We start from the raw sequence: 144,179 nt of genomic DNA on the forward strand, positions 1-144,179 counted from the left end.
AAGTTAAAGTACATCCTTCGGATGACGTTCCCTAACGCATCTAACAATGAAGCAGAATATGAGGCTCTCATACACGGGATGAAGATGGCGAAAGCCTGCGGTGCAACTCGACTAAAAATCTTTGGCGACTCACAGTTGGTGGCTCAGCAAGTTATGAACCAATGTGACGCAGTCAATGATAGCATGATGGCGTACAAGGAGGTGTACAACGAGCTCGAGAAGTTGTTCGATGGATGCGAAGTAAATCATATTAGCAGATTGAGCAACGACGAAGCCGACGTTCTTGCAAACATCGGGTCGCAATGCCTTGCAGTCCCGCCGGTGTATTACGGGAAGAGATAACAGAGAGGTCCACCAAATCAACAAAATCAAAAAAGAAGGAGAAGAAACCCTCGGGGGCTACCAAGGAAAAGCAAGAGGAAGAAGAAAAAGATCAGGACCTGGTCATGGTGATACAGATACCGTGGATGCAGCCGTACATATCATACATCCTCAGGAAAGAAATACCCGATGATCCAGTTGAGGCAAGACGAGTAATTCGACGCTCCAAAGCTTTCACGGTGGTCAAAGGAGAATTGTATAAGCGAAGTATTTCAGGCGTCTTGCAAAGGTGTGTTACACCCGAAGAAGGAAGAATAATTCTGAAGGACGTACACGAAGGAATATGTGGCCACCACGCGAGTAGTCGAGCTATTGCAGCCAAGGTCTTTCGGGCAGGATTCTACTGGTTGACAGCAATCGAGGACGCCAAGGACATAGTAAGAACTTGCGACGCGTGTCAAAGGTTTGCCGCAAAACCTCACTCTCCAGCAGCAGAGCTAGCACCAATACCATTGTCATGGCCCTTTGCTCAATGGGGACTTGATATGGTAGGCAAGTTACACAAATCCTGGCTAGGAGGAAAGGAGTATATGCTAGTAGCTGTCGATAAATTTACAAAGTGGATAGAAGCGAAGCCGATAAATTCACCAGACGGAGCATCCGCAGTAAAATTCATAAAAGGCCTCGTTTTCAGATTTGGAGTGCCCCACAGCATCGTCACAGACAACGGCAGTAACTTCACATCCCACGAATTCAAAGATTATTGCGAAGAGGTGGGTATCAAGTTGCACTTTGCGTCAGTTGCACATCCTCAAACCAATGGGCAAGTCGAGAAAGCCAATGGTATAATCTGCAATGGCATCAAGAAACGCTTGTTAGGACCACTGGAAAAAGCTCGACATACCTGGCCAGAAGAACTACCAAGTGTGTTGTGGAGCATCCGAACAACACCAAACACAGCAACACAGGAAACTCCGTTTTTCTTGGTTCATGGAGCAGAAGCAGTACTACCAATCGAGATAGAGCACAACTCTCCACGTGTCGTCGAATATGACGAAGAAGTGTCGAGAAAAGCACTAGAAGACGACGTGGACGCACTTGATGAAGCCCGAGACGAAGTATTGTCTCGGGTAACCAAATACCAACAGGACTTGAAGAATTACCACAGTCGACGTTTGCGGCCAAGATCTTTTCAGGTGGGAGACTTAGTTCTTCGGCTCACGCAAAAAAGTCATGAAAAACTCGAGTCACCATGGCTTGGCCCTTACATTGTCACGGAAGTAATCGGAGGAGGAGCATACAGGATAAAGGACAAGAAGACAGGGTGGAGGAGCCAAACCCCTGGAACGTGGCGCAACTCAGGCGGTTCTACGCCTAGAGTCGAAATATAGTCCTTGTAAAACTTCAATATACTGAAACGCCCGCGAGTTTTCAGACGCACTCTTTTCCTTTTTCGGGGCACCGAGTGGGGCCGGAGAAGGTTTTTAATGAGGCGGGCTCGCGGTGCTGCAATATAATAAAGATAGTGTCAATATACCTTTCTCTTTATCGACATGTTCAAAGTCTTCGCTCCGACGAATTTCAATATAGTCCATCAAAAAAGAAAAAACCTTGCCTTGGTATTAAAATACCTCGTGAGTCAGTAAAAATACAAAATAGTACTCAATAAAGAAGCTCGGGGACTCATATTCGCCATAAATATATAAATGCCTCGGTTCAAAACCTCGCAAATATATAAATACAGTAAAGAGTCACCGAAACACTCGGGGCTAGACGAACAGAGAAATATAATGATTGCTTTACAATATAGTCATGGATTACAAAGAAGAAGTATCTACAAGAGGAAAATAACTAGTCTTGATTCAATATGTCATCAAGAGTAACTCTGTTTTCTTCAGGAGCAGCACCAAGAAAATCGGCATAATGGCCATCGGCAATAATTGTCGGCGTGCATCCGAATAAGGTGCTCAATCATTTCTTCGGATATAGGCGTAACCTTCGTGTTAATCTGTCAACACCAACTCTTCGACGTTGTACCTTTTGATGAACTTTTGCGACAACTTGGGTAAGGTCAAGATTTGAGTGGCAGATCTGGAGCATGATAAGAGCAAATGCGCGCCAGCTACCAGTTGAGCTTTGACAAAATCATGGATACTGCGAGCATCCTTGAATCTTTCCATCAATTCAGGGAGAGTTTTTGGTTGGACGTTCGAGGAAACATGGAGTTGTAAACCATGGACAAGGTCTTGGTACAGAAGTCAAGGAAATCGCGAGTTTGAGAGGTGCGATCTTGGAATCTGACAATTTGTCGGGTCCTCTCTGGGGTAGCCCAAAACAAAGAACCATGGTCCAGGGAAAGGTTAACAAGGAGGTTCGTCCTAGCATTTACCCTCTCTTCCTCGGCAGCAGCATCAGTAAAGGAACCTATCAAAACAACGAAGGGGAAACCTTTAAGAGACATAGCATGAGGATGAAAGATATCGGAGGATGAAGCAAGCATACCCGACATATCTGCACTGGCTTCATTCATTAATTCGAGCATGAAATTCTCTCGAGTGGTTGCCTTTTCAGCCTCGGAAGCAGCAATTTCCTTAGCAGCCACGGCCTCGCGAGCTTGCTGAAGAGCAACTTTTTCGGCTTCAGATGACTTACGAGATTGCTCCATCATCACAAGTGTTTGCTTCTTCGCATACTGAAGCTGCTGTCGAAGCTCATCCAGTTCTTGCGACAAGGTATCGTCGACAGGTGCAGTATCAGCAAAAGTTCTCCTCGCGCGAGAAGAAGAAGGCGAAACATCGGAAGGAGCGGAAGATGGAGTATAGTTATCAAATATCAACTGAAATTTAAACAAGACAACATCAAACAACAAGCAAAGATAGAGTTTTCATTGATCTCTCGGAATAATTACAAAGGCATTACAGTGGAGCTAAGGAAGTACGTGTCGCCAAATGGCTACTTTGGCGACAAGAGCAAAAGAAACATAGAAAGAAAAATAAAGAGGCATGCAACTAGACCTCCGGCCTTGATGAGCTAGGAGTCGACGCTGGCTTGATCCGAGATCGGCCAAGATCTTCTTCGTGTTGGGCTTGGCTGCCTTAATCAACGACCTCCATCTTGATTGCTCTATCTGCTCGGTTTCGCCAACTTTCGTCCAATCAACAGCTTTGTTGATCGGCAACCAAAGCGACGGTGCTTTCGATGACATTTTTCATATTTTCTTGGCGCATCTTCAGTCCAAGGTCTTCGGTGTATTGAACATCTTGGCAAGGTTGAGGAAAGTCGCAGGCTCCTCTTTCTTCGGGAAGAAGTAGGGGAACAATGCCGACAACACTGCGCTAGCATTCGACACACCTTCACGAATCTCGGATCCATGAAGCTCAGGATAGGAAAGTGCGTCAAGGACGGGTCATTGACAGGATTCGTCGAGATCAAAATCCTGGTTTGTTTGGGCTGTCAAGGAAACAAAGCATTAGTGAAAAGACAAGAAACAACGATTCTTATAAAAATAGAAGGGATCAGCAAAATTACGAAAGTGCGGCGACTACGAGTTTTCAGGCGCTTGAGGATTCCTTCTTCACGAGAAGCTTGCGCAGCTTTGTGCTCATCCAAGGCAGCTGTAGCATCCTCAAGTTTTCTGCAGTTCCTCGACACCAGCAGCTTTCGCCTTGGCTTCATCAGCTTCGGCCTTGGCTTTGCTAGCAGCGAGTTCGGCTTTCTTGCGAGCCGCCTCACTTTGCTCAAGTTTTCGAGCAAGTGCGTTGGCGCGTTCGTTGGCCTCTGCAAGTTTCTCTGTCGAGATATGGAAAAGAGAGAGAAGAAAGATCAAAATCGCGAAAAGCAACAGGAGTAAAAAATCAAGGAAAAACAGCAAGTATAAAAGTCGTTACCTTCGGCTCTATTAGCATATTCACGGTATCCAATAAATTGGGAACCGATGCGGAGAAGATCTTTGATCATAGGCTGTTCAAGGTGAACACAGCAAGAGAAACATCGGCATGAAAAAGAGAAAAGGTGTGAAAAAACAAAATAAGGAAAATATAGATGTCGACAAGCTTACATCATCTAAGAGCAGAGTCGACGAACTGCCCAACTGAGGGGCAGGTTCAACAATCTTTTCAACCCTTGTCCTTTTTGGTGAAGGAGCAAGGGGGCTTGATGGTGGAGTAGTGGTGACGACGTTTTGTTGAGGAGGCGAGGTTTCTTCTCCTTCAACTAGCGTGTCGGAAGCAAGTACAGTACGTGACGTGCTTGTCCGAGGAGCCACGTCAGTAGTTGGTACTTCTTCCTCGTCATCACTGTTGATCAAAAAATCGGCAGCATAAAAAGCAAGACAAGATAAATATTTCGAGTACAAAAAAAAAAAAAAAAAAAAAAAAGGGAGAAATAAAGACGACTTACGAGCTGACGAGGGATTCAACATAAGGATCGTAAGCTGCCTTCGGATGAGAAGGAACAACTTCTTCAGCCTTAGAGGTGCCAGAATCCTCGGCATCAGTCCTTTTCCTTTTGTTCCTTGGAGAAACAGCAGGAGGAAGGGATTGCGTCGACTCACTGGCTTCAGACTCAACTTCTTTTTCGTGAGAAGCCGCAGATTTGTGAGAACCCGCGACTTCACTTTCAGGAATAGAAGAACCTTGAGTATCTTCGGCAATGATGGCCTGTTCTTCGACTTCTCCATCCTCAGGAAGAGGAGGAAGGGAAGCCATAGTAGGATGATTATGCAAGATAATTGCGACAAAAGAAAATTAGCGAGATACCAATACAATGAGATGCAAGGAAAAGTTTAGAGCAAGACAGAAACTCGAGAAGACAAAATACCTCGGGAAGAGGATTGGAAGCACTGTATGGTTCTACTCGACAAGAGGAGGGAATAGGATCCTTCTTGGCTAGTCGAGAAACTCTTCGAACCAATTTCTCCAAGTCCTTTACAGAAAGATCGTTGGAGATTCTGTTGGCGTCGTTTTTGCCAGAGTACGTCCAAAGGGGATTTTTGCGAGCCTGAAGAGGCTGCACTCTAATCCTAAGGAAGTAGGCGGTGATTTGAACACCAGACAGCTCTTTGCCTCGAGTGTTTTGAAGCTGATGAATACGAGACATGAGTGCCTCTGTCGCCTTTTTCTCTTCCTCAGAAGCTTCGGCATCCCAGGAGCGGCGGCGCTGAATTCTGGCATTTCCATCGAAAGGAACTATGTTGTGTTCAACGGAGTTGGCGCTTTCTTCGTGAATGTAGAGCCACTTTTTGCGCCATCCTTGGACAGAATCAGGAAATTTGACGTCGAAATAATCGACATCAGTACGAACACAGATAACAACGCCACCTATGTTATAAGTGACGTTGTGGGAGCCATTGCGGCGGAGGCGAGAAAATGCGTTTCCACAGAGCCCAATTGGGAGGGATTCCGAGGAAGCATTCGCAAAGTGTGATGAAAATAGAAATGTGAAGGATGGAATTGGGGGTCAACTGGTGCGATTGAATCCCATAAACGAAAAGAAGGCCGCGGAGAAAATCGTGAATTGGGGTCGAAAGACCACGGATAAGGTGATCAACAAAACTAACCCGGTACTCCATTGGAGGCTTGGGGTAGCTTTCTTCGCTGGGAAAGCGGATGGCGTCTTCCTTCTTCATGAGGCCAAGCCTCTTCAGCATGTTGATGTCCTGGTTGGAGATTTTAGATCTCTCCCACTCAAGATCCTCGGCGGCCATCTTGGATTCCGAGATCTTGTGGCGAGTGAGTCGCGTGCGCGGTGGCATCAACGGCAATGGGCAGAGCAATGCTCGTGAGTGCGGATGATCGAGAGAGTTGGGCGCAGGGAAGCTTTTGCGAAGAGGAACAGATGAGCGGCGCAAGCGAGGGATGAACGGAGGTTGAAGAAAGGTTTATATAAGAATCGGGTGAAGCGGTGCGCCGTTGGATGAAGAAATCGTGTGGTGAAAAAAGATCTCCTAGATACAAGGGTAAAAAGGTATTTTCTTGAGATAGGCGTTACCGTACGTGCGCCGAAAAAGCGGAGGACGTGTGTCCCCCACTTGCACGACGTGTCAACGTGGTGGAAGCAATGGACCCACAGGGCAGAAAAATCACGACTATTCAACAGGGATGAAGTAAATTTGGTTAAGGGAAGCATGTCGACAAGGAAAATAAAAGAAGATTGGCGACAGGGAGAATTATTAAATACTTCGGGAGCCTTTGATCAAATACAAGTTTTTGCCCAAATGCTCGGGGGCTAATTCGACAAAAAGTAAAATTTCGAGTATGGCAATATAGAAATTGCGGGAGCCTACAACCAAGCACAAGTCCTTGGCTGTAGCCTCGGGAGCTACTCCCATCGGGAGCGCTGTTCGCGCACCCGAGAGATAAAAAAAGAAGAAGAAAGAGATCATATTGGGAAATAATGACAATATAGCGACAAGGTGGACTAAAATGTTGAGCCTACAACCAAGCACAAGTTCTTGGTTGTAGCCTCGAAACTACTCCCATCGGGAACGCTGTTCGCGTGCCCGATGAAATTAAAAAGGAAAAATAGAAAAGCAAGAGAGTATATTTCGAGTTATAATTAACTCTACATATACTCCCATCGGAGAACAATATAAGTCAAAATTGACTCGATAAAATGTGCCATTCCAACAGCCGGAAAAGCACTCGACAATATATTCTCAGAACGCCGAAGTTGCGATCAATTTCTGAATGCCGCAAATTTGCGAAGGTAAGACCCCAGATCCGTTCTGCTGGGCGTGGCATCGCCACAGACTGCGCTCTGCTACCTTTATCCGTATCAACAGATACGAAGAAAAATCTAACGGACGCGTTAGGTACCCGATAAATTTGGCGGGACTCGACAGAATGGTAAGACCTTAAGCGGCACTGTCGAAGTTTACACCGATATCCCGAGATCATGTCCAGGGACGTGATCTTGAAGTAGGTTTTTGCGGATTGCCACTAGAGCAGTTAACTAGTACCTGATCCGTCAGATGAACTAGCCCCAACTACCATTATCCCTGTACAATATAGAATTTTATGTGAAGAAATATAAAAAAGTTGAAGCTTTCGAATAAAAATAAACAGTGGAGATTTTCCCTAATTCTACGATTCAAGCAAAATCTCGGGGGCTACTGACATAGGCATCCCAAATGGGCCTGCCGAAGATAGTACCCGGGGTTTACTGAAGGCCCACTACCCGAAGAATAAGAAGATTCGGGAGCCCAAGATATATCAAGGAAAGTCAAGAGTTGTAATAGGAAGTGTTATTTGTAATCTGGCGGGATGAGTTAGAAACCGTCCCGGACTCTGTAACTTGTATAGCACGAATCCCTCGGCTCCACCTCCTATATAAAGGGGGAGTCGAGGGACGAAGAAAGGATCGAATCATTGTCTACAAACCTTAGTTTTCATAATCGTCGAGTACTTTTCGGCTGAAACCTTCGAGATCTACTTACCCTCTACTTCCAACTAAACCCTAGCCTACAATCCATAGGCATTGACAAGTTGATACCTTGTCACATAGCTCATGAGGAAGTATGTGGTGTTTAGCTTTCAATTGACGGACTCTCATATGGACTAGTGGCACATCCGCTTATCCAATAATTTTGCAAAAAGAGCTGGCAACGGGATTCCCAGTCCCAAATTAATTAACTTAAATAGACACTCCTCCATGGTTTGTGATTGATGGACGGCACCCGAAGGATTCGGTTAGCCATGGCTTGTGTAAGCAAAGGTTGGGGGAGTGTCATCATCATAATAAAACTAAAATAAAAAAGGCACTCCTTCATGGTATGTGATTGTTGGCAGGCACCCGAGGATTCGGTTAGCCATGGTTTGTGTAAGAAAGGTTGGAAGGAGTGCCACATAAATATGCAAATAATTCATGGGAGCCGCTCTTGAAAGTCCGGTTGGCGAGGTAGTTGGTGTACCCATTACCATTCGTTGACAACAACAAACACCTCTCAAAATGATTCTACTCCTGATTTCAAAAATGAAAAGCTCTAGCGCATGTTAATCCCTGCTTCCCTCTGCAAAGGGTCAATCTTTTACTTTTATGTCGTGTCTCCATTATTTCTTTGAGCACTATCTTGAGAGCACAACTGTCATTCTTAGTATAATATGCTTGTCTCAAAATATGATTGATTGTGGTATAACTTTGATGCTTTTATCTTTGACAATCACTACTTCTAGTCTTTCTATGAACTCCAGAGGTGCCCGGGCATTTATGTTTTGCCAATCAAATACAGGCAAGCGAGATACCACTTTATCATACTCTCTTATGAACATTGCAATCCTGCTTATATACATGATTCATGATGCTTATTATTAATTGTTGGTACCTCTCCATGATTGACATAGTTGTTAGATGATCTTATTTGCATGTACCTCATTATGAACTGCTTAAGTATTAGCCATAGCATGAGAATATATACATCATATGAGCAAATGTGTTCGTGAAAGTTCTTTTATCGCTCAGTTGTTAACTGAATTGCTTGAGGACAAGCAATAAGCTAAGCTTGGGGGGATTTGATACGTCCAAAACGTATCTACTTTCCCGAACACTTTTGCTATTGTTTTGCCTCTAATTTGTGTATTTTGGATACAACTAACGCGGACTAACGCTGTTTTCAGCAGAACTGTTCTGGTGTCTCGTTTTTGTGCAGAAATCCAACTTTCGGGAAAATCCTCGGAATTTATGCAGAAGGCCCTATTTTCCCAGAAAACTGACGGAGCCAGAAGGACAAGTCAGGTGGAGGCCCGAGGGCCTCACACCATAAGGCGGCGTGGCCTAGGGGGGCCCGCGCGGCCCTATGGTGTGGCCCCCTCGGCCGGCCTCCGATGCCCTCCTTCGGACTACTTATCGGCCTCGACCTAAAAACGCACGGGGAGAAGTCGAAGTCGCCAGAAACCCTCCAGAACGCCGCCACATCGCGAAATTCCGTCGCGGGAGCCAGAAGTCTCCGTTCTGGCACTCCGCCGGGACGGGGAATTGGAGGAGATCATCGCCGCCATCACCGCCAACACCTCTACATCAACCAGCCATGTTTCCCCCATCCATGTGTGAGTAATTCCCCCACTGTAGGCTGAAGGGGATGGTAGGGAATGGATGAGATTGGTCATGTAATAGTCATAAGATTGTTAGGGCATAGTGCCTAGTGTCCGTAATTGGTACTTTGATGATATTGTTGCAACTTGTTATGCTTAATGCTTGTCACTAGGGCCCGAGTGCCATGATCTCAGATCTGAACATGTTATTGTTTCATCAAGATATTCATTGTTTATGGTCTTACCTATAAGTTGTATACACATGTCGCTGTCCGGAACCAATGGCCCCGAAGTGACAAGAATTGGGACAACCGGAGGGGATGGTAGTGATGTGAGGATCACATGTGTTCACGGAGTGTTAATGCTTTGCTCCGGTACTCTATTAAAAGGAGTACCTTAATATCCAGTAGTTTCCCTTGAGGCCCGGCTGCCACCGGCTGGTAGGACAAAAGATGTTGTGCAAGTTTCTCATTGCGAGCACGCACGACTATATATGGAACACATGCCTATTGATTGCTTTGTACTTGGACACCGTTTTATTATTATCTGCAAATGCCCTACTATGATTGTTACATGAGTTTCTCTCATCCATGCAACGCCCGTTCATCCGTCCCCGTGCCTACAGTATTTTAATCCTGCTGTTTACTAAAATCACTACTGCTGTATGTGTTACTCTGCTGCTGTTATTTCACTCATCTTTGCTATAAAACTGTTACTACTGATAAACTCTTGCGAGCAAGTCTGTTTCCAGGTGCAGCTGAATTGACAACTCCGCTGTTAAGGCTTCCAAGTGTTCTTTGTCTCCCCTTGTGTCGAATCAATAAATTGGGTTTTACTTCCCTCGAAGACTGTTGCGATCCCCTATACTTGTGGGTCATCACCCTCCTCCTCCACCTCTCCCGCAACCGCTTAGCGAAGCTCCGCCGGAGATCTCCATCGACACCGCCACCACGCCGTCGTGCCACCGGGATTCAAGGAGAAGCTACTACTTCCGCTGCCCGCTGGAACGGGGAGAAGGACGTCATCTTCATCAACACCGAACGTGTGACCGAGTACGGAGGTGCTGCCCGATTGTGGCACCGTCAAGATCTTCTACGCGCTTTTGAAAGCGGCAAGTGATCGTCTACCGCAGCAACGAGAGCCTCCTCTTGTAGGCTTTGGAAATCTTCAAGGGTTAGTCTCGTTCATCCCCTCGTTGCTCCCATCTTCTAGATTGCATATTGGCTTGGATTGCGTTCTCGCGGTAGGAAATTTTTTGTTTTCTATGCTACGAATCCCTACAGTGGTATCAGAGCCGTGTCTATGCATAGATGGTTGCACGAGTAGAACACAATTGTTTTGTGGGTGTTGATGCTTATGTTGTCTTTAGTTTGAGTACTTTGCATCTTTGTGGCATAGTGGGATGAAGCGGCTCGGGCTAACTTTACATGACCGCGTTCATGAGATTTGCTCCACGCTCGACATGCAACTTGTATTGCATAAGTGGCTTTGTGGGTGTCTGTCTCTCCTACTATAGTGAAGATTCAATTTACTCTTCTATTGACAACACTAGTATCACCGTTGTGGTTAATGTTCGTAGGTAGATTAGATCTCACTCGAAAACCCTAAACCACGTAAAATATGCAAACCAAATTAGAGACGTCTAACTTGTTTTTGCAGGGTTTGGTGATGTGATATGGCCATAATGTGATGATGAATATGTATGAGATGATCATTATTGTATTGTGGCAACCGGCAGGAGCCTTATGGTTGTCTTTAAATTTCATGTTGAGTAGTATTTCAAAGAAGTTGTAATAGTTGCTACATGGGAGAACAATCATGAAGACGGCGACATTGACCTTGACGCTACGCCGACGATGATGGAGATCATGCCCGTTGATGATGGAGATCATGTCCGTGCTTTGGAGATGAAGATCAAAGGCGCAAAGACAAAGGGGCCATATCATATCACATATGAATTGCATGTGATGTTAATCCTTTTTATGCATCTTATTTTGCTTAGATCGCGACGGTAGCATTGTAAGATGATCCCTCTCACTAAAATATCAAGATAATAAAGTGTTCATCCTTAGTAGCATGTTGTCTACTGTTGGCTTCCAAGAGCAGAGGTTTGTAGAACAGCAGCAAGTTTTCCCTTAAGTGGATCACCCAAGGTTTATCGAACTCAGGGAGGAAGAGGTCAAAGATAACCCTCTCAAGCAACCCTGCAATCACGATACAAGAAGTCTCTTGTGTCCCCAACACACCTAATACACTTGTCAGATGTATAGGTGCACTAGTTCGGCGAAGAGATAGTGAAATACAAGTGGTATGAATGTATATGGGTGGAAATAGCAATCTGAAATAAATATGGCAGCGAGTAAACATGCAGTGGAACAGTAAATAAACGGAGATTCGATGTTTGGAAACAAGGCCTAGTGATCCTACTTTCACTAGTGGATATTCTCAACATTGATCACATAACTGAAACTACTCTACACTCTCTTGTTGGATGACAAACACCATTAATTGTGTAGGGCTACAAGAGCACCTCAATGCCGGAGTTAGCAAGCTCCACAACATTCGATGTTCATATTTAAGTAACCTTAGAGTGCATGATAGACCAACGCAATTATACCGAGTACTAACATAGCATGCACACCGTCACCGACAGGCTATGAAAGGGGGATTAGATCACACCAATACTATCATAGTAATGTTAACTTCATAATCTACAAGAGATCACAATCATAGCTTATACCAAGTACTACATGATGCACACACTGTCAACATTACATCATGGAGGAGGAATAGACTACTTTAATAACATCACTAGAGTAACACATAGATGATATTAAACTAGATCACAAAGAGAGAGATGAACCACATAGCTACGGTAGAGCCCTCAGCCTCGGGGGAGAACTACTCCCTCCTCATCATGGAGACAACGATGGCGGTGAAGATGGCAGTGGAGATGGTGGTGGAGATGCCTTCTGGGGGCAATTCCCCATCCCGGCAGGGTGCCGGAACAGAGACTTCTGTCCCCCGAATCGGAGTTTCGCGGATGGCGGCGGCTCTGGAAGGTTTTCTGGTGTTTCGTCAATCCGTCTCGAAGATTTAGGTCAGGATGGCTTAAATAGGCAAAGAGTCAGAGTCGGAGGGGCCACGGGGCCCCCTCACAGTAAGGGGGCGCCCCCCCTAGGCCGCGCCGCCACCATGTGTGGGGCCCCCAGGGCTCCCCTCTGGTCCCACTCTGGCTCTCTGGAAGCTTCCGGGAAAAATAAGGTTCTGGGCGTTGATTTCATCCAATTCCGAGAATATTTCCTTACTAGGATTTCTGAAACCAAAAACAGCAGAAAACAGCAACTGGCCCTTCGGCATCTCGTCAATAGGTTAGTTCCGGAAAACGCATAAAATCATCATAAAGTGTGAACAAAACATGTAGGTATTTTCATAAAACAAGCATGGAACATCAGAAATTATAGATACGTTGGAGACGTATCAGCATCCCCAAGCTTAGTTCCTACTCGTCCTCGAGTACGTAAACTATAAAAGAATAATTTCTGAAGTGACATGCTACCAACATAATCTTGATCATACTATTGTAAAGCGTATGAGATGAATGAAGTGATTCAAAGCAATGGTAAAGACAATGATTAAACAACTGAATCATATAGCAAAGACTTTTCATGAATATTACTTTCAAGACAAGCATCAAAAGTCTTGCATAAGAGTTAACTCATAAAGCAATAAATTCAAAGTAAAGGCATCGAAGCAACACAAAGGAAGATATAAGTTTCAGCGGTTGCTTTCAAATTTATCATGTATATCTCATGGATAATTGTCAACACAAAGTAATATGATGAATGCAAATAAGCAAATATGTAAGAATCAATGCACAGTTAACACAAGTGTTTGCTTCTAAGATGGAAGGAAGTAGGTAACCTGACTCAACATAAAGTAGAAGAAAGACCCTTCGCAAAGGGAAGCATGGATTACTATTTTTGTGCTAGAGCTTTTATTTTGAAAACATAGAAACAATTTTGTCAACGGTAGTAATAAAGCATATGTGTTATGTATAAGATATCCTACAAGTTGCAAGCCTCATGCATAGATTACCAATAGTGCCTGCACCTTGTCCTAATTAGCTTGGATTTACATGGATTATCATTGTATAACATATGTTCTAACCAAGTGTCACAAAGGGGTACCTCTATGCCGCCTGTACAAAGGTCTAAGGAGAAAGCTCGCATTGGATTTCTCGCTTTTGATTATTCTCAACTTAGACATCCATACCGGGACAACATAGACAACAGATAATGGACTCCTCTTTAATGCATAAGCATTCAACAACAAATAATATTCTCATAAGAGATTGAGGATTGTTGTCCAAACTGAAACTTCCACCATGGATCATGGCTTTAGTTAGCGGCCCAATGTTCTTCTCTAACAATATGCATACTCAAACCATTCAACTCATGATAAATCACCCTTACTTCAGACAAGACGAACATGCATAGAAACTCACATGATATTCAACAAAGATAGTTGATGGCGTCCCCAGGAAACATGGTTATCGCTCAACAAGCAACTTATTAGGAAATAAGAAACATAAGTACATATTCAATACCACAATAGTTTTTAAGCTATTTTTCCCATGAGCTATATATTGCAAAGACAAAGGAATGGAATTTTTAAAGGTAGCACTCAAGCAATTTACTTTGGAATGGCAGAAAAATACCATGTAGTAGGTAGGTATGGTGGACACAAATGGCATAGTTTTTGGCTCAAGGATTTTGGATGCACGAGAAGTAATCCCTCTCAGTACAAGGCTTAGGCTAGCAAGGTTATTTGAAGAAAACACAAGTATGAACCGGTACAGCAAAACTTACATAAGAACATATTGCAAGCATTATAAGACTCTACATTGTCTTCCTTGTTGTTCAAACACCTTTACCAGAAAATATCTAGACCTTAGAGAGACCAATCATGCAAACCAATTTCAACAAGCTCTACGGTAGTTCTCCACTAATAGGTTTAAACTACATGGTGCATGAGCTTAATCATGATCTACTTGAGAGCTCAAAACAATTGCCAAGTATCAAATTATTCAAGACCATATACCTATTTACCACATGTAGCATTTTCTGTTTCCAACCATATAACAATGAACGAAGCAGTTTTCAACCTTCGCCATGAACATTAAAAGCTAAGAACACATGTGTTCATATGAACCAGCAGAGCGTGTCTCTCTCCCACACAAGCATTAATTTATTCAAACAAACAAAAACAAGAACATAAAGACGCTCCAAGTAAAGTACATAAGATGTGACGGAATAAAAATATAGTTTCAATAGAAGAAACCTGATAAATTGTTGATGAAGAAGGGGATGCCTTGGGCATCCCCAAGCTTAGACGCTTGAGTCTTCTTGAAATATGCAGGGATGAACCACGGGGGTATCCCCAAGCTTAGACTTTTCACTCTTCTTAATCATATATCATCCTCCTCTCTTGACCCTTGAAAACTTCCTCCACACCAAACTCAAAACAAACTCATTAGAGGGTTAGTGCATAATCAAAAATTCACATGTTCAGAGGTAACATAATCATTATTAACACTTCTGGACATTGCACAAAGCTACTGAAAGTTAATGAAATAAAGAAATCCATCAAACATAGCAAAACAGGCAATGCGAAATAAAAGGCAGAATCTGTCAAAACAGAACAGTCTGTAAAGACGAATTTTTCAGGGGCACCATACTTGCTCAAATGAAAATGCTCAAATTTAATGAAAGTTGCGTACATATCTGAGGATTACTCACGTAAATTGGCAGATTTTTCTGAGTTACCCACAGAGAATACTACTCAAATTCGTGACAGCAAGAAATCTGTTTCTGCGCAGTAATCCAAATCTAGTATGGACCTTACTATCAAAGACTTTACTTGGCACAGCAATGCAATAAAATAAAGATAAGGAGAGGTTGCTACAGTAGTAACAACTTCCAAGACACAACAAAACAGTAGCAAAATAAAAACATGGGTTATCTCCCAAGAAATGCTTTCTTTATAGCCATTAAGATGGGCTCAGCAATTTTAATGATGCACTCTCAAGAAATAGTAGTTGAAGCAAAAGAGAGCATCAAAAGGCAAGTATGAAACAAATTTAAGCCTAACCCACTTCCTATAAAAAGGAATCTTGTACACAAATGAATTCATGAAGAACAAAGTGACAAGCATAGGAAGATAAAACACAAGTAACTTCAAGATTCTCAACATAAAGAGGGGAAACTTAATATTATTAAGATGCATATTACCATGTTTCCCTCTCTCATAATAACTTTCAGTAGCATCATGAACAAACTCAACAATATAACTATCACATGAAACATTCTTATCATGAGCTACATGCATAAAATTATTACTACACCCAACATAAGCATAGTCATTCTTATTAATTGTAGTGGGAGCAAATTCAACAAAGTAGCTATCATTATTATTCTCATCAAGTGTAGGAGGCATAGTATAATCATAATAAAATTTACTCTCCATAGTAGGTGGCACCAAAATACCACTATCATTATAATCATCATAAATGGGAGGCAAAGTATCATCAAAGAAAATTTTCTCCTCAATGCTTGGGGGACTAAAAATATCATGCTCATCAAAACCAGCTTCCCCAAGCTTAGAATTTTCCATATCATTAGCAACAATGGTGTTCAAAGCGTTCATACTAATATCATTGCTACTAGCATGCAAATAAGATTCCATAGGTTTTTTAATTTTTGCAGCAAACAATCCATGTCTTAACTCAGGAAATAGATTAAAAAGCTCATAGTTGCTTTCCATTATGCCTATTTAGTGAAATAAAAAAGAAACAAAATGATGCAATTGCAGGATCTAAAGGAAATAGCTTCGAGCACTCAGCAACGGCGCCAGAAAATAACTTAGTTGCCTGGGACCGAAGTGTGAGTGACTTTTACCTTTCCTCCCCGGCAACGGCGCCAGAAAATAGCTTGTTGTCTACTGTTGGCTTCTTTTCCTGTAGACAGTGTTGGGCCTCCAAGAGCAGAGGTTTGTAGAACAGAAGCAAGTTTTCCCTTAAGTGGATCACCCAAGGTTTATCGAACTCAGGGAGGAAGAGGTCAAAGATATTCCTCTCAAGCAACCCTGCAATCATGATACAAGAAGTCTCTTGTGTCCCCAACACACCTAATACACTTGTCAGATGTATAGGTGCACTAGTTCGGTGAAGAGATAGTGAAATACAAGTGGTATGGATGTATATGAGTGGAAATAACAATCTGAAATAAATATGGCAGCGAGTAAACATGCAGTGGAACAGTAAATAAACAGAGATTAGATGTTTGGAAACAAGGCCTAGGGATCCTACTTCCACTAGTGGACATTCTCAACATTGATCACATAGCTGAAACTACTCTACACTCTCTTGTTGGATGACAAACACCATTAATTGTGTAGGGCTACAAGAGCACCTCAATGCCGGAGTTAACAAGCTCCACAACATTCGATGTTCATATTTAAGTAACCTTAGAGTGCATGATAGACCAACGCAATTATACCGAGTACTAACATAGCATGCACACCGTCACCGACAGGCTATGAAAGGGGGAATAGATCACATCAATACTATCATAGTAATAGTTAACTTCATAATCTACAAGAGATCACAATCATAGCTTATACCAAGTACTACATGATGCACACACTGTCAACATTACATCATGGAGGAGGAATAGACTACTTTAATAACATCACTAGAGTAGCACATAGATGTTAATCAACTAGATCATAAAGAGAGAGGTGAACCACATAGCTACGGTAGAGCCCTCAGCCTCGGGGGAGAACTACTCCCTCCTCATCATGGAGACAGCGATGGCGGTGAAGATGGCGGTGGAGATGGCAGTGGAGATGCCTTCCGGGGGCAATTCCCCGTCCCGGCAGGGTGCCGGAACAGAGACTTCTGTCCCCCGAATTGGAGTTTCGCGATGGCGGTGGCTCTGGAAAGTTTTCTGGTGTTTCGTCAATCCGTCTCGAAGATTTAGGTCAGGACGGCTTAAATAGGCGAAGAGTCAGAGTCGGAGGGGCCACGGGGCCCCCTCACAGTAGGGGGGCAACCCCCCTAGGCCGCGCCGCCACCATGTGTGGGGCCCCCAGGGCTCCCCTCTGGTCCCACTCTGGCTCTCTGGAAGCTTCCGGGAAAATAAGGTTCTGGGCGTTGATTTCGTCCAATTCCGAGAATATTTCCTTACTAGGATTTCTGAAACCAAAAACAGCAGAAAACAGCAACTGGCCCTTCGGCATCTCGTCAATAGGTTAGTTTCGGAAAACGCATAAAATCATCATAAAGTGTGAACAAAACATGTAGGTATTGTCATAAAACAAGCATGGAACATCAGAAATTATAGATACGTTGGAGACGTATCATAGCACCGTTGCCAAGACTTGTCGTTTCGAAGCATCTTGTGATGATCGGGTGTGATAGAATCAACAAGTGCATACAACGGGTGCAAGACAGTTTTGCACACGCGGATACTAAGGTTGCCTTGACGAGCCTAGCATGTACAGACATGGTCTCGGAACACGTGATACCGAAAGGTAAAGCATGAAGCATATGATTGATATGATGAACACTTTGAGTGTTCGCCATTGAAGTTACATCTTGTCTCGTGATGATTGGACTTGGTGTGGTGGATTTGGTTCGTGTGATCACTAAGACAATTCGAGGGATATTGTTTTGAGTGGGAGTTCACCTAGTTTTTTATTTTGTTGAATTAAAATTTGAACTCAATTTGTCATAAACTTAGTCTAAACTATTGCAAATATATGTTGTAGATATGGCGTCCCGAATCAATTTTAACCAGTTCCTAGAGAAAGAAAAGCTCAAGAGAAACGGTAGCAACTTCATCGACTGGTTCCGTCATGTGAGGATTTTCCTCGCTGGTGGAAACCTGCAATATGTGCTTGATGCACCGCTAGGTGACCCTCCTGCAGAAACTGAAACCGATGAAGTAAAAAATGTTTACGCGACTCGGAAAACTCGGTACTCTCAAGTTCAGTGTGCCATCCTATGCAGTCTGGAAGCCGATCTTCAAAAACGTTTTGAGCACCACGATCCTCATGAGTTGGTCAATAAGCTGAAAGCTATCTTTGAAACTCATGCGGCCGTGGAATCCTATGAAGCATCGAAACACTTCTTCAGCTACATGATGGAAGAAGGCAGCTCCGTTAGTGAGCACATGCTCGTCATGACCGGGCATGCGAAGAAACTCAGTGACTTGGGAATAGTGATTCCTAACAGACTGGGGATTAATCGTGTCCTTCAATCACTGCCACCTAGTTACAAGAACTTTGTGATGAACTACAATATGCAGAACATGAACAAAGAGTTACCTGAACTCTTTGCCATGCTGAAATCTGCTGAGATTGAGATCAAGAAAGAGCACCAAGTGTTGATGGTCAACAAGACCACTAGTTTCAAGAAACAGGGCAAGTCTAAAGGTAAATTCAAGAAGGGTGGCAAGAAAGCTACCACGCCTCCTATGAAACCTAAGAATGGCCCTAAGCCTGATGCTGAGTGCTATTACTGCAAGGAGAAGGGACAATGGAAGCGTAATTGCTCCAAGTATTTGGCTGATCTGAAGAGCGGCCTTGTCAAGAAGAAGAAAGAAGGTATATCTGATATACATGTTATAGATGTGTATCTTACTGGTTCTCGTACTAGTACCTGGGTATTTGATACTGGTTCGGTTGCTCATATTTGTAAGTCGAAACATGAACTAAAGAATAAACGAAGACTATTGAAGGATGAAGTGACGATGCGCGTTGGAAATGGATCCAAAGTCGATGTGATCGCTGTCGGCACACTCCCTCTACATCTACCTTCGGGATTAGTTTTAAACCTCAATAATTTTTATTTTGTACCTGCGTTGAGCATGAACATTATATCTGGATCTTGTTTAATGCAAGACGGTTATTCATTCAAGTCTGAGAATAATGATTGTTCTATTTTTATGAATAATATCTTTTATGGTCGAGCACGTGAAAAGAATGGTTTATTTCTATTAGATCTCGATAGTAGTGATACACATATTCATAACATTGATGCTAAGCGAATTAAATTGAATGATAATTCTACTTATATGTGGCACTGTCGTCTTGGTCATATTGGAGTGAAACGCATGAAGAAACTCCATACCGATGGATTAATTGAATCACTTGACTTTGAGTCACTTGATAGATGCGAAGCATGTCTAATGGGAAAAATGACTAAGACTCCATTTTCTGGTATTATGGAGCGAGCTACAGAATTATTGGAAATCATACATACCGATGTATGCGGACCAATGAGTGTAGCTTCACACGGTGGTTATCGTTATGTTCTAACCTTCACAGATGATCTGAGTAGATATGGGTATATCTATTTCATGAAACATAAATCCGAAACTTTCGAGAAGTTTAAGGAATTCCAAGTGAAGTAGAAAATCAATGTAACAAGAAGATTAAATTTCTACGATCTGATCGCGGAGGTGAATATCTGAGTTATGAGTTTAGCATGCATTTAAAGAAATGCGGAATACTTTCACAATTGACACCGCCGGGAACTCCACAATGAAACGGTGTGTCCGAACGTCGTAATCGAACTCTCTTAGATATGGTTCGTTCTATGATGTCTCTTACTGATTTGCTGTTATCATTTTGGAGTTATGCATTAGAGACAACTGCATTCACTTTAAATAGGGCACCATCTAAATCCGTTGAAACAACACCGTATGAATTATGGTTTAATAAGAAACCTAAGCTGTCGTTACTTAAAGTTTGGGGTTGCGAAGCCTATGTAAAAAGGTTACAACCGGACAAGCTAGAACCCAAAGTGGATAAATGCATCTTCATAGGATACCCTAAGGAAACTATAGGGTACACTTTTTATCACAGATCCAAAGGCAAAATCTTTTGCTAAGAACGGAACCTTTCTTGAGAAAGAATTTCTCACTAAAGAAGTGACTGGAAGAAAAGTAGAACTCGACGAGATTACTGAATCTTCTCTCGTTGATCAGAGTAGCGCAGTACCGGAAGTTATTCCTGTGCCGCCTGCACCGATAACAGAGGAAGCTAATGATAATGATCATGAAACTTCGAACGAGATAGCTACTGAACCTCGCAGATCGACAAGGGAACGTGCCACTCCTGATTGGTATGATCCTTGTCTAAATGTCATGATTGTGGACAACAATGATGAAGACCATGCGACGTATGAAGAAGCGATGATGAGCCCAGATTCCAACAAATGGCAAGAAGCCATGAAATCCGAAATGGGATCCATGTATGATAACAAAGTGTGGAATTTGGTAGACTTACCTGATAGCCGCAAGGCTATCGAGAATAAATGGATCTTCAAAAGAAAAACAGATGCTGATGGTGATATTACTGTCTATAAAGCTCGACTTGTCGCAAAGGGTTTCCGACAAATTCAAGGTGTTGACTACGATGAGACTTTCTCTCCTGTAGCGAAGCTAAAATCTGTGAGAATTTTGTTAGCAATAGCTGCATTTTTCGATTATGAGATTTGGCAAATGGATGTCAAAACGGCGTTCCTTAATGGAGACATTGAGGAAGAGTTGTATATGGTACAACCCAAAGGTTTTGTCGATCCTAAAAATGCTGACAAGGTGTGCAAACTTCAGCATTCAATTTATGGACTGAAGCAAGCATCCAGAAGTTGGAACCGACGCTTTGATAAGGTGATCAAAGACTTCGGGTTTATACAGTGTCATGGAGAGGCCTGTATTTACAAGAAAGTGAGTGGGAGCTCTGTAGCGTTCCTGATATTATATGTAGATAACATATTATTGATTGGGAATGATATAGAACTATTAAGCAGTGTAGAAGGTTATTTGAATAATAGTTTTTCAATGAAAGACCTTGGTGAAGCATCGTATATATTAGGCATCAAGATTTATAGAGATAGATCAAGACGTCTAATAGGGCTATCACAGAGTACATATCTGGACAAGATTCTAAAGAAGTTTAGAATGGACGAAAGTAAGAAAGGGTTCTTACCTATGTTACCAGGTAAGGTCTTGAGTAAGACTCAAGGTCCGGCTACGGCAGAAGAAAGAGAAAGGATGAGTCAGATCCCCTATGCCTCGGCAGTAGGCTCTATCATGTATGCCATGCTATGTACTAGATCGGATATAGCACATGCTGTTAGTTTGACTAGCAGATATCAAAGTGATCCAGGAATGGAACACTGGACAGCGGTCAAGAATATCCTGAAGTACTTGAAAAGAACTAAGGATATGTTTCTTTGTTATGGAGGTGACCAAGAGCTCGTTGTAACCAGTTACACCGATGCAAGTTGGTACACTGATCCTGATGACTCTAAGTCTCAGTCTGGGTACGTGTTTATATTGAATGGTGCTGCAGTAAGCTGGGCAAGCTCGAAGCAGTGCACGGTGGCGAAGTCTTCAACAGAATCGGAGTACATAGCGGCTTCAGAGGCTTCATCAGAAGCGGTATAGATGAAGAGGTTCATTGTAGAGCTCGGTGTGGTTCCTAGTGCATTGGACCCACTAGTCATCTATTGTGACAACATGGGTGCCATCGCCAATGCACAAGAACCAAGGTCACACAAGAGGCTGAAGCATATGAAGCTGCGTTATCATTCGATTCGCGAGTACATTGAAGATGGAGAAGTAAAGATTTGCAAAGTACACACTGATCTGAATGTAGCAGATCCGTTGACTAAAGCTCTCCCTAGGGCAAAGCATGACCAACACCAGAATGCCATGGGTGTTAGGTACCTTACAATATAGTCTAGATTATTGACTCTAGTGCAAGTGGGAGACTGTTGGAGATATGCCCAAGAGGCAATAATAAAAGTGGTTATTATATATATATTTGTGTTTATGATAAATGTTTATATACCATGCTATAATTGTATTAACCTAAACATTGATACATGTGTGTTATGTAAACAACAATGAAGTCCCTAGTAAGCCTCTTAACTAGCTTGTTGATTAATAGATGATTATAGTTTCATAATCATGAACATTGGATGTTATTAATAACAAGGTTATATCATTATATGAATGATGTAATGGACACACCCAATTAAGCGTAGCATAAGATCACGTCATTAAGTTATTTGCTATAAGCTTTTGATACATAGTTACCTAGTCCTTTCGACCATGAGATCATATAAATCACTTATACCGGAAAGGTACTTTGATTACATCAAACGCCACTTCGTAAATGGGTGGTTATAAAGGTGGGATTAAGTATCCGGAAAGTATGAGTTGAGGCATATGGATCAACAGTGGGATTTGTCCATCCCGATAACGGATAGATATACTCTGGGCCCTCTCGGTGGAATGTCATCTAAATAGCTTGCAAGCGTATGAATGGTTCATAAGAGACCACATACCACAGTACGAGTAAAGAGTACTTATCAGGAGATGAGGTTGAACAAGGTATAGAGATACCGATGATCAAACCTCGGACAAGTAAAATATCGCGTGACAAAGGGAATCGGTATCGTATGTGAATGGTTCATTCGATCACTAAGTCATCGTTGAATATGTGGGAGCCATTATGGATCTCCAGATCCCGCTATTGGTTATTGGTCGGAGAGAGTTCTCAACCATGTCTACATAGTTCGCGAACCGTAGGGTGACACACTTAAGGTTTGATGTCGTATTAGTAGAACTTGAATATGGAATGGAGTTCGAAGTTTTGTTCGGAGTCTCGGATGGGATCCCGGACATCACGAGGAGTTCCGGAATGGTCTGGAGAATAAGATTCATATATAGGAAGTCATTTTATAAGTTTGAAAATGATCTGGTGCATTTATGGAAGGTTCTAGAAAAATCCGGAAGAAATCACTATGGAAGGTGGAGTCCCGGAGGGACTCCACCTAGCATGGCCGGCCAACCCTAGAGGGGTGGAGTCCCAGGTGGACTCCACCAAGGGTGGCCGGCCACCCCCCTCATGGAAGGGTGGGAGTCCCACTTGAGGTGGGAATCCCACCTTGGGTAGGTTTCCCTACACATGGAATGTTTTGGGTTGGGGTCTTATTCGAAGACTTGTAGTCCAACACTTGGGGGTTCCACCTATATAATGAGGGGCAAGGGGAGGGGGCCGGCCACACCAAAGCCAAGGTGGCCGCACCCCTCATAGTGGCCGGCCACCCCCTCTCTCCAAACCCTAGCCGCCCCCTCCTCCTCCACCTCTCCCGCAACCGCTTAGCGAAGCTCCGCCGGAGATCTCCATCGACACCGCCACCACGCCGTCGTGCCGCCGGGATTCAAGGAGGAGCTACTACTTCCGCTGCCCGCTGGAACGGGGAGAAGGACGTCGTCTTCGTCAACACCGAACGTGTGACCGAGTACGGAGGTGCTGCCCGATTGTGGCACCGTCAAGATCTTCTACACGCTTTTGAAAGCGGCAAGTGATCGTCTACCGTAGCAATGAGAGCCTCCTCTTGTAGGCTTTGGAAATCTTCAAGTCTCATTCATCCTCTCGTTGCTCCCGTCTTCTAGATTGCATCTTGGCTTGGATTGCGTTCTCGCGGTATGAATTTTTTGTTTTCTATGCTACGAATTCCTACAGCAGGGCTCTCCCTCGCACAAGAGGATCCTCTCTCTCTCTCTCATTCTCCTTGTAGAGCTTCATCTTCTAGCTCTAGCGAACAACTCAAGAAGAGACATTGTAGTGGTATGATGGTTGTGAAATACGCCATTTTCCTCACGTTTAAACCCTTTGGTTCATCTTATGTCTCTAAGTGTGTCACTAATGACTACTAATTATTGCAAAGATGTTCAATCATTTCTATCTTTGAATGGTGTGCAGGAAATCAAGTCTTAATGGAAAATGCATCTGCAATTACTGAAGAAAAATCTCGTCACAACTGCAGCAAAATCAACAAGAGGCCAAAAGTCGGTTCCAGGGAGTTCAGCGGGCACCGGTACAGGCAAGGCCCGCACGTACCGTCTGCTCGTACGGTGTGCTGCATCACTCCTGATATCAAATCCTATAATTTATGTGAAGGGAGGCACGCCAAAAAGAGATACATTCATCGTCAAACAGAGATGCCATCCATCAGATCCATCTACACCTCACAGAAGGAGATCCACCACACCATTGTTCATCCATTCCATCTCCCATCGCCTCCATAGCCATAGCCATCGCTATTGTAATAGAGATCTTCTTGAGAATTTGCAACCATTGTAAGAATATTATGATTTCAATCTAAGTATTTAAAACAATGATTTCTATCTTTGATCTTGATATCATGTGTGAATAGTCCTCACGGGGTGCGGGTTGGGGTGAATCCTCGCAGCGTTTATATGCATCTAATCTCATGACTTTTTGTAGAAATTGAATATGAGCTTTCTAATCTTGTATCCTTATCTCTTTGCCTCGATTCGATGATCTGCAGGTACCCATGTCTATCAGCCGGATTGATCGAGGGAAGAGTCGGGAGGAGGGTAGAAGGGCATGCTATCGTGAAACCCCAGTGACAGAAATGGAAAATTAACGGTGCACGTTTAGTGATTCGCTCGGATTCAACGACACAATCATCTAGCTTAATGCTTTGGTCTGTATTCATTTACTTAATAATTGTTGTTACTGGAGGTTGTGGGAACAATGGTTGAACCAAGAGACTCTTTTCACCTCTGGTTTTATGAGAAATAGTATATACAGATGTGTTGCTCACAAATCTCTTTATCACTATTTTATTTACTACACATTTGTACTTCATTTCTACATGGGGTATGGATAGCTGCAGGAGAATAATTAACCCTATCCTAATTCCATCCTAGTAATGCTTCACATATTGAATTGGCTTACGGAAATCATCTATGGACTCATATCATGCACAACATCTAGGAAGGAGGTTGCCGATTTTTACGGGAGGAAACAAAACTAAACCAACCAGTTTACTCCACATCATTCTGTAGGGATTTTTGTAACCAAAAGAGTCCGTAAGTCTAGGATTATTGATTCCATCCATTGAACACAACATAAAACAAAGTAAACTAGAAATGTCTAATAAACATAAAATTAAACCAACTAGCAAGTCTTGTAGATGTTTCCTTTACACCACTTTAGCATTGCTTCCCATGGTTCGATTAATGCTAGGTCTTCTAGGGAAAAAAGCTTACAATATTACAATCCATAATCCGAATTGAAGGTATCATGGTATTCCACCTCAGGAGTTACACAACTTAGACAAGCAGGAGTATGGGTTTTACCTCCTCATGAGGGCCCTCAACCTGGGTAGATCCTTGTGTTCGTGTGTGTTCATTAGTTTACCTTCCCTTCCCCTGATCCATCGGCATACATCGGCCCCAACTTAAGCCTACCCATGCCATATGTCTGTTTGCAGATCCACACTCTGGCTTCAGGCCTGAAAACAATCCCTATCACTTGGTCGTTTGCAGTTTGGTGCATGGACATGGTCGGACCTTTTAGGCCGGCACGAGGAAATATTACTCATATCTTGGTAATGGTGGACAAATTTACAAAGTGGGTGGAGGTGAAGCCAATCAGAAAAATATGATGGTCACACAGTTGTGTCGTTCCTAAAGGACATTATTATGAGATATGGCTATCCTCACGACATCATCACGAATAACAACACAAACTTTGTTGTATGAGCCTTTGCTCGGTTTTGTGAAGAGAAGAGGATCCGGCTTGACATTGTGTCGGTCGATCGACCGGAAGAAAATGGGCAAGTGGAAAGAAGAAATTCCTTGGTGTTGTCTGGCATAAAACCTCGGCTTATCGAGCCACTTGAGAGATCTCCGGTTGGCTGGTTGGAAGAACTTCCAGCTGTGTTGTGGAGCCTCAGGATCACGCCAAACCGGCCAACCGGCTACACACTTTAATTTTTGCATTATTTTTAGGTTGTATCCTTTTGTGTTTGTGTCGAAGGTAATAATTTTTTTATATTTGTTTGCTAAAAATTCCTTCAGTCTATTAATGAACATTCATAGTAATACATAGAACCTAGAACACAAAACGTAATAAAAATTACAAAGTTCTTAAATCACCTAGTGATGATATAGACACAAATACAAAACACGAACCAAAGGTGCGCCGTTGTCCTCATTTCTCCTAGGGTCGGGCAAAGCTTATCGTAGAAGAGCTTGTTTTACCAAGCGGGAAATTTTAGTGCTAAGGCCCTAAAAAACCATCACAACATAGCAGCAACCATTGTCAAAGATGAGACCTATAAATTGGAAGAGTCAAACCTGAATTCACACCAACGAATACGAAAACCGATTAGATCCCAGGAGATCCATGAGACGTACAATTCCACACGCCATGTACCGACGTTAGACGAACCACCGAAGGGGGATAAGGCAGCGAGATCCTTATTCTGATTTCAAATATAGCCACCATCTCATCATCTAAAAACAATACACGGAAAACATTCTAAATCAAACAAAAACCCTTCCACACCGATGAGAGGCCCCGCCACGGCTCCAAGATCCAAGGCCGTTGTAGATCACAAGGTAAAGTACGCTCCAGTAACTAACTAGCTAGCTAGTGCCACGTGCCCCTCCACGACCACTACCTCCCAAGTCATGATCGCATGATCCCGTTCAATATAGCCGTGCTCGGTCACGTTCATCACAATCCCTACGCACCGGCCGGCTGCTTCGTTTACGGCTTGGTAGCAGCCGGCTGCACCTAGCTAGCTCGCACACTGCCGGTCTAGCTATAAATATCCACACACAACACGCATCGTACTTCCACTACGAATATCTCATGGTCTAAACCAACACCGGTTTGATAGTTACTCGTGTATCAGTGTATGGTGTCCACCAGATCCCGTTGATTAAGACCCGATTGGTTCGATCATCCGGTTACGCATGGATAGCAGCAGTTGGATCGATGGCTACACCGCCAACAGCACCGGCGTCGGCGGCAACGGCGGTTTCATGTGTGGCTACACTGCCAGCCGCTTCCCTTCGGCGTCTCTGTGCAGGGAAGACGAGGAGCAGCAGCATGAACTGCTCCTCAACGCGCAGATTCAGCAACACCTCAACCAGGCAAGAATTAATGAGTCCAAGCTGATTCATTCAAATACCAGATCATGCATGCAGCCAGCAATCGGAGTATCTAATTTTGGTATGTGAACCTGCAGATCAGCATGCACATGAGCGCGGACGACGTCGAGCCAGCTGCGTACGGCGGCGCCATCCATTCCGTCGACTTCCTCCCAAATTCTCTCCACGACGCCGGTGCCTCCAGCTTCCCCTCTTCTTCATCCGCCTCCTCCTCGCTCCGCTCCGCCTCGCTCTCCTGCAGCCCAGAGATCAGCTCCACCGCGGCGCACGTCCTCGCGGCGCCGTCAACCGCCGTCCAGTTCCCCGAGGTCTCCTCCTTCCTCTGCGACAACTTAACCGACACGCCCGAAGCAATGGCGCCTGGTGTCATGTCGACGAGTGCTAGCGCGTTCAGGCGCTACGAGCGGCACCTTGGCCCCCGGCGGAGGCTGACGAAGCCGGCATGCGGGCAGAGGATGTTCAAGACGGCCATGTCGGTCCTTGACAAGATGCACACGGCGATGAAGTACAAACAACAGCAACAGCAGGAGCAGTACTACTACCAGCAGCAGCAACAGCAGGCATCGGCGGCCGAGGCGTCGGGAAACCAGCTGCAGCACATGATCTCCGAACGCAAGCGCCGGGAGAAGCTCAACGACAGCTTCCACGCCCTCAGGACCGTCCTCCCTCCTGGATCCAGGAAAGACAAGACATCGATGCTGATCATCGCGAGGGAGTACGTGACCTCTCTCAAGTCCAAGGTCTGCGAGCTCGAGGAGAAGAACCAGGCGCTCCAGGCGCTGCTGGCCCAGCGCCCCACCAGCAGTGCCGGCGCCGAGGAAGACAAGGCCGAGTCCGCTGAGAAGGTCGAGATCCAGATAACTACTGCGGCGGAGGGCGATCAGCGCGGGGAGGTTTGCACGGTGAAGATAGCGGCCAGGCCGGCGCGCGGCAACACGACGGACGTGGTGCTCAGGACGCTGCAGTGCCTGAAAAATCGGATCGGGGAAGACGTCAGCCTGCTCTCGATGAGCACCGACCAAGCCGGCGACGGGCCTCATCCAGCAAGCCTGAAATTGCACCTCAAGGTAGTAAAGTTTTTGCTTAACAGTAATCAACATGCTACCTGAGAAACCTTAGTTCGAGTTGACCAACGTAACGCACCGATCGCATTCGTGACTCCGTCACTTACGTTGACAGGGCCAGGTTTTCGCTGAAAAATTAAGAACCCGTGATATCACACATTAATTAGTTATTAACAACTCCCCGCAAAAAAAGAAGTTATTGACCCCTGATTTGATTTCGTTGCAGTCGGCGTCGGGCGCGAAGTGGGAGGAGGAGGCCGTCAGGGAAGCCGTGACGAAGGCCGTAACGACTCCGGCGGCGCTGAGTGATGGAGCCGGTGGACCATGATCGATCAGCTAATTGTCGATCATCGATCGTGATAGCTTGTCGACGCCTCACGAGACCGCCGCTAGCTAGGGCTAGGAATCCCACATCCACCCACACTGGTCGACGCAGTGTGGTCAGCAGAACAACAAGTAGAAGACGACAGTAAAGGCGAAAAGGGAGGCGAGGGGAGAGTCTGTGGTCTCTCCGCCGGGAAGGCCGGCGTTTTCCTCGGCCTCTCGTCGCCGGCCGGCGGCGGGAGGTGGGGAGGTCCCGGTCCTTCTTCGGCGTGTAGATATTAGTTTCCTCTCCTCCGGTGGTGTCAAATCGGTGGTGGTTTCGCCGGAGTGTTGGAATAATTGCTCCCCTCTCTGTCCCCGGTCCGATGATGCTGGTGAGCTCGTCGGGGAGGGTGTGGAGCTCTGGTGCTCGGGGCGTGGTCGTCGTGGCGAAGGCGGTGACCTGCGTCTGGAGCTTTTGTCCCCCGTTCCTTCCTTCGTCAACACGGGGTGGGCTCTGGCCTCGTTGTTGAGGATCTGGGGGTGGTGCGATGCTGCTCCGGCGTTCGTCGTCGGTTGCTGCTATTGCCTGTATAGGAGCCTTTCTTTTGCAGGTTTTGATCTGGGGCCGGCTTGTCTTGGAGCGGGTCTGCGGTTGCTGGTTGGCGTCGTTGCTTTTCTCTCCGGCTTCGGCTCGAGCCGGCGACGATGTGCTGGCAGGGGCTCGGGGATGTGTTCCCCGCCGATGGTCGATCAGAGTTGGCAGATTCCGGCGTTTGTGCCGGATGGATCTTGCGGTACTCAACGCAGCTTGGCTGCTATCGAGCCCCGGTTGGCTTCGGGTGTGCGGCGTCCTCGTGGTGTTCTTCCCTGGCGCCGACGGGTGATGAGAACGGTGGGAGTGAGGACCTGCAGGGTCTTCTTTGTCTTTTTCTTGTTTTCAGGGGTCTTTTCGCTCTTTCTCTAGGACAGCTGGGCTTCGGGTTGGTTCCAGTGTGTGGGTGCGTGTTTGTACTCTGTTTTCCTTTGTTTTAACACGTTCTCCTTCTCAAAAAAAAAAAGACGACACACCAAATACAAGTAGAAGACGAGACACCAAATGCTGGAGAATTCAGCCGCAGACAGCATGATCGTGATCGCGATCGGTCAAAGTAATTTATTAGAGAAGACAACCTGATAGACATGCAGGAGGAGGAACGATCCACGAAGAAAGATGGTCGACGTCACATTGACCATGCGACCGGAACGTCGATGAATGCATTCCATTGACAATTGACAATAGCAATTCGTCGAAGCTTAGCTTGTTATGTCTAATTAGATCTATAAACCTAGTGTTGACGACTGCAATTGTTTTGTTTACTCTACCTAGCTTTTGGTAAGTCATGTCACTATGTGATTTTCTTTCTTATGTGTGTTACAGTTACTTAAACAACACGTGGATATAAACAAGTACCTCAGTTCCATAATTCTTATCGTGGTTTTAGTTTAAATTTGAACTAAAATCACCACGAGAACAATAAAAGTGAGCGAGAGCACACTACCAAACCTGAATATTTGAGGTGACAAGGGTTTTCTACACGATCAAGTATCTACTTTGCTACGGGTCATCCCCGTTGCTTTGCCCAACAGCACATGCTCAATAGCCCTTCATCGCCGTGTTGACCTCTCTTACCAAAGGATTCAAGGGCTTGGGTTCCTTCGTCACCATTGATGTTGCCATCTTCTCGGCCTCTGACACCAAGCAACCACACCCCTCGATCTCCTCCGTTGCTTCGACCAGTTCACGATCCTCTGGTTGCTCGCCACCCCAAGGTGGTGCTCCCGAGGCTTACAGAGCCCTTCCCGAGCGACTATGCACCCCCAACCACCCTCATCGCGTCTGCATGCTCCGACATAGCCGCCGTGGATCATGTTGTCTCCGTGCCTTCTTTCTTTTAACATCAGGCTCAACGTGCGCAACTTTGAATTAACAAATCCATCAACCGGCCAGGAATACGTACATGGTGACACGAAACAAAGAAAAAGAAGAAAAAGGAAAAAACTAGAGATACCAGTTAGAGATACAAGCCCAGGTGGTGAAGAGCTAACGCCTAAAATAAAGGAACATGTACACCAGAGCTAGGCCCTAAACTACATGTTCTCCGAGAGCGCCCATAACTTCAACAAAACACCGGTGGCTCGGCTTGAGGCCCCAAGCCCCGAGACGCCACTCTGTGGAACTGGACCACGCAGGAGTAGCACACTGAACATCCTGGCATACAGAGGACCACCAACACCACGGGAACTAGCGAACTACGATAGTGAAGCCGGTGAAACACCAGAGTTCGAAGGGGGAAGCTTCGGGACAATGCCTCTAGGGAGGGAAACGACGCTCGCGAGCATCATCGTTGTCGGCACATGCCAGCTGCGCAGTGCTTTTGCGGAAGCTTCAGTGCCCACCCCAAGAGAATGCCTAAGTCTTAGTGCATCAGGACAAACCACCAGCTGTTGAGGAACACCATGGTACCTCTTGCCACGATGCACAAGCCGACAACCACTCTAGACTCGGGAGTGGTCGCGCAAAGGGGAGTCACACAGTCTATATGGAGTCGGGCACTACCTGACTCATGGCCTGAACGAATAGGAGTTTCGAGGAGGAGCTCGGAGGGATCACTATTCACTAGGGCAGCAGACAATGCCCAGGGGCAGTCAATCAACGACAAGATGTTTGTCCTGGCCACGCCTCCAAGAAGGTGAACGGTGTCAATAGACGTCGCCGCCACCGGCAATGGAATACACCTTACATTATAGAAAAAGAAGATAAAGGAATAGGGTTTTGTTTCTTAGTCCGAGTTATTATTTAACATTTTCCGTGTTCAGTTCTCAATAATTTCACCGGGTAATTTTGGTTTCCAGAAAATTCAGAAAGTAGCAAACCATGGATAACCGAATTCATCATTTGTGCTTGATCACTTCGCCAGCTTCCTGATATTGGAACGCTCAAGCCCACACATGATCCACTTGTTGTGGTTAAGTTGATTTTTATCCCTGAAAGCTGTGGCTTTATAAAACGACTTCTTTTTTCGTCAAAAGTTGCTGTTCTGTAAAACAACAACTGCACCAATTGCTTAGGTTTTCTAACATTTGCTAAATCTTCAAACCTGGAAAACCTGAAAAACCAGAGGACAAAGTTTCTTGCCTTTGTATAGTTACAAGATTGAAAGCTATGCGATTTAGACATTTATCTTAACGTATATACACGGGTGCATGCAGTTTTGACTTCTTTTACTTCAACTCCCCCAATAATTCCCTTCCTCAAGTCCAACTACGAATGGAGCAAACTGGAGAAAAGGAACCTACCTTGAAACCTCTTTCCCATGGAAGCTGAATCAGTAATCATTCTTTTCTTTTCTTTTGTTGAAACCGGAATCATTAATTAATCATTCTTAATACTGATCCATCTCCTCTCCCTCACATTGACAGTGAGAGCTTCATTCGATTAACGCAGCCTGCAACAACTGGCCGGAAGAACACCAACGTTGACAATGACAGCAGAACCATCAGACAAAGTGCATGATTACGTACCTTCATTTTGTCTGTTCTTTGAGAGGAAAGGAAGTGCACACAACTCATCTATGCGGAAAATACTCTTCTATCCACTCAAATTAACGTTCTCTAGGAAGAGCACGTGCAGAGGGAGGGGGACATGTAGGCTAGACCAAGACTAGTCATCACAATACTTTCATGCTACTCCCTCTGGTTTCTTTTAATTGACTCGGATTTAGCACAACTTTATACTAAATTTGAGTCAATTAAATAGGATCGGAGGGAGTATATACATATGCAGGATAGGAACATTGACCTGTCCATATCGGCTGGCTTGACTTGCCAGAGAGTGCAGAGACTGGAGAGTAATTAACTGCAAGTAGTGGAAGCTAATCACTTTTCGTGAAAGGAAAGTAACGACATCACACCAGTGCTTAGATTTCTCTTTCCTGTCGGTTTGGCTACTTTACCTTGGAAGCCTTCTAAGGGCATCTCCAACCGCGTGATCCAAACGGACGCGCTAGGCCGTCCGTTTTGGGCTGTTTGGGTGGCCAAGCGGACACGCGGACAGCGGCCCGCGTCCGTGTGTCCGTTTGGGTCGCGCGCTGCGCCCAACGCGCGGACACAGCGCATATATAATAAAATAAAACAAAAATCAATATAAAAAAGGAAAACAACAAAACATAAATTTAAACTAGTTGGTCATTAAACTTAGCCCTATTTCGGGCAAATTTTACACAAAAGAAAGCCCTATATGGGCTTTAAACTAAAAAAAAGCAAACCCTAGCCAGGGTTTGCGAGCACGCGGTGGCCGCCGGCAGTACTACCCCCAGTAGTACTCGTCGTCGTCGGCGTCGATGACGACGACGCCCCCCGGCGGCGAAGCTCTGTTCCGGCTAGAAACATCGGAGGGCGGCAGGGACTCCGGCCAGGGCGACCACTGCGCCCTTTCCCAGGCGGAGTGCGGGCTCGCCGGCCTGCGCAGTCGTGCCCTCCGCGCGGAATCCTTGCGGAGCTGCTCCTCCTCCGCCCGGAGCGCGGCCCGGCGTTCCTCCTCCGCCAGGAGCGCGGCACGGCGCTCCTCCTCCTCATGGAGCGCCGCCAGGCGCGTGTCCTCCTCCTGCCGGCACGCCATCTCGAGGAAGGCCCACGCCTCCGCCTGGGCGTTCTCCTCGGCCTTCCTAGCCTTGTCCGCCAAGGCGGAGACGCGCAACGTCTCGGCGAGGTGCGGCCATTTGGCCATCTCGTCGAGGTCGCACTGCTCGCGGGACGACGCGAGCGCCACCTGCAGCTCCGGGTCGTCTTCGTCCTCCTGCTGCTGGGCCTGCGGTAGGGCCGCTGCTTTGGGCTGGGGGCGGGGCGGCTCGTCGATGTACGAGGCCGCCGGGCGCGGCCTGCCCGCCTTGCGGTGTGCGCGGCTACGCCGAGGCCGCGCCGTCGCCGACGTGAAGCACGTGTGTCGGCGCGCATCGTGCTCCACCTCGAATCACAAGACCAGTTGGGACTTGCGTCGCCGTACGCGGGGTCCTCCTGGAGGTCCGCCGGCAGCTGCGCGTGGCGCCTCCGGATCTCCGCGACGCGGGTGCGACCGGACGTCGGGATGGGCGGCACCGTAACCCCATCTCGGACTCGGTGCCGGCCGTGGGGGAGGTGCAGGTCCCCACGGCATTGGGACGCCGGCGTCCCAGAACATCTGCGACACCGCTACGGTGACGTAGATCCGGTCGCGTCTGGGCGTCGCCGGCGGCCCCATGGCGAACGCAGACGGCGCGGCGGCCGGCTGCTGCCGGCCTCGTGGTCGTTGGCGGACGGCGCGAACTCACGCTTCGGGGCCATGGCGGCGCGGAAGCTTCGAGCTCGCGCGTGCGGCCGGAGTGGATAGTGGGGACTGGATAGGGACAGTCCCCCTCCCCAGTCCACATTTAATAGGATTGGGGCACCGACATGTGGGCTAGCCACGCGGACCAGGCGGACACGCGAGGACGCCGCGTGCCATCCGCGGCCACGCAAACCCGGCCCAGATTTTGGCCGGGTTTGCATCGTTCCGGACGCCGCGGCCATCTGCTTTTGCGGTGCGTCCCCGCGTTGGGCCGCATTTTTGTCCGGCTCGACCCATCCGGACGCGCGGGCGCGGGATGGATCGCCCCGTTGGAGATGCCCTAAGCGTTCTCAGCGCGGTGTTAAGAGAGAGCAACGCATCAATGCCAGTTTTGTTACCTAGGTACAAACAAAACTCCATTAGAGAACCCTAACGATAGTACAATGCAGAGAGTGGATGTAGAAATATCAAATCGATCTTAGTACTAACCCTAGCTAGTTTACTCTGATGGATGCATGGCAGCAGCCGGGAAGATTCTCTTTTGGCTCCCACATTTCCACGCAACTGGAGTCCAACATAGCAACATAGACAAACAAATTTTACAAGTTTTAGGGTGATTGGCATTTTTAATAACCGTTCATCTGCCCCCATCTAACGGTGATAATTAGACGGAACCAAACTGACGGAACCAAAATTGCGGGACCAGAACCAAATTCAGCGGGACCGGAACCTGATATATATTTTGCGAATATTATAAAAAACAACCGTCCTTTTCAGCGGCCAAATCATCCGATGATAATACACAAATCTTAAAGCAACAAAAATTGATCATATATGCACATATCTTGAAGCTCGTACTATTCTCACCAAAAAAAACTAGAACTGATTTATCTCTCTTGCTCTCTCATCCGCTCTGGCTCCCATCTCTCGCTCTCTCTCATCTCTCACACTCTCTGGATAAGAGGAGAGCCAGATACCTTCCGGCGACGGCGGCGAGCTCCGTGATGGAGGGGAGGGGTCAGCGTCGGAGCTCTGCCCAGCGACGGAGGAGAGGCCATGGCCCTTCCGGCGAGCTCCACGAGGCGAGCTTCGTGATGGAGGGGAGGGGGCCGCGTCGGAGCTCTGCCCAGCGACGGAGGAGAGGCCATGGCCCTTCCGGCGAGCTCCGCGATAGAGGGGAGGGGGCCGCGTCGGAGGGTAGGGTGACGGAGGGGAGGGGACGGCGACGGACTGAAGCGGCTGAGGCAACGCCCACGGAGGTCTCCCGTCGATCTCCGCTACGGAGGGCAGCGCGGGGTGTGGAGAGGACGGCGGAGGCGCCCGGCGTCCACGGAGGTCTGTCCCTTCGATCTCCGCAACGAAGGGCAGCGCGGGGTGGAGGGGACGGCGGAGGCGCCCGGCGTCCACGGAGGTCTCTCCCGTCGATCTCCGCGACGGAGGGCAGCGCGGGGTGGAGGGGACGGCGGAGGCTCCCGGCTATGGGAGGAGCGGCGGTGCGGGGTACCGGAAGTTGCCGTACCCCCGAGGCCTGGGCAGGTTGGCAGGGAGGAGGCCTACTCCTCGTATCTTGCCAAGGCGTCAGCCATGCCCCCTCGTCCTCGCACATCGGGGGTTGCTGGTGCTTCTGCGTTAGCCTGCCATCTCGGCGTTGGTCGAGGCCAGCGTGGGGAGGAGCGGCGGCTTCGGCGGTCGAGGCCAGCGAGGGGAGGAGCGGCGGCTGTGACGTTGGACATGACCATCGAGGGGATGAGCGGTGGCGACGATTTTTGGGTTTCGGCTACCATATCCTGTAAGTATGTTCTCTCTCGCTGAAGCTCTTCATGGCTAGCACGCGGTACTGCATACGTTTTTTCAGTATTCTTTGCGGCTATGTTTCTAGGATCATATCACCATCAAAATGCATTCATACTGTAGTTCGGGCAATTGGAGTTCAGGAAATAACACCATAAAAACACTACTTCCATCTACTCCATGATATTATAGTTCAGGAAATGGAGTACTGATATCTCTGCTTTGTATTGCGAGTTTCCAAGTTGTATGCTAGTTATTCAGAGCATCTGGTACATGTGATTAGTACTCCTGCATTCAGTTTTCAGTGGCCATGCTCTGTTTTGGTAACAAAATATTGAGTTGGTAACAAAATATGTAAACCATCTGCTCAACATTTTTAGCTTACCTTCAAGTTTGTCGATCCTGTGTAGCTATGCAATAATGGACAGGAAACTTCTGCCTCTTTCTTGTGCATTGTTAGATTTATGAGCTGTACTCTCATAGCTTCAGCATGGCATGCCAAGAAATTGGTTTTGAAACTTTTAATTAGCTGGTCCTTGATCAGCGTCATGAAGCAAACCTGTCCAGAAAATAAGCACACCTAATACATAGCACTTGGTGTTGAAAAGTGCTCCAACGATACAAATTACTTGGTACAAATAGGTTACAGTACTTCAAAGTTATCTAAAAAACCACTCAGGTTACAGCTGTACACACACAAATTACAGGCCCAAGCAGCTTATTATGTTGATGTTAGTTTGCTTCCCTGGGTTCGTCTACGTTCTTCCCAAATAAGATTTACATGAATTTCCTGTAACCTAGAGTCAAAACAGTATCTTATTTTTTGTGATGCGTTATCGACATCATTGCTAGATATAGTAGGCTGCCGTACTGATAATATGAGCACCTTTGAGCAACTTCAAAGTTCAAACTTATCCCAAGGTAACTTTGACGCATCGATGCTATCCAACTACATAATGATATCCATATTTATGTTGCAGTAAAATTGATGTCAGCATGTCGTATGTAGGTTATTATGGCATTTCGTGTTTTTAGGGACCGCGAGTTTTCTCGTATTCCTAGAGGATACTATGAATTACCCGGCGAGACGATAATTACTGAACCTGCCACCAAAGTGGAGTGGTCAGAATTGCAAGGCGCTCTGTGTGTACATGCTTATGGTATAAATTCTGAATTGTACCACATCAAGCCTGGGTGTGTACCACCGGAAGGATTGGTCCTCCTCTTAAATCAAGAGGATGTAGATGAAATGGTGAGAGCCCATCAAGATACAAAAAAGTGTGATTTGTACATTGTGGCAAATCATCATTTTCGAGGTGATGGTTACGATGAGAGTGACGAGGTAGGGTATTGCCAATCTCGTGTTGTATCATTTTTTGCATGCATTATTTTTATATTAACTTTATTACTTTACTATGCTTTTCACCAGGATGGTGATGATGGGTCGAATAATGAAGCACCTTTTGGTGCCTGCCTCGATGTTGGTCAGAGTGGAAAGGATGAAGATAGATCATCGCCATGAACGAATATTATGTGTGCTTTTCATTTAAAATGATGAAGCTCCTTTTGGGTCGAATTATAGTGTGCTTACCATGAACGAATACCGGTTGTCGTTGATGATTATGTGTTTTTTAAATTATGATATTTCGGTTCTAGATTAGAAATGAATTATTTTTGTAATGTCCAAAAGTCTTTTTGGCTTTCGGTTAGGTGCCACTTTGGCTGTTAGAAGAGCAAATTTGCTCCTCTAAAGGTTTTTTTGCCTTTGGATTACAGATGCTCTTATGTGAAGAAAAGACTCGAATAGTAAATTTATTTCACTACTGAAGTTACTTGCACTCGGAAGTGCCACCACCTATTGATGCATTTATAAGAGTATAATCATTTGCAAAAGTAAATGGTAGTACTGGCATAGCCAAAAATGCGATTGAAGAAAACAACTCCTCCTTGATCCATACTTATGTGTTAAGAGTGTAAGTAATATCTGCCAATTGATATGCTTAACAACCATCCTAGATCCTGGTTTCAGCAACAGGTCCATGATCACCAGCTACGTCAGTAAGAGGAGAAACAATCCCAGATTTGCAAATTTAAACTAGTACCCCCGCAGGGCCGTAGCATGTTACTGAGACAGGAGAAGGTTTATGCTCCATCTGATTCCCTAAAGGCGATCCTTCTAGACATAGGTGGAGTCCGGCTAACACCCCTCATTGACATCACCGTAACATCGTTCCCATATAGTATCAATAACTCTAGATTAGAAGAAAAAAAAATTATAAGCCTTCTGCATCGCAAGAGAGCTCTCTCCAGTAAAGAACCTCTCATCCGCAAAGAGGAAAGGGAAAAAAAGCAGTAGAAAACAAGGCTGGCAAATGACTACTACATGAGGTAGTGCCATCTATACGGCATTCGATCGTCCAAAACCCAGAGTTGCCAGTGGCCAGATGCCCAGATATTCAGCTGCCTCAATCATGAATCACGACTACTGCGACTTCTCTTGTGGAACGCCTGGAGCTTCTTTTAGTGCTGCGCCCTTTTCTTGGTGATTTGTGTGCAGTGGAATAGCGCCCTTCAAGATAGGGATCGTCATACGATTGCTTCCTGCTCCTTTTGTGGTCATTGTACCTGTCAGTGGACTTGCTGCCTTGAGGACTCTTGCTGGCGCCTGCATCAGTAAATTCTGAATGCCAATCAGAACATCCAGGCTCCACACTTTCACGCCGTTCAGATCTGTGTTTGTTAGAACATAGCAAAATTCAGTAATATCACCAACATGCAAATTTAGGATACAGCAGCAGATCAAAGTTCAGGACGTCTTCAATAAAGTGAAACCAACTGAGTGGATCATCCCCTCTTGCCTCAAGACTGAATTCTGGGAGAATTACATCAAAGAACATGCATTCTCTCACGGGTCCAGGAGTAGCCAGCATGTCAACTTGTCAAGTAAAACTTTTAAAGAGAAACATGAATCTTTTAACACTTGGACGAAAACTTACAAAAGAATTAAATCAATCATTGGGCACAGCAGACTAAACCTATCAGCCAAACTCCAAAGAACTGAAATATAAGAGCGATGAAATTATTCATAGGTTTCTCTTTGGCCACGAAATAGCACTGCAATTTTGCAACAGCCGTCGGTTCTTGCAGTTGTCAAGCATCTCACCTCAGGGATTTGCAATTTCTCGATTTTTTCAACCATTGTTACACATACTGGATAACTTGTCACACCTGATAATATTCATCCACACTTGAAAGAATCTTATAAGCAAGTACTAACAGAGAAGACACAGCTCCTCCCATGGTTCAACTACCAACTTAATGAAGAGGCAAGGTAACCAGAGAAAAAAAACAAAACATTTGGATATCACAGATTCAACTAGTACGAATTGTCACAAAAAATAATGCTGGCAAGTCTGGAACGCAACAACAATGTACAGAATGTTCAGAGTCAGATGGACCACCATCTGATTGTTCAACCTCTTGATGGTAGGACAAAAATCTACTAGTGACAGCAGATTGTTTCATCATGAAGGGATTGGCTTTTCCATACAAAATGTACAATAATTTTCAGAAACTTTATCTTAGCACCTATGTGTGGCTATCTTACTAACTAGTACAGTCAGGATTGGCTCGTTGGATAGAAACGGCACAAGTCAAAACTCAAAAGCATTAATCACCTACTGGCAGCATGTCGTGTGCCTCTGTGGCCTGACCAAAGGAGAAAAGGAGAACATACAAAGCAAATGTAGAATGTTTACTCCAGGCAGAAAAAATGATCAGTTTATTTAAGGCACCCTAACACTTACTGAGAGTTTCATAGTATGACTCCAGGCACATGCAAACTTTACAGAAGTATCTGGAGAGCTTGTCATAACTGATAAGTAAAATTTGTCCAACTCTTCCAAATCATCTTATAAACAAGACAAGTCTGTCATCACATAGTTATTATCACACATTCAGTTACCCATTGTGAAGCTAAACACAAGCAGTTAGACAATGAAATGCTGAAAGTATGGAAGATCGCAATCTAGAAATGTTCGGAAGCACGGTTTAATCTAGAACATGCCTGAACCGCAGTGCTAGAAGTAAAGAGAACGAGTATACAATATATTATTCTCTATTTTGAGAAAATGTGGCAGACAGATAGGGAATTTATATGTGTGAGATTTCTCAAAATAACAAATACATCCCAGGTTCTAGCAAAATATCAAAGCATCCAAACATCAATCATGTGGACGTTTTCATAAACAATATATGGAATGATAGCTCAAAGTGTTCAGGTCGAAATTGTTAAAGACAAGAGAATAATTTATGAATCGGAGCTTACCGACGTCCACCGAAGCGATGCTCCCGGCGATCCCAGCGACGCCCCGGCCGATTCCCGCTACCGAGGGGATGGGCCCGTGACTCCCCCGGCGATCCCCGTGACGGAGGGGAGGGGGCGGCGACGGAGATGACAGGGCAGTGAATCTCCAGGCGATCCCCGCGACGGAGGAAGGGGCGGCGGCTCTCGGCTGCGGCGGACAAGACGGGTCCCGCGACGGGAGCAGGGCGTGGCGGCTCGCGGCGGAGAAGAGGGGGTGTCGACGCTCGACGGAGAGGCCGGGGCTGTGAGTCCCGCGACGGGGGGAGGGGCGGCGGCTCGCGGTGGCGCCTCGCGGATGCGACGGAAGGGCCGGGGCCGTCAGTCCACGCAGCGGAGGCTGCGGGGCGGCGGAGGCTTGCGGGACGGCGGAGGAGGCTGCGGGGCGGCGGCGGCTGTCGCTCGGGAAGAACACGACTCGTGACTCTGTTTTGTTCTGATTTGGCCCGCAGCTTTTGATTTTGGTTTGATAATGATTCGATGGGTTGGAGTCTAAAATGTCCGTTCAGAACTATCGTAGCATTATAGAAGTTACAGAAAAGTTATCACTGATTTAATCAACGGTCACAAAAAAATTAGATTAGACGGAACCGCAATTCGATAAGATGGAACCAAAGTTCCGTGCCAATCACCGTAAAAGAGCTCAACAAATTTATGTGTATATGCATGGTTGCTGCTTAGCGAGAATAGTAGGCTTGACAGACATGGTCCTCACGTTTTACAATTCATTCTCTACCTTATGATTTCGTCACAGCTACCTCTTTTGTCAGTCAATATGCGACTGTAGATCAACATATATGAACAAAAGGAGAAATTTGAATGTAACTTGTCTACAACAACAACAACAAAAAATAACATAGTAATAATGGATCAGCGGGCATATTCACTCTCCGTAAGTGGTGGGACAATTCAATCTCCCTTGTCTGAAACATTTCTTTTAAGAACACCCTAATACTGAATCAACGGGTGACCCGTTCACCGTAAACGTGTGTTCAATCGCAATAGAATTTTAGAATTACATGAGTCCAAAGCTTTGGATAAATATAAAAAGCAGCGTGTATGACCTAACATCCCCGGGTTCACAAATTAGTATATAGCTTTAGAAGCAGCATTAATTCTGCAATGGTCTAAGTACGTAGGCTCCTGAGAATTAAGGAGGAAGGGAGACAAGTCATCTCTTGACCACCATATAGACTTACAGTTCTACACAGACGACTAGTTGCCATTAGATTTGAATAGACAAGGGAAAAAAGAAGCAGCTACCAAAAAGACTTGGAAAAGGTATAGCTGATCAAGGACGGTAGATCTTTAAAAACGAAAAGGATTGCACATGCCTTTCCCCTCTCCCACCCTAATTTTTTCTTTTGCAAGTTTTGTTAAGATTGAGAAAACGACATATACAAGCCAGAATACAAACGAACTACTACTCTCTTCGAACTACTGGTGTCTTAGCCGCCATCCAAAGAGCGAAATCACCTAGATTCAGTGGATCAAACGAGTTATATTGCCTAAGTCAACGAAGAAGAATATAGGAGAAAAGAAATGAATAAACCAACTAGGTGTGATGATCTTGATAACTCTCCAGGTCAGCCTAAGGAGTATATATATAGGACATCTATGTCGACACAACATGATTCATTAGTTCCTTATTATTTGACTTTGATTTCTAGGTAAATATTGGTAGGCATATGGGCTATGGCTCCGAGATAACTCAATGTGACCTGTCTGAAACAATTTTTTAACATCGTAATACTAAATCGGCGGCTATACTCGTTCTTCATAAGTTTGTGTTCATGTAATAAGAGTACACAAGTGCACAGCTTTCCACAAATAATCAAGTCTGAAGCAGCATCTGTCGTACTCCCTCCGGTTCAGAAATAAGTACAAAGCTTTAGAACCATCATTCCAATATGACCTATGTTGGCTCCTGGGAGTTAAGGAGGAAGCTAGAAAAGTCATCTCGTGACCGCAAGATATATTTGCAGTTTTCCATGGATTAGTTGCCAGCAGATTGAGTAAACAAGGCAAAAGAAGCAGTTACCAAAAAGACTTGGAAATGATAGGGAAAAAAATCCAGGGCAGCAGAGCTTTAAGAGCATCCCCACTCGTTGGCGCTCCCCACGCCCAAATCCGGCGAAATTTTTGTCCGGATTGGAGGAAGATTTGGCGTGGGGGGCAGTATATTTCCAGTCGTGTGCTCCCCAAGCGGCGTTTCTCGGGGAAAAAGAGGACGGCTCGGGGAATCCGGACGAAAGAGGAGACACGTGGGCGTGGGCGGTTGGTTTAGCTTCATCCGGAGTCCCCGAGCGCTCCCCGGGGGGCCGGGGATGGCATGGGGAGTCCGGACGAAAATAGGCTCAAATCCGGATCAAAACGAGGAACCGGGGGCCTGACTGGGCCGTTTTTCGCCGTCCGGATGAAAAAAAGTGGCCGTGGGGGGCTCTGCGGGGAGACGAGTGGAGATGCTCTAAGAGTCAAAAGAAAGCACATGCCTTCCCCTCTCCCACCGTAAGAAATAGAAGGAAACGTGCGGCTTTTGAAACTCAGTTGATCAAATGAGTTCTATTGCACTAGTTAAGTATTGCGACAGCAAAGCAATGAATAAACCAACTAGGTGACAAGCTTGATAGATCTCCAAGATCAACATAAGAAGTATATTCCAGACATTATATGACATACCGACATAATATAGTTCACAGCTTCCTTGTTTTTCAACATTGATTTCTACTAGGTACATATTGGTAATCATGTGCCTCTGAGAAGAAGAAAAAAAGTAAGAAGGGAATAAATGTCCTTCAATATGGGTTGAAAAATGGTAACAGGTTCCTAACAAGTCTCAATGATTTTCCAAAAATAGTATCAACGGTCTACAGGTGCAAACCCTGGCTACTGGGTAGCTTCTCGAACATATTTCTCTGTCGTTTTCAAAATAACACCAGACCCTCCTATGCCTTCTTTGTACTGAAGCTCTTTTTTAAGGTGTATACTGAAGCTTTGAAGTTCAACAATTTCGTCTTAGCCAGTGACCTCTTAAATCTATTCATCTTGCTTCGTTTTTTACTTGCCGATTACACAACTTAGGTGAGACTTTTTCAATTCCACTACAAAGATTATTACAAAGGTATGGACATTTTCTTCTTCACACTCATTGAGGATCTTAGCGTATCACACATAGCTTTACCACGCGGAACAAAATTTGCTCGAGTACGCTGTTGGTGACACAGCCGCCATCAGGGGTGAATTTCAAGCGCCCTGGTACTATTAAATGTAAAACATCCATCGGCATATGCAAGCAAGCGGGCCGCTGCAAGTCCGAGTGTTTAACAGTTCTACATATGGACTTTCTAACTAATATTTCAATAGAAACTAGCAAGGTGGCCCTTGCAAATGCGAGGGCAGCATCTATATTCTTTAATTATTTAGTTTCATTTCTCTTTAATTATATATAATATCTTGTATATTCAGATTGCATCACAATGTGTTAATTTATGATATGGTTTTATAACCACCCAATAAACTATGTGAATAAAATATCAAAACTCCATATAACATATGTAATCATATTTTCTTTCTTTATACAAATGATCGTTGTGTTATGTAAAAATATATGATACTTATGGTGATTGGTCTAGTTTTTATATAGTATTATATTTTAATGTCAAGGAAGTGTTTATTTAATGTTAATAGATCATCTATTTAAGAATCCTAGTATTCTATCACTGGAAGTTGGGTGTAATCTACATACGACGCGTTTGTAATAATATAATTCTATTAATCACGTGGCTACCTTACATGTGGCATCTTCAATCAACAAATTTGATTCAGTGGCACTATATTCTAAGATAGTATTGTTGTTCTCATGTATACATATACATACTTAATTTTATACCACACCGGCCATGACTTATTTTTGCACCGTTAAACTCGTATCTTTCAGTAATCAATGCATGTAGGAACTCAACTGTGAAACGCTCATCAAATTTACTATTTGGCATAACATTCGTAAAATTACAGAGAAAGTGCACGTCTCACCATATTTTGCATGCCAAGATATATTTGTGATTACTGTGATAGTTCACGTTATGGTTTAACGATGGTTGACCTCCCATCGGTTGCGTGTTAATATATAGGGGCAAGGCCCGAGAGATTACATCGAGAGGTTACAACGAGAGAGGAGAGAAAGAAGGAGCCATCGTGATCCTCATCTGGGTCCGATGGTTTACAACGTGAAGCCCAAATTGTTTAGGAAACAAACTCCTAACAACTCAACTCTATCTATCTCTATCTACCTCTAACCGCATATCATGTTGTTTAACACCCCTCCTCAATCACAGCCTTCTTGAGGTTGAGATTGTTCTTGAATGCTTCAAACTCTCGAGCTGGTAATGCCTTTGTGAAGCCATCTGCCACTTGGTCTTTAGAGGAAATAAATCTGATCTCTAATTGCTTATTTGCTACTCTTTCTCTTACAAAATGGAAGTCTATTTCTATGTGCTTTGTTCTGGCATGAAAAATAGGGTTAGCTGAAAGATATGTTGCTCCCATATTATCACACCACAAGCAAGGGATTTGTCTCGTCTTGACGCCAAGTTCTCCTAAAAGAGACTCCATCCAAATGACTTCAGTTGTAGCATTAGCTAGAGATTTATATTCAGCCTCTGTGCTTGACCTGGACACTGTTGCTTGTTTCCTAGCACTCCAAGAAATTAAATTAGGTCCAAAGAATACTGCAAAACCCCCTGTGGACCTTCTGTCATCTACACAGCTTGCCCAATCAGCATCTGAGAAGGCACTTATAAGAGTAGAGGGTGATCTCCGAAAGGTTAACCAATACTTGTTGTACCACTGACATACCTCAAAATTCTTTTCACAGCTGTCCAGTGTACAGTAGTAGGGGCATGAAGAAACTGCCATACCTTATTAACAGAGAAGGCAATATCTGGCCGTGTAAGAGTTAGATACTGTAATGCTCCAACAATACTTTTGTATCTTGTACTATCTTCAGGTCCTAGAAGTTCTCCTCCTGTAACTGAGAGTTTTTCTGAAGCTGACAACGGTGTAGGAAATGTTTTACACTTTTTCATCCCAACTCGGTCAAGCAAGTCTAAAGCATACTTCTCTTGAGTTAGAACAATACCATGATTAGACTGTTTAACTTCAATTCCCAAGAAGTAATGCAAGTCACCAAGATCTTTTAATGCAAAAGATGAATTAAGATCATGAAGAAGTGTTGTAATGGCTTTGCTGGAGGAGCTAGTGACAATGATATCATCAACATACACTAGCACATAAATGGTGATACCTGACCTGTTATATATAAATAGTGATGTATCTGCCTTGGATGCCAGAAAACCGAGCTCTTGCAGCTTTGAACTTAGCATGGAAAACCATGCTCTTGGAGCTTGTTTAAGTCCATACAATGACTTGTCCAGTTTACACACAAAGGAGGGTGCACGTGCATTCTCATAACCAGGTGGCTGCTTCATATAAACTTCTTCTTCCAGAACGCCATGAAGAAACGCATTCTTCACATCTAGCTGTCTTAGGGTCCATCCTTTTGAAACTGAAATGGCTAAAACAAGTCTGATAGTAGCAGCTTTTACAACAGGACTAAAGGTGTCTTCATAGTCTATACCATATCTTTGCTTAAAGCCTTTTGCTACTAACCTAGCCTTATATCTATCAATAGTTCCATCAGCCCTTCTTTTAATTCTATAGACTCATTTACAATCTATAAGGTTGCTACCCTTTTTATATGGTACCAGGTGCCATGTTTTATTTTCCATTAAGGCCCTATACTCATCATCCATAGCATTTTTCCAATTTGAATTTGCTAAAGCTTTTTCGAGATTTTCAGGTTCATCTACAGTACAAAATAAGCCATATCGAACTGTACCATCAGTATAAGTTTTGGGTTTTGAGTTACCCATTTTTGATCTTGTCCTGTAAACTGGTGCTGCAGGTTGCACTGCAGGACGCCTTGGCGCAGAAGATCCTGAAGCATTGATGTCTACGTTCCCCCTCCTTTCCTGTAGACAGTGTTGGGCCTCCAAGAGCAGAGGTTTGTAGAACAGCAGCAAGTTTTTCCTTAAGTGGATCACCCAAGGTTTATCGAACTCAGGGAGGAAGAGGTCAAAGATATCCCTCTCATGCAACCCTGCAACCACAAAGCAAAAAGTCTCTTGTGTCCCCAACACACCTAATAGGTGCACTAGTTCGGCGAAGAGATAGTGAAATACAGGTGGTATGAATATATATATGAGCAGTAGCAACGGTGCCAGAAAATAGCTTGCTGGCGTGTAGTTGATGGTGGTAATATTGCAGCAGTAGTAACGCAGTAAAACAGTAAACAAGCAGCGATAGCAGTATTTAGGAACAAGGCCTAGGGATTACACTTTCACTAGTGGACACTCTCAACATTGATCACATAACAGAATAGATAAATGCATACTCTACACTTTTGTTGGATGATGAACACATTGCGTAGGATTACACGAACCCTCAATGCCGGAGTTAACAAGCTCCACAATTATTGTTCATATTTTAGTAACCTTGTAGTGTAAGATAGATCAACAGATTAAACCAAGTACTAACATAGCATGCCTGCTTGTCACCTTCATGCATATGTAGGAGGAATAGATCACATCAATATTATCATAGCAATAGTTAACTTCGCAATCTACAAGAGATCATGATCATAGCATAAACCAAGTACTAACACGGTGCACACACTGTCACCTTTACACACATGCAGGAGGAATAAAACTACTTTAATAACATTGCTAGAGTAGCACATAGATAAATTGTGATACAAACTCATATGAATCTCAATCATGTAAAGCAGCTCATGAGATTATTGTATTGAGGTACATGGGAGAGATGAACCACATAGCTACCGGTACAGCCCCGAGCCTCGATGGAGAACTACTCCCTCCTCATGGGAGCAGCAGCGGTGATGAAGATGGCGGTGGAGATGGCAGCGGTGTCGATAAAGAGGCCTTCCGGGGGCACTTCCCCGCTCCGGCAGCGTGCCGGAACAGAGACTCCTGTCCCCCAGATCTTGGCCTCGCGATGGCGGCGGCTCTGGATGGTTTCTGTGGTTTTCGTCGAACGTATCAGGGTTTTCGATCCAGGGGCTTTATATAGGCGAAGAGGCGGCGCAGGAGGGTCGAAGGGGCGACGACACCATAGGGCGGCGCGGCCGGGGCCTGGGCCGCGCCGGCCTATGGTGCAGGGGCCAGTGCCCCCCCTCTGGTCCTTCCCGGGTGTTCTGGATGCTTCCGGTGAAAATAGGAACTTGGGCATTGATTTCGTCCGATTCCGAGAATATTTCGTTACTAGGATTTCTGAAACCAAAAACAGCAGAAAACAGGAACTGGCACTTCGGCATCTTGTTAATAGGTTAGTTCCAGAAAATCCACGAATATGACATAAAGTGTGCATAAAACATGTAGATAACATCAATAATGTGGCATGGAACATAAGAAATTATCGATACGTCGGAGACATATCAGCATCCCCAAGCTTAGTTCTGCTCGTCCCGAGCAGGTAAAACGATAACACAGATAATTTCTGGAGTGACATGCCATCATAACCTTGATCATACTATTTATAAAGCATATGTAGTGAATGCAGCGATCAAAACAATGTAATGACATGAGTAAACAACTGAATCATAAAACAAAGACTTTTCATGAATAGCACTTCAAGACAAGCATCAATAAGTCTTGCATAAGAGTTAACTCATAAAGCAATAATTCAAAGTAAAAGCATTGAAGCAACACAAAGGAAGATTAAGTTTCAGTGGTTGCTTTCAACTTGTAACATGTATATCTCATGGATATTGTCAACATAGAGTAATATAACAAATGCAATATGCAAGTATGTAGGAATCAATGCACAATTCACACAAGTGTTTGCTTCTTGAGGTGGAGAGAAATAGGTGAACTGACTCAACAATGAAAGTAAAAGAATGGTCCTCCATAGAGGAAAGCATCGATTGCTATATTTGTGCTAGAGCTTTTATTTTGAAAACATAAAGAGAGCATAAAAATAAAGTTTTGAGAGGTGTATGTTGTTGTCAACGAATGGTAGCGGGTACTCTAACCCCCTTGCCAGACAAACCTTCAAAGAGCGGCTCCCATTTTATTTTATTTTGGGTGGCACTCCTTCCAACCTTTCTTTCACAAACCATGGCTAACCGAATCCTCGGGTGCCTGCCAACAATCTCATACCATGAAGGAGTGCCTTTTTATTTTAGTTTTATTATGATGACACTCCTCCCAACCTTTGCTTACACAAGCCATGGCTAACCGAATCCTTCGGGTGCCGTCCAACAATCACATACCATGGAGGAGTGTCTATTTTTGTTAATTAATTTGGGACTGGGAATCCCATTGCCAGCTCTTTTTGCAAAATTATTGGATAAGCGGATGAAGCCACTAGTCCATTGGTGAAAGTTGCCCAACAAGATTGAAAGATAAACACCACATACTTCCTCATGAGCTATAAAACATTGACACAAATCAGAGGTGATAAATTTTGAATTGTTTAAAGGTAGCACTCAAGCAATTTACTTTGGAATGGCGGAAAATACCATGTAGTAGGTAGGTATAGTGGACACAAATGGCATAGTGGTTGGCTCAAGTATTTTGGATGCATGAGAAGTATTCCCTCTCGATACAAGGTTTAGGCTAGCAAGGCTTATTTGAAACAAACACAAGGATGAACCGGTGCAGCAAAACTCACATAAAAGACATATTGAAAACATTATAAGACTCTACACCATCTTCCTTGTTGTTCAAACTCAATACTAGAAATTATCTAGACCTTAGAGAAACCAAATATGCAAACCAAATTTTAGCATGCTCTATGTATTTCTTCATTAATGGGTGCAAAGCATATGATGCAAGAGTTTAAACATGAGCACAACAATTGCCAAGTATCACATTACCCAAGACATTAATAGCAATTACTACATGTATCATTTTCCAATTCCAACCATATAACAATTTAACGAAGAAGAAACTTCGCCATGAATACTGTGAGTAGAAACCAAGGACATACTTGTCCATATGCTACAGCGAAGCGTGTCTCTCTCCCACACAAGCATGATGTAATCCAATTTATTCAAACACAAACAAAAATAAAAGCATACAGACGCTCCAAGCAAAGCACATAAGATATGACCGAATAAAAATATAGTTTCAAGAGAAGGAACCTGATAATTTGTCGATGAAGAAGGGGATGCCTTGGGCATCCCCAAGCTTAGACGCTTGAGTCTTCTTGATATATGCAGGGGTGAACCACCGGGGCATCCCCAAGCTTAGACTTTTCACTCTTCTTGATCATAGTATATCATCCTCCTCTCTTGACCCTTGAAAACTTCCTTCACACCAAACTTCTCATAAACTTCATTAGAGGGGTTAGTACATAATCAAAAACTCACATGTTCAGAGGTGACACAATCATTCTTAACACTTCTGGACATTGCTCAAAGCTACTGGAAGGTAATGGAACAAAGAAATCCACCCAACACAGCGAAAGAAGCAATGCGAAATAAAAGGCAGAATCTGTCAAAACAGAACAGTCCGTAAAGACGAATTTCTAATAAATACTTCCGTTGCTCAAATCAGAAAACTCAAAACTAATGAAAGTTGCGTACATATCTGAGGAACACGCACGTAAATTGGCATATTTTTCTGATTTTTCTACAGAGAAAACAGCCCAGATTCGTGATAGATAGAAATCTGTTTCTGCGCAGAAATCCAAATCTAGTACTTACTTTTCTATCAACGGCTTAACTTGGCACAATAAAACACAAAACTAAGATAAGGAGAGGTTGCTACAGTAGTAAACAACTTCCAAGACACAAATATAAAACAAAATACTGTAGCAAAATAACACATGGGTTATCTCCCAAGAAGTTCTTTCTTTTTAGCCATTAAGATGGGCTCAGCAGTTTTAATGATGCACTCGCAAGAAATAGTAGTTGAAGCAAATGAGAGCATCAAGAGGCAAATACAAAACACATTTAAGTCTAACATGCTTCCTATGCATAGGAATCTTGTAAATAAACAAGTTCAGGAAGCATAATGCAACAATCATAGAAACATAAAACAAGTATAGCTTCAAAAATTTCAGCACATAGAGAGGTATTTTAGTAACATGAAAATTTCTACAACCATATTTTCCTCTCTCATAATAACTTTCAGTAGCATCATGAGCAAACTCAACAATATAACTATCACATAAAGCATTCTTATCATGAGTCTCATGCATAAAATTATTACTCTCCACATAAGCATAGTTATTCTTATTAATTGTAGTAGGAGCAAATTCAACAAAGTAGCTATCATTATTATTCTCATCGAGTGTTGGAGGCATAGTATAATCACAACAAAATTTACTCTCCATAGTAGGTGGTACCAAAAGACCACTATCATTATAATCATCATAAATAGGAGGCAAAGTATCATCAAAGAAAATTTTCTCCTCAATGCTTGGGGGACTAAAAAGATCATGAAAACCAGCTTTCTCAAGCTTAGAACTTTCTATATTATTATCAACAATGGTGTTCAAAGCGTTCATACTAATATTACTACCAGCATGCAAATAAGATTCCATAGGTTTTTTAATTTTCGCATCAAACAATCCATGTTTTAAATCAGGAAATAAAATAAGAAGATCATTCTTGTCCATTATGCCAAACTAGTGCAAACAAGAAACAAAAAGATGCAATTGCAGGATCTAAAGGAAATAGCTTTGAGTACTTACAACGACGGAAAATAGCTTGGTAGCCGAGGTCCGGAGTGTGAGTACCTTTTACCTTTCCTCCCCGGCAACGGCGCCAGAAAATAGCTTGATGTCTACGTTCCCCCTCCTTTCCTATAGACAGTGTTGGGCCTCCAAGAGCAGAGGTTTGTAGAACAGCAGCAAGTTTTCCCTTAAGTGGATCACCCAAGGTTTATCGAACTCAGGGAGGAAGAGGTCAAAGATATCCCTCTCATGCAACCCTGCAACCACAAAGCAAGAAGTCTCTTGTATCCCCAACACACCTAATAGGTGCACTAGTTCGGCGAAGAGATAGTGAAATACAGGTGGTATGAATATATATGAGCAGTAGCAACGGTGCCAGAAAATAGCTTGCTGGCGTGTAGTTGATGGTGGTAATATTGCAGCAGTAGTAACGCAGTAAAACAGTAAACAAGCAGCGATAGCAGTATTTAGGAACAAGGCCTAGGGATTACACTTTCACTAGTGGACACTCTCAACATTGATCACATAACAGAATAGATAAATGCATACTCTACACTTTTGTTGGATGATGAACACATTGCGTAGGATTACACGAACCCTCAATGCCGGAGTTAACAAGCTCCACAATTATTGTTCATATTTTAGTAACCTTGTAGTGTAAGATAGATCAACAGATTAAACCAAGTACTAACATAGCATGCACACTGTCACCTTCATGCATATGTAGGAGGAATAGATCACATCAATATTATCATAGCAATAGTTAACTTCGCAATCTACAAGAGATCATGATCATAGCATAAACCAAGTACTAACACGGTGCACACACTGTCACCTTTACACACGTGTAGGAGGAATAAAACTACTTTAATAACATTGCTAGAGTAGCATATAGATAAATTGTGATACAAACTCATATGAATCTCAATCATGTAAAGCAGCTCATGAGATTATTGTATTGAGGTACATGGGAGAGATGAACCACATAGCTACCGGTACAGCCCCGAGCCTCGATGGAGAACTACTCCCTCCTCATGGGAGCAGCAGCGGTGATGAAGATGGCGGTGGAGATGGCAGCGGTGTCGATGGAGAGGCCTTCCGGGGGCACTTCCCCGCTCCGGCAGCGTGCCGGAACAGAGACTCCTGTCCCCCAGATCTTGGCCTCGCGATGGCGGCGGCTCTGGATGGTTTCTGTGGTTTTCGTCGAACGTATCAGGGTTTCCGATCCAGGGGCTTTATATAGGCGAAGAGGCGGCGCAGGAGGGTCGAAGGGGCGACGACACCATAGGGCGGCGCGGCCAGGGCCTGGGCCGCGCCGGCCTATGGTCTGGGGGCCCAGTGCCCCCCCTCTGGTCCTTCCCGGGTGTTCTGGATGCTTCCGGTGAAAATAGGAACTTGGGCGTTGATTTCGTCCGATTCCGAGAATATTTCGTTACTAGGATTTCTGAAACCAAAAACAGCAGAAAACAGGAACTGGCACTTCGGCATCTTGTTAATAGGTTAGTTCCAGAAAATGCACGAATATGACATAAAGTGTGCATAAAACATGTAGATAACATCAATAATGTGGCATGGAACATAAGAAATTATCGATACGTCGGAGACGTATCAAGCATGCACGTGTGTGCTGGCATGCGGTGACTCGGCGCCCGCTCGTCCATGCGAGGAGGCAGCCCGCGCGCCCGTGCTAGAGCGAGACGCGGGATTCGGTGGCGATCCCGATGCCGATCTGCTGGTGTCGGAGGCGCATCGCGTGATCCCAGGCGAATCAACATCGATTTCCGTGCCTGGCGCGTACACATGCGATGTAGCACATGTTTCTGCTTCGTTTGCGTCCGTTTCAACACCATTTTGCTCCAAAAAAAATTCTGCTTCTTGCTGTACCTGAGAGGCACTAGAAATACCAGGATTTACAGAGACATTAGGTGTTAGATCAGTACAATTGTTTTCCCCCTCATGAGATGACACCGATGGATTTTGAAGTGACTCTGGAAGGAGTAGAATTTCTTGCCGTAGCAATGAGCCTGCATTGGGATTAAGAGCAGCAAAGGGGAACACCGTTTCATCAAAAACAACATCACGAGAGATATAGACTCTACCAGATTTGACATCGAGACATTTAACACCTTTGTGCATATGACTATAACCAAGAAAAACACACTGCTTAGATCGGAAAGCAAGTTTATGTTTGTTGTATGGGCGAAGGTTGGGCCAGCAAGCACAACCAAAAACACGGAGAGATGCATAATCTGGAGTTTTGTGAAGAAGGCGTTCCATAGGAGTTTCATTGGCAGTGACCTTTGAAGGGAGTATATTGATGAGATAGGTGGCGGTTAAGAAAGCTTCATCCCAAAATTTTAAAGGCATAGATGCATTGGCAAGGAGAGCGAGACCAACTTCTACAATGTGTCGGTGTTTGCGTTCAGCTGATCCATTTTGTTGGTGTGCATGAGGGCAAGACACATGATGTTCTATGCCGACTTTTTGGAAGAAAGAATTTAGTTTCTCATATTCTCCACCCCAATCGGATTGAATGGCAAGGATCTTTGTATCAAATTGGCGTTCAACAAGGTTTTGAAAATCATGAAAGATTTGATAGACATGTGACTTCTTCTTTAGAAGGTAAATCCAAACAAACTTGCTATAGTCATCAATGAAACTTACATAGTAGGATTTTCTTCCTACAGAGGATGGCGCAGGGCCCCACACATCACTGAATACAAGTTGCAAAGGAGCAGTGGAGACACTAGTAGATCTTACATAAGGCAATTGATGACTTTTAGCTTTCTGACAAGAATCACAAATAGACTCATTACTAGACTTATTTGAGCAAGGAAGCTGATGTTTACTAATGACTTGCTGAACAATACGAGACGAGGGATGTCCTAGGCGGCTATGCCATTTCGAAGCTGAAGGCTTGATGACACTAAAAGCTCACTTATTCTTGAATTGTGCTGAAGAAACATTGGGGTAGAGGCCTTTGATGCATCTACCTTTGAGAAGTACCTTCCTCGTGGCCAGATCCTTGACACAAAAATACCAAGGGTGAAATTCAATATAGACATTGTTGTCTTTGGTAAATCTATGAACGGAAATCAGATTTTTGGTGGCTTGTGGAATATGTAGAATATTTTTATGATGCAAAATTTTTGAGGGAGAATTAACAATTGTATGACCAACATGACTAATGTTCATACCTTGTCCGTTGGCCGTGTGGACTTGCTCGCGGCCTTGATACTTCTCCTTCATGGTGAGTTTATTGAGCTCGCCGGTGATGTGGTCGGTGGCACCAGTGTCGTAGCACCAGTTGGTGTCCACGCCGTAGGACGCCGCGTGAGCGCCCTTCTCCTCCTCCTCTTCTTCGCCTTCGTCATCAGAGTAGCGATGCCAACAGCGCCATGCCTCATGGACAGCCTTGCCACATATCTGGCAGACGGTGTCGTCGCGGTTCTTGGTGCCGCGTCCGCCGCCACGGCGTCCACCGCCGTTGCCTCGTCCGCCGCGGCCATGGCCACGACTGTTGCCGCGTCCGCCACAGCGTCGTCCACCACGGTTGTCGCGTCCACCACGGCTGTTGCCGCGTCCACGGGCGGCGATGTTGGCGGAGGAGCCTCCACCGAAGTCATCTCCGAGAAGGTTGAGGCGGTTGTCGTAGGCGCAGACTTGGGCGTATAGCTCGCCCACGGTGAGATCCTCCGCACCGTTTATCCCGATGGCGGCGAAGAGAGGATTGTAGGTATCATCAAGACCGGCGAGGAGATACTCAACGAGCTCATCCTCGTCGATCGTTCGGCCCGCAGCTGCGAGCTCATCGGCGAAGCCCTTCATCGTGGTGAAGTATTGCGTCGTCGTCATGTTGCCCTCCTTCTTTGTTCTGGCGAGGGCAACGCGCAGGTTTGACACCCGCGTCTTCGATTGGGCAGCAAACATGGTTTTGATCGCTGCCCACACTTCAGCCGCCGTATCCATGCCAATAGTAGCAACATCAACATCAGGCGACAGAGTGCTCAAAATAAAAGACAGTACCTGCTGGTCCGCCTCTACCCACGTATAGTACGCGGGATTTTCCTCCTTGATGGTCTTGCCGTCCTTCTCGACGGTGATGGACTCTGGTGGTGGCTCGGCCTTCTCGTCGAGGAAATTCATCCTCCGGGCGCCACGGATGGGAGGCAGCACAAGGGACTGCCATAGGAGGTAGTTCTTCCTCGTCAGTTTTTCGCTCACGCTGATGCCGGAGAAAGGATTCACCATGGCAGCGGTGGGAGGAGCGAGGCACATGAATTTTGGCTATATGTGTTTGGGAAGAAGTGGCTCTGATACCATGTGATAGTTCACGTTATGGTTTAACGATGGTTGACCTCCCATCGGTTGCGTGTTAATATATAGGGGCAAGGCCCGAGAGATTACATCAAGAGGTTACAACGAGAGAGGAGAGAAAGAAGGAGCCATCGTGATCCTCATCTGGGTCCGATGGTTTACAACGTGAAGCCCAAGTTGTTTAGGAAACGAACTCCTAACAACTCAACTCTATCTATCTCTATCTACCTCTAACCGCATATCATGTTGTTTAACAATTACTACTTATGATTATTACTATCATTTACTGCGATCTCATTTAGGTCTTAGGTATGTTAATTTATAAATATTCGCAGGGAAGGACAATCTATTATGGACGTCCAGTTAGATTGACAGGCACATATTTTACTGTTTTGTGTTACATAAAAACTCCCATACGAATGTGACGCACGTATGGAAATGCATCCAGCCTTCATGACTTGATCCTACGGGCATGACTGGTCCAACAGGGAAGCTGTAGTTTGATACCTAGTGGTACTAATTCTAGTATATGTTTCAGTTACAGCCAAATACAATAATTTTGTAATCAGAAAAAAAAATTGATTAATCAGTTGTTGACCATATGGACCAGATGCTTAATCCATGCAGGACAGAAAATAGACTGAAATTTGAAATATTCCTTTTCCTATATCTGTGATCGGTTTCAAGTTTTTCTTTCTCTAGAGTGCGATGCAGACTTGAATGGAAACTTTTAGTTTATTTTTTAGAACCCATTGTCTCTATTTTTTGTTCTGCAATATAATTATCAATATATGTGTATATTTTATATACTGGTGCATATACATATTTACCGTGGGATATATAACCTAGGATACATGTATTCAAATTTCCAGTCACGTCCTAGCTTGTAGCCTAGTAGTTTGTTTTATGTATCATAACACTCCCAACTTAGGATTGTAAGAGCATGCGATTTGCCGGGAGTGGTGTTTTGGCACCCGGTTTTAAAATTTCGTTTTAAATATATTTTCAAAATGTTGAAAAATTTGGACACAAAATTTTATGGATACATCTCGAAATTCTACACTTTCGCAAAGTAGCTTCACGGAAAACCGACATTTTTAATGTCATCTGTAAAAATGACAAATTTTGGTGTAAAAAAAAGGTGTGTATGTGACAAAAAATTGTCCTTTTCACACAAGTCACAAAAAATGTCGGGTTTTGACAAAATTTGATGTGCGCACGTAGAATGTCGATACGTAAGAGCGATTATTTTTGTTCAAACCTTTTTGACATTGTAAAATGTTTTTCCCGGTGGCAGGAGCATATGCACCCATGTTCCGAATTGAATTTCTGCGATTTTCCAAGATTTTACGATTTATTCCAAATAACTCTGAAATTGGTACTTGCCTCATTCTAGCTAGTCCAAATTGAATCAGACTCGTAAGCTGTTTTTCAGTCGTACTTGACGTGAACTACTCTATCACGTGAGATTTTTTTGCGGACCCCTAACTCCGAGCGTTGCTGCCCGTTCCCTCTACAGGTATCAAATTAAAAAAAAAATACTATCACGTGTCTAACCATCATAATTAAAATCGACTAACCAAATAACTTTATATTTATTTTATCATGTAATATATAATACATTATCTCTAACCCATGAAATATATCTTAGATTTGTCAAAAATTAGATGTATCTAATCACTCAATAGTGGTTAGATACATTTAAATTTTAACAAATCTAATACATGTTTCATAGGACCGAGGAAGTAGATGAGTTGTCGGTATTTTCTAATTCTGTAATTTACGTACAAATATTGACTATATGCATGTTATAACCTTCTTCTCGAGAGCATGCATTTAGGAATAATTATTTTTTCAATCAATATACATCAGGAAGTCAATGTGTCATGAATATTCAGAAGAGATGTACTATATGACGTTATCTATTTTTTTTAGACACGGGAAATTTCTTTTTTATCCTAATATGGATTGAAGTATGTCTCCTTATTTCTCAAGTGTTAACCTTAATTGTAATTTGGAATTGTGCCATCTAGATGTTTTTTTTTCTAGGATGGATCAGCTCTCCCTAATTTTCACGTGTTGAGCTAATTTGGACTTGAAACGTGTAGAAGTTGTGTTCACTTTTTTTTTTCTGGAACTGTTTTTTCCTTCACGGGGAACTCCTTTTCCGCCCGGCCGGGAAACACGCGAACTCTATCCATACTAATCAATGAAAAAAATAGGACGCTATTTCACGCTAATAGCGGCGCTATAGCGTATTTGTGAGTTGGACGCTACGCTATGCATTCTAAGCACGCTATGACGCTACACGCGCTAAAGACGTGCTATTTCACGCTATTTGGCGCTATTCGCTATTCCGCATAGCACGCTATTTTGCAGAGTAATTTTTTAGTAGCTCATTGCATATTTTGACCCACTTGCGTATCCTAAATTCCTAATCCATGCAACCCTAAACTAAGAAACTCAGATCGTGCACTCCTCAACTCCTTGTCACCTGCTCTACCCGGCAGGCGACAACGTGACGGCGCAGCTCCACCCCCTTCTCCTCTGTCAATCGGTGGTAAGCGGCCACGCCTAGCTTCACCTTCACGCCTTCACCCCGTGCCTCCTTCCCCCTCCTTCAATCGTTCTAGTTCGGGACAATGTGAATATGAACTATGGTTTGTGATTTTGAGACTATGTCATATCAACTTATGGACTATGTGAACTATCTCTGGTTGATGTTTGGCTGCAAAATATCATATCCGAGATTTTATAGCTGCAGAGTGCTATATCTATTATAATATATATGCTGAAATCCTGAATTTTCATATTTTTTTTGTTAAGCGCTATTTTGAAAAATAGCACGCTATAGCGTCTATAGCGTTTTTCTGAAGCCCACGCTATTTATGTTAGCGCGCTATTTTTTTCATTGATACTAATACAGTTTTGTTTTTAAACAGCACCCTGTACGGATCTCTTGGTTTCTTTTTTTAACATCATCTTACTTTTAGACGTGTTACGCCAATTATTACTTATTTAGAGTTGGAACGTGTGAAAGTTGTGTTCACGATTATTTTTGGAACTGGTTTTCTCTTAGGTGTCATAAGTCTATACTTGTACACATATATTGTTGTGTGTAACACTTCTTATATTTTAATCTCAGATGTTAAAATAAAAATCATCGGCTAATATTTTTATAGCATATGTGGATTAATCTAGTGCCTCGAAAAACACCCATATTTTTCTTTTATAGTATATAATAGATAGATAGATTGCACACCTCCAAGAGAATATAACATCCGTACACCCTCTGCATTGACCTTGAACATCAAGGGAGAAGTTTATTACTCCCTCCGGTCTCTTTTAATTGACTTGGATTTAGTACAACTTTGTACTAAATTTGAGATAATTAAAAAGGACCGGAGGGAGTACAAATTAAAGATTTAATTATCAGCACAACAGCACATGCCAAACATGACCTTGTTGTCACCAGAATTGATTTGGCTCGATTTCAGTAAGTGTAGTTAAAAGAGTAGGTATATGTCAACAATTTTTTCTGATAATAAACGGATAGAATTGATAGACATTTTAGTTGATACTTGGCTCTTATTTGAGTTGGACTTATTCGTTTATTTTGGTCTTTCTTCCATTTTAGTGCCGATGATTAAATTTTGTGGTCACTACACTTGGGGGCGGTGCCAGTGAGCCTGGTGTGATGGCACAAATATCAATCTCTTGTGCATCGGACTTGGCCTCACTGACACCGTCCCTAAATGCTAATATTTATTTCGATTAACAAAGTATGAGGCATGCTATTTAGTTGATACTAATTGGCTCGTATTTGAGTTGGAATTATTCGTTTATTTTGGTCTTTCTTCGAGATAGAGTCGATGATTAGAATGTTCGATCACCGTACATTTTGGGGTGGCGTAAGTGAGCCTGGTAAGATAGCATAAATATCAATCTCTTGTGCATCGGACTTGGCCTCACTTACGCCACCCCTGAATGTTAATATTTGTTTTTACCAACAATGTATGAGGCATTTATTTATTATATCCTAGTTGGCTCTTATTTGTGTTGGCCTTCTTCGTTCATTTTGGTCTTCGTTCATTTTGGTCGTTCCTCCATTTTAGTCACTACACACTCGGGGGCGGTGCAAGCGAGTCTGGCGGGAGAGAGGAGGGATCAGAGGAGGAACCGGATGAAGACCCCGATGCAAACGAGGTTGGCGGGGAGAGAGGGGGGAGCAGAGGAGGAACCGGATGAAGACCACTTTGTATCTCGAGATGGTGAACTTTGTATGAATTAAGAGTTGTATGTGAAACATTTGACACTTGCCATTATATGTGTATCACGATTGGGCTCTAAGTAATGTGATTATGATGTTTATATTATATCTGTGCAATGTACATGCTATTTATATTATATCTGCATATTTCTGTATATAATCTGTATAATATATGTATATTGTTGTATATCTTGTATGTGTAGAAAGCAGTACAAAATCGTGTATAATACGATCAAATTTTGTGGCGCACTAAACACTAATTTTGTGGCGCACCTATTTCTGTGACGCACTAAAATATGGTGGCTCATGGGTCAATGAAAACGGTGTAAGCTATTTCCTGCACGGCGGCTTCCTGTACGGCGGCTCGATAGCAGCCACCGGACGTAGCTCGCACACTATCGGTCTAGCTATAAATATCCACGCGCGCACATCGTACTTCCACTTCCACTAGGAGTATCTCATCTTCTAAACCCACACCGGTTTGACACTTGAGTGTATGGTGTCCCCCAAATCCCGTTGATTAAGACCCGATTGGATCGATCATCCGACTACGCATGGATAGCAGCGCTTGGATCCATGGCTACACCGCCAACAGCACCGGCGGCGGCGGCGGCAACATCGGCTACATGTGCGGCTACGCTGCCAGGTGCATCCTACGTACATCTACCGCAAATTCCTCGGGAGCTCTGTAGTAGGACCAACGTAGTGTATGAGCAACTCTGGGTCATCTCATGGCGATAACGTGCTCTTAATTTGAACGTGCAGCCGCTTCCCTTCGGCGTCTCGGTGCAGGGAGGACGAGGGGCAGCAGCATGAACTGCTCATCAGCGCGCAGATTCTCAACAAGGCAAGAATGAGTCCATGCTGAATTGCTGATTCATTCAAATACCAGATCATGCATATGCAGCCACCAATCGGAGTACTCCATCTAATTTTGGTATATGAACCTGCAGATCAGCATGCACATGAGCGCGGACGACGTCGAGCCAGCAGCGTACGGCGGCGCCATCCATTCCGTCGATATCAGCTCCGTCGTGGACGAAATCGACTTCCTCCAAAATTCGCTCCAGGACGCCGGTGCCTGCAGCTTCCCCTCTTCTTCATCCGCCTCCTCCTCGCTCCGCTCCGCCTCGCTCTCCTGCAGCCCAGAGATCAGCTCCACCGCGGCGCACGTCCTCGCGGCGCCGTCAACCGCCGTCCAGTTCCCCGAGGTCTCCTCCTTCCTCTGCGACGACTTCACCGACACGCCCGAAGAAATGGCGCCTGGTGTCATGTCGACGAGCGCGAGCGCGTTCAGGCGCTACGAGCGGCACCTTGGTCCCCGGCGGAAACTGACGAAGCCGGCATGCGGGCAGAGGATGTTCAAGACGGCCATGTCGGTCGTTGGCAAGATGCACACGGCCATGAGGTACAGGCAGCAACAACAGCAGGAGCAGTACTACTACCAGCAGCAGCAACAGCAGGCGTCGGGAAACCAGCTGCAGCACATGATCTCCGAACGCAAGCGCCGTGAGAAGCTTAACGACAGCTTCCACGCCCTCAGAACCGTCCTCCCTCCGGGATCCAAGAAAGACAAGACATCGATACTGATCATCGCGAGGGAGTACGTGACCTCGCTCAAGTCCAAGGTCTGTGAGCTCGAGGAGAAGAACCAGGCGCTCCAGGCGCTGCTTGCACGGGGCCCCACCAGCGGCGTCGGCGCCGAGGAAGACAAGAAGGTCGAGATCCAGATAACTGCCGCGGGGGGCGATCAGAGCGGGGAGGTTTGCACGGTAAAGATAGCCGCGAGGCCGGCGCGCGGGAACACGACGGACGTGGTGCTCAGGACGCTGCAGTGCCTGAAAAATCAGATCGGGGAAGACGTCAGCCTGCTCTCGATGAGCACCGACCAAGCCGGCGACGGGCCTCATGGAGCAAGCCTGACATTGCACCTCAAGGTAGTAAAGTTTTTTGCTTAGCAGTAAATAAATATAATAATCAACATACACCTCAGAAACCTTAGTTTAGTGAATATAATAACAACAAACCAACATCGCATTCGTAGCTCCGTCACGAACGTTGACTAGCCAGGTTTTTCCATGAAAAATTAAGAACCCGTGACACCACGCTCTACTGTTTTTTTGTTTTTTGTTTTGAGGGAGCTCTACTGAATTATTACTGCGGCCTGGACAAATTAATTAGTTATTAACCCCTGGTTTGATTTCGTTGCAGTCGGGAGCGAAGTGGGAAGAGGAGGCCGTCAGAGAAGCCGTGACGAAGGCCGTAACGACTCCGGTGCCGGCCGGTCTCGGCGGCGCGGAGTGATGGAGCCGGCCGGTGGAGCATGACCGCGATCAGCTCGTCGTCATCATCGATCGTGATAGCTCGCTCGTCTACGCCTCAGGACTCACGAGACCGTCGCTAGCTGGGAATCCCACATCCACCCACTGGTCGACGCGATGTGGTCAGAACAACAAGAGGAAGAGGATATATCAATCACAGTAATACTCCATGCTGGAGAATTCAGCCGCAGACAGCATGATCGTGATCGTGATCGGTCAAAGGAATTTATTAGAGAAGACAACCTGATAGACATGCACGAGGACGAGGAGGAATGGTCCACGAATGAAAGATCATCGACGTCACATTGACCATGCTACCCAAACGTCGAAGAATGCATTCCATTGACAATTGACAATAGCAATTCGTCGAAGCTTAGCTTGTTATGTCTAGAAGTAGATCTATAAACCTAGTGTGGTGTCGCAATTCCATTGACAATTGTAATTGCTTTGTTTCCTCTATCTAGCTTTTGCTAAGTCACGTCACTCTACGTGATTTTTTTCGCATACGTCTTACTTTGATATAAACTGGTACCTCCGTTCCATAATTCTTGTTGTGGTTTTAACTAAAACCACCATAAGAATTATGAAACTGAGCGAGTACACATGAGATTTAAACTGAATATTTGAGGTGATATGGGTTTTCTGCACGATCAGGTATCACTCTAACTACCTTCAGCTAGGGTTGCAAGCTGGGCGGGTTGCGGAACAACTGATTGCACTACCTCTTTTTAAAATCTGCTTCAATCTGTAACCTCATTTGATCTAAATCTGTCTTTTGCGGCACTCCAACCTGTACTTCGTTTTGGGAACTCCCAGCTGCTTTGCCCAGCAGCATCGGCTCGATAGCCCTTCCTCGTTGTGTTGACCTCTCTTGCCAAAGGATTCGAGGGATCGGGGTCCTTCATCGCCATTGATGTTGCCATCTTCTCAGCCTCCGACACTGAGCCACCGTTGCCCTTGATCTCCTCCGTAGCTTCGACCAAATTCGCCTTCCTCTACTTCCTGGCCACCCCAAGGTGCTCCCGAGACATACAAAGCCATCCCCGAGCGACCGTCTGTCCTCAACCATCTTCATCGCGTCTGCGTGCTCCGTCGCTGGCGCCATGGATCACGTGAGAATACAATTAGAGCTAGTGAGATTTCTGCAAATATTATTGTCGACGTGGCAGCGGGCATGGGACCATGTGAGCCGATGTAACGAGCTCGACTTAAAAGGACCACCAGTTAACCACTTAGAGCATGTCTAACAGGCCCCTTACTTTTCTGCCCCGTATATCGCGATTATTTCGCCCCGTATAAAAAAAAAGTGCTGGTAGATACACCGTTCCATCTAGCAGACCCCGTATTTTACCCCGTAAATTCGTAAATTTAAAACCCCGGGAAACTTTCATATTCATAGTTTGTCGATCATACATACGGATCAACGCTTCTACATCCAAAATGCGCGATCCTAAATGGATCGCGACTTCTACTCGGGGAGGTCGACTAGGTACGAGTCCGCCTCCGCCTCCGCCTCCCACAACTGCGCCTCCTTCGCGGCGGCGATGGCCGACGCCACCTCTTCCTCCTCCACCCTCTTCCTCTCGGCGTCGTCCTTGAGGAACTGTCATAGCGCCTTCAACAAGTCGGGGGCCTCCTCCTCCTCGCCGGCGAGCGGAGCTCCTCCAGCGCTGGTGCTCCCGCTGCTCGCGTTCCAAGCCTCCTTCGCCCAGCAGCGGTGCTCCCAGTCGACGCGCCACTCGTCGAACTTGGGGCCGCTCATCGGCTTCATCGGTGGATCCTGGTTGTACCAGCGCCCGCCCACCGCGAAGTCAACGAGCTTCGGCGGGACGTACGCGGCGCCGGCGTACCTGCAGGCCGCACGCCGGCTCCCGGCGGCGGATCTCTTGCATTGGCGCCGCCACGCATCCTCCACATTGTCCGGCGAGCGGGATCGCTTCGATCCGCTCGCCGGCGAGGCGGTACTGCGGCGGCGTGCATCCATGCCGAAGCTGGGGTGAAATGTGGAGGTAGGTACTTACGGATTGCTCGTCGGAGCTAACTACGGAGGCGGCGGCGCACGGCGGAGCTAGGGCTGCGAGTGAGCCCCTCACACCTGCGCCCAGTATAAGTACGGGGCGACGGGGCCGATTTCATGTGCCCCGTATTCCGCCGAAACGGGCCGGCCCGAATACGGAGTCTGCTAGACGCCCCAAATCGCGCATGCCTCGTATCCCGCCGGAATTTTACGGGGTGGGCGGGTTATACGGGGCTTGTTAGACATGCTCTTAAGTGAGACATGAGACTAAGAGTATGCATTTCTATAGAATCAGCACTAACACATGGAAGCACAAAAAAGGACCTCTAGTGCATTTTACTTTACAATAGAGTGTGCATTTGCAAGATAATTTTGCATCATGCATATCGATCTGGAGTATGTCAAAGGATGGGGCGCCTTCTACTGCATTACCATGCCACGTGTATTCAATGGATGTGAGAATCTGACAGGATGAGGAATGGTCAGATTCACTGAAACATAGCGGTCAACTTGATCAGACATTCAAACTCAGCTTTATATAGGCGTTTTAATTTGGTTAGGGGGGAGCGTAACACGTGTTCATGTTGACTATTTACCAATTGTGGTCGTCTTTCTCTTTTTTCTTGTTTGAGAGCAACCGCATATTTACCATAGAGGAAACAAATCCAGATTGTAAAAAACCACTGTAATATAATAAGCTGCTCTGCTTGAATCAGCGACGGTACCAACTCTATGCCAGGTCCCCAAGTTTTTCGTTGTTTGAGAATTATTATCATTTTGTATTGGGGGAGGAATTGACAGAAAAAATGTGATGACTAGGCCAAATCTGAAGCAAAATCATAACAAACCTGCTAAATGGGAGTGTCAAATGTTGCCTTAGCGCACGTTACTGCAAGCTCCGTGCGTACAACAAATAAAATGGAATTAGTGTGCAAGAACATGAGCAAGACACATCATTCTGCAAAATGGTATTATATTCAGGGTGACATAAGCACCTGTGTACTTGTGCAGAAACGAGAAACACTAGGAGAAAATTCAAGCATGGATGGATGCTCCATCTTTAGAAAAACAAGAGAAAGGAATAGAATTTTGTTGCATAGTCCGAGTTGTTATTCAACATTTTCCGTGTTCAGTTCTCACTAGTTTTTCCATCCAACCATAGTAAGATTTCCAAGCAAAACCATCATTTGATTAAATACATATATAGAATTATCTTGCATATGCACACTTCAGAGACTTCAGAATACATATGTAGAATTATCTTGCATATGCCGGATCCATCATTTGATTGAATACATATGTAGAATTATCTTGCATATGCACACTTCACAAACTTCAGAATACGTATGTAGAATTATCTTGCATATACCGGTGGGTAATTTTAATTTTCAGAAACTTCAGAAAGTAGTAAACAATGGATAGCCAGTTCCATCATTTGAGGTTGATCACTTCGCTGGTTCCTGGTACCGGAACACTCAAGCCCACACATCATCCGCTTGTTGTGGTTAAGTTGTTGTTTTTTTTCCTCAAAGGAAAGCTGTTGTTTAATAAAACAATATTTTTTTTCAGAAGTTACGGTTCTTTAAAACTACTGAACCAGTTGCTGCGGTTTTCTAATATTTGCTCAATCTTCTTACCTGGAAAACCAGTGGACAAAGTTACTTGCCTTTGTAGTTAAGATTGAAATCTACGCGATAGACCTTTATCTTAACGTATATACACAGGGGCGTGCACTTGACTTGCTTTACTTCAACTTCCCCAATAATCAACTTCCCCAATATTATTACCCCAAACTTCCCTCAAGTCCCAACTACGACTGAGCAAACCGGAGAAAATGAACCTTAACTCCCTCAAAACAATAAAAAGAAAAGGAACCTACCTTGAACCCTCTTTCCCGTGGAAGCTGAATCAGAAATCATTCTATTCTTTTCTTTTTTGAGACGGGAATCAGTAATCATTCTTAAGACTGATCCATCTCCCCTCCCTCTCACTGACCAGTGAGAACGTCTTCGCTCAGCCAGCCTGAAACAACCGACCGCAAGCGCCAACGTTGACAATGACAGCAGAACCATCAGAGAAAGTGCATGCTTTTGTCTATTCTTTGAGAGGAAAGGAAGTGCACGCCTCATCTATGCGGAAAAATACGCTTCTATCTACTAAAATTAACACTCTCTAGGAAGAGCACGTGCAGAGGGAGGGGGACATGTAGGCTTGACCAAGACTAGTCATGATACTTCCATGCTAGTATATACGTATGCAGGATAGGAACATTGACCTGTCCATATCGGCTGGCTTGACTTGCCAGAGAGTGCAGAGACTGGAGAGTAATTAACTGCAAGTAGTGGAAGCTAATGACCTTTCGTGAAAGGAAAGTAACGACATCGCACCAGTGCTTAAATTTCTTTTTCCTTTCGGTTTGGCTACTTTACCTTGGAACCCTTCTAAGCGTTCTCAGCGCTGTGTTAAGAGAAAGCAACGCATCAGTGCCAGTTTTGTTACCTGGGTACAAACAAAACCCCATTAGAGAACCCTAACGATAGTACAATGCAGAGAGTGTGGATGTAGAAATATCAAGTCGATCTTAGTACTAACCCTAGCTAGTTTAGTCTGATGGATGCATGGCAGCAGCCGGGAAGATTCTCTTTTGGCTCCCACATTTCCACGCAACTGGAGTCCAACATGGCAACATAGACAAACAAATTTATATGTATATGCATGGTTGCTGCTTAGCGAGAATAGTAGGCTGGACAGACAGGGTCCTCACGTTTTACAATTCATTCTCTACCTTATGATTTCGTCACAGCTACCTCTTTTGTCAGTCAACATGCGACTGTAGATCAACATATATGAACATAAGGAGAAATTTGAATGTGACTTGTCTACAACAACAACAACAAAAAATAACATAGTAATAATGGATCAGCGGGCATATTCACTCTCCGTAAGTGGTGGGACAATTCAATCTCACTTGTCTGAAACATTTCTTTTAAGAACACCCTAATACTGAATCAACGGTGACTCGTTCACCGCAAATGTGTGTTCAATCGCAATAGAATTATAGAATTACACGAGTCCAAAGCTTTGGATAAATATAAAAAGCAGCGTGTATGACCTAACATCCCCGGGTTCACAAATGAGTATATAGCTTTAGAAGCAGCATTAATTCTGAAATGGTCTAAGTACGTAGGCTCCTGAGAATTAAGGAGGAAGGGAGACAAGTCATCTCTTGACCACCATATAGACTACAGTTCTACACAGACGACTAGTTGCCGTTAGATTTGAATAGACAATGGAAAAAAGAAGCAGCTACCAAAAAGACTTGGAAAGCTCATCAAGGACGGTAGATCTTTAAAAACGAAAATGATTGCACATGCCTTCCCCTCTCCCACCCTAATTTTTTCTTTTGCAAGAATTTTGTTAAGATTGAGAAAACGACATATACAAGCCAGAATACAAACGAACTACTACTCTATTCGAACTACTGGTGTCTTAGCCGCCATCCAAAGAGCGAAATCACCTAGATTCAGTGGATCAAACGAGTTATATTGCCTAAGTCAACGAAGAAGAATATAGGTGAAAAAAAATGAATAAACCGACTAGGTGTGATGATCTTGATAACTCTCCAGGTCAGCCTAAGAAGTATATAGGACATCTATGTCGACACAACATGATTCATTAGTTCCTTATTATTCGACTTTGATTTCTAGGTAAATATTGGTAGGCATATGGGCTATGGCTCTGAGATAACTCAATGTGACCTGTCTGAAACAATTTTTGAACATCGTAATACTAAATCAGCGGCTGTACTCGTTCTTCATAAGTTTGTGTTCATGTAATAAGAGTACACAAGTGCACAGCTTTCCACAAATAATCAAGTCTGAAGCAGCATCTGGCGTACTCCCTCCGGTTCAGAAATAAGTACAAAGCTTTAGAACCATCATTCCAATATGACCTACGTTGGCTCCTGGGGGTTAAGGAGGAAGCTAGAAAAGTCATCTCGTGACCGCAAGATATTTTTGCAGTTTTCCATGGACTAGTTGCCAGCAGATTGAATAAACAAGGCAAAAGAAGCAGTTACCAAAAAGACGTGGAAATGATAGAAAAAAAAAATCCAGGGCAGCAGAGCTTTAAGAGTCAAAAGAAAGCACATGCCTTACCCTCTCCCACTGTAAGAAATAGAAGGAAACGTGTGGCTTTTGAAACTCAGTTGATCCAATGAGTTCTATTGCACTAGTTAAGTATTGCGACAGCAAAGCAATGAATAAACCAACTAGGTGATAAGCTTGATAGATCTCCAAGATAAACATAAGAAGTATATTCCAGTCATTATATGACATACCGACATAACATAGTTCACTGCTTCCTTGTTTTTCAACATAGATTTCTAGGTACATATTGGTAATCATGTGCATCTGAGACAAAAAAAAAAAAGTAAGAAGGGAATAAATCCCCTCCAATATGGGTTGAAAAATGGTACCAGGTTCCTAACAAGTCTTAATGAGCCAAAAATATATCAACGGTCTACGGGTGCAAACCCCTGGCTACTGGGTCGCTTCTCAAACAGATTTCTCTGTCGTTTTCAAAATAATACCAGACCCTTCTATGCCTTCTTTGTACTGAAGCTCTTTTTTAAGGTGTATACTGAAGCTTTGAAGTTCAACAATTTCGTCTTAGCCAGTAACCTCTTAAATCTATTCATTTTGCTTCATTTTTTACTTGCCGATTAGACAACTTAGGTGAGACTTTTTCAGTTCCACTACAAAGACTAGTACAAAGGTATGGACTATGGACATTTTCTTCTTCACACTCATTGAGGATCTTAGACTACTCATAGTGGGAGTAACATAGCTAGTAACATCACACACCCCAAAGCATTTTGGTGACATGGCATGATAATAAATGAAGAAAGAGAGTGATGTGGTAACTAGCTATGTTACCATAACATCACACTTCTCAAGACAAGTTGAGTCTACAATCTAATAAATATAGCATGCATGATACCACATATAAGTAACTATCCACTATGGAGGTAGTAACATAGTGTAGTAACATGCACCATGTTACTACTCTATGTTACTCCCCACTATGACTAGTCTTAGCGTATCACACATAGCTTTACCATGCTGTTGCTGACACAACCGCCATCAGGGGTGAATTTCAAGCGCCCTGGTACTATTAAATGCAAAACATCCATCTCCACATGCAAGCAAGCGGGCAGCTGCAAGTCCAAGTGTTTCAGTTCTATAAATGGACTTTCTAATTAATACTTCATTAGAAATTGCACACGTCCAACAGATTATAACATCCATACACCCTCTGCATTGACCTTGAACATCAAGGGGGAAGTTTATTACAACTTAAAGATTTAATTATCAGCACAATAGCACATGCCAAACATGACTTTGTTGTCACCAGAATTGATTTGGCTCGATTTCAGTAAGTGTAGTTAAAAGAGTAGGTATATGTCAACATTTTTTTCTGATAATAAACGGATAGAATTGATAGACATCTTGATGGTTTCTGCCGATACACATGTATGCATATCTAGATTCCAGCATTCTGACTGCCTGATTGCAGTACTATCGCAAGAATCGCCAATGGTTTCGAAAAAAATTAGTAAGGACAGTTGGGATCTGAAACGGGCCAGACGTTATCCCTATCCATACCCCCGCAAGCAGAACCCTAGTGAAAGCGAGGTCGCAAAGGTACCTTGAGCGCAGCAACAACCTGATGGCGGCGAAGCCCACCGGGGCGCGGAGCCCGACGGATGCCTCTAGGCCGGCTGAAACGAGGAGGGAGAATGGGATCACCACATTGCAAAGTGCGGCCGCACTAGATCTTGGAAAACTCAGGCGGGCGCCACAACTTCCACAGCCGTCCCCATCACCGTCGGGGTAGCATCCGAGAGCGGGGGCCTATGGGCGCCGTTGGTATCTGTGGGCGACGTCGATTGGACGGCCTCAACCAATTTGTCCCGGGCCGTCCATAGGATGGGCCAAAACCAAAATGGATCATAAAATAACTTAGTCTAGGTCTTCGCAGCAACTGATCTATGCCCCTCTCTCAGACTGACCCGTGGGAGCGTCTTCGAAACAACTGACTGCAAGCATCAATGTTGAGAAGGACAGCAGAACCATCAGAGTAAGTGCATAATTACGTATCTTCATTTTGTCTGTTCTTTGAGACGAAAGGAAGTGCACACCTCATCTATGTGGAAAATACTCTTCCATCCACTCAAATTAATGTTCACTAGGAAGAGCACACATGCAGAGGTATAGGTAGGCTTGACCAAGACTATTTCACAATACTTCCATGCTACGTATGCAGGATATCAATATTGATATGTCAATGTCGGCTGGCTTGACTTGCCAGAGAGTGTAGAGACTAGACTAATGAACTGCAAGCAGTGGAAGCTTATCACCTTTCATGGAAGGAATGTAACAACAGCGCATCGCGCTTAGATTTCTCTTTCCTTTCGGCTTGGCTACTTTACCTTGCAAGCCTTCTTTGTGTTATCCTTCTAACACAAATTGAGCGCTGTGTTAAGAGAAAACAACGCATCAGTGCTAGTTTTGTTACGTGGGTACAAACAAGACCCTATTAGAGAACTAACTATAGTACATTGCAGAGAGTGGATGTAAAAAAAATATAAAGTCGATAGTAGTACCATCCCTAGCTAGTTTACTTTCATTCATGGATGCATGGCAGCAGCTGGGAAGATTCTCTTTTGGCTCCCACATTTCCACGCAACTGGAGTCCAACATGGCAACATAGACAAACAAATTTATATGTATATGCATGGTTGCTGCTTACCGAGAATAGTAGGCTGGACAGCTAGGGTCCTCACGTTTTACAACTCACCCTATGCCTTATGATTTCGTCACAGCTACCTCTTTTGTCAGTCAACATGCTATAGATCAACATATATGGACATAAGGAGAAAATTCAATGTGAATTGTCTACAGCAGCAGAAAAAATAACATTTTAATAATGGATCAGCTGGTGTATTTGCTCTCCGCAAGAAGTGGGACAATTTAATCTCACTTGTCTGAAACATTTTCTTTTAATATCATCGTAATACTGAATCAGCGGGTGACTCGTTCACCGTAAGTTTGTGTTCAATCACAATAAAATTATAAAACTACACAAGTCCAAATATTTGGATAAATATAAAGAAGCAGGTTGTGTGACCTAACTTCCTCTGGTTCACAAATGAGTATAATGCTTTAGAGCAGCATTAATTCTGCAATCGTCTAAGTATGTTGCCTCCTGACTGTTAAGAAGGAAGGGAGACAAGTCTTCTCTTTCTCTTGACCACCATACAGACTTACGGTTCTCTATAGACGACTAGGTGCCATTAGATTTGAATAGACAACAAAAAGACTTGGAAAAGAAACAACTCATCTAGGACAATATACATCTTTAAAAGCGAAAAGGAGTGCACATGCCTTTCCCTCTCCGACCCTAAGTTAAGAGAAGGATACATGGAAGCTCTTCACAGTCATTAGATTTTTTTCAATAACAAGAAACCAATGGTTGCTTGTCATTTCGTTAAGATTGAGAAAACGACGTATACAAGTCAGAATACAAACCAAGTACTACTCTGTTTGAACTAATGGTGTCTTAGCCGCCATCCAAAGAGCGAAATCACCTAGATTCAGTGGATCAAACGAGTTATATTGCCTTAGTCAAGGAAGAAGAATATAGAAGAAAAGAAATGAACAACCCGACTAGGTGTGATGATCTAACTCTCCAGGTCAGCCTAAGTATATTCCAGTCATGATACGACATCTATGTTGACACAACATGATTCATTAGTTCATTGTTATTCGACTTTGATTTCTAGGTAAGTATTGGTAGGCATATGGGTCTGAGACAACTCAATGTGACCTGTTTGAAACATTTTTTAACATCGTAATACTAAATCATTGGCTGAACTCGTCCTTCATAAGTGTGCTTTCATGTAATAAGAGTACACAAGTGCACAGCTTTCGAAAAATAATCAAGTCTACAATAAAAAGAAGAAGCAGGCCTACTCCCTCCGGTTCACAAATAAGTACAAAACTTTAGAACCATCATTCCAATATGACCTATGTTGGCTCCTGCGAGTTAAGGAGGAAGCTAGAAAAGTCATCTCATGACTGCAAGATATCTTTGGAGTTTTCCATAGACTAGTTGTCAATAGATTGAATAAACAAGCGAAAAAGAAGCAGTTACCAAAAAGACGTTGAAATAATAGAAAAAACATCCAGGGTAGCAGAGCTTTAAGAGTGAGAAGGAAAGCACATGCCTTCCTCTCTCCCATCGTAAGAAATAGAAGAAAAAATGAGGCTTTTGAAACTCAGTTGATCAAATGACTTCTATTGCACTAGTTAAGTATGGCAAAAGTAAAGCAATGAATAAACCAACTAGGTGATAAGTTTCCCAGATCAACCTAAGAAGTATATTCCAGTCATTATATGACGTACCAACATAACATAGTTCACTGCTTCCCTTAGACAAAAAAAAAATGAATAAATGTCCCAGATTTCGAGGTACATATTGGTAATCATGTGCCTCTTAGACAAAAAAAAATGAATAAATGTCCTCCAATATGGGTTGAAAAATAGTACAAAGGTCGGGACGTTTTCTTCTTCCCACTCATTGAGGATTTTAGCGTATCACACATAGCTTTGCCACGCGGAATAAAATTTGCTCGATTACGCTGTTGGTGATGCAACCACCATCACGGGAGAAATTCAAGCGCCCTGGTACTATTAAATGCAACACATCCATCTGCACATGCAAGCAGGTGGGCTGCTACAAGTCTAAGTGTTTAACAGTACTACAGATGGACTTTCTAATTAATATTTCATTAAGAATTGTACACGTCGAACAGATTATAACATCCGTATAGCCGCTACATTGACTAATGGTGCGTTGAGTAGCTACTACTATGCAAGGAACATGACAAGGGGGAGGTTTGAAACAGCATGAAGATTTAACTATCAGCACAATAGCACATGCCAAACATGACCTTTTTGTCACCAGAATTGATCCGGTTTGATTTCAATAAGTATAGTTAAAAGAGTAGGTTGATGTCAACATTTTTCTGATAATAAACGGATAGAATTGATAAAGATCGTGATGGTTCTGCCGATATGCATGTATGCATATCTAGATTCTGGCATTCTGATGCCTGATTTCCATACCACCGCAAAAATCACCGACCACTTGGAAATTTTCTTTAGTAAGGATGGTTGGGGCCTGAAACGGGTCAGACGTTGCCCCTATCCACACCCGCGCAAGCAGAACCATAGCGAAAGCGAGGTCGCGATTCGCGAAGGTACCTTGAGCACACCCACACAGCCTGATGGCGGCGAAGCCCGCCGGGGCATGGAGCGCGACGGAGGCCTCTAGACCGGTTGAAAGGAGGAGTGAGAATGGGATCACCGCATTGCAGAGTGCGGCTGCGCTAGATCTTGGAAAACTATAGCGAACACCACAACTTCCACAGCCGTCCCCGTCACCGCCGGGGTAGCATCCAAGAGCGGGTGCCCTAGTGGCGCCGTTGATAGCTGTGGGCGATGTCGATTGGACGGCGTCAACCAATTTTTCCCGGGCCATCCATAGGATGGGCCAAAACCAAAATGGATCATAAAATAACCTAGTCCAGCGTCTTCACAGCAACTGATCTATCCCCCTCCCTCACACTGACCAGTGAGAGTGTCTTAGCAACAACTGACGGCAAGCGCCAACTTTGACAAGGAGAGCGGAACCATCAGAGTAAGTGCATGACTATGTACCTTCATTTTGTCTGTTCTTTGAGAAGAAAGGAAGTGCACGCCTCATCTATGCGGAAAATACTCACTAAAATTAACCTTCTCTAGGAAGTGCAGAGGTACAGGTAGGCTTGAGCAAGACTATTCCATCACAATACTTCCATGCTACGTATGCAGGATAGGAAAATTGACCTGTCATTGTCAACTGGCTTGACTTGCCTGAGAGTGTAGATACTAGAGAATGATTAGCTGCAGGTAGTAGAAGCTAATCACCTTTCATGAAAGGAAAGTAACAATAATAACATCGCATCAGTGCTTAGATCTCTGTTTCCTTTGGGTTTGGCTACTTAACCTTGCAAGCCTTTTTGGCGTTCTCCTTCTAATACAAAATGAGCGCTGTGCTAAGAGAAAACAACGCATCAGTGCCAGTTTTGTTACATGGCTACAAACAAGTTTGGGCTATTATTAGAGAACTAACAATATTACAATGCAGAGAATGGATGTAGAAATATCAACTCCATCGTAGTACTGCATCCTAGCTAGTTTACTTTGATGGACTCATGGCAGCAGCCAGGAAGATTCACGGTTGGCTCCCACATTTCCACGCAACTGGAGTCCAACATGGCAACATAGGCAAAGAAATTTATATATGCATGGTTGCTGCTTACCGAGAATAGTAGGCTAGGCAGACAGGGTCCTCACAGTTTACAACTCATTCCTGCCTTATGATTTCGTCACAGCTACCCCTTTTGTCAATCAACATGCGATTGTAGATCAACATATATGGACATAAGGTGAAAATTCAATGTGACTTGTATACAGCAGCAAAAAAAATAACATCGTAGTAATGAATCAGCGGGCGTATTTGCTCTCCGCAAGTAGTGGGACAATTCAATCTCACTTGCCTGAAACATTTTTTTAACATCCTAATACTGAATCACCGGGTGACTCGTTCACGGTAAGTGTGTGTTCAATAACATTAGAATTATAGAACTATACAAGTCCAAATATTTGGATAAATATAAAGAAGCAGCGTGTCTGACCTAACTTCCCCGGGTTCACAAATGAGTACGTATAAAGCTTTAGAAGCAGCATTAATTCTGCAATGGTTTAAGTATGTTGGCTCCTGAGTGTTGAGGAGGAAGGGAGACAAGTCATCTCTTGACCACCATATATAGACTTACAGTTCTCTATAGACGACTAGTTGCCATTAGATTTGAATAGACAAAGGGAAGAGAAGCAGCTATCACTACGGGAGAATTGTCGTACGCCGACGGCCAAATGTCGGGACCGTCGGCACAGGAGCCTTCGATGTGCGGCGACAAGGATGGCCGTCGGCGTTAAATTGGCCGTCGGTACAGGCTGGAGGTGCCGACGGCCACCGTCGGCACAGTTCTGGCCGTCGGCACAACATTTTTTTTCCTTTTTTTCACTACAGACCTGTGCCGACAGTTATACCGTCGGCATAGCTTTTTTCTATTTCTCCACGGGCAGTCTTCAAAAAAGCATAACTAAATCATTCTAATTGAGAAAAATAAGTATAATATATCAAATTTTGCAGAAAAACAAGATCTATCATAGAAAAATATCAAAAATGGAATATTTCAAATACATAAACAAATCTTCTTAGAAATGAGCTATAATGTTCGAGGTTTCATGGCTTTCACACACACCAAAAATGAAAAGATGGTCGGCTCGTGGGTCGGATTAGAAATCCGCGTCCGAGGTATTGCTTACCATCCTAGGGCCCACACACGTGCCAAATATGACCTCGTTTCGGAAAACTATGACATGCCGAGGCCGTTTCCCACCTCATTTCCCCTGGAATCCATAGAACTCCGGATGTGATAGCCCTTTTCGTGAAGGGTTTTTCAAAATAATTGTCATATCCCAGTTTTGACAAACGAAATATTACTATGACATATAAAATGACGTCACGCGGCTCCGTGAGATTTTTTAACTTTGTTCAAATTGCCATCTGGCCAAAACAGGCCCGGGACATGCGGTATCGCCATACCTGGCGTGCGAGTGCACCCATTCGCGAACAAACTAAACGGACAAAAATTAGCACATATAATGATGCGTCGTAGAACTAAAAAGCTTTTTCCGGAATTTCAGGAGCGACGGATAGTTGACCCCTAGTTCAAATCCGGTCAGTTTCCAGCGGATTCGGCAGGACACCGCCGGAAGCCGCATGGGTTCTCAAAAAGCTAACATGTGCACATGTCATGTGATAGGTGGTGTGTAGGTGGTCTAATATTATCGCACGGGAGTTTCACGTCATAGTAAAATGCACCCCGTGTAGCTGCTTCACAAATAAAAACCTTTTGGACACGCTAAAAATGAAAAGATGGTCGCCCGTGGGTCAGATTAGAAATCCGCATCCGGGGTATTGCTTCCCATCCTAGGGCCCACACACGTGCCAAATATGACCTCATTTCGGTAAACTATGCCATGCCGAGGCCATTTCCCACCTCATTTTCGATAAAGTCAATCAGATTTAAACTAGAGGTATTTGATCTAATGCTCATGATTTTTGGGTAAATTAACTTTGTTGGTTCAAAATATGATATGGATGTCATATTTGTGTTCCTCTCATTTTTCTGATCAATTTAGACATATTATTTGCCAAATTTGCATTTACTGATATTAATTATTCCATATTAAATAAAAAAGACAAAAAATAAAATTATTTAATTGTTTTTCAGATTCTATATTATTATTATTTATTTATATTCATTATTGTTTATTTAAGTAATTGTTTAGAATTCTAAAATATAGAGGTGTGGCATCACTGTCAAAGGGTTAATATGATTGATATGGTAGTATTAACAACAAGGTGTCATTTCTATCATGGAAGCTCATCCGAAGAGAACCAAAAAGTTAAGCGTGCTGGGGCGGAAGTAGTGTGAGGATGGGTGACCAACTGGGAAGTTTGACTATAAGTGCAATTTGACCTAAGATTAGGTATACTAAATGTGATTGTGAAAGATTAACAAGTAAAAATAAATAAATAAACATAATTTAAATAATATAATTTGAATATTTTTCAAAAAAAAAATGAAAATTTTGAAATACTATGCTTACGGTGATTGGGCAGTCCCCGACCAGAACTATGCCGACGATGCTACGCCGATGGTCACCGTCGGCACAGCCTGCACCGTGTTGTGCCGACGGCTGGCGACCGTCGGTAGACTCCAGCTCTCCCGTAGTGTATCCAAAAGACTTGGAAAAGAAAAAACTCATCTAGGACAATATTCATCTTTAAAAGCGAAAAGGAGTGCACATGCCTTCCCCTCTCCCACCCTATGTTAAGAGAAGGATACGTGGAAGCTCTTTGCAGTCAGTAAAAAAAATTCAAGAACACGCAACCTTTGTTAAGATTGACAAAACCACGTATAAAAGTCAGAATACAAACGAACTACTACCTCTTTGAAGTTTGAACTCCTGGTGTCTTAAAAGCCATCCAAAGAGAAAAATCATCTAGATTCAGTGGATCAAATGAGTTATATTGCCTTAGTCAAGGAAAAGAATATAGGACAAAAGAAATGAATAAACCGACTAGGTGTGATGATCTTGATAACTCTCCAGTCATCAAGTATATTCCAGTCATGATAGGACATGTCAAAGACAAGACAACATGATTCATTAGTTCCTTGTTATTCGACTTTGATTTCTAGGTAAATATTGGTAGGCATATGGTTCTGAGACAACTCAATGTGACCTGTCTGAATCAAATTTTTAACATTGTAATACTAAATCAGCGGCTGTACTCGTTCATCATAAGTGTGCATTTCTGTAATAAGAGTACAGAAGTGCACAGCTTTCCACAAATAATCAAGTCTACAACAAAAAGAAACAGCATCTGCCCTACTCCCTCCGGTTCACAAATAAGTACTAAGTTTTAGAACCATCATTCTAAAATGACCTATGTTGGCTCCTGGGAGTTGAGGAAGCTAGAAAAGCCATCTCGTGACTGCAAGATATCTTTGCAGTTTTCCATAGACTAATTGTCAATGGATTGAGTAGACAAGCGAAAAGAAGCAGTTACCAAAAAGATGTGGAAATGATAGAAAAAAAATCCATGGCAGCAGAGCTTTAAGAGTGAAAAGGAAAACACATGCCTTCCCCTCTCCCACCGTAAGAAATAGAAGGAAACGTGAGGGTTTTGAACTCAGATGATCAAATGAGTTTATTGCACTAGTTAAGTACGGCGACAGTAAAGCCAAAAATAAACCAACTAGATGATAAGCTTGATAAATATCCAAGAACAACCTAAGAAGTATATTCCAGTCATTATATGACATACCGACATAACATAGTTCACTGCTTCCTTATTTTTCAACTTTGATTTCTAGGTACATATTGGTAATCATGTGCCTCTGAGACAAAAATATGAAGGGAAAATGTCCTCCAGTATGGGTTGAAAAATGGTAACAGGTTCCTAACTAGTCTCAATGGTTTGCAAGAAATAGTAATCATGTCTCTGGACGCAAACCCGGGTACTGGGTAGCTTCTCAAATAGATTTCCCCGTTGTTTTCAAAATAACACCAGACCTCATATGCCTTCTAAGCACCGAAGCTCTTTTTTAAGGTGTATATTGAAGCTTTCAAGTTCAACAACTCCGTCTTAGCCAGTGACTCTTATATCTCTTCGTCTTGCTTCATTTTTCACTTGCTGATTAGACAATTTAGTCAGTTCCACTACAAAGACTAGTACAAAGGTATGGACATTTTCTTCTTCACACTCATTGAGGATCTAAGCGTATCACACATAGATTTGCCACATGGAACAAAATTTGCTCGATTACGATGTTGGTGACGCAACCACCACCGGGGGAGAAATTCAAGCACCCTGGTAATATTAAATGCAAAACATCCATGTGCAGATGCAACTACAGGAATCCATCGAGGTGCCGACGGCCGGCGGCCCTCGGCGTACCACCGCCTCGCCCTCGGCGTATGGTACGCCGACGGGGACCCTCGGCATAGCTCCTCGGGCAAGGTCAGCCTCGGGACAGCCCAGCTGGCCGTCGGCGTAGAGGAGACCGTCGGCGTAGAAGGCGAAGGCCGAGGGCGACGACCACCCGTCGGCGTACTAGCCCTCGGCGTAGCAAGCTAACGGTACGACGTCGACCTGACGGTCGTTACCGCTACGCCGAGGGTGCGGCCGTCGGCGTACGCTGCCACGCGGCGGGCTCTGGCGAGCCGTGGCGCGCGCTACGCCGAGAGTGAGGCCGTCGGCGTACGCTGCCACGCGGCAGGCCCTGGCGAGCGCTGGCGCACGCTACGCCGAGCGTGAGGCCGTCGGCGTACGCTGCCACGCGGCAGGCCCTGGCGAGCGCTGGCGCACGCTACGCCGAGCGTGAGGCCGTCGGCGTACTCTGCCACGCGGCAGGCCCTGGCGAGCGCTGGCGCACGCTACCCCGAGGGGGAAGCCGTCGGCGTACATGAGACCATTTGGTCCATGTCGACGCTACCCCGAGGAAGCCGTCGGCGTAGCTTGGACCATTTGGTCATTTTTTTTGGTTTTTGCTGTTTTCCAGATTTGGCAGATAATAAAAGCACATAAAATTCACAGGAACTTCGCATGAAGTGCAAATACACATAACATGAAGTGCATACATAGTGTCATAGTGGATACATAGTGCCATAATGTGCATACATGGTGGTGCCCTAGTGTGCATACATGGTGCCATAGTGTCGATAAGAGATACAATGCGACAACTAGAGGAGCTCGTCGCCGCTAGACACCGGCCCGGGCCGATTCCTTCCGGTAGAAGCTGCGGAAGAACCACCGGGAGAAGGACCGGGAGAAGTACCGGGTGTAGCACCGGGAGAAGGACCACCATGATGAACCGGTGTGATCTCCCTCCCACCACCCTGGTTTCCGGAACATCCGTTCCCTACACACATGTTCCCGAGATGTTAGCAATTTGCGAGGCAAAGGAAAGCCGTAGTATTCGGTTTGGCGAAGAACTTACCGTTGTTCTCCCATAGTACTCCGCAGCGAAATTTTCCTTCGATGGCATGTTTGGCGCCGGCCCCGGAAAGGGAGGCATCGGCCCTAAATCCGCTGTCTGTCCAGTTTGATTGGCCACCATCGACGCCTGCAAGATAGTTTACATGTCAGTCTTTGAAGAAATGAAGCATCAAACTAGGGGAAAGTGGGACTTGTCATCATTTGCGGAAACAAAGGTTGGAACTTACATGTATATATGCCATGTACTCCATGAAGTGCTGCTGGTGCTGGTTGAAGGCCACCTGATATTCTTGATGAGCGACCACGTAGGCCGCCTCGAAGTCAGGCTACAATTTCACAAATTCATGTCTCGTTAGCACTTAGCAATGTATGAACGAAAGTCGGAAAGAGGATGGAAATGAGGGAAACTTACGTCGTATGCGGGTTGTTGCCGAGACCGGCGACGAGGCGGGAGAGGGGGGCTGTCCTTGGTGAGTCCCGCCTTGAGACGCGTGAAGGTCGTGGTGAGGGTATGCTTGACGGCCTTGTTCGGCATGGCGAGACGGCCATGCGGCAACCCTCCGGACGACAGGACCAACGACTCCTCGTCGACCTCCGCGCTCATGGGGTCATCCACCTCCGGGTGACGATGCCTCACCATCTCGCAGTAGTTCTCGACGTCCTCGGCGTAGGTGCCGAAGTACTCAGGGAGCGAGGGCTGAGGCTGCGAGAGATCGGGCTTCTTAAGCCGCATCTTGTTGTATATCTCGAGGTCAGACATCTCCTCCTCGGGTCCTAACGCGGCCCTCTGCATCGCGAAAGGAAATGTTGTGAGTACCAACTTTGAACCTGAAGGAAAATAAAATGTATACATACCGTCTTCCCCTTGTAGCGCTCGTAGCTGAGGTTTCCCCCACAGTGTGTGCCACCGTCGCCTCGGTTCTCCGCGTTCCGCCTCGCCACGGCTGCAAAGTCCTCGTCCATCTTGAGCCACCTCGTCCTAACCATCTCCTCCCATGCCTCGGCATGCGGCTCGGCCCAATCGGGGATAACCTGAAAATGCAATACTCAACTCAATCTAATGCAATCGCAACTTAGTAGCAATGTAGAATCTCATTGACATTTTACTCACCGACATGTAGTCCTCCACCGTCATCTCGTACTCGGCCTTAGCATTCTTACCGACAATGTCCGGCTTATGGACCCTCTCGCCTCTCTCTGCCCGAAGTGACCCGCGGACGTGATCCTTTGGTTGTACCACACTGCGGTGTCAACCTCTCACAAGTCGCCCGCAAAGTCCTGTTCGCGGCCGCCTCCTCAACCTCGGGCGCCACACGATAAAAACACTTCAATCATGCAAAAAACAATTGTGAGATTCATGAGTTAGAACATTGGGGTCATCAAATATGAATGAAGCTCGAGAAAATATGTCTTACCCAAAACTTTCTCATCACGGCCTCAGCAGCCGTCGGGAAGCCTACGCCAGGGGCACTCTCGTAGTCCGTCCAAGTAGTGGCTAGCTTCATCTCGCCAGCTGGGACAGTGCCGAGGGGATAGTACTTGCCCGGCCAGAACTTCCTAAGCAAAGCTCCAATCATGCTGCTAGGCAGGCGCCCCTTGACCCCGGAGGAAATATCCAATTGCTGCACATGAAAATCAAACATTAGCACATGAAAATCAAACATTAGTACTTGAAAATCGAAATTGCCAAATTAGTACACTTACTCAGTGCCAGCAGGAATAATAAGGGTCTTCGCCTCATGGGTCTTAGGCTCCTTCCTCTCGTCGGGGACTCTCGCTTCCCCACGAATCTTCAGTGCCTTCGGCCGCCCATCCTCCTCCGGAGTCTCAAACCCGCGGCTAGAGTCCTCCTCGGCTCTAGACTCCGTCTCCGCCTCCTCTCTAGACGTCCCCTCCAAAAAGAACCCGGAAGCAACGTCGCCTGAAGCCGAGGGTGGTGGCTCAAAGTCCGGTCCTCCCCAGCCACCTCCACCTCCACCTCCACCTCCACCTCCACCTCCACCTCCACCTCGTCCCCGTCCTCGTCCTCGTCCTCGTCCTCCTCCTCCTACCGCAAAGTCCTCGTAACGCGGATTGCGACGCGGTTCCCTCTCACTCCTTCTAACATTGTTCTTGCGTTGTTGCATCTTCTTAAGCAAGCTCGACGAGTCCTCCTTGCCGCCGCTCATATTGTTCAATCACCTGCATTGAGAAAGAGAAAACAATTAAGAAGCATGTTGAAAAATATATAAATAGTAAGCATAAAGACACTAAACAATTAAGAAGCATGTTCAAGAATATATAAATACTAAGCATAAAGATACTAAACAATAAAGAAGCATGTTGAAAAAAATATAAATAGTAAGCATAAAGATACTAAACAAATAAGAAGCATGTTGAAATATAAACACATAAAAGACCCTCACCAGCCGTCATCAATCTCATCGTCAATCTCATTTTGTTTCTCCTTGCCACTATCACTATCACTATCTTTTGAGTAGTAAGTTGGATTTTGATAGACGGGTGGAGGCTCATCATCGCTATCATCTTCCACTCGTAACTTCTCGAGCATATCTATGTCCTTTAGATCCACCACTGACTCACCACGAGTTTCTGCATCGTTCCTGAGGTCCTCTTCAAGAACACATTCTAACTCAAAGTGCCCGAAGTCCTCTTCCTCTTGATAGAAAATTCCCTCGTATGTTACGGGGTCAATGTTGTTGTAATCGTCCTCGGAGGGAATCGGTAGGTTACCATGTGGCGATACGGAACACGACTTCCCAGCCGTTGAGGGCCGCTTTCTGGCATGGGTACGGCAAATAATAAACTTGCTTGGCTTGGTGAGCAACAATATAGACATCGGCTCCGGTATAGGTGGTGGAAGGCTTAACTTCAACTAACCCAATGGACTTGGTAATTCTTTGTCCACCTCTTGGGTCGAACCAATGACACTTGAACACAACGAGATTGAGTTGTTTGTTTGTACGGTTGAAGGTCAGCTCGTATACATTCTCTAACCTCCCGTAGTAATCAAAGGTATCGGATCCTTTAGTGAAGACACCAGTATTTATCGTTTTTGGATTCGCCCGGCCCTTCTGGTGTGTCTCTGTATGGAATCGAAACCCATTCACGTCATACTTCTCATACTTCATGACGTCACGGTTACAACCTTGAGAAACACATCTCAACTCATCTGTCATCTCAACGTTTGCATCAGCTCCCTACAAGCACGGTTCAAATTTGTTGTGTGCATTAGTTACGTGGAATAACAGGGACAAGTCACATATTGGTAGGTAAGAGGGACAGCTTAGACATTACTTTTTTCATGAACCAAGACACAAAGTTTATTTTTACTTCGGGAGCACCCTCTTTCAGTAGAGTCTCCAACTCCGCGCCCGTGGGATCGCGCGGAAGCCACCACTGTTCATCCGTGAATTCGCTGAAAGGATACAGTAAGCATTAGACCGAGTTGAGTGTAGGTGATCGAAACTAGATACAATAAGCATTACACCATGTTACCTAATGAAATCGTGACCGCCATCGTCGTCGTCCCCCCCCACCACTTCCTTCATGTTCATAAGCACATAGAGCATTATGCAATCCTTCTCTTCCCTCTCCAATCTATATTTTTGTCCTTTACCAGCCTTGCCACCGGGACATTGGAATAGTTGAAGCTTGGGGTCATTCATGGGCACGTCGACATTGTAACGAGAGACCGGGTTATGCAGAGTGGGAACTTCATCAGGATAGTACGTTGTTGCGGCATCTGCCATCTCCCGAAGGCACGTTGCCTCAGCTATGCATGCTTCAATCTTGGCTTTGTTTCCGATTATCTTCCGAATATACTTGAACTCTCTCTCAATACAAAACTGCCACCGAAACTGCACCTTTGGGCCACCCAAGAGTGCCTCGTTTGCGAGGTGCACAATGAGATGTGCCATCGGAGTAAAGAAGCTTTGGCGGAAAGATCATCTCCAAATTGCATAGCAACTCCGGCACTTGAACTTGCAGCTTCTCAATAACCTTAGGACATATCTGCTTAGCACAGAGCGTGCGGAAGAAATGGCTCAACTCCGCGAGCACTCGCCATATTTTCTCGGGAGATACCCTCGAAGCATCACCGGCATCAGCCGCTCAATCCATATATGATAGTCGTGACTCTTGAGCCCGGTGACTTTTCCCGTCGAAATATTGACGCCCGTGCTACTATTCGAACAATAACCAGCCCCGAACATCACCACGGAATTTACCCACTGGAATGCCTCCTTCATTGGGATGGAATCAAGGCAGAAGGCGGCGTGCGGCTTGAACCAATTCTTTCGACGGCCGGTAGGACGTTGCATGTGTAATTTCTTCCTATCACGAGCTTCTCAACATCGACTCTAGCCTTGACATTATCCTTTGACTTCCCGGGAATGTTTAGGCACGTGTGAAATAAGGACTCCGCGACATTCTTTACGGTGTGCATCACATCGATGTTATGGGGAAGTTCGAGGTCCTTGTAATACTCGAGCTTCGTTAAGGCTGCCTCGTGAGTCCAGTTGTGCGTTACACCATATCCCTCAAATTGATGGCCAGCTTCCGATGCCGCTGGCACGAGAGCACGTAGCTCGGCATCAACAGCTATACCATCGAACTTTGGCACCTCTGTTACTTCATGCACAACTTTGCCTTTCTTGAAGTTCTTTTTGTCTTCTACGAACGGATGCCTCCGTTAGAGGTACTGCCGATTCCTGTCAACCGCAACATACTTGCGACCCTACTGTAGCCAACGGAACTCAAGTCGATGCCTGCACCCTGGGCATGGCCATTTACCAGCTGTACACCATCCGCATGTTAGGGCGTACCGGGCATGTCATGCATGGTATACGCAACCAAACTTTCATGCAGAAGTTTGTCTTCGATGCTCGGTCGTACGTCAACGTCCCGTGGTGCCAAGAGTGGTTCAAATCTTCCACAATCGGCTGCATGTAGACACTCAAGTTCTTCCCCGGGTAATGGGGCCTGGAATGATCAGCGACGAAACATGGTCTTCCTCGTCATTAGGACTCCGGGAGGGAGATTGAGCGGAATTACAAACACGGGCCAACAACTGTAATTGGAATTCGACATACCATATGGATTGAAGCCATCTGTAGCTATCGCAATTCTGACATTCCGAGCATCTGCTGCCATATGGGGGTATTTTCTATCAAAGTTCTTCCATGCATTGCCATCAGATGGATGTCCCATCTTCGTCCGCCCCTGATTGTCCTTTATTCGAGTCCCCATCTTGTGCCACGTCATCTGTTTGGCGGTCTCCTCAGTCAAGTAAAGCCGCTGGATTCTTTTTATGAATGGGAGATACCGAAGAATCGACTTTGCGATCTTTGACTGCCTCACCTGACCATCCTTTCCCGTTACCTCTTCATACCTAGAGGCCTTACAAATGGGACAGTACTTGTCCTCCGCAAACTGTTTCCAGAAGAGAACACAGCCATTTTCACAACAGTCTATCCTTTGATAATCCATGTTGAGCGCCGACATGAGTTGCCTCGTCTCGTGCAGGCTTTTAGGCAGACAATGCCCTTTGGGCAACATGTTACCAGTTGTTTTCAGACTTGCTTCGAAGCCGTCACGGGTGGTGTTGTACCGGGTCTTGTCGGCTAGACATTGGGAGATGGCATCGAGCTGAGAAATCTCGGCGCCATCGTACGAGGCGTCTTAGCAGCGGCTATCATATCATAGAAGGCCTTCGCGGTGGCTCTGGTTCCTCCGGTTACGGAGGTTCCTCCGGTTCTGGCGGTTCCTCCCGTGAAGGTGGCGACTCGGCATGTGGGCATCGACAAGATCATCTAGAAAGTCTCTAACCCCATCGTACTCATTGCCATTGAGCCGCTGCCGCATCACCTCACCTCTGTCACGTTCGTGCTCATCAAAGTCGATCTGCGTGACGTAACGAGGCATATACCCATATTGCGAAGGTGTTTAAACATGTCATCCTTTCCACGACGGTGATGCTTCAAGCAACGATTGCACGGGCAAAGTGGCTGAACCTTCTGTTTTGTACCACGCGCCAACTCCTTCACTAAATGCCAAGTCTTCCTTATCCACTCATCTGTTTTATTAGTCGCACTAACACGGCCGGTGTACATCCATCCATTATCAGCCATCCTCTGCTCTATTGGAAGCCAAACGACAAGCATAGCATTTATATCAAATAGGAGAATGCATCATATTTTAATTTTTTTAACAGGCAAAACGAATGCATCAACCTACATCTCTACTAGGTGGGCTCCTAGCAGCCGCCGGATCCGTAGATTGAGTACGTTCTCCATGCTCTACCCCGGTCCGAGTCAAAATTTCGGCAGCACCTCCCCGCTGCTCTCCCGATACACGTCTCGCCAAAAAGACAAGAGGATGTGCATCCGGAGAACAACGGTGAGGCGCTGCCGAAATCTGACTCGGACCGGAGCAGCATGGAGAACGTACCCAACTACGGATCCGCCGACTGTCCCGTAAATGCCGCAAGCGTTACGGTTGAAAATATGCCGACCACTAATGCATATTTATCCGCGTAACGCTTGAGGACGGGAAGTGACACCTAGGTGACGCAACTTGACTTGGAAAATGAATCTAGTGACATAAATAAAATGCGAAGAAGAAGTTCGAATTTTTGCTCACCCTCGGCTGTAGAGGAAGTAGTCGAACAACCGAGTGTCGATGTCAGCGACCGTGGAGAAGCGCGTCAAGATCTGGGATCATCACGCCGGGATGCTCAAGACGAGGCGGTCACGGCATGGCCTATTACAAATACATATTATTAGAAGAAATTCACATTTGCATTTGTATTTACATTATTAAACATAGCATTTCAATTTCAACTACACATTTCTATTTCTTTCCAAATGTCCACTATTCTATTTCTATTACTATTTCAAATCAATCCTACTTCCATTTTTTTCTACTATTTACACTATTCTATTTCTATCCCCACTATCTATTGTTGGAGAACATACATACATATGGTTTCTATTTCTATTTCTATTTCAAATAAATTATATTTCTATTTGTTTCTACATCAATTTCTCTTACACTATGTTTGGATGCACTGAATTGTGCCTAGAATTGAATTGGATAGGGAATTCCAAATCCAAGATGGAAAGGAAATGCGTCTAATTCGAATTATGTTGTTTGGGTGTACTTGGAATTTGCTATTGGAATCAAATGGTGATGCCCAATTCCATTTCATGTTTGGATGTAAAAAGCACGGAATTGGATTATTTGTTGAGTTTGGACAATATAAACTTCTATACATGTACGAAAAATAGCATGTGTATACATATTATTTTGCACACATGATAATATTATGATTTACGAGTCTACACATTTATGCACATAGATTTAGGCATTAAATTATCTTGTTGCGACACTTAACTGCCACTCCTAATTCTTGATACATATACAAATGATACACCAAACCAAAGATCACTTGCCGTACATCAGTGCTTATGTAGCTAGTTACAACGTTGTGAACACTCATTAATTTGCAGCAGCTATACACTCATTAATTTGCAGCTATACAACGACTTGGAAAATGAGGAGGAGGGTCAGGGACAAGGAAGAGGAGGGCCTGCCGCCATCCCAATCCCGTCACCGGACCGCCACCACGCCCCGTCTGGCTCCTGCTAGTGTTAGAGTTAGAGGGGAGGTGAGTTGCTTACCCGGGCGGCGTCGGGCAGGAGGAGGAGGAGCGTCGGACGGGAGGAGGGCGGCGTCGGGCAGGAGGAGGGCGGCGTCGGCTGCGGTGGCGGGGACGAGCTGGCGACGAGAGGAGGGGCGAAGCGAGAGGAGGCGGGCTGGAGGCGGCGACGGGAGGAGGGGTCCGGGGCAGAGGAAGCGGCGGCGGGAGGAGGAGGGCTCGGCGGCGGCGGCGGGAGGAGGGGGCTCAGGCGGCGGCGGGAGGAGGGGGCTCAGGCGGCGGCGGCTCGGGGCTCAGGCGGCGGCGGCTCGGGCGGGAGAAAGAAGAGAACGCGGGAGAAAGAAGAGAACGCGGGAGAAAGAAGAGAACGCGCGGTGGAGGAAAAGGTGAAAACCCGCGGGGCTCTACGCCGAGGGCCACCGTCGGCTTACGTGGAAGCTCGGGCGTACGCCGAGGGCCACCCTCGGCTTAGCCGGGCCGACCAGGTGGACCCTGGGGTTAATGGCTAGGGTTTGGCTACACCGAGGGCTACGCATACGCCTAGGGCAGCCCTCGGCATAGTTTATTTTTTTTTGTTAATTTTTTTTTGTTTCATTCTATTTTCTAACTATAATATACTAGTATATATTATATTAGGTCTACCCTTTGACCTAATATGCTAGGATTACCTTTTTTACCACGTCGACATTGAATTGAATGCGCGGTCTACCCTTTGACCGACCTCCATCGGCGGTGCCCCCGTTACTTTACTCTGCCTTTTTAGGACACATAAAATGACGCCACGCGGCTCCGCTCGATTTTTTGGCTCCGTTTGCTTTGCCAACTGCGCAAAACGAGGCCGCCGGGACATGCGGTATGGCCGTACCGGGCGCGCGCGTGCACCCGTCCGCCAACGCGCGAAACGGAAAACATTTAGCACATAAAATGACGCGTCCTAGACCTAAAAACATTTTTCCCTCCATTTATTGAGCGAAGGAAAGTGTCGCCCCAGTTCAAATCCGGACAGTTTCCAGCGGATTCGGCGGGGCACCGCAGGAAGCGGGTGGGATCCCCAGATGGCTTCCGCGCGCATATGGCATGTGATAGGTGGTGCGTAGGAGGTATCCTACCGCCGCGCGGAGGTCCCGCGCGATACTGAAATGCGCACCATGTAGCTGCTTCACAAAAAAAAGCCCTTCCGGCACCCCGAAAATGGAAAAACCGTCGCCCGTGGTTCGGATTGGAAATCCGCGACCGGGGCCTTGCTTCCCATCCTAAGGCCCACGCACGTGCCAAATATGGCCTCGTTCGAGCAAACTATGTGGTGAAACGGGCCGTTTCCTACTCATTTCCCCTAAAAGCCATAGAACTCCGGACGAGATAGCCCTGTTCGTGAAGGGTTCTCCAAGATAATTGCCGTATCCCAGTTCCGTCTTTTGCAGTGGTCACTAGGACACATAAAATGACGCCACGCGGCTCCGCTCGATTTTTTGGCTCCGTTTGCTTTGCCAACTGCGCAAAACGGGGCCGCAGGGCCAGGCGGAATGGCAGTGACTGCCGCGCGCGTGCACCCGTCCGCCAACGCGCGAAACGGAAAACATTTAGCACATAAAATGACGCGTCCTAGACCTAAAAACATTTTTCCCTCCATTTATTGAGCGAAGGAAAGTGTCGCCCCAGTTCAAATCCGGACAGTTTCCAGCGGATTCGGCGGGGCACCGCAGGAAGCGGGTGGGATCCCCAGATGGCTTCCGCGCGCATATGGCATGTGATAGGTGGTGCGTAGGAGGTATCCTACCGCCGCGCGGAGAGGTCCCGCGCGATACTGAAATGCGCACCATGTAGCTGCTTCACAAAAAAAGCCCTTCGGCACCGAAAATGGAAAAACCGTCGCCGTGGTTCGGATTGGAAATCCGCGACCGGGGCCTTGCTTCCCATCCTAAGGCCCACGCACGTGCCAAATATGGCCTCGTTCCGACAAACTATGTGGTGAAACGGGCCGTTTCCTACTCATTTCCCCTAAAAGCCATAGAACTCCGGACGAGATAGCCCTGTTCGTGAAGGGTTCTCCAAGATAATTGCCGTATCCCAGTTCCGTCTTTTGCAGTGGTCACTAGGACACATAAAATGACGCCACGCGGCTCCGCTCGATTTTTTGGCTCCGTTTGCTTTGCCAACTGCGCAAGAACGGGGCAGCCGGGACATGCGGTATGGCCGTGCACGGCGCGCGTGCACCCGTCCGCCAACGCGCGAAACGGAAAACATTTAGCACATAAAATGACGCGTCCTAGACCTAAAAACATTTTTCCCTCCATTTATTGAGCGAAGGAAAGTGTCGCGGTTCAAATCCGGACGGTTTCCAGCGGATTCGGCGGGGCACCGCAGGAAGCGGGTGGGATCCCCAGATGGCTTCCGCGCGCATATGGCATGTGATAGGTGGTGCGTAGGAGGTATCCTACCGCCGCGCGGAGGTCCCGCGCGATACTGAAATGCGCACCATGTAGCTGCTTCACAAAAAAAAGCCCTTCCGGCACCCCGAAAATGGAAAAACCGTCGCCCGTGGTTCGGATTGGAAATCCGCGACCGGTGCCTTGCTTCCCATCCTAAGGCCCACGCACGTGCCAAATATGGCCTCGTTCCGACAAACTATGTGGTGAAACGGGCCGTTTCCTACTCATTTCCCCTAAAAGCCATAGAACTCCGGACGAGATAGCCCTGTTCGTGAAGGGTTCTCCAAGATAATTGCCGTATCCCAGTTCCGTCTTTTGCAGTGGTCACTAGGACACATAAAATGACGCCACGCGGCTCCGCTCGATTTTTGGCTCCGTTTGCTTTGCCAAGCTGCGCAAAACGGGGCCGCGGGACATGCGGTATGGCCGTACCGGCGCGCGCGTGCACCCGTCCGCCAACGCGCGAAACGGAAAACATTTAGCACATAAAATGACGCGTCCTAGACCTAAAAACATTTTTCCCTCCATTTATTGAGCGAAGGAAAGTGTCGCCGGTTCAAATCCGGACGGTTTCAGCCGGATTCGGCGAGCACCGCAGAAGCGGGTGGGATTCCCAGATGGCTTCCGCGCGCATATGGCATGTGATAGGTGGTGCGTAGGAGGTATCCTACCACCGCGCGGAGGTCCCGCGCGATACTGAAATGCGCATCATGTAGCTGCTTCACAAAAAAAAGCCCTTCCGGCACCCGAAAATGGAAAAACCGTCGCCCGTGGTTCGGATTGGAAATCCGCGACCGGGGCCTTGCTTCCCATCCTAAGGCCCACGCACGTGCCAAATATGGCCTCGTTCCGACAAACTATGTGGTGAAACGGGCCGTTTCCTACTCATTTCCCCTAAAAGCCATAGAACTCGGACGAGATAGCCCTGTTCGTGAAGGGTTCTCCAAGATAATTGCCGTATCCCGATTCCGTCTTTTGCGGTGGTCACTAGGACACATAAAATGACGCCACGCGGCTCCGCTCGATTTTTGGCTCCGTTTGCTTTGCCAAGCTGCGCAAAACGGGGCCGCCGGGACATGCTTGGTATGGCCGTACCGGGCGCGCGCGTGCACCCGTCCGCCAACGCGCGAAACGGAAAACATTTAGCACATAAAATGACGCGTCCTAGACCTAAAAACATTTTTCCCTCCATTTATTGAGCGAAGGAAAGTGTCGCCCCAGTTCAAATCCGGACAGTTTCCAGCGGATTCGGCGGGGCACCGCTGCAAGCGGGTGCGCTGCCCGGATCGCTTCCGCGCGCATATGGCATGTGATAGGTGGTGCGTAGGAGGTATCCTACCGCCGCGGAGGTCCCGCGCGATACTGAAATGCGCACCATGTAGCTGCTTCACAAAAAAAAGCTCTTCCGGCACCCCGAAAATGGAAAAACCGTCGCCCGTGGTTCGGATTGGAAATCCGCGACCGGGGCCTTGCTTCCCATCCTAAGGCCCACGCACGTGCCAAATATGGCCTCGTTCCGACAAACTATGTGGTGAAACGGGCCGTTTCCTACTCATTTCCCCTAAAAGCCATAGAACTCCGGACGAGATAGCCCTGTTCGTGAAGGGTTCTCCAAGATAATTGCCGTATCCCAGTTCCGTCTTTTGCAGTGGTTACTAGGACACATAAAATGACGCCACGCGGCTCCGCTCGATTTTTTGGCTCCGTTTGCTTTGCCAACTGCGCAAAACGGGGCCGCCGGGACATGCGGTATGGCCGTACCGGGGCGCGCGCGTGCACCCGTCCGGCAACGCGCGAAACGGAAAACATTTAGCACATAAAATGACGCGTCCTAGACCTAAAAACATTTTTCCCTCCATTTATTGAGCGAAGGAAAGTGTCGCCCCAGTTCAAATCCGGACAGTTTCCAGCGGATTCGGCGAGGCACCGCAGAAGCGGGTGGGATCCCCGGATGGCTTCCGCGCGCATATGGCATGTGATAGGTGGTGCGTAGGAGGTATCCTACCGCCGCGGAGGTCCCGCGCGATACTGAAATGCGCACCATGTAGCCGCTTCACAAAAAAGCCCTTCCGCACCCCGAAAATGGAAAAACCGTCGCCCGTGGTTCGGATTGGAAATCCGCGACCGGGGCCTTGCTTCCCATCCTAAGGCCCACGCACGTGCCAAATATGGCCTCGTTCCGACAAACTATGTGGTGAAACGGGCCGTTTCCTACTCATTTCCCTAAAAGCCATAGAACTCGGACGAGATAGCCCTGTTCGTGAAGGGTTCTCCAAGATAATTGCCGTATCCCAGTTCCGTCTTTTGCAGTGGTCACTAGGACACATAAAATGACGCCACGCGGCTCCGCTCGATTTTTGGCTCCGTTTGCTTTGCCAACTGCGCAAAAACGGGGCCGCGGGACATGCGGTATGGCCGTGCACGGGCGCGCGCGTGCACCCGTCCGCCAACGCGCGAAACGGAAAACAATTAGCACAGACAATGATGCGTGCTCGCCCGAGAAACTTTTTTCCCTCCATTTATTGAGCGAAGGACAGTGTCGCCCCGGTTCAAATCCGGACCGTTTGCAGCGGATTCGGCGGGGCACCGCAGGAAGCGGGTGGGATCCCCAGATGGCTTCCGCGCGCATATGGCATGTGATAGGTGGTGCGTAGGAGGTATCCTACCGCCGCGCGGAGGTCCCGCGCGATACTGAAATGCGCACCATGTAGCTGCTTCACAAAAAAAAGCCCTTCCGGCACCCGAAAATGGAAAAACCGTCGCCCGTGGTTCGGATTGGAAATCCGCGACCGGGCCTTGCTTCCCATCCTAAGGCCCACGCACGTGCCAAATATGGCCTCGTTCCGACAAACTATGTGGTGAAACGGGCCGTTTCCTACTCATTTCCCCTAAAAGCCATAGAACTCCGGACGAGATAGCCCTGTTCGTGAAGGGTTCTCCAAGATAATTGCCGTATCCCAGTTCCGTCTTTTGCAGTGGTCACTAGGACACATAAAATGACGCCACGCGGCTCCGCTCGATTTTTTTGGCTCCGTTTGCTTTGCCAACTGCGCAAAACGGGGCCGCCGGGACATGCGGTATGGCCGTACCGGGCGCGCGCGTGCACCCGTCCGCCAACTCGCGACACGCCAAACAATTAGCACATAAAATGACGCGTCCTAGACCTAAAATCATGTGTCCCTCCAGTTATTGAGCGAAGGAAAGTGTCGCCGATTCAAATCCGGACGGTTTCCGGCGGATTCGGCGGAGCACCGCAGAAGCGGGTGGGATCCCAGAGATGGCTTCCGCGCGCATATGGCATGTGATAGGTGGTGCGTAGGAGGTATCCTACCGCCGCGCGGAGGTCCCGCGCGATACTGAAATGCGCACCATGTAGCTGCTTCACAAAAAAGCCCTTCCGGCACCCGAAAATGGAAAAACCGTCGCCGTGGTTCGGATTGGAAATCCGCGACCGGGCCTTGCTTCCCATCCTAAGGCCCACGCACGTGCCAAATATGGCCTCGTTCCGACAAACTATGTGGTGAAACGGGCCGTTTCCTACTCATTTCCCCTAAAAGCCATAGAACTCCGACGAGATAGCCCTGTTCGTGAAGGGTTCTCCAAGATAATTGCCGTATCCCAGTTCCGTCTTTTGCAGTGGTCACTAGGACACATAAAATGACGCCACGCGGCTCCGCTCGATTTTTTGGCTCCGTTTGCTTTGCCAACTGCGCAAAACGGGGCCGCCGGGACATGCGGTATGGCCGTACCGGCGCGCGCGTGCACCCGTCCGCCAACGCGCGAAACGGAAAACATTTAGCACATAAAATGACGCGTCCTAGACCTAAAAACATTTTTCCCTCCATTTATTGAGCGAAGGAAAGTGTCGCCCGGTTCAAATCCGGACGGTTTCCGGCGGATTCGGCGGGGCACCGCAGAAGCGGGTGGGATCCCCGGATGGCTTCCGCGCGCATATGGCATGTGATAGGTGGTGCGTAGGAGGTATCCTACCGCCGCGCGGAGGTCCCGCGCGATCTTGAAATGCGCACCATGTAGCTGCTTCACAAAAAAAGCCCTTCCGGCACCCCGAAAATGGAAAAACCGTCGCCCGTGGTTCGGATTGGAAATCCGCGACCGGGGCCTTGCTTCCCATCCTAAGGCCCACGCACGTGCCAAATATGGCCTCGTTCCGACAAACTATGTGGTGAAACGGGCCGTTTCCTACTCATTTCCCCTAAAAGCCATAGAACTCCGGACGAGATAGCCCTGTTCGTGAAGGGTTCTCCAAGATAATTGCCGTATCCAAGTTCCTAGTTTAGCTGAGGTCACTACCACACATAAAATGACGCAACGAGGCTCCGCTCGATTTTTTGGCTCCGTTTTTTTTTCCAACTGCAAAACGGGGCGCCGGGACATGCGGTATGGCCGTACCGAGGCGCGCGCGTGCACCCGTCCGCCAACGCGAAACGGAAAACATTTAGCACATAAAATGACGCGTCCTAGACCTAAAAACATTTTTCCCTCCATTTATTGAGCGAAGGAAAGTGTCGCCCCGGTTCAAATCCGGACGGTTTCCGGCGGATTCGGCGGGCACCGCAGAAGCGGGTGGGATCCCCGGATGGCTTCCGCGCGCATATGGCATGTGATAGGTGGTGCGTAGGAGGTATCCTACCGCCGCGGAGGTCCCGCGCGATCTTGAAATGCGCACCATGTAGCTGCTTCACAAAAAAAAGCCCTTCCGGCACCCCGAAAATGGAAAAACCGTCGCCGTGGTTCGGATTGGAAATCCGCGACCGGGGCCTTGCTTCCCATCCTAAGGCCCACGCACGTGCCAAATATGGCCTCGTTCCGACAAACTATGTGGTGAAACGGGCCGTTTCCTACTCATTTCCCCTAAAAGCCATAGAACTCCGGACGAGATAGCCCTGTTCGTGAAGGGTTCTCCAAGATAATTGCCGTATCCCAGTTCCGTCTTTTGCAGTGGTCACTAGGACACATAAAATGACGCCACGCGGCTCCGCTCGATTTTTTGGCTCCGTTTGCTTTGCCATGCGCAAAACGGGGCCGCCGGGACATGCGGTATGGCCGTACCGGCGCGCGCGTGCACCCGTCCGCCAACGCGCGAAACGGAAAACATTTAGCACATAAAATGACGCGTCCTAGACCTAAAAACATTTTTCCCTCCATTTATTGAGCGAAGGAAAGTGTCGCGGTTCAAATCCGGACGGTTTCCGGCGGATTCGGCGGGCACCGCAGAAGCGGGTGGGATCCCCGAGATGGCTTCTGCGCGCATATGGCATGTGATAGGTGGTGCGTAGGAGGTATCCTACCACCGCGCGGAGGTCCCGCGCGATACTGAAATGCGCACCATGTAGCTGCTTCACAAAAAAAAGCCCTTCCGGCACCCGAAAATGGAAAAACCGTCGCCCGTGGTTCGGATTGGAAATCCGCGACCGGGCCTTGCTTCCCATCCTAAGGCCCACGCACGTGCCAAATATGGCCTCGTTCCGACAAACTATGTGGTGAAACGGGCCGTTTCCTACTCATTTCCCCTAAAAGCCATAGAACTCCGGACGAGATAGCCCTGTTCGTGAAGGGTTCTCCAAGATAATTGCCGTATCCCAGTTCCGTCTTTTGCAGTGGTCACTAGGACACATAAAATGACGCCACGCGGCTCCGCTCGATTTTTTGGCTCCGTTTGCTTTGCCAACTGCGCAAAACGGGGCCGCCGGGACATGCGGTATGGCCGTACCGGGCGCGCGCGTGCACCCGTCCGCCAACGCGCGAAACGGAAAACATTTAGCACATAAAATGACGCGTCCTAGACCTAAAAACATTTTTCCCTCCATTTATTGAGCGAAGGAAAGTGTCGCGAGTTCAAATCCGGACGGTTTCAGGATTCGGCGGGGCACCGCAGGAAGCGGGTGGGATCCCCAGATGGCTTCCGCGCGCATATGGCATGTGATAGGTGGTGCGTAGGAGGTATCCTACCGCCGCGCGGAGGTCCCGCGCGATACTGAAATGCGCACCATGTAGCTGCTTCACAAAAAAAAGCCCTTCCGGCACCCCGAAAATGGAAAAACCGTCGCTCGTGGTTCGGATTGGAAATCCGCGACCGGGGCCTTGCTTCCCATCCTAAGGCCCACGCACGTGCCAAATATGGCCTCGTTCCGACAAACTATGTGGTGAAACGGGCCGTTTCCTACTCATTTCCCCTAAAAGCCATAGAACTCCGGACGAGATAGCCCTGTTCGTGAAGGGTTCTCCAAGATAATTGCCGTATCCAGTTCCGTCTTTTGCGGTGGTCACTAGGACACATAAAATGACGCCACGCGGCTCCGCTCGATTTTTTGGCTCCGTTTGCTTTGCCAAGCTGCAAAACGGGGCCGCCGGGACATGCGGTATGGCCGTACCGGCGCGCGCGTGCACCCGTCCGCCAACGCGAAACGGAAAACATTTAGCACATAAAATGACGCGTCCTAGACCTAAAAACATTTTTCCCTCCATTTATTGAGCGAAGGAAAGTGTCGCCCCAGTTCAAATCCGGACAGTTTCCAGCGGATTCGGCGGGGCACCGCAGGAAGCGGGTGGGATCCCCAGATGGCTTCCGCGCGCATATGGCATGTGATAGGTGGTGCGTAGGAGGTATCCACATACAAATCCTGGATTTTACCAAGTGTCGGCCCATGTATGCGGAAATCGTCAACGCGGGGTACATGCAAGGTTAGACAAACCTTACATCACACTTGTACACATATGTTAGGGACAAATGCAAGTTTTCAAGCGATTCCGACGCTCCGGTGATCTGTATCTTGGGAAACCCTAGGGCGGGGACCCTGCAGATCTACCCCTATAGCTTTCTCCGTGCGAGGGTTTACCAATGGATTTTTTTATTTGCTTTGCTTTGTTTAGGACATATGCACATGGAAACCATAGGTTTGGAATGAAATAGGCCCCGGATGAGCCGTAGCAGGAGTTTCCACATACAAATCCTGGATTTTACCAAGTGTCGGCCCATGTATGCGGAAATCGTCAACGCGGGGTACATGCAAGGTTAGACAAACCTTACATCACACTTGTACACATATGTTAGGGACAAATGCAAGTTTTCAAGCGATTCCGACGCTCCGGTGATCTGTATCTTGGGAAACCCTAGGGCGGGGACCCTGCAGATCTACCCCTATAGCTTTCTCCGTGCGAGGGTTCACCAATGGATTTTTTTATTTGCTTTGCTTTGTTTAGGACATATGCACATGGAAACCACAGGTTTGGAATGAAATAGGCCCCGGATGAGCCGTAGCAGGAGTTTCCACATACAAATCCTGGATTTTACCAAGTGTCGGCCCATGTATGCGGAAATCGTCAACGCGGGGTACATGCAAGGTTAGACAAACCTTACATCACACTTGTACACATATGTTAGGGACAAATGCAAGTTTTCAAGCGATTCCGACGCTCCGGTGATCTGTATCTTGGGAAACCCTAGGGCGGGGACCCTGCAGATCTACCCCTATAGCTTTTTTCGTGCGAGGGTTCACCAATGGATTTTTTAAATTTCTTTGCTTTGTTTAGGACATATGCACATGGAAACCATAGGTTTGGAATGAAATAGGCCCCGGATGAGCCGTAGCAGGAGTTTCCAGCGATTCGGACGCTCCGGTGGTTTGTATCTAGGGAAACCCTAGGGGGCGGGGACCCCGCAAATCTACCCCTAGGGTTAGGGTTAGGGTTAGAGTTAGGGTTAGCAATGGACTTTTTTCCTTTGTTTTAGGTCATGTGGTGGCAAGTATGGATCCATGCTATCTAAGGTTTTCCTCCGGTTCACCCCACCGGTGAGTTCTGCCCTATACGTCCAGGACATGCCTAAGTGCCGTCAGCGCATGTGCGTGTAGCCGAAAGACCCCGGGGGTACAACATTAGACAAACAACACCACACCATGCTGGTGGTGGTGTTTTGTTGGAGAAGAACACATGGGTATATATAGGGAGGCGAGGGGCTGAAACGGCGAGAAAAGCTGGCGGGAGAAAATGGCGGGAAAAATTGGCGGGAAAGATTGGGCGGGAGAAATGGGCGGGAAAAAGGAAAAAAAAGATGGACGCTAAGCCGACGGTGCCCCTCGGCATAGGCTAGACAGCTGACGTCATTTTGGCGGGAGGGGCGGGAGGATTCGGCGGGAGAAATTGGCTTCAGCTACGCCGACGGGCCCCCTCGGCGTAGGCTTCACGCCGTCAAGGTCCCGTCAGGGCATGGCCGCGGGGCGACGGGACGGGGTCGCACCCTCAACCTATGCCGAGGGCCACCGATACGCCGAGGGCCACCCTCGGCATAGCGTGTCATACGCCGAGGGGCGCGATACGCCGAGGGGCGCTTCGAGCAGCTGGGCTGACCGGGCAGTACGCCGACGGCCCCGACATTTGGCCGTCGGCGTACGCCACGGCCGTCGGCGCAGCGCGGCATTCCTGTAGTGCAAGCGAGTCGGCTGCTACAAGTCTAAGTGTTTAACAGTTCTACAGATAGACTAAAGTTAATATTTCATTAAGAATTGCACACGTCGAACAGATTATAATATCTGTACATCCTCTGCATTGACCAATGGTGCGTTGCATACTTACTATGCAAAGAAGATGACAGGGGGAGGTTTGAAACAGCGTGAAGATTTAATTGTCAGCACAATAGCACATGGCAAACATGACCTTGTTGTCACCAGAATTGATCCGGTTTGATTTCAGTAAGTATAGTTCAAGGAGAGTAGCTATATGTTTAGACATTTTTTTAAATAATAACCGTATAGAACTGATAGAGATAGCGATGGTTTCTGCCGATATGACTATGTATGCAATATTCCAGTATTCTGACCGCCTGATTGCCGTACCATCGCAAAAATCGCCGACGGCTTGGGGTCTGAAACGGGTCAGACGTCGTCCCTATCCACACCAGCCCAAGCAAAACCCTAGCGAAAGCAAGGTCACGAAGGTACCTTAGCGCAGCCACAGCCTGGTGGTGGCGAAGCGCGACGGAGGCCTCTAGGTCGGCTGAAACGAGGAGGGAGAACGGGATCGCCGCATCGCAGAGTGCGGCCGCGCTCGCTCTTGGAAAACTCCGACGGAGAGCCACAACCTCCACAGCCGTCCCCGTCGCCGCCGCCCGCCGGGGGAGCATCCGAGAGCGGGCGCGCGTGTGGCGCCGTTGGGAGCTGTGGGCGACGTGGATTGGACGGCCTCAACCAATTTGTCCATAGGATGGGCCAAAACCAAAATGGATCATGAAATAACCAGTCCAGAGTACTATGCTTTAGGATGGGCCGTGGCCTTAAGAATGAGGCGAGGAACAAGCATCTTCCAATAAAAAAAAATTATTACTCTCACAAAAAAAAAAACTAATTTGTTTTTACCATTTCGAAAATGCCTATCTGAACCCCAAGCACAGATGCACCTGTTTTCTAGACCGTCCATTCGAGTTGAGATTGATGGTATAGGTCCGCAATATGTGTCGTATACCAATTCTTATGGACATGAGCGCTTGCGCTTGTACTGCAAACGGCTCACGTATAGAGCACCAGGCTACCAGAGCAAAAGATGAAAAGTGGGAATGCGGTACAATATGACGTGGTTTTGAATATTGATGGCGTGCTACAGAGTTTTGGGTGATTTTGTTTATGGGTTTCCTTCTAAAAAGAACTGTTGTAACACAAGTAGGATCACACTTCTTATAGTGCACCAAAATAAATACTGGTCAGTGCGCACTGAATTACCTACACTGGTCCACTGCTCTCTTTTTCCATGTGCTGAAACTGTCCACACTCACAATCGAATTCTTTCCTGTTTTTCGTCACAATTATTTTGAACCGCACTCTGCTCCAATGCTCTCTTTTTCCAGCTTGTATATTTTTTGCAATATACAACTTACCATTCTCTTCCACCTCCACTCCATAGTACCCTGCCTCATATAGGATGTCCCCAAACTTCTCAAACATTGCCCTTGTATAGATTCTGCTCGCATGCCTTTCGAACGCCCTATTAAAATGAAGCAGAGGACATGCCTGTAAAAGGGAAAATTTTATTCAGCATCATAAATAATCCCACAGGTCTTGTAAAAGCAAATTAGGAACAAGCGAACAAGTCAAAGTACTCACGAGACGTGTCTTCTTCTCCTCAGCACACTCGGCTGAATCTCTGTCAAATTTTATCTTCATGTAATGCCTCACAAACATGTGCATCGGGCATGATGGCGGGATGTACGTCTTCAGCATGTTGTTAGCGGTCTCACTATGTTGGGTGCCTAATAAATAGGAAAACTACTATTTTAAACCTTGAATTCGTAGTGGTTCCGCGGTTTGAACCTCAACGTCCAAATCCCTATTGTCCTGGTCTAATCTGAACCTTGACCATCGTTACCAAATGGGGATAGCTGACGTGGCGAAGGGAGTGCTGGGATAGGTGAGATTGGTGGGCTTCTGCGGCTCGCGAGCGAAGTAAATAATGGGCCAGCCCAAGAAAGCCCAAGAGTCTCGGACTTTTAGCCCGACACTCCACCTCACTGTCTCCGCGTCCCCTGGCATTCAAGTCCACCACTTTCCTTCTCTCTGTGACGGCAATGGCGATGGAGGAGGGTTGATCGGCGGGGATTAGACGACCGTGAAGACACAAAGAAGAAGAAGACTGTGACGACGCGAAGAAGAAGACAACAAAAGGTCACATCGTCTAATCTCTCTTCTTCCCTCTGCGTATGGTTAGGGTTTTCCACCGGAAATTTAGGGGTGAATTCAGGTACAGTAAAGATTGAATTTTCGCCATGATTTTGTCGTTCGCTAGATTGCTTATATCCATGTGCATTGTTTATTGTTTCAGCAATCAGTGGATCCAATTGAGATTTTGAATGTGCTTTTTCATTACGGTGGTGAGTTCATCCGAATTGGTCCAAATTTGGACTATGTTGGTGGGGATGAAGCACTGTTAGAGATAGAGAGAGAGATAAGCTCTCTATGCCAGAATTGAAGGGATTTTTGAAAGAACATGTTGAACCGAAGGAGTCAATGAAGTATTACTTTCTTCTGCCCGGGAAAGAACTAGTAGATGGACTAGTTTTTCTGTCAGATGACAAAGCTTATCCGAAAATGGTTGATTATGTTAGTCCTGGAGGAATTGCTTATGTATATGTGGAGTATCATGGCAAGCAAGAGGTTGAGGAGAGCAGCTCTGGTAGTGATTATGAGGATGAAGAATGAAAGTTGACTGATGAAGAAGGACCTTAAGTTGTCTTAACTGTTGTCAAACCAGCAGATTCTGATAATGATGTGTTGGTTACAGACGGGATGGTGTGGTGACAGAGGTTATTAGTAGCCCACTTAAGAGAAAGAAGAATGAAAGAAGGCCTGCAACTTCTTATGATGAAGAAGTGTCAGTTGAGCAGTTTCTACAGATAGATGGTACTACTGCCAATAGTTCTTCATACTCGAATTCAGATACTGGTGTGGAATACACACCACATAGTGAGGACGTACACTGGAGAGGATTAAGAGGTTATTGAGATAAGGAGACATGCCAGGAAATTCAAGAAAAAGATGGAAGACTCAAAGAGTTGGATTGGGAAGGACTGCAAAGGTCCATTGCCAATAGAGCTCATTGCGGACATGGAAGAACAAATAGAAGGGGAAGAAGAAGATTGGAACTATGATTCTTTTGATGAGGACTACAACTATGATGAAGATTCAGATGGACAAATTGTGAAAAGGAAGAGCACATATCCAAGGTTCAAGACTAATACTGAAGTACCACATTTTGCCTTGACCATGGTTTTTAGGACTAAGAATCAGTTGGTCAAATCTCTTGTCAGGTATGTGTTGGAGATATGCCCAAGAGGCAATAATAAATGGTTATTATATATCTTTGTGTTTATGATAATATCTACATACCATGCTATAATTGTATTAACCGAAACATTGATACATGTGTGTTATGTAAACAACAAGGAGTCACTAGTAAGCCTCTTGTATAACTAGCTTGTTGATTAGTAGATGATCATAGTTTCATGATCATGAACATTGGATGTTATTAATAACAAGGTTATGTCATTATATGAATGATGTAATGGACACACCCAATTAAGTGTAGCATATGATCACGTCATTTAGTTCTATTTGCTATAAACTTTCGTTACATAGTTACCTAGTCCTTTCGACCATGAGATCATGTAAATCACTTATGCCAGAAGGGTACTTTGATTACATCAAACGCCACTGCGTAAATGGGTGGTTATAAAGATGGGATTAGGTATTCGGAAAGTATGAGTTGAGGCATATGGATCAACAGTGGGATTTGTCCATCCCGATGACGGATAGATATACTCTGGGCCCTCTCAGTGGAATGTCGTCTAATTAGCTTGCAAGCATATGAATGGTTCATAAGAGACCACATACCACGGTACGAGAAAAGAGTACTTGTCATGAGACGAGGTTGAACAAGGTATAGAGATACCGATGATCAAACCTCGGACAAGTAAAATATCGCGTGACAAAGGGAATCGGTATCGTATGTGAATGGTTCATTTGATCACTAAAGTCATCGTTGAATATGTGGGAGCCATTATGGATCTCCAGATCCCACTATTGGTTATTGGTCGGAGAGAGGTCTCAACCATGTCTACATAGTTCGCGAACCGTATGGTGACACACTTAAGGTTTGATGTCATTTAAGTAGATATGGAATATGGAATGGAGTTCGAAGTTTTGTTCGGAGTCTCGGATGGGATCCAGGACATCACGAGGAGGTCCGGAATGGTCCAGAGAATAAGATTCATATATAGGAAGTCATATTCTAAGTTTGGAAATGATCCGGTGCATTTATGGCAGGTTCTAGAAGGTTCTAGAAAAGTCCGGAAGAAGTCACCATGGAAAGTGGAGTCCCAGAGGGACTCTGATACGTCTCAAACGTATCTATAATTTCTTATGTTCCATGCTACTTTATTAATGATACTCACATGTTTTATACATACTTTATGTCATATTTTTGCATTTTCCGGCACTAACCTATTAACAAGATGCTGAAGAGCCGATTCTTTGTTTCTGCTGTTTTTGGTTTCAGAAATCCTAGTAAGGAAATATTCTCGGAATTGGACGAAATCAACGCCCAGGATCTTATTTTTCCACGAAGCTTCCAGAAGTCCGAAAGGGAAACGAAGTGGGGCGACGAGGCGACGCCACAGTAGGGCGGCGCGACCAGGGCTTGGGCCGCGCGGCCCTAGCGTGTGGGCCCCTCGTGGCGCCCCCTGACCTACCCTTCCGCCTACATAAGCCTTCGTCGAGAATAACTCCATTACCGAGAGCCACGATATGGAAAACCTTCCAGAGACGCCGCCGCCGCTAATCCCATCTCGGGGGATTCAGGAGATCGCCTTCGGCACCCTGCCGGAGAGGGGAATCATCTCCCAGAGGACTCTTCACCGCCATGGTCGCCTCCGGAGTGATGTGTGAGTAGTTCACCCCTGGACTATGGGTCCATAACAGTAGCTAGATGGTCGTCTTCTCCTAATTGTGCTATCATTGTTAGATCTTACAAAAACTTGCTAAAAGTCCTAATGCTAGTGCTATAAATTTGGCCTTTACGAAACATATTACGAATGCTCTCATAAAAGCTAGAGAAGAGAAATTAAATCGTGAAGCTTCTATTCCTAGGAAGTTAGAGGATGGTTGGGAGCCCATCATTAAGATGAAGGTCAATGACTTTGATTGTAATGCTTTATGTGATCTTGGTGCAAGTATTTCCGTTATGCCTAGGAAAATCTATAATATGCTTGACTTGCCACCATTGAAAATTTGTTATTTGGATGTTAATCTTGCTGATAACTCTACAAAGAAACCTTTGGGAAGGGTTGATAATGTTCGCATTATGGTTAACAATAACCTTGTCCCCGTTGATTTTGTTGTCTTGGATATTGAATGCAATGCATCTTGCCCCATTATATTGGGAAGACCTTTTCTTCGAACTGTTGGTGCTATTATTGATATGAAGGAAGGTAATATTAAATATCAATTTCCTCTCAAGAAAGGTATGGAACACTTCCCTAGAAAGAGAATGAAGTTACCTTTTGATTCTATCATTACAACAAATTATGATGTTGATGCTTCGTCTCTTGATGTTACTTGATACACACTTTCTGCGCCTAGCTGAAAGGCGTTAAAGAAAAGCGCTTATGGGAGACAACCCATGATTTTACTACAGCACTTTTGTTTTATATTTGAATCTTGGAAGTTGTTACTACTGTAGCAACCTCTTCTTATCTTAATTTGGTTGCATTGTTGTGCCAAGTAAAGTCTTTGATAGTAAGGTTCATACTAGATTTGGATTACTACACAGAAACAGATTTCTTGCTGTCACGAATTTGAGCAGTAGTCTCTGTAGGTAACTCAGAAAAATCTGCCAATTTACGTGAGTGATCCTCAGATATGTACGCAACTTTCATTTAATTTGAGCATTTTCATTTGAGCAAGTCTGGTGCACCTATAAAATTCTTATTTACGGACTATTCTGTTTTGATAGATTCTGCCTTTTATTTCGCATTGCCTGTTTTGCTATGCTTGATGGATTTCTTTATTCCATTAACTTTCAGTAGCTTTGTGCAATGTCCAGAAGTGTTAAGAATGATTATGTCACCTCTGAACATGTGAATTTTGATTATGCACTAACCCTCTAATGAGTTGTTTTGAGTTTGGTGTGGAGGAAGTTTTCAAGGATCAAGAGAGGAGGATGATACAATATGATCAAGGAGAGTGAAAGCTCTAAGCTTGGGGATGCCCCCGTGGTTCATCCCTGCATATTTCAAGAAGACTCAAGCATCTAAGCTTGGGGATGCCTTGGGCATCCCCTTCTTCATCGACAACATTATCAGGTTCCTCTAATGAAACTACATTTTTATTCCATCACATCTTGTGTGCTTTACTTGGAGCGTCTGTATGCTTCTGTTTTTGTTTTGTTTGAATAAAGTTAGATCTTAGCATTCATTGTGTGGGAGAGAGACACGCTCCGCTGTTGCATATGGACAAATATGTCCTTAGCTTTACTCATAATGTTCATGGCGAAGGTTGAAACTGCTTCGTTAATTGTTATATGGTTGGAAACGGGAAATGCTACATGTGGTAATTGGTAGAATGTCTTGAATAATTTGATACTTGGCAATTGTTGTGCTCATAAGGATCATGTTTAAGCTCTTGCATCATATACTTTGCACCTATTAGTGAAGAAATACATAGAGCTTGCTAAAATTTGGTTTGCATGATTGGTCTCTCTAAGGTCTAGGTATTTTCTAGTAAGGGTTTGAACAACAAGGAAGACAGTGTAGAGTCTTATAATGCTTGCAATATGTTTTTATGTGAGTTTTTCTGTACCGGTTCATACTTGTGTTTATTTCAAATAACCTTGTTAGCCTAAGCCTTGTATTGAGAGGGATTACTTCTCATGCATCCAAATCCTTGAGCCAAAAAACTATGCCATTTGTGTCCACCATACCTACCTACTACATGGTATTTCTCCGCCATTCCAAAGTAAATTGCTTGAGTGCTACCTTTAAAATTTCCATTCTTTGTCTTTGCAATATATAGCTCATGGGAGAAATAGCCTAAAAACTATTATGGTATTGAATATGTACTTATGTATCTTATTTCTTATTAAGTTGCTTGTTGTGCGATAACCATGTTTCTTGGGACGCCATCAACTACCTTTGTTGAATATCATGTGAGTTGCTATGCATGTTCGTCTTGTATGAAGTAAGGGTGATTTATCATGAGTTGAATGGTTTGAGTATGCATATTGTTAGAGAAGAACATTGGGTCGCTAACTAAAGCCATGATCCATGGTGGAAGTTTCAGTTTTGGACAACAATACTCAACCTCTTATGAGAATATTATTTGTTGTTGAATGCTTATGCATTAAAGAGGAGTCCATTATCTGTTGTCTATGTTGTCCCGGTATGGACGTCTAAGTTGAGAATAATCAAAAGCGAGAAATCCAATGCGATCTTTCTCCTTAGACCTTTGTACAGGCGGCATAGAGGTACCCCTTTGTGATACTTGGTTAAAACATATGTATTGCGATGATAATACATGTAAATCCGAGCTAATTAGGACAAGGTGCGGGCACTATTGGTAATCTATGCATGAGGCTTGCAACGTGTAGGATATAATTTACATAATGCATATGCTTTATTACTACCGTTGACAAAATTGTTTCTTGTTTTCAAAATAAAAGCTCTAGCACAAATATAGCAATCGATGCTTCCCTCTTCGAAGGGCCATTCTTCTACTTTTATGTTGAGTCAGTTTACCCACTTCTCTCCATCTTAAGAAGCAAACACTTGTGTTAACTGTGCATTGATTCCTACATACTTGCATATTGCACTTATTATATTACTTTATGTTGACAATATCCATGAGATATACATGTTACAAGTTGAAAGCAACCGCTGAAACTTAATCTTCCTTTGTGTTGTTTCAATGCCTTTACTTTGAATATATTGCTTTATGAGTTAACTCTTATGCAAGACTTATTGATGCTTGTCTTGAAAGTACTATTAATGAAAAGTCTTTGCTATAGGATTCAGTTGTTTAACCATTGTCTTTACCATTGCTTCGAATCGCTGCATTCATTACATGTACTTACAATAGTATTGATCAAGATTATGATAGCATGTCACTTCAGAAATTATCTTTGTTATCGTTTACCTACTCGGGACGAGTAGGAACTAAGCTTGGGGATGCTTGATACGTCTCAAACGTATCTATAATTTCTTATGTTCCATGCTACTTTATTGATGATACTCACATGTTTTATACATACTTTATGTCATATTTATGCATTTTCCGGCACTAACCTATTAACAAGATGCCGAAGAGCCAGTTGTTGTTTTCTGCTGTTTTTTGTTTCAGAAATCCTAGTAAGGAAATATTCTCAGAATTGGACGAAATCAACGCCCAGGATCTTATTTTTCCACGAAGCTTCCAGAAGTCTGAAAGGGAAACGAAGTGGGGCGACGAGGCGACGCCACCGTAGGGCGGCGCAGCCAGGGCTTGGGCCGCGCGGCCCTAGCGTGTGGGCCCCTCGTGGCGCCCCCTGACCTACCCTTCCGCCTACATAAGCCTTCGTCGAGAATAACTCCAGTACCGAGAGCCACGATACGGAAAACCTTCTCGGGGGATTCAGGAGATCGCCTCCGGCACCCTGCCGGAGAGGGGAATCATCTCCCGGAGGACTCTTCACCGACATGGTCGCCTCCGAAGTGATGTGTGAGTAGTTCACCCCTGGACTATGGGTCCATAGCAGTAGCTAGATGGTCGTCTTCTCCTAATTGTGCTATCATTGTTAGATCTTGTGAGCTGCCTAACATGATCAAGATCATCTATTTGTAATGCTACATGTTGCGTTTGTTGGGATTCGATGAATAATGTATGCTATGTTATGTTGATTATCAATCTATCATCTATGTGTTGTTTATGATCTTGCGTGCTCTCTGTTATTAGTAGAGGCTCTGGCCAAGTCGTTACTTGTAACTCCAAGAGGGAGTATTTATGCTCGATAGTGGGTTCATGCCTCCATTAAATCTGGGACAGTGACAGAAAGTTGTAAGGTTGTGGATGTGCTGTTGCCACTAGGGATAAAACATCAATGCTATGTCTAAGGATGTATTTGTTGATTACATTACGCACCATACTTAATGCAATTGTCTGTTGTTTGCAACTTAATACTGGAAGGGGTTCGGATGATAATTGATATGTCTCCAACATATCGATAATTTCCTATGTTCCATGCTACTTTATTGATGATACCTACATGTTTTATACACACTTTATGTCATATTTATGCATTTTCCGGCACTAACCTATTAACGAGATGCCGAAGAGCCAGTTGCTGTTTTCTGCTGTTTTTGGTTTCAGAAATCCTAGTAAGGAAATATTCTCGGAATTGGACGAAATCAACGCCCAGGATCTTATTTTTCCACGAATCTTCCAGAAGTCCGGAGAGGAAACGAAGTGGGGCGACGAGGCCGCTACACACCAGGGCGGCGCGGCCCAAGCCCTGGCCGCGCCGGCCTGTGGTGTGGGCCCCTCGTGGCGCCCCCTGACCTACCCTTCCGCCTACTTAAGCCTTCGTCGAGAATAACTCCAGTACCGGGAGCCACGATACGGAAAACCTTCCAGAGACGCCACCGCCGCCAATCCCATCTCGGGGGATTCAGGAGATCGCCTCCGGCACCCTGCCGGAGAGGGGAATCATCTCCCGGAGGACTCTTCACCGCCATGGTCGCCTCCGTAGTGATGAGTGAGTAGTTCACCCCTGGACTATGGGTCGATAGCAGTAGCTAGATGGTCGTCTTCTCCTAATTGTGCTATCATTGTTGGATCTTGTGAGCTGCCTAACATGATCAAGATCATCTATCTGTAATGCTACATGTTGTGTTTGTTGGGATCCGATGAATAATGAATATTATGCTATGTTGATTATCAATATCATCTATGTGTTGTTTATGATCTTGCATGCTCTCCGTTACTAGTAGAGGCTCTGGCCAAGTTTTTGCTTGTAACTCCAAGAGGGAGTATTTATGCTCGATAGTGGGTTCATGTCTCCATTAAATCTGGGGGAGTGACAGAAACCTCTAAGGTTGTGGATGTGCTGTTGTCACTAGGGATAAAACATCAATGCTATGTCTAAGGATATATTTATTGATTACATTACGCACCATACTTAATGCAATTGTCTGTTGTTTGCAACTTAATACTGGAGGGGGTTCCGATGATAACCTGAAGGTGGACTTTTTAGGCATAGATGCATGCTGGATAGCGGTCTATGTACTTTGTCGTAATGCCCAATTAAATTTCACAATACTCATCATAACATGTACTCCCTCCGTCCCTTTTTAATTAACTCAGCTGTAATTTTGCGAAAACCCCCACATTGTGAGTACTCATCACCGCTCCGTCCCGTCCGCGTGTCGTGGCAATTGCCGTCCCGTGAGGCCTTAACCAACCAGTACCCGTCCTTCTCCTCGCGACACCGCATCGCCGCACCGCATCGCCATGGCCGTCGCCGGCACCGCATCGCCGCCGCTCCCCATCGCATCTCCTTTTCCTCCACATCTTCTCACCAAGCGTCGCCCATCGCCGCTCGCCATCCCCATCCCCTTCTCCAACCGAATCCAGAAGATCGCCATCTCCACGACACGGCTGGATCCGTGAAAAAAGGTTGAATTTTTTCGACCTTTTCCACAGATCCGGTGGCAGCAATGCGAAATCAGCTAGCGGATCTCCATCTCCACGACGCTCTGTCCAGATACGCACCTTGTCTGCTTGCTGCTGCGTGTTCTTCTTTATTGGGTGATGAATCTGGATTGATTTCGGCGAGCTGATGGCGGCGGTGATGGATGCGTGCAGCTGGTGGACAAGGACCCCGAGAGGTCGGGGAACCCAATGGGGTGTGCGCCCGCATCGGCGCCAGGGTGTCCAGCCGCGCGCTATACCTGCTCGACCAGGGCTGGCCGGTCATCCTCAGCGACTTCGGCACCGACAACCGCGGTGGCAACGTCAACGACAACCACTACTACGGCTGCGCCGCCGCCGTCGCCGCCGACCTCGACCTGGACTGGGCGCTCTGGATGCTGCAGGGGAGCTACTATCTCCGGGAGGGCGTGCTGGATGTACGCGCAGCAGGACGGGCGGCTGACCCTGCGGGACAGCCCGATGCTGTGCCTCCACGCCAGTCCGTTCATCATCTCCCTCCGCCCACTCATCATCTCCCTCTAGCTCGGGTAAGTGAGCCAAGCTCTGTCGTGCTCTTCTAGCTTCTTTGTGGAGTCTAGGCTCTCTCGAATCTGATTTGTTCTTGGAGCTGATGGAGCGTGTTGCTATTTTCTTTACAATCTTTTGCGTGCTGACGATTGTTTCTGTTGGTGTTGATTGTGTTGTGCAGGGGTGAGATTCGCCGGCCATTCCGGGCGGCGTGCTCGTCGCCATAGCGGCATGCCTGCCTGGAACCGGTGATGTCTACGCCCCCTCCTTTTCCTGTAGACAGTGTTGGGCCTCCAAGAGCAGAGGTTTGTAGAACAGCAGCAAGTTTCCCTTAAGTGGATCACCCAAGGTTTATCGAACTCAGGGAGGAAGAGGTCAAAGATATCCCTCTCATGCAACCCTGCAACCACAAAGCAAGAAGTCTCTTGTGTCCCCAACACACCTAATAGGTGCACTAGTTCGGCGAAGAGATAGTGAAATACAGGTGGTATGAATATATATGAGCAGTGGCAACGGCACCAGAAAAGTGCTTTGCCCAGGACAGTAAACAAGCAGTAGTAACGCAGCAGTAGTAACGCAGTAAAACAGTAAACAAGCAGCGATAGCAGTATTTAGGAACAAGGCCTAGGGATTAGACTTTAACTAGTGGACACTCTCAACATTGATCACATAACAGAATAGATAAATGCATACTCTACACTCTCTTGTTGGATGATGAACACATTGCGTAGGATTACACGAACCCTCAATGCCGGAGTTAACAAGCTCCACAATTCAATGTTCATATTTAAATAACCTTAGAGTGCATGAAAGATCAATAAGACTAAACCAAGTACTAACATAGCATGCACACTGTCACCTTCATGCTAAGAAAGGAGGCATAGATCTCATCAATACTATCATAGCAATAGTTAACTTCATAATCTACAAGAGATCATAATCATAGCCTACGCCAAGTACTAACACGGATGCACACACTGTCACCATTACACCGTGCAGGAGGAATAAAACTACTTTAATAACATCACTAGAGTAGCACATAGATAAATTGTGATACAAAATACATTGCAATCATAAAGAGATATAAATAAGCACTTCACTATGCCATTCATAACAGTGAATAAGTATTCTGTGAAATATAGCCTAAGAGACCCACACGGTGCACACACTGTCACCTTTACACACGTGGGACAAGGAGTCTCCGGAGATCACATAAGTAAAATTCACTTGACTAGCATAACGACATCTAGATTACAAGCATCATCATATGAATCTCAATCATGTAAGGCAGCTCATGAGATTATTGTATTGAAGTACATAGGAGAGAGATGAACCACATAGCTACCGGTACAGCCCCGAGCCTCGATGGAGAACTACTCCCTCCTCATGGGAGACAGCAGCGTTGATGGAGATGGCGGTGGTGTCGATGGAGGAGCCTTCCGGGGGCACTTCCCCGTTCCGGCGGCGTGCCGGAACAGAGACTCCTGTCCCCCAGATCTTGGCTTCGCGATGGCGGCGGCTCTGGAAGGTTTCTGTGGGTTTCGTCGAACGTCATAGGGTTTTCGCGACGGAGGCTTTAAATAGGCGGAAGGGCAGCCTCGGAGGGGGCCTGGGGCCACCACACCATAGGGCGGCGCGCCCCCCCCTCTGGCCGCGCCAGGGTGTAGTGTGGGGCCCCCAGGGCTTCCCTCTGGCGGCTCTCGGGTGTTCTGGATGCTTCCGGGCAAAATAGGAACCTGGGCGTTGATTTCGTCCGATTCCGAGAATATTTCGTTACTAGGATTTCTGAAACCAAAAACAGCAGAAAACAGGAACTGGCACTTCGGCATCTTGTTAATAGGTTAGTTCCAGAAAATGCACGAATATGACATAAAGTGTGCATAAAACATGTAGATAACATCAATAATGTGGCATGGAACATAAGAAATTATCGATACGTCGGAGACGTATCAGCATCCCCAAGCTTAGTTCTGCTCGTCCCGAGCAGGTAAAACGATAACAAAGATAATTTCTGGAGTGACATGCCATCATAACCTTGATCATACTATTTGTAAAGCATATGTAGTGAATGCAGCGATCAAAACAATGTATATGACATGAGTAAACAAGTGAATCATATAGCAAAGACTTTTCATGAATAGTACTTCAAGACAAGCATCAATAAGTCTTGCATAAGAGTTAACTCATAAAGCAATAATTCAAAGTAAAGGTATTGAAGCAACACAAAGGAAGATTAAGTTTCAGCGGTTGCTTTCAACTTGTAACATGTATATCTCATGGATATTGTCAACATAGAGTAATATAATAAGTGCAATATGCAAGTATGTAGGAATCAATGCACAGTTTACACAAGTGTTTGCTTCTTGAGGTGGAGAGAAATAGGTGAACTGACTCAACAATGAAAGTAAAAGAATGGTCCTCCATAGAGGAAAAACATCGATTGCTATATTTGTGCTAGAGCTTTGATTTTGAAAACATGGAACAATTTTGTCAACGGTAGTAATAAAGCATATGCATCATGTAAATTATATCTTACAAGTTGCAAGCCTCATGCATAGTATACTAATAGTGCCCGCACCTTGTCCTAATTAGCTTGGACTACCGGATCATCGCAAGACACATGTTTTAACCATGTGTCACAAAGGGGTACCTCCATGCCGCCTGTACAAAGGTCTAAGGAGAAAGCTCGCATTGGATTTCTCGCTATTGATTATTCTCAACTTAGACATCCATACCGGGACAACATAGACAATAGATAATGGACTCCTCTTTTATGCATAAGCATGTGGCAACAATTATTATTCTCATATGAGATTGAGGATATTGTCCAAAACTGAAACTTCCACCATGGATCATGGCTTTAGTTAGCGGCCCAATGTTCTTCTCTAACAATATGCATGCTTAACCATAAGGTGGTAGATCTCCCTTACTTCAGACAAGACGAACATGCATAGCAACTCACATGATATTCAACAAAGAATAGTTGATGGCGTCCCCAGTGAACATGGTTATCGCACAACAAGCAACTTAATAAGAGATAAAGTGCATAAGTACATATTCAATACCACAATAGTTTTTAAGCTATTTGTCCCATGAGCTATATATTGTAAAGGTGAATGATGGAATTTTAAAGGTAGCACTCAAGCAATTTACTTTGGAATGGCGGAGAAATACCATGTAGTAGGTAGATATGGTGGACACAAATGGCATAGTGGTTGGCTCAAGGATTTTGGATGCATGAGAAGTAATCCCTCTCGATACAAGGTTTAGGCTAGCAAGGCTATTTGAAACAAACACAAGGATGAACCGGTGCAGCAAAACTCACATAAAAGACATATTATAAACATTATAAGACTCTACACCGTCTTCCTTGTCGTTCAAACTCAATACTAGAAAATATCTAGACCTTAAGAGAGATCAATTATGCAAACCAATTTCAACAAGCTTTACGGTAGTTCTCCACTAATAGGTTTAAACTACATGAAAAAAAAACTTAAATGATCTACTTGAGAGCTCAAAACAATTGCCAAGTGTCAAATTATCCACAACATATGAGGCATTTTCTTTTCCCAACCAAATAACCAATAAGTATTGTAGCTTCCAACTTTTATCATTGAACATTAAAAGTAAAACGAAGAACAAGTGTTCATATGAAAAAGCGGAGCGTGTCTCTCTCCCAAACAAGGATTGCTAGGATCCGATCTTATTCAAACAAAAACAAAACGAAAATAAACACGCAGACGCTCCAAGTAAAGCACATATGATGTGACCGAATAAAAATATAGTTTCAGGGGAGGAACCTGATAAGTTGATGAAGAAGGGGATGCCTTGGGCATCCCCAAGCTTAGACGCTTGAGTCTTCTTGAAATATGCAGGGATGAACCACGGGGGCATCCCCAAGCTTAGACTTTTCACTCTTCTTGATCATATATCATCCTCCTCTCTTGACCCTTGAAAACTTCCTTCACAACAAACTTCTCATAAACTTCATTAGAGGGGTTAGTACTCAAAAAATTTGAATCCACCTTGGTCCTGTAGTGGCACATTGCAAGAACTCAATAAAATATTAGCTACAGCTCTCTATGTCTAGAAAAGCTCGCTTAAAGTCCACAAGAGACAATGCAAAAAACAGAGACAGAATTTGCCAAAACAGAACAGCCAGTAAAGACGAATTTTAATAAAATACTTCCGTTGCTCAAATCAGAAAACGCAAAACTAACGAAAGTTGCGTACATATCTGAGGAACACGCACGTAAATTGGCATATTTTTCTGATTTTTCTACAGAGAAAACAGCCCAGATTCGTGACAGATAGAAATCTGTTTCTGCGCAGAAATCCAAATCTCCAAGAAGTTGCTTTCTTTATAGCCATTAGGATGGGCTCAGCAGTTTTAATGATGCACTCGCGAGAAATAGTATTTGAAGCAAAAGAGAGCATCAAGAGGCAAATCCAAAACACATTTAAGTCTAACATGCTTCCTATGCAAAGGAATCTTATACACAAATAAATTCATGAAGAACAAAGTGACAAGCATAAGAAGATAAAACAAGAGTAGCTTCAAAATTTTAAGCATATAGAGAGGTGTATTAGTACCATGAAAATTTCTACAACCATATTTTCCTCTCTCATAATAATTTTCAGTAGCTTCATGAACAAACTCAACAATATAACTATCACATGCAGCATACTTCTCATGATTTCCAAACACATAATTTTTATCAAGTTCAAGAATAATGGAATAAAAACTTTCAAACTTACTTTTATTAATAATATAACAAGGTAGTTGATCAATCTCAAGAGATATGGGACTCATAGAATAAGTTAAATCTTCTCCAATCCCATTTTCATTAGTAGTACAATTAATAGTATCAAGTAACATAGGACCATCATCTAAAGCTTTATCATAAACATTTGCCAAGCAAAATTCTTTAGTACCATGCATTTCGACATCAGGCACAAACAAAGCATTATCATAAGATTTATCAAAGTAGCATGGATTATCATATATAACAGTAGCATAATTATTCTCACAAGTATTACTCATAGGTACTATTTCAAGAGAATCCACAGGAACATAACATTCAACCTCTTTCGGTAAGCATGGAGGACAATCAAATAGTGTAAGAGATGAAGAGTTACTCTCATTAGAAGGTTGGCATGGGTAGCTAATCCATTCTTCCTCCTTTTGTTCGTCGCTCTCCTCTTCTTTTTCATCCAATGAGCTTTCAGGTTCATCAATTTCCTCCTCTTTTTCATCCAATGAGCTTTCAGGTTCATCAATTTCTTCTTCCACCGGTTCCTGCAAATTGTGAGTGCATTCTTGTGCATTAATGTGTCTCTCTTTATAATCAAGGATATAAGGATTCCTACTGTAGCATTATATGCAAGAATTAAGGATAGTAGAGACATAATCTTTAAGGTCCTTACAAATAGCACAAGTTTCATAATTCTCAACCATGAAGGATTCTATCTCAGAGGCTCCCATAAATAAGACAAATTGCTCTACCTCTTCGAACCCATAATGAATATAGCAATTCCGATTATAGCTCTTAATAAAATATTCCTCACTAAAGCCACATTGAAATTTAAGATGTTTAGTATCCTGTTGAGAGCAACAGTTTATATCATGGCGTCTAAGCAAGATTCTAGCAATTGTATTCAATTTTTCTATCATAGCACTCATTATTTTACCAGTTCTTGATTCTCTATAACAATTATAACATTCCATAAGCTCCAAGTAGGTTGTAGGTTCTCCCATAACAGCAGTTTTTAATTTTTTGGTTTTTCAAATTTTTATGGATTTTTGGGTATATGAGACAAATAAAACAAGACAAAAATAAACTAAGCAAAAGTAAACTACGCAAAATAATACTAGACAGAAATAAACTAAGCACAAGTAAACTAGGAAAAAGTAAACTAAGCAAAACAAAATAAAATAAAACAGAGAGAGAGGTAGAGTGTACTCCCCAGGTGAACTTATGAGTAGAGCTATGCCTCCCCGGCAACGGCGCCAGAAAATAGCTTGATGTCTACGCCCCCTCCTTTTCCTGTAGACAGTGTTGGGCCTCCAAGAGCAGAGGTTTGTAGAACAGCAGCAAGTTTCCCTTAAGTGGATCACCCAAGGTTTATCGAACTCAGGGAGGAAGAGGTCAAAGATATCCCTCTCATGCAACCCTGCAACCACAAAGCAAGAAGTCTCTTGTGTCCCCAACACACCTAATAGGTGCACTAGTTCGGCGAAGAGATAGTGAAATACAGGTGGTATGAATATATATGAGCAGTGGCAACGGCACCAGAAAAGTGCTTTGCCCAGACGATAAACAAGCAGTAGTAATGCAGCAGTAGTAACGATAAGAAACAAGAAACAAGCAGCGATAGCGATATTTAGGAACAAGGCCTAGGGATTAGACTTTCACTAGTGGACACTCTCAACATTGATCACATAACAGAATAGATAAATGCATACTCTACACTCTCTTGTTGGATGATGAACACATTGCGTAGGATTACACGAACCCTCAATGCCGGAGTTAACAAGCTCCACAATTCAATGTTCATATTTAAATAACCTTAGAGTGCATGAAAGATCAATAAGACTAAACCAAGTACTAACATAGCATGCACACTGTCACCTTCATGCTAAGAAAGGAGGCATAGATCTCATCAATACTATCATAGCAATAGTTAACTTCATAATCTACAAGAGATCATAATCATAGCCTACGCCAAGTACTAACACGGATGCACACACTGTCACCATTACACCGTGCAGGAGGAATAAAACTACTTTAATAACATCACTAGAGTAGCACATAGATAAATTGTGATACAAAATACATTGCAATCATAAAGAGATATAAATAAGCACTTCACTATGCCATTCATAACAGTGAATAAGTATTCTGTGAAATATAGCCTAAGAGACCCACACGGTGCACACACTGTCACCTTTACACACGTGGGACAAGGAGTCTCCGGAGATCACATAAGTAAAATTCACTTGACTAGCATAACGACATCTAGATTACAAGCATCATCATATGAATCTCAATCATGTAAGGCAGCTCATGAGATTATTGTATTGAAGTACATAGGAGAGAGATGAACCACATAGCTACCGGTACAGCCCCGAGCCTCGGTGGAGAACTACTCCCTCCTCATGGGAGACAGCAGCGTTGATGGAGATGGCGGTGGTGTCGATGGAGGAGCCTTCCGGGGGCACTTCCCCGTTCCGGCGGCGTGCCGGAACAGAGACTCCTGTCCCCCAGATCTTGGCTTCGCGATGGCGGCGGCTCTGGAAGGTTTCTGTGGGTTTCGTCGAATGTCATAGGGTTTTCGCGACGGAGGCTTTAAATAGGCGGAAGGGTAGCCTCGGAGGGGGCCTGGGGCCACCACACCATAGGGCGGCGCGGCCCCCCCTCTGGCCGCGCCAGGGTGTAGTGTGGGGCCCCTGTGGCTTCCTCCGGCGGCTCTCGGGTGTTCTGGATGCTTCCGGGCAAAATAGGAACCTGGGCGTTGATTTCGTCCGATTCCGAGAATATTTCGTTACTAGGATTTCTGAAACCAAAAACAGCAGAAAACAGGAACTGGCACTTCGGCATCTTGTTAATAGGTTAGTTCCAGAAAATGCACGAATATGACATAAAGTGTGCATAAAACATGTAGATAACATCAATAATGTGGCATGGAACATAAGAAATTATCGATACGTCGGAGACGTATCAACCGGCATGCTCTGCCTGGACGTCGGCACCGACGGCCGGAGCGTGGTCACCAACCCGTGCCGGTGCCTCAGTGCGGACAGCAGCTGCGACCCGGAGAGCCAGTGGTTCAAGCTGGTGACCAGCAGCAGGAGCATCGCCGCCAGGGAAATGCTGCTCTCGCAGCTGCCCCTCAAGCTCCAGAGCTCCAAGTCTGTCACTTTGATGATCACTTAGCATATTTCCCTGCAAACATTGCACACTGTAACCGAAGAATTACGTGTTGTCTCGCAGGCCAGTCACCAGACCACCGCAGCTCATCGTCATCGTCCACCTGCAAAGACTTCCTGGACGAAAATTCTCTCCCTTGATAAGGTACTTAATCTAGTTTGAAATTTTCCGCAGCTATTCCTGTTGTATTGAAAGATTCTGGTGTTTACTTAGTTGTTCTTTTTGTTGAATTGATAGTCATGCCAGGTTGAAAGATTGCATATTGTACTGTTGTATTCCTGTTGCATATTGTACTGTAACACCCTACTCAATGGTTTGGACTTTGTTTTGAATCAAGTTTCGATTCTTCACTGCTTGAACATGCTGGTTTCTCTTCAGCTCTTCAAAGAATAATTAGCCGTTTTGATATGCTCCAAATCGTTACAGCAGATGATGTATTTGAGGGAGTATTTCATAACTGGATACATTGATCTACTTGTGTCTTGGTAGAATGCCGTTTTGATATGCTCCAAATCGTTACTATTTATAGTTGTTGCTCTCTATGTACAGTCTATGTTTTCAATGAAGCATGGCACTCTGTGTCTGTGATGACACTGTTGAGCACTCTCATGTGTGCAGGATTTAGCTCACATGTACTGTTGCTTATTCTTCAGCTAGCCATTAACATAATCCTTGATTTTTTATATTTTGGTGATCATTAGTAGCAGACTGCCATAAAATAAATAAAGGGTCTTATAAATAAATACTCCCATTTAATGTAGGAAGGCTTACACCCATTTCAACAGGATGTAAAGATTTATTATGTTGTTGCTGGTTTGATAGAGCACCAGGCATGCACCTATATACAGTAGGTTCCACATAAATTAAAACTACGGAGTATTGCATAACTTAAAACTACTCAAGATGCTTCTTGTGCTGCTGCTGCTGCTTCTACTTTTTCTTTTGCTCTTGCTTCTGCCTCTTCTATCAACTGCTTAAGCTGCTCTGCTTTTGCTTCTTTGCTGGTTGTGCTATTCTCAATAGCTTGTGCTTCTTCTATAATTTTTAATGTATCTGCAACTAGATCAGCCTTGCAAGTAAGAAAGATAGGGAGTCTTCCTTCCTTTATCCTTTTATCTTTACCCATGTGTTGGATGTCATAGCAATTTCCTCCTTGCTTCTTCATAGTCTCTCTCAAGCATGTTTGCAATGTTAGAAAGCTTTTAGCTAGCTTATCCACCTCATAGTTATCAAATTCTTCCTCCACAGCTTCAATCAGTTCTCTAATATTTTTAGGTGCTCTGCAATCGGTGAGAGATTGAATAGACCGAAAGAAGCATAGATCTAGAATGTTCATATCAGGACTATTAGGTGGTTGTTGCAGTAACACAATGTTCAGGTCAGTTTGTGCAACCACTTGTACGAAAGCAGGGTCATTAGGCTTGATGTGTGGGGTGGCATTGTCTTGTTGTATATAGATAGTTCTCCCTGCGTCCTCATCTGCCCACTTGTCTAGTATAGTAGGGATTACTTTATTGCACATGAAATCTCTCATTACATCTCTGTTAACTTTCATTGATTTGAGTTCAAGAGTACCCTTTTCCCTGTTTTCGCTTCTTCTAACAGCTGCAGTTTCAGTGACAAATGGCCATGTGCCTATTTTTCCATCAAAAGTGCAAACCTTTACTCCATCAACAATGGCAAACCTTGGCTGAGCCACAGCAGTTAAAAACATAACCTTCCCTATACTGTTCTTATTATGCACCGTCCGATATGGGGTAGGCTCTCCAGGGACTAGATAGTACACATTGTTTTTCTGTGTCAAGTCAAACCATTTTTCGTCGATATGAACAAAATTGTCCATTTCCTTGAAGAAAACACTCACATCTGTCATTGTGCACTCTTGGAGCATAAACATACAAAATTTCAGTCTTTCAATTCTGTTAGCTGGCTTTAGAGCTGGCTTCAAAGTGTTTGAGCATCGATTTAGTTCACCCCATTCTAACCTTCTGTGCAAGGTTGTTCGGCTAACATTGAGTTCCCTTGCTAGAGCTCTGACTGTTTTTCTTCTATTCAATGGGATTGAGGTTACCCTGGAGAGCTCTAGATCTTTTCTCTTACGTCCAACTCTGCCTTTTTTCTTCGATGAAACATCTACTTCTTGCCCTGCTGCAATTTGTAGTCGTGCTTCTTTCCAGATTTTTTCAACTGTACTTAGACTTGTCTTTAATAGACCAGCAACAAGCTCCTTGTCTTTTTTATCCACCTTTCCATCTCTGGTCTGTATAAATTGCATTGCAAAGTAAGCTCCAAATCTTGCTTGGTCTGATAGGTCTTTTCCAGATGGCTGCCCAACACCTCCTGCATCATTGACGACATAGCCGTTATCTCCTTCGAGTACTTCCACTTCAACCATGATGGAACTGCATGACAAGAAGAACAGATAAGTACTCCCTCCGTTCCGGAATATGCTTGTGCAAATCTGATGATGATGCTTGTGCTTGTGCAAATCTGATGATGATGCTTGTGCTTGTAAGAACTACGCTTGCAAATCTGCTGATGTTTGTGCTTATGCTTGCTTGCAATATTTGAGTTACTCAATTCTTAGTCTTAGTTTCTTGTGCTAAAATTGTTATACTCCATGAAAGTAAATTTGCTCTATTGTTGTGAAGGCTTATCGGTACTTGGTTAATACTCCATCGCCGCAATTTAGGAGTACAAGATGAGTGGATGTTTAAGATGGCGTGGTCATCTTCCATCGTGCCATCACGCACAAGCTCAACCTCATGGTATGTTTTCTAACCTGATGATGCAAGTTTGTCATTTCAAATTATAACTTGAGCTGCTTGGGGCTAACCTGCTGGAACTGGAGTTGTCAGGTGTTGAGGAAGAAGATACTGTAGAAACTGAAGGTTGGGGCCAATCTGAGGCAGGTAGCGGAGCTGCCGTTCCGGCGGCATGGCAAGCTGGGGCAAGGCGAGGTGATCTGCGGCCGGCGGAGGCAGGTGGCGGAGCTGTCGCTCCGGCAGCGCGGCGAGCTGGAGCAAGCGGAGGTGGTTGGCGGAGCAACCACTCTGAGGCAGGTGGCAGAGCTGCTGCCGCTCCGGCAGCAAGGCGAGGTGATCTGCGGCGGGCGGAGGCGGGTGGCGGAGCTGCTGCTCCAGCAGCGCGGTGAGCTGGAGCAAGCGGAGGTGGTTGGCGGAGCCACCACTTGGCAGGTGGCAGAGCTGCTGCTGCTCCGGCAGCATCTCGAGCTGGAACATGGCGGGGTGATCTGCGGCAGGCGGAGGCAGGTGGCGGAGGTGCTGCTCCGGCAGCATGCTGAGGCTGAGGTCCAGCGAGCTCGGATTGCTGGCGAGCTCGGATCAATGGCGAGTTGGGGGCCATATTAGACGTATCGCAGGTGTTGGCGTTCTTGGCGAGCTGGACGAAGGTGCTTGATCGATCCCAGCGAGCGAAAGAGGTGCGCTGGATCGATCCCAGCTAGTGAGCGGAGGAGGTGCGCTGGATGGCCCAGCTAGTGAGCGGAGGAGGTGCTGGATTGATCCCAGCTAGCGGTGGCGCTGGATCGATCCCAGCAGCTGGGATCCATCAGCGAGCGGAGGTGCTGGGCACTAGCGGGATGGATCTAGATCTAAGCGGAGAGGTGGATTGAGATGTAAAGATTTCAAAATATTTCGGACGAAAATGTAATTTACCTTTTCTGAAACGTTTTCCCCTCCCTAAGTTAATTAAATCGGGACGGAGGGAGTATGTGCATGGTCATGCCCTCTTTATTTGTCAATTGCCCAACTGTAATTTGTTCACCCAACATGCTTATTCTTATGGGAGAGACACCTCTAGTGAACTGTGGACCCCGGTCCATTCTTTTACATCGAATACAATCTACTGCAATACTCGTTCTACTGTTCTCTGCAAACGTCATCATCCACACTATACATCTAATCCTTTGTTACAGCAAGCCGGTGAGATTGACAACCTCACTGTTACGTTGGGACAAAGTACTTTGGTTGTGTTGTGCAGGTTCCACGTTGGCGCCGGAATCCCTGGTGTTGCGCCGCACTACACTCCGCCGCCATCAACCTTCAACGTGCTTCTTGGCTCCTACTGGTTCGATAAACCTTGGTTTCTTACTGAGGGAAAACTTGCTATTGTACGCATCACACCTTCCTCTTGGGGTTCCCAACGGTCGCGTATTGTACGCGTATCAAGACTGTTTTCTGGCGCCGTTGTCGGGGAGATCAAGACACGCTGCAAGGGGAGTCTTGCGGTGACCCAGCATACCACTGCATGGTGTAGTACACAAGTCGTTGACATAACACAAGTGAAACACCGTTCCACTCATATTACATCTCTCAGAGTGGTACAACAGAAACATATGCGAGTCCAAGGAATGTCTATAGAAGTACACACGAACTGTTTACATAAGATCCACACAGCCTCCTACTTTACAGTGAGGTAAAACTTCAAATAAAGCTCCAGAAGAACGACTCGTAGTCTATCTTATAGCTAACTCAAGTTTAAGAGCTAATTGGCTTGCTATAGAACTCTAGCTACTTAGGTGCTAGGATTAGGGAAAGGTTCCCTTCTAGTGCTAGTCTAGGTTTCCATTATAGCTGATGCAGAAGTTGACTCAATTGACTTCTTTGATTGGATTCTTCATCTTGTTGCAGTTGACTCCTTTGTCTTCGAGTTTCACGGTAGTTTCTCCTTCGGTATCTTGATCTAAGAAGGGGGTTCAAACGAGATAGAATGAGTACGAGCGTACTCAGCAAGTTCATATTAGGAAATAGGTGTATCATGCACTAGCTACAGCCATAGACCAGAAAGTCATAGGCCAATGCAAGTTTTTGTAATCATTTCTTCAAAAGGTTTATTTTATTCTGAAAACTATGCCCGTCAGTCTTCACAGGTTGACTAGAACTTCGTGGAGTTCCTTTCCTGCCGCGTTCGCAGTTCCCTTCCCGGAACAGGGAGTGACAGTCACAATTCTTGATACCCTCTGCAGAGGTGCGTTACTTTACCCCACAAGAGAACTTATCTTTGTTGCCAGCCGAGAGTATGTCCTCGTCCACACTTCCTTTGGTGTGAGGCCCAGTATAAGATCCAAGCCAATCACTGCCTTCTCCGCGACCCTGCAAACCCACCCTTTTGTCCAACCGTACACCTCCAGTAGACTTCCCCCGATAATACGGCTTTACTCATGGTGTACTCCGGACAATCCATCATAGATCGTAGAGCTTATCATCACTAATGGATGGGGATTTAAAAGGATTTCCCAACCTATTGCGGCAGTGCCTCCAACACCCCACCGGCTCTCCGATCCGTTGGCGTGCAGAAGGGAAAAGATACAGCTGACTTCCCCAGAGCCATTATAGATCTTATGGATAACGCGATATGTACGGCGCTAGAATCACTGGACGGCATTTGTAATTAATCCTAGGGTGATATAACCCATGCAATGGAACCTCCACCATATCAACACATACCATGGTTCCATTGCCCACCACATAGTCATATTCATAATTATAAAATAATACTTTGCTTTTCAATGCATGAGTGATAAGTATAGTACTTTGCATATAGTTTGATACAAATAATCAAATGACATGAGCAAGCGATGAACTTGCCTTTCTTGACTGCAAGATTATGCAGGCAAAAGCTTCGATACGTGAGAACTCCAAATGCTGAAATACCATCATCGTCCGGTAAGGACAATGTTTAAAGAACTGACAGAGATGCTATAATGCATAGTATGAGATGCAATCGTCCCGAGCATAACCTAACCTCGATGGTTTAAGATGTATAAGTTGTAAAGATTTCTTTAGGGTTGGTTGCACTTTTAGAATGGTTCTCAAACAAGGTTCTTATTAGGGTTTGGTTATATTAGCATCATATCCAAGTGTTATAAGACATCATAACAATCATACACATAAATAATAGTGATGGAATAATATGTAAGGAACAATTGTCAATTTTAAGTTCTACAAAACATGGTTGATGATTACTTATACTATACTTCAAAAGAATAACTTTTGAAGAACATGTTGTTTAAGAACTATTGAGTATTTCAAAGAAGGATTAGGGCTTCTAAGGTTTGATTGGTATTTGTACTTCAAAAGAATAACTTTTGAAGAACAGGTTAAAATAAGAATATGAACTACTATATATAGGTGCTATGGCTTTCTAGGGTTTACTATTGGATTCCTTTAGTTTTACTAATAGAAACTAGTTGGGTTCTTTAAGTAGAATGGGTGTATATGTAGCAAGTATTGGTAGGGTTATTACCATGGTTTCCCATATACATCATATCAAAGGATGGTTATCTAGATGGTTCTATAACTTAGCTACTAGGGTTTACTATGGTTTCTCATTTGCTTCACTAAGTAATCACTAATAGTTTCTAAGCTAAGGGGGTTATGATCCTTTAGTAGGGTTTAGTGGGATAGGAACATGTGTTGTGCATTACTACACAAGATTGGTATTAGGGTTTATCATTATGGTGCTACTAGGTTTGAGGATTGAGGTTTATCCTAATGGTATAGTATATATGAGTGGTGATCAATGGTACTAATCCAATTAACAAGTTAGGGTTTATACTTAGGTGGCCTTATTGGATCATATAGGTTTTAATCAAAAATAGAGACATGAAATGACAAGCTCATATGAATTGGTTTTATGTTGGTGGATCATGACTTGTATTTGTTGGTCACATAATATGGTTCTCTATGTAAGGCGAAATTCACATGATCACATGTGATAAGCAACTAGGGTTTTAGGGTTAAAGTATTTTCAAATGATCACATAAAATAATGGAATCAAAGTCTTACTAAATTGAAACTAGGATTTCTAAATTATGGTACAACTCCTAAAATGATAATTGGTAATAGAGTTGTGGTTACTAATTACTTTGAATCAAAATTAGTAATGGTTTAACATTTTATTAATTTTCCACAAGAATTAATAATTAGGGTAACTCCTATTTTGGTTTAATTCAGAGATAAGGGTTTAACAATTATTACTAGGTTTTAAAAATAATAACTTGCAAATTAAGATTATTTAAGTTCACAATATTTAAGTTACTAAATTAATATTGGCTTTTAGTATTTTCTTGATTTATTATTATTTAAGAAGATAGTAACTTATAATTTTCAAATTAGGGTTTATGAATTACTACTAATAATTAAGTTAGTGCAAATATGGTAAATAAAATTAATCTTAACATTTTACTTAGTTACTGAATAGTTAAAATTTAATTTTTATAACTTCACTAATTATTGAATTCAAATTGTATGTTAAATAATTGAAATGGCATAATTAATAGGGTTAAAAATAAGTGAAATTTATTTTGACACACATTTTTGTTTTATATTTTATTTGAATAGAGTTTATTTTTGTGAGCATTTTGATATATTATTCATATTTTTCTGAGTTGAAATTATTTTTCTATGATTTTACAAAGTTTCTGCAATTTTCTGGAATTTGAAATTAAAACGAAATACTAAACATACCGATTCGTTTACACACCCAGAGACAGACAGGTGGGGCTACTGCCACGTTGGATGCCACGCAGGCAACGACTGGTCAAAGTGGACTGGGCTGTTGACCGCACCGGCGTTTAACCGCCGGCGGCCAGGGCACGGTGGCGCCGCCGCTATATGGCCTCCCTGAATGCGCGGTTGATACTAAACGAACGAGAAGAATACAAGGAACACGATGGTGGTGGTGGCTTGGCGAGGGGATCACCGGAGCTACGCCGGCGACAATGTCCTGCGGCGGTGCTCTCCGGCGAATGATCGATTGAGAGCTACAGATGGTTCCAGGAAGCAAAGGTAGGTCCAAATGATGCGCAAGCTTACCGTGAATACGACGGTGTGGTCGGCGACGACGATAACCGCCGGAGACGACGGCGATTGATCCTTTCCCGGCGAACCCGAGAGAAAGGGAACAGCAAAATTCTTCATCAGCTTGGCTTCCCTCGATGCTAGACTCCTCCAGGATGCTCTACGCGGCCAGGCGCTTCCAACGAGCCACTGCACGGAGCTAGGGGTGGTCTCCTCCGTCGAACTCGTCCACGACGCCGGCGACAGTACGTGGAAGAATGTGAGAGATAGAGAGGTTCTGGGAATAAATGGATGGGCGGCAAGGTGCTACGGTTTCCTGGTGGTGCTCTAGGAGTATTTATAGGGCAAGAGAGGGTCTGGTTCGTCGGCTCGCCGGCGGTACTGGCCGAGATGCGATGGCGACGGTGAGCTGCATTCGGGCGTGAATCTTGATGCGGAAGGGATAAGACGGACGCGAGAGATATAGGGTGGAGTTCTAGAAGCTTCTGCGGCGTCCAGGGCGTCCTTATCGTCGTCGAGGACGTGGCCTGAGCTCACCTCTGCGCTGTCGACGCCGGGGAAGAGAACGAAGACGATTCCCTCTCGCACGATCTTTAAAGCATCGAAACGGTAAGTGGTTTGGGTCGTTTCGTTCGTGGGCTGGGTTGCTCTTGGTCCCCTGCTGGGCCACGACGTGGGCTGGTCTGCTGGGCTGCTGTGGTAAGACAGGTGAGCCTCTCTCTCTCTCTATTTTCCTTTTCTGTTTTCTATTTTCATGTTTGAATTCAAATTTGAATTATGTTTTGTTTTGCAGATTCTAAAATATTTAAACATTAATATAATCTGATAATGATGCTTACTGTATCATTTTGTTGTTTAAATAAACATTGAATTTTTAATTGGATTGATATGTTGTGAGGTGTAATTAACATAGAAATAAGTTTTAGATTTTTATCTCCATCTCCTTTTATTTAGAAACCAAATTTGTTTAAATGGTTTGGAATATGATAACATGTGACTGGTGAAAATATTATTAGGTTTAACTAGTGTGCTTAACAATATGGATTGTTCTCATATAATTTTTATTATGGTTAGAGTTTATAATAAGTGGTAATAAGAATGGGATTGGTGCATGATTTTATGTAGAGAATTGTTTCCAAGGGTTTTAAGAAGATGGTTGAACAAACTCTGTAATTACTAATCTTGCTTAGCAAATTACTGACTTGAATTATTTAACATAGATCCTAAGCGCATTATGGTTAATTCATTTGTTAAGGTGATGGTTCAAACTAGGATACATTTTCCTATTTGGTTAACTAAACAAGTACTTGGGATACCAAATAGAATTGGATATTGGTTTTACTCTTCTTACCAAATGGCATTTAGTCCATAAGCATATATGGCTTGATTTATTACTTGTGATCCATGATTCACAAGTGGGGACATAATATTTTATGTGGGTTGGATCCTATGGGAAATGGTTTAGGGTTTTGCATAAGCTTTGGTTATGTTTCACTAATGGAACATGGCTCTCATCTACAAGATTAAAGGTTGGTTTAAACAATTAAGATGTAATACTACTCTAAAATTCTCTAGGATAGACATGGCTATGGTTAGCATCTATAATCTCTCTCACTTCTAAATGTCTTGTAATAGCCTAAGGTCCTACTCAAGATATGATGATATGATCCTCTAAATATATGGTTTGCCTAGGGATTCTACCTTGGTATTTTCTGTAGCTTGTTCTTCAGGAAATCTGATAAACCTGCATCTTGTGGTATGCCTCCACCTCCTAGCTTCTTCATCTTGATCCTAGCTAATTCACATGGAGTGGCTCTATGTGTTTGTTCCCATGTATCATGGTACTTGATGAGCAAATGGATGAAGGGTGTGGCTCTATTTATAGGCTTGGGCAAGCTCTAGTATCATGACACATAGGTGGTGACTCTTGTGTTGGTTAGATGACTAAGGTGCTTGGTTGTCATGCCCTTATCCATAGCAATCCTTTGAGCATGAGGTGGCATAACTTGGAAAGCAAGTCATGTAGATATTTTCATCCTATGTGGCAAGATCATTATCCTCTCATATGATTTATTTTTGGATAGCCAAGTGGCATTTGTTACTAAATATCTTGTGGATGGTTTTATTATTGTGGATGAGTCACTATATCATATTGGATTGGATTTATATTATAATATTGATCAAAAGATCATTGAAGGTTATTCCTCAAATTTGGATAGTTGGTGTTTGATTTCACCAAGGCATGATCATATGAGTTTCAAAATACTCATAGTCAGTTTGATTCAAATAGTTTGAACTATAAATCGTAATGTAAATGGATTTAGTTTTATGATATTCCATATATTTAATAAGTTATGATTTAAATAAGAATGTGTGGCTTTTATGCACTTTAGACCCTGTGGTATACCTTATTTGGTAATAAGTTTAGAAGTGAATTAATTTGCACACAAAAGTAGTTGCTAACTTTTAAGTGTTAATAAGTTAAGGTTTGATTCTTAAAGAATGTGTTGTTGTAAATATAATTCCATTTGATCTAATCCATAGATCAAATCATCTCTACCCAAAACAAGGTTTTAACAAAGATCACAGTGAAGTTTATAGCGCTTGACTTGATGATCTACTTCAATTCCAGCAAGTCAAGTGAAACTTCAGTTACTGTGGTAAGTTTTATTTGAAAGCGCGAAAATTCCCCGGGTTTTCTATGCATGAATGCAATGCACACTTTGGTGTTCTCTCATTTTGTAGCCTCTAAACCTGGGATATTACAGCCTCTCCCCCTTAAACTGAACTTCGTCCCGAAGTTCGAACGCTCTCATGTTTCGGAATGTTGAAACGTCTTGAACTGATCACCATCCTTCAACTCCATGGTGATCACACTAGATATAATTGAATATATCCCTTGTCCAGATCCTTCCGGAAGTCTTCTGATGTCTGGCACTGATACTTTTCTTTAATTCTATGATTTCTTCCAACACTCTAAGCTTATAGGCTTACTATCCAAAGATTCTTGGATTATGACATCTTATTGTGTTAATGGCTTTTACTAATGGTTGTGGTGGCATCTTCCTATTTGGGTACTTAAAACTTGGTTCCATCAGCTGCGATAATCCAGCTGCGATGTAATATGGCACTATGGTGTACCAGCTGCGATGTCCAAACCTTAATTCTAAAAGATTGTTTAAAGTAAGGTATTGTTGTCCCTTACTACCATAACGAAAGTAATGGTTCTTCGTAAGGTATTTACAATAGGCATGGTCCTGGTTGTTTAGTCCTACGAATGGATTAGACTCATTTAGTCCATCCAATCATGGCTTCTAGTTTATGCTAGTTATCCTCCTTTCGGTTTCTTTAGGTTCCATGAAAGGAATCTTTCTAATAGGCTTATGTTTTGGTATGATCAAACTCCTTCGGTCTTAAGCCTTCATAAGCTTTGCATGTCCTTCGACATCTTCTTCATCTAACTTCATTATCTAAGACTTACTTAAGTTCTCTTAGTTTCGAGTAATTACAATTACCCACTCAAGTTAAGGTCTAACCCTTATTTCCTCGAGATATGAACCTCGGCTTCTGGTCTGACAACCTCCTGAGAGTACTATTATATGGGTACTTCCCAACAACCTTATAAAAATAAGATCGGACTTCCTTTCAGTTCAGACCTTTTTCCATCTATCACACTACCATAATATCTTAATACTTCTCCTTCAGCCTTCCTCTCCCCCTTGGAGTTTACTAATGATCTTCAAACTTCCTTTCTTCTAATCATTAAACTCCAAGGTTAGGTAGTTGGTTTAAGTCTGGTTTATATTTTTTTACTTTCCTAAAGTCTCATGAAGACTTCTTTGCGGTGTATCCACACAGTTGTGGGTATCTATTACGAATCCTCCGACTAAATATTTACCAGCTACGGGATACCAGCTGTGAAATACTAGCTGCGGAATCCCCCTTTCTTTTACGGTAAAGAAATGTTCAGGCTGTGGGCTATCTGGTACCAGCTGCAGACTATCTAACACAAAATGTGACTTATTGGATACCAGCTGTGGCTATGTTATGGTTGTAGTCAATATCTACCTACCAGCTGTGGCTACTTTTATAGTTTTAGTTAAGATATACCTCACTTCACATACTTTCTCTTCATGATTATCCTATATCAGCTGCGGTCTTATGATACCATCTGCGACTTCACTTGTCTATTTTCCTTCTTCTAGGGTTTGTTTTGCAAGAAAACCACTTGTTGACACTATGAAAATAGTATTGTAAGTGACTTCACTTGCATTCCCTTCTTCCATAATGAATACAGCTCTACTTCTTCTGCTCCATATTCACGATTTTTCTCACTTTCATGGTACTTCCATGTTGAAGTACTCCTTGTTTAAGGATAAAAATGAGTTTTAATTGGTCCTTCCTTCAGATGGTTGTGGTTGCTTCCCACAACTTCACTTCCTTCTTCCAGTGAACCTTCATCTTGACTTCAAAATCTTCAGAGTTCGTCACTTCCTTACACGAATACCTTTACCCTCTAGACCTATAACATCAAGTAAGAGCTTGATATTGCAACATGCATTTGCATATCAAAGTCAAACTTCATGTATGGATCTAGTCAATCAATGAAGATTCAAGAAAATCCAAGAAAATCCAGCTTTGTGCTTATAATACACATCCTTATATGCCTGAATATAATAGTTGGGTAAGACATCCCTAAACATCAGGTGTAGATGTGTAGTATATAACACCACATTACATAGGTTTAGGTCGTGATACTTAGCACGAATACGTGAATTTCTACTATTTGTCTCAACATTTATCTTAATTGCACATTTGCAATGAGACAAACTTGAAACAAAATGGCTTGGGATAGTTGAAGTTAACCTAGTTTTCTTTGGAAGTACTAACAAAATAGTATACCATATATATGTGCTATTGAGGACTACTTCCTATAATACAATTAGTTCTAACATGTCTACTCTAAACACATGATTGTTTAGAATATACCACCTATAACTCTAGGATTTCTCTATGTGATGTACTCTAAATAAGCCTTCTTTTAAATTAAGGACTATGGTTCTAATATTCTTGACACAGTCTCCAGGATTTTAAGGCCTAAGCTTTCGAACTATTCCCTAAATCCTACTCCTCATCATACTTCTGTTAATTCACTTATGATGTTCTACTCCCTCGCATCATGATTCCCAAGTGAATCATATATGATTACCAACTTTATCATGAAAAGTAGACTTAAATACTCATATCACTCTTCCTTACCTCCTATGATTGACTCATCATAGACATATACTACCTTATATAACTTATCTCCCTTACTTAACATCAGCCATTTGACATTTTTAATGACTCTTACTTAACCATAACTTGCATTGGTATACTACTTCCAATAGGATATCTTCCTTATGGTTGTATCCTCTCTTTGGACTACCATGTGTTATATACCAACTGTGGTCTACTACTACCCATTATCTTAACCTTCAATGGTGTTCTAATTATTTGGAATGAAGCAAGATAACTAACTAACTTTATTTAAGAAAGATAGATAAGGAAGATTGACTCAAGTGTGTCAGGATTATTCTTAAGTGAATACCCATCTCAAGTCAAAAGAATAGTTGGTTTAGTATAGTTGACTTGGCATAGTTGTCTTAGCATAGTTGTCTTAGCTAAGATACCTCCTATAGACTCTACCAAACCTATAGGTCTCCTTTAAAGGGTTTTAATCCTAGGGTCAAAGCATTTGCTCTGATACCAGCTGCGGTGACCCAGCGTACCACTGCATGGTGTAGTACACAAGTCATTGACATAACACAAGTGAAACACCGTTCCACTCATATTACATCTCTCAGAGTGGTACAACAGAAACATATGCGAGTCCAAGGTATGTCTATAGAAGTACACACGAACTGTTTACATAAGATCCACACAGCCTCCTACTTTACAGTGAGGTAAAACTTCAAATAAAGCTCCAGAAGAACGACTCGTAGTCTATCTTATAGCTAACTCAAGTTTAAGAGCTAATTGGCTTGCTATAGAACTCTAGCTACTTAGGTGCTAGGATTAGGGAAAGGTTCCCTTCTAGTGCTAGTCTAGGTTTCCATTATAGCTGATGCAGAAGTTGACTCAATTGACTTCTTTGATTGGATTCTTCATCTTGTTGCAGTTGACTCCTTTGTCTTCGAGTTCCACGGTAGTTTCTCCTTCGGTATCTTGATCTAAGAAGGGGGTTCAAACGAGATAGAATGAGTACGAGCGTACTCAGCAAGTTCATATTAGGAAATAGGTGTATCATGCACTAGCTACAGCCATAGACCAGAAAGTCATAGGCCAATGCAAGTTTTTGTAATCATTTCTTCAAAAGGTTTATTTTATTCTGAAAACTATGCCCGTCAGTCTTCACAGGTTGACTAGAACTTCGTGGAGTTCCTTTCCTGCCGCGTTCGCAGTTCCCTTCCCGGAACAGGGAGTGACAGTCACAATTCTTGATACCCTCTGCAGAGGTGCGTTACTTTACCCCACAAGAGAACTTATCTTTGTTGCCAGCCGAGAGTATGTCCTCGTCCACACTTCCTTTGGTGTGAGGCCCAGTATAAGATCCAAGCCAATCACTGCCTTCTCCGCGACCCTGCAAACCCACCCTTTTGTCCAACCGTACACCTCCAGTAGACTTCCCCCGATAATACGGCTTTACTCATGGTGTACTCCGGACAATCCATCATAGATCGTAGAGCTTATCATCACTAATGGATGGGGATTTAAAAGGATTTCCCAACCTATTGCGGCAGTGCCTCCAACACCCCACCGGCTCTCCGATCCGTTGGCGTGCAGAAGGGAAAAGATACAGCTGACTTCCCCAGAGCCATTATAGATCTTATGGATAACGCGATATGTACGGCGCTAGAATCACTGGACGGCATTTGTAATTAATCCTAGGGTGATATAACCCATGCAATGGAACCTCCACCATATCAACACATACCATGGTTCCATTGCCCACCACATAGTCATATTCATAATTATAAAATAATACTTTGCTTTTCAATGCATGAGTGATAAGTATAGTACTTTGCATATAGTTTGATACAAATAATCAAATGACATGAGCAAGCGATGAACTTGCCTTTCTTGACTGCAAGATTATGCAGGCAAAAGCTTCGATACGTGAGAACTCCAAATGCTGAAATACCATCATCGTCCGGTAAGGACAATGTTTAAAGAACTGACAGAGATGCTATAATGCATAGTATGAGATGCAATCGTCCCGAGCATAACCTAACCTCGATGGTTTAAGATGTATAAGTTGTAAAGATTTCTTTAGGGTTGGTTGCACTTTTAGAATGGTTCTCAAACAAGGTTCTTATTAGGGTTTGGTTATATTAGCATCATATCCAAGTGTTATAAGACATCATAACAATCATACACATAAATAATAGTGATGGAATAATATGTAAGGAACAATTGTCAATTTTAAGTTCTACAAAACATGGTTGATGATTACTTATACTATACTTCAAAAGAATAACTTTTGAAGAACATGTTGTTTAAGAACTATTGAGTATTTCAAAGAAGGATTAGGGCTTCTAAGGTTTGATTGGTATTTGTACTTCAAAAGAATAACTTTTGAAGAACAGGTTAAAATAAGAATATGAACTACTATATATAGGTGCTATGGCTTTCTAGGGTTTACTATTGGATTCCTTTAGTTTTACTAATAGAAACTAGTTGGGTTCTTTAAGTAGAATGGGTGTATATGTAGCAAGTATTGGTAGGGTTATTACCATGGTTTCCCATATACATCATATCAAAGGATGGTTATCTAGATGGTTCTATAACTTAGCTACTAGGGTTTACTATGGTTTCTCATTTGCTTCACTAAGTAATCACTAATAGTTTCTAAGCTAAGGGGGTTATGATCCTTTAGTAGGGTTTAGTGGGATAGGAACATGTGTTGTGCATTACTACACAAGATTGGTATTAGGGTTTATCATTATGGTGCTACTAGGTTTGAGGATTGAGGTTTATCCTAATGGTATGGTATATATGAGTGGTGATCAATGGTACTAATCCAATTAACAAGTTAGGGTTTATACTTAGGTGGCCTTATTGGATCATATAGGTTTTAATCAAAAATAGAGACATGAAATGATAAGCTCATATGAATTGGTTTTATGTTGGTGGATCATGACTTGTATTTGTTGGTCACATAATATGGTTCTCTATGTAAGGTGAAATTCACATGATCACATGTGATAAGCAACTAGGGTTTTAGGGTTAAAGTATTTTCAAATGATCACATAAAATAATGGAATCAAAGTCTTACTAAATTGAAACTAGGATTTCTAAATTATGGTACAACTCCTAAAATGATAATTGGTAATAGAGTTGTGGTTACTAATTACTTTGAATCAAAATTAGTAATGGTTTAACATTTTATTAATTTTCCACAAGAATTAATAATTAGGGTAACTCCTATTTTGGTTTAATTCAGAGATAAGGGTTTAACAATTATTACTAGGTTTTAAAAATAATAACTTGCAAATTAAAATTATTTAAGTTCACAATATTTAAGTTACTAAATTAATATTGGCTTTTAGTATTTTCTTGATTTATTATTATTTAAGAAGATAGTAACTTATAATTTTCAAATTAGGGTTTATGAATTACTACTAATAATTAAGTTAGTGCAAATATGGTAAATAAAATTAATCTTAACATTTTACTTAGTTACTGAATAGTTAAAATTTAATTTTTATAACTTCACTAATTATTGAATTCAAATTGCATGTTAAATAATTGAAATGGCATAATTAATAGGGTTAAAAATAAGTGAAATTTATTTTGACACACATTTTTGTTTTATATTTTATTTGAATAGAGTTTATTTTTGTGAGCATTTTGATATATTATTCATATTTTTCTGAGTTGAAATTATTTTTCTATGATTTTACAAAGTTTCTGCAATTTTCTGGAATTTGAAATTAAAACGAAATACTAAACATACCGATTCGGTTACACACCCAGAGACAGACAGGTGGGGCTACTGCCACGTTGGATGCCACGCAGTAACGATCGGTCAAAGTGGATCGGGCTGTTGACCGCACTGGCGTTTAACCGCCGGCGGCCAGGGCACGGTGGCGCCGCCGCTATATGGCCTCCCTGGATGCGCGGTTGATACTAAACGAACGAGAAGAATACAAGGAACATGATGGTGGTGGTGGCTTGGCGAGGGGATCACCGGAGCTACGCCGGCGACAATGTCCTGCGGCGGTGCTCTCCGGCGAATGATCGATTGAGAGCTACAGATGGTTCCAGGAAGCAAAGGTAGGTCCAAATGATGCGCAAGCTTACCGTGAATACGACGGTGTGGTCGGCGACGACGATAACCACCGGAGACGACGGCGATTGATCCTTTCCCGGCGAACCCGAGAGAAAGGGAACGGCAAAATTCTTCATCAGCTTGGCTTCCCTCGATGCTAGACTCCTCCAGGATGCTCTACGCGGCCAGGCGCTTCCAACGAGCCACTGCACGGAGCTAGGGGTGGTCTCCTCCGTCGAACTCGTCTACGACGCCGGCGACAGTACGTGGAAGAATGTGAGAGATAGAGAGGTTCTGGGAAGAAATGGATGGGCGGCAAGGTGCTAGGGTTTCCTGGCGGTGCTCTAGGAGTATTTATAGGGCAAGAGAGGGTCTGGTTCGTCGGCTCGCCGGCGGTACTGGCCGAGATGCGATGGCGACGGTGAGCTGCATTCGGGCGTGAATCTTGATGCGGAAGGGATAAGACGGACGCGAGAGATATAGGGTGGAGTTCTAGAAGCTTCTGCGGCGTCCAGGGCGTCCTTATCGTCGTCGAGGACGTGGCCTGAGCTCACCTCTGCGCTGTCGACGCCGGGGAAGAGAACGAAGACGATTCCCTCTCGCACGATCTTTAAAGCATCGAAACGGTAAGTGGTTTGGGTCGTTTCGTTCGTGGGCTGGGTTGCTCTTGGTCCCCTGCTGGGCCACGACGTGGGCTGGTCTGCTGGGCTGCTGTGGTAAGACAGGTGAGCCTCTCTCTCTCTCTATTTTCCTTTTCTGTTTTCTATTTTCATGTTTGAATTCAAATTTGAATTCTGTTTTGTTTTGCAGATTCTAAAATATTTAAACATTAATATAATCTGATAATGATGCTTACTGTATCATTTTGTTGTTTAAATAAACATTGAATTTTTAATTGGATTGATATGTTGTGAGGTGTAATTAACATAGAAATAAGTTTTAGATTTTTATCTCCATCTCCTTTTATTTAGAAACCAAATTTGTTTAAATGGTTTGGAATATGATAACATGTGACTGGTGAAAATATTATTAGGTTTAACTAGTGTGCTTAACAATATGGATTGTTCTCATATAATTTTTATTATGGTTAGAGTTTATAATAAGTGGTAATAAGAATGGGATTGGTGCATGATTTTATGTAGAGAATTGTTTCCAATGGTTTTAAGAAGATGGTTGAACAAACTCTGTAATTACTAATCTTGCTTAGCAAATTACTGACTTGAATTATTTAACATAGATCCTAAGCTCATTATGGTTAATTCATTTGTTAAGGTGATGGTTCAAACTAGGATACATTTTCCTATTTGGTTAACTAAACAAGTACTTGGGATACCAAATAGAATTGGATATTGGTTTTACTCTTCTTACCAAATGGCATTTAGTCCATAAGCATATATGGCTTGATTTATTACTTGTGATCCATGATTCACAAGTGGGGACATAATATTTTATGTGGGTTGGATCCTATGGGAAATGGTTTAGGGTTTTGCATAAGATTTGGTTATGTTTCACTAATGGAACATGGCTCTCATCTACAAGATTAAAGGTTGGTTTAAACAATTAAGATGTAATACTACTCTAAAATTCTCTAGGATAGACATGGCTATGGTTAGCATCTATAATCTCTCTCACTTCTAAATGTCTTGTAATAGCCTAAGGTCCTACTCAAGATATGATGATATGATCCTCTAAATATATGGTTTGCCTAGGGATTCTACCTTGGTATTTTCTGTAGCTTGTTCTTCAGGAAATCTGATAAACCTGCATCTTGTGGTATGCCTCCACCTCCTAGCTTCTTCATCTTGATCCTAGCTAATTCACATGGAGTGGCTCTATGTGTTTGTTCCCATGTATCATGGTACTTGATGAGCAAATGGATGAAGGGTGTGGCTCTATTTATAGGCTTGGGCAAGCTCTAGTATCATGACACATAGGTGGTGACTCTTGTGTTGGTTAGATGACTAAGGTGCTTGGTTGTCATGCCCTTATCCATAGCAATCCTTTGAGCATGAGGTGGCATAACTTGGAAAGCAAGTCATGTAGATATTTTCATCCTATGTGGCAAGATCATTATCCTCTCATATGATTTATTTTTGGATAGCCAAGTGGCATTTGTTACTAAATATCTTGTGGATGGTTTTATTATTGTGGATGAGTCACTATATCATATTGGATTGGATTTATATTATAATATTAATCAAAAGATCATTGAAGGTTATTCCTCAAATTTGGATAGTTGGTGTTTGATTTCACCAAGGCATGATCATATGAGTTTCAAAATACTCATAGTCAGTTTGATTCAAATAGTTTGAACTATAAATCGTAATGTAAATGGATTTAGTTTTATGATATTCCATATATTTAATAAGTTATGATTTAAATAAGAATGTGTGGCTTTTATGCACTTTAGACCCTGTGGTATACCTTATTTGGTAATAAGTTTAGAAGTGAATTAATTTGCACACAAAAGTAGTTGCCAACTTTTAAGTGTTAATAAGTTAAGGTTTGATTCTTAAAGAATGTGTTGTTGTAAATATAATTCCATTTGATCTAATCCATAGATCAAATCATCTCTACCCAAAACAAGGTTTTAACAAAGATCACAGTGAAGTTTATAGCGCTTGACTTGATGATCTACTTCAATTCCAGCAAGTCAAGTGAAACTTCAGTTACTGTGGTAAGTTTTATTTGAAAGCGCGAAAATTCCCCGGATTTTCTATGCATGAATGCAATGCACACTTTGGTATTCTCTCATTTTGTAGCCTCTAAACCTGGGATATTACAAGTCTCCACCTCCAATCTCTTTACTTTGTTTTTGTCTTGCTTTATTTTATTTACTACTTTGTTTGCTACATTATATCAAAAACACACAAAAAATTAGTTGCTAACTTTACTTTATTTGCTATCTTGTTTGCCATATTAAAAACACACAAAAAATTAGTTACTTGCATTTACTTTATCTAGTTTGCTTCATTTACTGTTGCTAAAATGGGTACTCCTGAAAATACTAAGTTGTGTGACTTCACAATCACAAATAATAATGATTTCTTATGCACACCTATTGCTCCACCTGCTACTACAGCAGAATTCTTTGAAATTAAACCTGCTTTACTGAATCTTGTTATGAGAGAGCAATTTTCTGGTGTTAGTTCTGATGATGTTGTTGCCCATCTTAATAATTTTGTTGAACTATGTGAAATGCAAAAGTATAAGGATGTAGATGGTGACATTATAAAATTAAAATTGTTTCCTTTCTCATTAAGAGGAAGAGCTAAAGATTGGTTGCTATCTCTGCCTAAGAATAGTATTGATTCATGGACTAAATGCAAGGATGCTTTTATTGGTAGATATTATCCTCCTGCTAAAATTATATCTTTGAGAAGTAGCATAATGAATTTTAAACAATTGGATAATGAGCATGTTGCCCAAGCATGGGAAAGAATGAAATCTTTGGTTAAAAATTGCCCAACCCATGGACTGACTACTTGGATGATCATCCAAACCTTTTATGCAGGACTGAATTTTTCTTCGCGGAACTTATTGGATTCAGCTGCTGGAGGTACCTTTATGTCCATCACTCTAGGCGACGCAACAAAGCTTCTTGATAATATGATGATTAATTACTCTGAATGGCACACGGAAAGAGCTCCACAAGGTAAGAAGGTAAATTCTGTTGAAGAAACCTCTTCCTTGAGTGATAAGATTGATGCTATTATGTCTATGCTTGTGAATGGTAGGGCAAATGTTGATCCTAATAATGTTCCGTTAGCTTCATTGGTTGCCCAAGAAGAACATGTTGATGTGAACTTCATTAAAAATAACAATTACAATAATTCTAGGCCATATCCCGCTAATGGTAATTCTTATGGTAGATATGTTTCACCTAATGAGGAAAAGATGTTAGAAATTGAAAGATCTACTAAGAGCTTTATAGAATCCCAATATGAGCAAAATAAATTGTTTACTAAAACTATGAATGAACAATCTACCTTGTTGAAAAATATAGGAAATCAACTTGAAAATCTGAATATGGAGATCTCTGGGTTGCAAACTAAACTTGCAAATGCTGAAAACTGAATCTCATACATGTCTGCGTCACAATCTTCCTTAATTAATAAAATGGCTGCTAAACCTGAGGATATTGATAATAAAATTGTTACTACAGCGAATGCCATCCAAGTTAGAATTAATGAGAATATAAGATTGATGGCCGAATTGCGTGCTAGGTGGGAAAGAGAAGAAAATGCTAAAGAAGATAATATAGCTAAAGTTTGGACTATTAGCACCACTAGTAATGCTAATGCTCCACATGTTGCTGCACCTCCTACTATTAATGGTAGAATAATTGGTGTTGGCAATGTTTCCACTTCTAATGCAAAGCGTGAAAAACTGCCTGAAACTGCTAAAACTGTTGAAACTGCCTGTGATAAAACTGCTGAAATTTTTTCCAACATTGAGGACAATGATCCCATTGCTTTAGATTATAATGGTTTAGATTTTGATGATTATCACATCTCTGAAGTTATAAAGTTCTTACAAAAACTTGCTAAGAGTCCTAATGCTAGTGCTATAAACTTGGCCTTTACAAAACATATTACAAATGCTCTCATAAAAGCTAGAGAAGAGAAATTAAATCGCGAAGCTTCTATTACTAGGAAGTTAGAGGATGGTTGGGAGCCCATCATTAAGATGAAGGTCAATGATTTTGATTGTAATGCTTTGTGTGATCTTGGTGCAAGTATTTCCGTTATGCCTAGAAAAATCTATAATATGCTTGACTTGCCACCATTGAAAAATTGTTATTTGGATGTTAATCTTGCTGATAATTCTACAAAGAAACCTTTGGGGAGAGTTGATAATGTTCGTATTACGATTAACAATAACCTTGTCCCCGTTGATTTTGTTGTCTTGGATATTGAATGCAATGCATCTTGTCCCATTATATTGGGAAGACCTTTTCTTCGAACTGTTGGTGCTATTATTGATATGAAGGAAGGTAATATTAAATATCAATTTCCTCTCAAGAAAGGTATGGAACACTTCCCTAGAAATAGAATGAAGTTACCTTTTGATTCTATCATTAGAACAAATTATGATGTTGATGCTTCGTCTCTTGATAATACTTGATACACACTTTCCGCGCCTAGCTGAAAGGCGTTAAAGAAAAGCGCTTATGGGAGACAACCCATGATTTTACTACTGCACTTTTATTTTATATTTGAGTCTTGGAAGTTGTTACTACTGTAGCAACCTCTCATTATCTTAGTTTTGTTGCATTGTTGTGCCAAGTAAAGTCTTTGATAGTAAGGTTCATACTAGATTTGGATTACTGCGCAGAAACAGATTTCTTGCTGTCACGAATCTGGGCCTAAGTCTCTGTAGGTAACTCAGAAAATTCTGCAAATTTACGTGAGTGATCCTCATATATGTACGCAACTTTCATTCAATTTGAGCATTTTCATTTGAGCAAGTCTGGTGCCTCTTAGAAATTCGTCTTTACGGACTGTTCTGTTTTGACAGATTCTGCCTTTTATCTCGCATTGCCTGTTTTGCTATGCTTGATGGATTTTTCTATTCCATTAACTTTTAGTAGCTTTGTGCAATGTCCAGAAGTGTTAAGAATGATTATGTCACCTCTGAACATGTGAATTTTGATTGTGCACTAACCCTCTAATGAGTTGTTTTGAGTTTGGTGTGGAGGAAGTTTTCAAGGATCAAGAGAGGAGGATGATACAATATGATCAAGGAGAGTGAAAGCTCTAAGCTTGGGGATGCCCCGGTGGTTCATCCCTGCATATTTCAAGAAGACTCAAGCGTCTAAGCTTGGGGATGCCCAAGGCATCCCCTTCTTCATCGACAACATTATCAGGTTCCTCTAGTGAAACTACATTTTTATTCCATCACATCTTATGTGCTTTTGAGCGTCTGTATGCTTCTGTTTTTGTTTTGTTTGAATAAAGTTAGATCTTAGCATTCATTGTGTGGGAGAGAGACACGCTCCGATGTTGCATATGGACAAATATGTCCTTAGGCTTTACTCATAATATTCATGGGGAAGGTTGAATCTGCTTCGTTAAATTGTTATATGGTTGGAAACGGAAAATGCTACATGTGGTAATTGGTAGAATGTCTTGAATAATGTGATACTTGGCAATTGTTGTGCTCATATTTAAGCTCTTGCATCATATACTTTGCACCTAGTAATGAAGAAATACATAGAGCTTGCTAAAATTTGGTTTGCATAATTGGTCTCTCTAAGGTCTAGATATTTTCTAGTAAGGGTCGAACAACAAGGAAGACGGTATAGAGTCTTATAATGCTTACAATATGTCTTTTATGTGAGTTTTGCTGTACCGGTTCATACTTGTGTTTGTTTCAAATAGCCTTGCTAGCCTAAGCCTTGTATCGAGAGGGAATACTTTTCATGCATCCAAAATCCTTGAGCCAAACACTATGCCACTTGTGTCCACCATATCTACCTACTACATGGTATTTCTCCGCCATTCCAAAGTAAATTGCTTGAGTGCTACCTTTAAATTTCTATCCTCTATCTTTGCAATATATAGCTCATGGGACAAATAGCCTAAAAACTATTGTGGTATTGAATATGTACTTATGCATTTTATCTCTTATCAGTTGCTTGTTGTGCGATAACCATGTTCCTGGGGACGCCATCAACTACCCTTTGTTGAATATCATGTGAGTTGCTATGCATGTTCGTCTTGTCTGAAGTAAGGGCGATTTACCATGAGTTGAATGGTTTGAGCATGCATATTGTTAGAGAAGAACATTGGGCAGCTAACTAAAGCCATGATCCATGGTGGAAGTTTCAGTTTTGGACAAATATCCTCAATCTCTTATGAGAATATTAATTGTTGTTGAATGCTTATGCATTAAAGAGGAGTCCATTATCTGTTGTCTATGTTGTCCCGGTATGGATGTCTAAGTTGAGAATAATCAAAAGCGAGAAATCCAATGCGAGCTTTCTCCTTAGACCTTTGTACAGGCGGCATAGAGGTACCCCTTTGTGACACTTGGTTAAAACATATGTACTGCGGTGATAATCCAGGTAATCCGAGCTAATTAGGACAAGGTGCGGGCACTATTAGTATACTATGCATGAGGCTTGCAACTTGTAGGATATAATTTACATGATGCATATGCTTTATTACTACCGTTGACAAAATTGTTTCTTGTTTTCAAAATCAAAGCTCTAGCACAAATATAGCAATCAATGCTTCCCTCTGCGAAGGGCCTTTCTTCTACTTTTATGTTGAGTCAGTTCACCTATTTCCTTCCACCTCAAGAAGCAAACACTTGTGTGAACTGTGCATTGATTCCTACATACTTGCATATTGCACTTGTTATATTACTTTATGTTGACAATATCCATGAGATATATATGTTATAAGTTGAAAGCAACCGCTGAAACTTAATCTTCCTTTGTGTTGCTTCAATGCCTCTACTATGAATTTATTGCTTTATGAGTTAACTCTTATGCAAGACTCATTGATGCTTGACTTGAAAGTACTATTCATGAAAAGTCTTTGCTATATGATTTAATTGTTTACTCATTGCTTTAACATTGCTTCGAATCGCTGCATTCATTACATGTGCTTACAATAGTATGATCAAGATTATGATGGCATGTCACTTCAGAAATTATCTTTGTTATCGTTCACCTACTCGGGACGAGTAGGAACTAAGCTTGGGGATGCTGATACGTTTCCAACGTATCGATAATTTCTTATGTTCCATGCTACTTTATTGATGATACCTACATGTTTTATACACACTTTATGTCATATTTATGCATTTTCTGGCACTAACCTATTAACGAGATGCCGAAGAGCCAGTTGCTGTTTTCTGCTGTTTTTGGTTTCAGAAATCCTAGTAAGGAAATATTCTCGGAATTGGACGAAATCAACGCCCAGGATCTTATTTTTCCACGAAGCTTCCAGAAGTCCGGAGAGGAAACGAAGTGGGGCGACGAGGCCGCCACACACCAGGCCGGCGCAGCCCAAGCCCTGGCCGCGCCGGCCTGTGGTGTGGGCCCCTCGTGGCGCCCCCTGACCTACCCTTCCGCCTACTTAAGCCTTCGTCGAGAATAACTCCAGTACCGGGAGCCACGATACGGAAAACCTTCCAGAGACGCCGCCGCCGCCAATCCCATCTCGGGGGATTCAGGAGATCGCCTCCGGCACCCTGCCGGAGAGGGGAATCATCTCCCGGAGGACTCTTCACCGCCATGGTCGCCTCCGGAGTGATGAGTGAGTAGTTCACCCCTGGACTATGGGTCCATAGCAGTAGCTAGATGGTCGTCTTCTCCTAATTGTGCTATCATTGTTGGATCTTGTGAGCTGCCTAACATGATCAAGATCATCTATCTGTAATGCTACATGTTGTGTTTGTTGGGATCCGATGAATAATGAATACTATGCTATGTTGATTATCAATATCATCTATGTGTTGTTTATGATCTTGCATGCTCTCCGTTACTAGTAGAGGCTCTGGCCAAGTTTTTGCTTGTAACTCCAAGAGGGAGTATTTATGCTCGATAGTGGGTTCATGTCTCCATTAAATCTGGGGGAGTGACAGAAACCTCTAAGGTTGTGGATGTGCTGTTGCCACTAGGGATAAAACATCAATGCTATGTCTAAGGATATATTTATTGATTACATTACGCACCATACTTAATGCAATTGTCTGTTGTTTGCAACTTAATACTGGAGGGGGTTCGGATGATAACCTGAAGGTGGACTTTTTAGGCATAGATGCATGCTGGATAGCGGTCTATGTACTTTGTCGTAATGCCCAATTAAATTTCACAATACTCATCATAACATGTATGTGCATGGTCATGCCCTCTTTATTTGTCAATTGCCCAACTGTAATTTGTTCACCCAACATGCTTATTCTTATGGGAGAGACACCTCTAGTGAACTGTGGACCCCGGTCCATTCTTTTACATCGAATACAATCTACTGCAATACTCGTTCTACTGTTCTCTGCAAACATCATCATCCACACTATACATCTAATCCTTTGTTATAGCAAGCCGGTGAGATTGACAACCTCACTGTTACGTTGGACAAAGTACTTTGGTTGTGTTGTGCAGGTTCCACGTTGGCGCCGGAATCCCTGGTGTTGCGCCGCACTACACTCCGCCGCCATCAACCTTCAACGTGCTTCTTGGCTCCTACTGGTTCGATAAACCTTGGTTTCTTACTGAGGGAAAACTTGCCGCTGTACGCATCACACCTTCCTCTTGGGGTTCCCAACGGTCGCGTGCTGTACGCGTATCAATAACCTGAAGGTGGACTTTTTAGGCATAGATGCATGCTGGATAGCGGTCTATGTACTTTGTCGTAATGCCCAATTGAATCTCACACTACTCATCATAACATGTATGTGCATGGTCATGCCCTCTTTATTTGTCAATTGCCCAACTGTAATTTGTTCACCCAACATGCTATTTATCTTATGGGAGAGACACCACTAGTGAACTGTGGACCCCGGTCCATTCTTTAAATCGAATACAATCTACTGCAATACTCGT

The 144,179-nt window shown here is 44.2% G+C and overlaps 4 protein-coding genes, 2 long non-coding RNA genes and 1 pseudogene across 13 annotated transcripts; 4 read left to right on the top strand and 3 right to left on the bottom strand.

Annotated features, from left to right (window-relative positions):
• The first annotated feature begins 27,016 nt into the window (after window positions 1-27,016).
• LOC127341472 (putative transcription factor bHLH041) lies at window positions 27,017-30,196 on the top strand. The gene is made up of 3 exons (XM_051367326.2): window positions 27,017-27,406; window positions 27,502-28,491; window positions 28,715-30,196. The coding sequence occupies exons 1-3, from the start codon at window positions 27,227-27,229 to the stop codon at window positions 28,814-28,816; spliced, it is 1,272 nt and encodes a 423-aa protein (XP_051223286.1). The 5' UTR covers window positions 27,017-27,226; the 3' UTR covers window positions 28,817-30,196.
• A 4,855-nt stretch (window positions 30,197-35,051) lies between these two features.
• LOC127341471 (uncharacterized) lies at window positions 35,052-37,629 on the top strand. 8 transcript variants are annotated; one of them, XR_011755005.1, is made up of 4 exons: window positions 35,052-35,792; window positions 35,830-36,847; window positions 36,936-37,268; window positions 37,356-37,629. XR_011755005.1 is itself a non-coding variant. In XM_051367325.2 (3 exons), exons 1-3 carry the CDS (start codon window positions 35,720-35,722, stop codon window positions 37,446-37,448), a joined length of 609 nt encoding a protein of 202 aa, XP_051223285.1. In that variant the 5' UTR covers window positions 35,074-35,719; the 3' UTR covers window positions 37,449-37,629. The 8 variants fall into 8 exon arrangements, 1 of the variants encoding a protein (XP_051223285.1); XR_011755010.1 differs by having other exon boundaries at window positions 35,070-35,792; window positions 35,830-35,924; XR_011755007.1 differs by having other exon boundaries at window positions 35,071-35,924; window positions 36,779-36,847.
• Window positions 37,630-38,188: 559 nt separating this feature from the next.
• Window positions 38,189-40,681, bottom strand: LOC139838437 (uncharacterized). Its single transcript, XR_011755011.1, has 2 exons — window positions 40,254-40,681; window positions 38,189-38,656 (listed from the first exon to the last, which is right to left on the bottom strand). It is a non-coding gene; the product is annotated as an uncharacterized lncRNA (long non-coding RNA).
• A 3,919-nt stretch (window positions 40,682-44,600) lies between these two features.
• On the bottom strand, window positions 44,601-54,986 carry LOC139837915 (uncharacterized; annotated as a pseudogene).
• A 5,104-nt stretch (window positions 54,987-60,090) lies between these two features.
• LOC127341470 (putative transcription factor bHLH041) lies at window positions 60,091-62,417 on the top strand. Its single transcript, XM_051367324.2, has 4 exons — window positions 60,091-60,280; window positions 60,400-60,481; window positions 60,588-61,571; window positions 61,846-62,417. Exons 1-4 carry the CDS (start codon window positions 60,189-60,191, stop codon window positions 61,936-61,938), a joined length of 1,251 nt encoding a protein of 416 aa, XP_051223284.1. The 5' UTR covers window positions 60,091-60,188; the 3' UTR covers window positions 61,939-62,417.
• Window positions 62,418-79,668: 17,251 nt separating this feature from the next.
• LOC127338203 (uncharacterized) lies at window positions 79,669-80,243 on the bottom strand. Its single transcript, XR_011754034.1, has 3 exons — window positions 80,129-80,243; window positions 79,944-80,042; window positions 79,669-79,843 (listed from the first exon to the last, which is right to left on the bottom strand). It is a non-coding gene; the product is annotated as an uncharacterized lncRNA (long non-coding RNA).
• Window positions 80,244-108,698: 28,455 nt separating this feature from the next.
• Window positions 108,699-109,802, top strand: LOC127338202 (glycosyl hydrolase 5 family protein-like). Its single transcript, XM_051364418.1, has 2 exons — window positions 108,699-109,573; window positions 109,735-109,802. Exons 1-2 carry the CDS (start codon window positions 109,190-109,192, stop codon window positions 109,738-109,740), a joined length of 390 nt encoding a protein of 129 aa, XP_051220378.1. The 5' UTR covers window positions 108,699-109,189; the 3' UTR covers window positions 109,741-109,802.
• The last annotated feature ends 34,377 nt before the right edge of the window (window positions 109,803-144,179 follow it).

This window comes from Lolium perenne, chromosome 3, assembly GCF_019359855.2.
Source record: "Lolium perenne isolate Kyuss_39 chromosome 3, Kyuss_2.0, whole genome shotgun sequence".
Taxonomy (NCBI): Eukaryota; Viridiplantae; Streptophyta; class Magnoliopsida; order Poales; family Poaceae; genus Lolium; species Lolium perenne.

What these genes read in the sequence shown, in the direction of transcription:
- LOC127341472 (XM_051367326.2), top strand. Translation starts at nt 27,227, where the DNA reads ATGGATAGCAGCAGTTGGATCGATGGCTACACCGCCAACAGCACCGGC. An exon ending in TTCAGCAACACCTCAACCAG is followed by an intron (nt 27,407 to 27,501) that starts GCAAGAATTAAT and finishes GTGAACCTGCAG; the next exon opens with ATCAGCATGCACATGAGCGC. An exon ending in GCCTGAAATTGCACCTCAAG is followed by an intron (nt 28,492 to 28,714) that starts GTAGTAAAGTTT and finishes ATTTCGTTGCAG; the next exon opens with TCGGCGTCGGGCGCGAAGTG.
- LOC127341470 (XM_051367324.2), top strand. Translation starts at nt 60,189, where the DNA reads ATGGATAGCAGCGCTTGGATCCATGGCTACACCGCCAACAGCACCGGC. An exon ending in GCGCGCAGATTCTCAACAAG is followed by an intron (nt 60,482 to 60,587) that starts GCAAGAATGAGT and finishes ATGAACCTGCAG; the next exon opens with ATCAGCATGCACATGAGCGC. An exon ending in GCCTGACATTGCACCTCAAG is followed by an intron (nt 61,572 to 61,845) that starts GTAGTAAAGTTT and finishes ATTTCGTTGCAG; the next exon opens with TCGGGAGCGAAGTGGGAAGA.
- LOC127341471 (XM_051367325.2), top strand. Translation starts at nt 35,720, where the DNA reads ATGCCCCCTCGTCCTCGCACATCGGGGGTTGCTGGTGCTTCTGCGTTA. An exon ending in TCGGCTACCATATCCTGTAA is followed by an intron (nt 35,929 to 36,961) that starts GTATGTTCTCTC and finishes TCGTGTTTTTAG; the next exon opens with GGACCGCGAGTTTTCTCGTA. An exon ending in GTTACGATGAGAGTGACGAG is followed by an intron (nt 37,269 to 37,355) that starts GTAGGGTATTGC and finishes GCTTTTCACCAG; the next exon opens with GATGGTGATGATGGGTCGAA.
- LOC127338202 (XM_051364418.1), top strand. Translation starts at nt 109,190, where the DNA reads ATGCGTGCAGCTGGTGGACAAGGACCCCGAGAGGTCGGGGAACCCAAT.